Source organism: Pongo abelii, chromosome 15 (assembly GCF_028885655.2).
Source record: "Pongo abelii isolate AG06213 chromosome 15, NHGRI_mPonAbe1-v2.0_pri, whole genome shotgun sequence".
NCBI lineage: Eukaryota > Metazoa > Chordata > Mammalia > Primates > Hominidae > Pongo > Pongo abelii.
Window position 1 is genome coordinate 59309876 of NC_072000.2, and position 102405 is coordinate 59412280.

The window sequence follows — 102405 nt, forward strand, 5'->3', positions numbered from 1 at the left end:
CAAGTCTTTAGGCTTTTATTGCAATTGTAGCTGTCCATAAGCAATACCAAGTATTGTTGTGTGTGTGTGTGTGTGTGTGTGTGTGTGATTTGTATGTTTTTAAGATTTGTATAAATGTTAGCATATAGTGTATGTTGTTTTGCAATTTGCTTTTATCACATGAACAAAACGTTTTCTGGCCCTTTCTCTAATTTTTTTCCCAATGAATAGGGGAAAATAATTTGTAGGGAAAAAATAGTTTGCATTTTCTTAAGTATTTGAAAACAGCTTTTAAAAAATAATTAGGTACTTGTGAGTCCGGCTCTGGATTTAGATTTTACCGACAGTTCCATAAGACTGACAGGGAATCAAATAAAAGGGTACTCAGACTGGACTAAAACGTTGTCAGGTTTTTTACTTTGATCTCTATTGCTAAAAAAAAAAATTACCAGATTCAATTGTCACTTAGATGAATATTAAATTGTGTTTTTATTTATTTATTTTGTCACCTAGGCTAAAGCGCAGTGGCATGAACATGGCTCACCGCAGCCTCAGCCTTCTGGACTCAAGTGATCCTCCCACCTCAGCCTCCCAAGTAGCTGGGAACACAGTTGCATGCCATCATGCCTGGCTACATTTTTTTTTTTTGAGACAGAATCTCGTTCTTGTCACCCAGGCTGCAGTGCAGTAGTGTGATCACAACTCACTGCAGCCTTGGCCTCCCAGGCTCAAGTGACTCTCCCACTTCAGCCTCTCTAGTAGCTGACACCACAGGCACGTGCCACCATGCCTGGCTAATTTTTGAATTTTTTGTAGAGATGGGGTTTCGCTATGTTGCCCAGGCTGGTCTGGAACTCCTGGACTCAGGAAGTCCTCTCCCTCAGCCTTCCAAGTAGCTCAAACTACCGGGTGTGCTAACATGCCCTGCTACTTTAAAAAATTTTTTTGTAGGCCGGGCGCGGTGGCTCACGCCTGTAATCCCAGCACTTTGGGAGGCCGAGGTGGGTGTATCATGAGGTCAAGAGATGGAGACCATCCTGGCTAATAAGGTGAAACCCTGTCTCCACTAAAAATACAAAACATTAGCCGGGTGTGGTGGCGGGCACCTGTAGTCCCAGCTATTCGGGAGGCTGAGGCAGGAGAATGGTGTGAACCTGGGAGGTGGAGCTTGCAGTGAGCCGAGATCGCGCCACTGCACTCCAGCTGGGCAACAGAGCGAGACTCCATCTAAAAAAAAAAAAAAATTTTTTTTTTTTTAGACATAGGGTTTTGCTATGTTGCCCAGACTGGTCTCAAACTCCTGGCCTACAGTGATCTTCCTGCCTTGGCCTTCTAAAGCATTGGGATTACAGGCATGAGCCACTGTGCCTAGCCTCAGATTCATATAATTTATCTTTGATAACAATGTGCAAATTTTAGTCCCATCCATGATAATAAGGTCCAATCTGCCAACATTTGAAATCAAACTCCCTGAAAAGAACATGTAAGTCATCTTACCCTTGAAAAGGCACCAAGAGAAATGTCAGCCTTCGGAAAGGCCAATAAGTTTCACTCCAGCACATTCAGGTAATGAAGACTAGTTAACGATTCAGGAAAGGATCACAAGGCTATGGCCTTTAGGGAGGGTCATACTCTTTAATTTTGTTCCATTTACGTAATATCGACAAATGTGGCAATTTAAATATCACTGCACTTAATGAAGACGTATTTTTGTCTCTGACTAGTGTGATGTAGTAAATGAAATTGTTCTCATTGATTATTCATGCACTCACTGATTCAATAAATCAGTAATGTATGCCCTTAAAGATCTCATGAAGGGAGAGGGGTAGCTCTATGCAAAAATTACATTAAAATGTTTTAAATGAAATAACAAACATGGAAACAAAGTATACCACACGATCATAGATCTTGGGAATAATTTGCTTAGAGAGTAAGAGAAGAAGTCATGGGGATGACATTGCAGTAGGTGGATAGGAACATGTTGGTGTGCATCAGAGTGCTTGTGTCTTCTCTGGACGGCTTGACAGCCACCCAGGAGAAGCGCAAAGGTGGAATTGAAAGAGGCAAACAATACCAACTTTACTCATTTTATACTTTGTATAGGCTCTTGAAAGAAGGATGGCTCAGCCAATAATTTTGGAACTTGAAAAACTCCACGTTCTTTTTTTTTTTCCTGTGATGTTCCAATAGGGCTTTTATTTATCAGAACTCAACTTCTTCCTTAAAGCAGGAAATTAAGAATTAGATGTGCCGGCTGGCCACAGTGGCTCATGCCTGTAATCCCAACACTTTGGGAGGCCGAGGAGGGCAGATCACAAGGTCAGGGGTTCGAGACCAGCCTGGGCAACATAAAGAAACCCCGTCTCTACTAAAAATACAAAAATTAGCCAGGCATGGTGGTGCATGCCTGTATTCCCAGCTGTTTAGGAGGCCGAGGCAGGAGAATCGCTTGAACCTGGGGGGTGGAGGTTGTGGTGAGCCAAGACTGTGCCATAGCCTGGGCAACAGAGTGAGACTCTGTCTCAAGAAAAGAAAGAAAGAAAAAAAAAGAATTGGATGTGCCAACACACAGAACAACACAGATGTGGAAACATATTTAGGGTATTTTTTAGAAGGATTTAATGAACTTAAAAATGGAGCTAGTGACCACACTGTTTTTTTTAGAAACAGGGTCTCAATCTGTCACCCAAGCTGGAGTGCAGTGGTGCAATTATAGCTCGCTGCGACTCCGAACTCCTGGGTACAAGCAATCCTCCAACCTCATCCTCCCAAGTATCTGGGACTACAGGCACACACCACCATGCCCAACTAACTTTTTCTATTTTTTGTAGAGACGGGGTCTCCTTATGTTGCCCAGATTGGTCTTGAACTCCTAGGCTCAGGCAATCCTTTCTCCTAGACCTCCCAAACTGCTGGGATTACAGGCATAGGCACCCGTACTCAGCCATTACCACACAAATTAGCATCATTCAGAGGACAGAACTCTAGAGTTTTGCCAGTACTGAAAACTGTAAAAAAGAAAATGCATGCATCCATGCAAAAGCAGCCCCTGAGTAGCACGGAATGGAGGAAATAGTTGAGAAAGGGAGAGGATTCAGATCCATACTCAACATGCAGAGACCAGAGGGACATCATGTGCAGATCAACAGGAGTCTTCTTGGCTATTGATGACTATAGAAGTCAAGCCTATTGGAAAGAAAGTCAAAATATATTGGAGATACGGTAGGGACAGAGGCAGGAGAGAGAAAGAAACACAGAAAGCTAGAAAAGTGCAGCAATAGTAAAAATAACAGATGGCAGAAGCCACGGGAGCAAAATGGGGCATTAAGGAGCATATAATCTGGGTGTGAAAATGTCAGCTCCAAGATAAGAAAACCAGAATACCTCTGAACCAGGAGGAGCAATGAGATGCTCACACCTTCAGTAATTTTATAAGGTCATCCTTATGCTACTTTGAAGGTACACTTTGGCTTTGCTGAGGGGAGGGACATCAAGAGAAAGGACAAAAAGGCTCAATTGACTTTAGTGATACATGTAGGCATTACTGTTCAGAGTGTGTCTTGCTGAAGGCACACAAAAATATGCATAGCTCAGCAGTCTTAAGAAGGGCCAAGGAGTGAGTTGCTGTGAAAGGTCAGTGGGATTCTCTGACAGTGATAGTGAACTAAAATACAGTGGCATGATAGAGCCTATATAATGGTACACTCAAAAAAAAAAGCCAAATCAGCCCAGCGCAGTGGCTCACGCCTATAATCCCAGCACTTTGGGAGGTAGAGGCAGGTGGATCACAAGGTCAGGAGTTCAAGACCAGCCTGGCCAAGATGGTGAAACCCCGTCTCTATTAAAACTACAAAAATTAGCCAGGCGCGGTGGTAGGCACCTGTAATCCCAGCTACTCGGGAGGCTGAGGCAGGAGAATTGCTTGAACTTGGGCAGCAGTGGTTGCAGTGAGCCAAGATCATGCCACTGCACTCCAACCTGGGCGACAGAGTGAGACTCCGTCTCAAAAAAAGAAAAAAGGCCAAATCACCATGAACTTTTCCAAGGAAAGTATCTGAAGGCACCCCTATTCAGGTTTATTACTAATAAACAAAACAAATGCTTTTTTTTTTTTTTTTTTGGTAAGGAAATGTTGATATCCAACCTCCACTTTTTGAAAAGTTGTCTTTGGTATTTCAAAGTAAGACTTGGCAATAAAAGCATAGTTACGCCTGGTAAAAAAATGTCAGCAAACCCTAAAACTGCAGAATAAGTTGCTGAGTTTTTTTTTGTTGTTGTTCAAAGAACTCAATGCTGAGCAAAATCTATCCCCAGGACCATTTTTAGCAGGCTGATGTAACTAGGTTATTTTAGCCAGGCAGCTTCTCCTTTGCTGTAGCAGGTGCCTGTGAATTAGGTGTGCTAGGGCTTGGGAAGAATAAGGACAGCCTAGCTGGTCTCATGCTAATGCTGCAGGCTCCCCCAAATTAAATTTCAATGACTGGAAAATGTCATTTTCTTGAAGATTTCAAAATGTCACATGAGTGCCTACTCATTTACTTAAATAACACAATCTTATGCATTAACAGACAGACTGTTTCCCCCACTGATTTTATCAACTTCTGGTATCATTAGTTTAAGATCATTCTGGAAGCACAGCAAAGCAAAATTATTTTATTACTGGACAATTGTAGAGCTTGCCCCCAAAGGAGGTTAGTGTCTTTCCTCCAATATTTTATTTTCTCTTCCACATATCAAATAAAATATAAAATATATATCAGGATGTTTTCAGCTATAAAATTTTTAAAGCCCTATACATGACTTAAATAGCAATGGAATTTATTATCTCATATAACAAGAAGTCTCAAGGATTGGTTAAATCAGAGGTGCACTGATGTCCTCAGCCTCAGGTAACTTCCATCCTTCCACTTTGCCATCCTCCTGTTTCTTCAGCCAACTCCTGTCATGGTTCCAGGATGACAGCCATAGTTCTAGACACCACATTGCAGTCACAATGGCAACTAGCAGCAAACAGATGGTTTCTTGCATGTTTCTCTTTTTCTCATTGTTGGTAAATATGATTTTATTTAGGAAAGTAATGCATTTCAACAGAAAATGAATGTCTCTTTTTAGGGGTAAGAGAAGATTTTTTCAGAAGTATCTCAGCCAGCTTCCCATTGCATTTTATTGGCTAAAATTACATCACACTCCCATAAGATTATTATGTGAGTTGAATCAGTCACTGACAGGGAGATTAGGACCACGCTGATTACCCTAGAGCAGGTTCTCTCAACCTTGGCACTACTGACTTTTTTGGTGGGATAACTCTATTTGTCGTAGAAGCTGTTCTGCGCATTATAGGATATTGAGCAGCAGCATCCCTGGTCTCTCCCTTCTAGAGGCAGATCGTGCTTCCTCTCAAGTAGTGACAACTGGAAATGTCTCCAGACATTGCTGATGTCCTCTGGGAGGCAAAATCAGTCACTCCATGAGAACCACTAGCTGAGGTCAATCGTTATTCACACAATGGTTCCGGGCCCACCTCCCCAGAAGCACAGATAGGGTAGCCCAGATCAGGATTCTGTTAACAAGCAAGAAAAGGGGAAATTGCTGTTCATTAGGCAGTCAGAGGGCAGTGACTCCCACACCCACACCATTTGCTTTCTTGCTATTTTCAACAAACAGACCAGGGGCTTATTAAAAATATAGAAGATGTTAACACAAGTTATTTGGCATTACCTGATGAATACTGGTGGTTATCTAAATGCCAAGTGGCTAATGTAAATATCCTTTTAATCAATGGGTTATCTAGGTAATTAAATCACAGGTAATTTGTGCTGAAGCATCAAAATCATGACTGGCTGGTTGGCTAGGTTCTGTAGGGCTCAGATGTTCCTACTTTTGGTCATATATTTGCAGCAATGACTTAGATTTTTGCCTTTATTCAGGTCCTATTTTTAATGTACAAGTCTCTCTACTCATGTTACTTTTATTAGTCATCCACTGTAACATCTGTGGCCTGGATTAAATCTTTTAGTAAAAGAAAGTATAAATATTTTTATTAATTCAACAGATATTTATTGGGTGCCTATTATGTACCAGGCATGAGGCACTGTAAAGGAAAACAAGGCTGAAATACTACACTGGATAGTTAAGGAAGGCTCTCTGAGGCGATGACATTTTAGCTGAGACAAGTTGGGAGAATAAAAGGAGTTGGTAAAAGGAACATGCCTGATTATACTGGGCCACAGAAAAGGGTTCTGATTTTATTCTAAGAGCAGGGAGAAGAATCAAACAGCTTGAAGATTTTGTGTGTGTGTGTGTGTGTGTGTGTGTGTGTGTGTGTGTGTGTGTGTGAGATGAGCTGCTTCCCTTTGCCTGTTATATTTTTGTACTTGGAATGCAGCTGGGTTTAATTCCTTCTGTGCTATAATAATTAGTGGGCTATGCAAACCTGCGTTCTCCTTTTGTGGTTTTTTTTTTGCCTCTATTTCTTAAGGCAATGTTACCATTTTGGCTTCTAGTCTCCTATGCACAGCTTTTCCATCTCCTAGTTCTTTAAAAGGTCCCAACCTCTGGATTCAAGCTCCAGGGTCTATGGCCTCACCCGGATCATGTCTTTTTTATTTTATTTTATTTTATTTTTTTTGAGACAGGGTCTTGCTCTGTTGCCCAGACTGGAGTGCAATGGTGCGATCTTGGCTCACTGCAACCTCCGCCTCCCGGGTTCAAGAGATTCTCCTGCCTCAGCCGCCTGAGTAGCTGGGATTACAGGCACACACCACTACGCCCAGCTAATTTTTGTATTTTTAGTAAAGATGGGGGGGAATCTCACCATGTTGGCCAGGCTGGTCTCGAACTCCTGATCTCAAGTGATCCACCCACCTTGGCCTCCCAAAGTGCTGGGATTACAAGGGTGAGTCACCGTGCCTGGCCTGGATCATGTCTTTTAATCTTACTCCATTGGCTTTGGAGAGAACACTTCCTGGGGAACATCCCACTTTCCTAAGGAGCAAGGTCCCTCATTTTCTTCCATCTCCCTTTCAAAAACTTCTTCCATCTTTCATAATTGCAAGGGTTAAATGATTCTAAATATAGATCACTGTTGTCCTTGCAGAAAATCTTTCTAGCATTTAAACATAAATTATTCTACTGTTGTAGAACCCCGAAAGCCAGATTCAAGTACCTGGTATGCAGTAAGCCAAACACAGATATGTCAGCCTTAGGAGCACAAAAGCCTTATTCAATTTGGCCAAAGTGTGAGGATAGGACAGGCAAACTCTCAAATCCAACCTGCCTTTGAGCACGATTGAGTGTTTTCATGAGAAATGTAGCTATGTGGAAGGTGAGATCCCTAGGCCGATCAAACTTCTGAATGCCATCAAGGAGGTCTGAATGACCCAAGAATCATTGTTCTTTGGAAAAACAAGTTCATTAATCTTGTGGGTAGCTCCTGAGGGTTACGATATGAAGTTAATCAATTAGTAGTGACTACCCTCTACCGAAATGACTATGTGCGAGCAATCACTCATGGGGGAAGAAAAGAACAAAGAAAAAAGGAAAACAAGTGTTAAATCAAGTTTAGTCTAAAGCTGCCTCCTTACATATTTTAAGTTCAGCCCCATAATTTCTCCATGCATAGTAAACTGAAATCTAACTGAATGTGCAAACAGACAAACCTACCTATTAGTACTAAACCCCCTGGCTTGTACCAGCCACCGGGTTTTGGCCAATAGGTGGCCAACGATTCAAACTGTGTTCAAATAAGGCAAATGCTGAGCTGTATCCAATGTGGCTGTTTCTATACCTCACTTCCGTTTTCTGTATGTCACTTCTCATTTTCTGTCCACAAATCTTATTCCACCATGTGGCTGTGCTGGAGTCTCTCTGAGCCTACTCTGACTCAGGAGGCTCTTTGACTCGTGAATCTTTCTTTGGTCAGTTAAACTCTGTTAAATTTAACTTGTCTAAAGTTTTTCTTTTATCACAAGTAAGACAAACACCTTATGATGTGGTTGTTTTTAAAAAATAATATGGGCTTGGCTGGGCATGGTGGCTCACACCTGTAATTCCAGAACTTTGGGAGGCCGAGGGGGCAAATCACCTGAGGTCGGGAGTTTGAGACCAGCCTGGTCAAATGGTGAAACAACATCTCTACTAAAAACACAAAAATTAGCCAGGTGTGGTGGTGCACCCTTATAATCCCAGCTACTTGGGAGGTTGAGGCACGGGAATTGCTTGAACCTGGGAGGCAGAGGTTGCAGTAAGCTGAGATCACGCCACTGTACTCCAGCCTGGGCGAAAAAGCGAGACTCCATCTAAAATATATATATATATATGCTCAATGACACCACCATTGCTTATTGAGTACCTTCTAGGTATTAGGCACCGAGGTTGGTATTGGGATAAAGTGATGAATAAAACTCAGTTCCCATGTTTTCCAAAGCTCTCATTCTACAGGGGTTATAACATAAACTCTAGTGTAATTAGTGTTATGAAGGAACTAAACAGCTTTGTGAAAGAGAATAATTTTGGGGCGACTAGATAGGAAGGCTAGGGAAATCTTGGCTTGAAGAAGCTCTAGCTGCGTTCCCATGCCACCCCAAACAAAAATAATATCTAAGTAAAAACTGTGCTGGCTAGGCAAATGTTCCTAACATTAAGTTCCCCAGTTTTGTACACTCCCCCGCCCCCACCACCCCCAGTGCCTCCAAAATCCCTCTAAATATAAAGTCTGGCACCTTCAGTGCCCTGAGGAGACTGTTAAGCCAACACCTAAGGTAGTGTTGGGGCCAATCAGGTGCAGAGAGGAGAGGAAGCTTCCAGGCTGAGGGACCTCGAGATGGAACAGACATTGCCTGACTTGATGGAAGAGCTAACATAATGCTGTCATTGACTTCTGTTGTACTGCACTTGAATTCCATAGACTACATAGAGATTTTAAATGTAGGGACATCAGGAATGCAGATTGTTACTTGTGCCTAGAATTCTAGTAAAAATTCAAACATTAAGGAGGGACTTGGAGACCACTGTGGCCTGTTATCTAATCTGCCCAAGTGTTAATTTTGATGAAAAGAATGTGACGATTTCAGTCTAAGCCTTGCTTATAACTTTAGCAAGAGAAGGAATTTCTCCTTTTTTTTTTTCTTTTGAGACAGACTCTCGCTCTGTTGCCAGGCTGGTGTGCAGTGGTGTGATCTCGGCTCACTGCAACCTCTGACTCCCGGGTTCACGCCATCCTCCTGCCTCAGCCTCCGGAGTAGCTGGGACTACAGGCACCCACCACGATGCCTGGCTAATTTTTTGTATTTTTAGCAGAGACAGGGTCTCACCATGTTAGCCAGGATGGTCTCGATCTCCTGACCTTGTGATCCACCTGCCTTGGCCTCCCAAAGTGCTGGGATTACAGGCATAAGCCACCGCGTCCGGCCGGAATTTCTCCTTTTATATGCTATCAGAAGTGAAATATGGACACAGTGACTCATACCTGTAATCCCGGCATTTTGGGAGACTGAGTTGGGAGGATCATGTAAGCCTGGGAGTTTGAGACCGGCCTGGGAAACATAGGGAGACCCCATCTCAACAACAACAAAAAAATTGGCCAGGCACAGTGGCGAGCATCTGTGGTCCAAGCTACTTGTGAGGATGAGGTGGGAGGATCACTTGAACTCGGGAGGTCAAGGCTACAGTGAGCCGAGTTGGTGCCACTGCTGTCTAGCGTAAGTGACAGAGCAAAACCCTGTCTCAAAAAAAAAAAAAAGAGAGATACCTATGGAAATCGTGTGGCTCACTGCATTGACAGTGTAGAAACCACCTTCTGAATGTTCTGAGGGCAATACCATGGGGATAGGAGGATCTGGGACCTTGATTTGTTTCCCATCCATTTTACTGGAAGGGCTGTCCTTGCTCTACATGTCTCTTACACCCTGCCCCCATGAGAGTGCAGATCACTATAAGGCAAGTTAATCTAAGGGACTTTTTAAAAAAATTAAAATTATCTTCTAAACTGTCTGTATATATCAGGGTGTGCTTTTTTACTTCTGCCAAGAGTCTCCAAAGAGACTCTTGGTTTTTAGCTTTTATCAGATTTTCACAGGGGCACAAAATCCAAAAAGAAGGATAAGAACTATGATTTCCTGGGTTTCAATACTTATTCAACTTTATGTCCCTCACCATCCATATCTTATTTATAAGATAGAATCATATCTGTTACACAGTGTGCTGCCTTGGTGCTCTAGTTTTTCCTGAGTTGTTCTGTTTATTGTGGATAATATTTGTATTCTCATGGCTGAGTAGTTCCTGCCCATCCCCCCATCATCACCAACGAGCTTCACACATGCATAAACCTGGGCATAAGCTCAGGGCTTGAAACATGCTCCAACGGCCACATTCCAGGCATATTTTTAAGTACATGCTTTACCTTTGCAAAGTTGAAACTTTTAAAAGCACTTCTGCTTCCTTTTCTTATTTGGTCTTTATAATAACACAGTCAAGTAGGTAGGGAAAAGCATTATCACGCCCAGCGGCCTAGGTTCTGCAGCAAAGGTAGGTCTAGATGCAAAGTCTAATGGAGCCTGCCTCTTGGTTTCCTTTCTCCAGCAGCGGGGGAAGTAAGTTTGATAAGGAGGGGCGGCAGGTGAGAGAGAGAAGATGAAATGGTGGGTGTCCTAGTCTGTTTGATGCTACTATAACAGAACACCTGAGACTGGGTCATGTATAAAGAACAGAGATTTATTTCTTACAGTTCTGGAGGCTGGGAAGTCCAAGGTCAAGGGGTGCATATCTCTTGAGGGGCTTCTTGCTACATCATCCCATGGTATAAGGTGGAAGAGCAAGAGAACACCTAACAGAGTGAAAGATAGAGAGAGCCAAGCTTGCTTTTATAGTAACTGCCTCTCTTGATAAGTAATCCACTCCCTTGATAATGGCATTAATCCATTCATAAGGATGGAGCCCTCATGACCTAATTGCTTCTTAAAGGTCCCGCTTCTTAACACTGTTGCATTGAGGATTAAGTTTCTAACATATAAACTTTGGGGGACACGTTCAAACCATAGCAGTCGGTGTTTTTATTTGGAGGTTGGAGTAAGCTTATTAAGGAATAAGCAGTAAGTTCTTAGTTTTTTTTTTCTGAGCAAAGAACAGAAATGAAACCAAGTCTGTACAAGACAAATCCCTTGCACTGTGTTTTAATTTAATATGTTTGCTGGCTTGAAACAACAAAGTTTTAATTACTAATGGAATAACCAAATATATATACTATATATATTTAGAACTTTTCCGCTGCTGTGCCACCTCAGTCTTGTTCTTCTTTCGGCTCTCACCAGTCCCATGGCCTCAATGTGCCACCCCATGCCCACCTGTGGAGCACCTTCCTGAAGACCTACCACAGGACCTGTGGGTTGACAAACTGTACTGGCTCTACTGGCTTTGCTTCTAGGGGATCATTGCTATTATACATGGAGAAACAAAATCAAGCGAAGGTCTTGCCTAACATGGTTACACTCTCTCCTAGTTTTTTCTCCTAGACTGGGGCTATTCAAAATGTGGTCCACTGGCCAATCTGAGACAAGAACCAAAATTGAGAATAAGATTTTAGAAACTTTACTAGCAATTTGACAGAATAATTTTATGTCTGTGGACTTTAATAATGAATAATTCATAGGCTAGGCATGGTGGCTCACTCCTGTAATCCCAGCTACTTGGGAGGCTGAGAAAGGATTGCTTGAGGCCATGAGTTTGAGACCACCCTGGGCAACATAGTGAGACCCCGCCTCAAGAAAAAGATGAAAAAATATAATAATTAATAGTTCGGGCTTTTATTATGTCTTTTACAATTAATTTCATTTTTATATCAACTTTTTGATTCCTCTAATCAACAGGAATCAAGTTTTTTTTTTTTTTAGATGGAGTCTCACTCTTGTCGCCCAGGTAGGAGTGCAGTGGTGTGGTCTCAGCTCACTGCAAACTCCACCTCCCAGGTTCAAGCGATTCTCCTGCCTCAGCCTCCCAAGTAGCTGGGACTACAGGCGTGCCCCGCCACATCAGGCTAATTTTTGTATTTTTAGTAGAGATAGGGTTTCACCATGTTGGCAAGGCTGGTCTTGATCTCCTGACCTCAAGTGATCTGCCTGCCTCGGCCTCCCAAAGTGCTGAGATTACAGGCGTGAGCCACCATGCCCAGAAGGAATCAAGAGGTTTTAAGAAGGACAGTGTTCGAGATGAATCTGAAAGGATAAATTGAAGTTTTACAATTTTGGGCTAACTATGACATAAAGAAGCTTCAAATGATCGTGATATATTGAGCTAATATTGATCACATATTAAATCAGACATACAGTTTGATGCCAAGGTGTACCATATAACACCCTTCCTTAATTTTTTTTTCCTTTTTGAGATGTGAGCCACCGTGCCTGGCCTTCCCCTCTCCAATTTTTATTAAAAAATATGTATATAGATAAAGGTCTAGATGGAGATATTGAGTGGTTATTTCTTGGTGATGAGATTATGGGAAATATTTTTATTTTGTTTTTATGTTTTAATACTTAAGATTTTACACATATATTTTACAACAGTAGTTTTATAATTGGACAAAATTATTTTTGTTAAGGACTGGCTAAAATCAAAGTTGCTGGTTTAAGTGTAACTTGGTACAACCTTTTAAAAATCATTTGGCAGTTTGTATTAGTAACTGTGAAAGTGTTGATAGTCTTTTTCATCTAGTAATTTCACTTTTGGGTATCTTTAAAAATCTACATTCATGAAGATGTTCTATGATTTATTTATAATGGAAAAAAGTGAAGGAAACCAGTTATGTCCAAAAATAGAGAATTAATGCAGTAAATTTTATGTCCAGTTAATGTAATTTTACACAGCTGTTAAACTGGTTATGAAGCTTATGTGGAAATATGAGGAATGCTTATAAAAGTGAAAAGAGGATGCAAAATCGCGTACAACTACTATTACAGTGTAGTAAAATATATGTGATAGGGCAAAAGGTCTAGAAGAAAATACATTGTCCTCATGTTTTTCAATGTGGTTAATATTACTTTCACAATGAAAACAATAATAAGCTTAAAGGTTGGGGATCAAAAGTTCCTCACTGGCCCTCTGATTTGAATATAAAGTGTTAAAAATTTATACCCATCATTAACCAGCCCTTAAACTTCTACAGACTTTAACAGTTTCGTGTCAGCCTCAACGTTTATCTACTTGCTGACAGGTATCCCTGCCATGATTTGCATGGGAAAGAGAGTCAGAAGGGACCCTTCCAATTTTGTCATTTTACAAATTGAAACTCTGAACCCCAGCCTTCCAAGCTAGCAGCAGAGCCAATATGAGGATCCAGGTCTACTAGGTTATCTAATAGTATCTGAGACCATTTATAGCTTCAGGTCCACCCACGAATATTCATAAACTTGACATGTCTGCTGATTGAACCCTGGCGTCGCTACCCTTGAGGCTGGCCTGGGAGGTTTGATTCCTTTCCCTACAGTCGTGCTCAAACTTTCATTCTCTACCACTTGGGGGCCGCAGACGCGTCATCCAGGTCTCCCTTTTCACTTCCCCCTTCCCGCCCCCAGTGTCCGGCAGGGGGCGCCGTGAAACTCTGGATCCGTGGCCCCTCCCCCGGCCAACCGTCGATTGGGCCGGCGCGTGACGTCACTCCGTTTTAGCCAAACAAATGGGTTTCGCGGCGAGCGTTGGGCGCCGCCGCGCCGCGCTGGGTGCTCGGTCCGCCTCAGCGGTGGGGAGCGAGCCAGGCCTCCCGCCACCGCTGCTGCCGCCACCACTGCATCGGGCTGGTGCAGCCCCGGGCCAGGCCGCGGCCGGGGCAGGAGCGCAGGTGGGTCCGGGCCGAGGTGGGGCGTGGCGCGAGGGCCGTGCGTTACTGGGGTCCGGCGGCGGCCACCGTGGCCGCTCCCCGCCCCCTCCCGCCGCCTGCCTGCGCTCCCGGGGCGCCGGGCGGGTGGGGGTGGGGGTGGGGGCGGGGGCGGGGGCGGGGGCGCCGCCCGCGGATCCGGGGCAGGGACTCGGCCGCCTGCGCCTCCTCCGGTGTGGCCCTTCCCTCGCGCACGGCGCGGGCGCTGAGCGCCCCCGCGGGCCACGGAGGGTCGGGCGGGTAGGGAGCGGGGTCCTGGGTCCCGGCTGAAGCCGAGGAGATCACGGATAGGCCGTGAGCTTGCACCGGACGGGCGCTCCCACCTACGGGACCCAGGGCGGTGAGGAAGTCAGCCTCTGGACTGGGGTCGCCTCGCCCTTGTCACGCCCGCCCGGCCTTGGCCACTCTGCCCTTCCCTGCCCCAGCGCAGGTGAGCTGGCGCTTGTCCTTAACCTTCCTCGACGACGAGGCGGGACGGAGGCTCGGACGCCTCCCCAGCCTCTGGGCTGGCGCAAGTCGACTGCGGTTCGTCCTCAGTCCGCGATGAAGTCATAGGGCTGTGGGTCCGCGTGTCTGACGTCAGAAGATGGGTCCTGGGATGTCACTGCAGGTCCGGGCGGGAACCTGGGCTCGCGGAAGGGCCGGGGGGACCCGCAGGGGAGAAAAAGGAAGTTGTCCTCCACGAACGCCTGGAATCGCAGTGGATTTGAATCGAAAGTTGTTCGGTATCAGCATTTTGCAATTTTAAGGTAATAGTTGTCAGTTTCTTTAACTTCTTGTCCAGCAAGCGTTGCGAGTACAGCTCAGTATAAGACATTTGATTTAGAAAAACTTAAGTCAGGGTAGGAAGTTTTTTGGAGGTTGTAATGTAAAAAGCCTTTTAGGAAGCTAAATTCATAGTTTGATAGTTTGCAATCAGAATTACTGAAAAAAAGAGAGCCACTTCTAGTGCTGATAAATCAGTTTGCTTTTTTTTTTTTTAAACTGGACTTCTATCTGCTTGTTAGCATTTTTTGTTAGAAAATGGCCAGGAGGAGGGAGAGTGGATCTTACATGATTTTTTTCTGTTGTAAAGGGAGGGAGGAGTTTGAATTAACCCAACATTTGTCTTAAATAATAATTACCTGAGGAGTTAATTTATCCAGGTTGTCCCTATCCCACCCTATGCTACCATGCTACCACCCAATGCTACCATGGTTTAGAAGTCAGCAACAAGCCTTTTTCTTGCTTTCTTACTAAGACCCGGCTATAACTTAATATAAAAACATATTCCAGGACCGCTTGTCTGGATAGGTAACTAACATTTTGTCTGTAGTGCTTTTAAATATGAAATTACAGAATTAAAAAAAATGATTTGTCTGTGAATACTGTTTTTCTTCCAAAGCTTTCAAAAGAGATCTAACTGGAAGAGAAGCTAGTCACTTGTCATAGTGACCCTCTTCAGGTATTCCAGCATATCAGTACTTTTCATTTCCTCCTCTGTAGAATAATGTAAATGGAATCTAGTTCAAAAGGTAGATGGCTTAAACTTGAAGCATAGTTAGTCTTTAGCAGGAAGCTTGGGTAGAAGTCCTTAATCCTTCCTCACTGACCTTGACTTGTAATGGTACCGTTGGTGTTTTTTTTTTTTTTTTTCCTCTCTCTCAATACTTCCTGCTCCCCATTTGCCTTTTAGTGGTGATTGATAAGATACTGTCTCTCTGGGTTTTACATCAACCTGCAGATGGAAGTTATGCCCATTTTCAGGCAGGAAATAAAAGCAAAAATTTACCCCTGTTAGGTACTATTGGATTGGACTGGAAGTTCACAAAACAAGGCTTTCGTGTACATCTTATTTTGATCCTCACCACAACCTTGGGAATTTGACAGCATTGTGTGCGCTACTGAAAGTTGTTCTGGTTTTTTCTTCCTTCTTTTAAGAAATTAGGAATTTTATGCTGACAGTGTTGAGTGAAGTCTCTAAAGATACAATTTTGTATACAAATTATTTTTTGTATGTACAAATTTTGTATACAAAATTTTGTATAAAAGATACAAATTTGAGCCTTTGGATCACCAGAGACTGAGAAGCACTTGAATTATTATGCAACTGCTGATATTGAGAGTGTTAGTCAACCTTTAAGATGAAAGAATCTTGGCAAGATACTATGTAATGCAATTGAAGGAGGTCCAAAATGGACGCTTGCATGTGTCTTTCCCGAGCGGTAGCCATTCTGGGGCCGGCTACATGGCTCTATGTAAGTTAGGTGTACTAGTTTTTTTATATGTTTTTTTGAAACGGAGTCTTGCTTTGTCGCCCAGGCTGGAGTGCAGTGGTGCGATCTCGGCTCACTGCAACCTCCGCCTCCCGGGTTCAAGCGATTCTCCTGGCTCAGCCTCTCGAGTAGCTGGGACTACCGGTGCGTGCCACCATGCCCGGCTAATTTTTGTATTTTTAGCAAAGACGGGGTTTCACTATGTTGGCCAGGCTGGTCGTGAACTCCTGACCTCGTGATCCGCCCACCTCAGCCTCCCAAAGTGCTGAGACTACAGGTGTGAGTCACCGTTCTCGGCCAGGTGTACTAGTATTAATGGGAAAGGATGAAAGTCAGACTAAGTAAGAGTTGAAGGACCTACAGCTGATAAGGAGATACCTGCTCTTCGGCAGTGCATTTTCCCCCTCTATTTTGCTTAGCAGTTAGGAAGTTTTTATTTTTCCTCATGGAAAATGAGTTAATAGGTGAAGAATAAATGTCATAGTGCATACTGATGTGACTGAGGGACAAGGACAGATATTTAAAAAGCCAGCTTGTGAGTGTTGTGTAATTATCTAACAAGCCAGAACTCGTGTGAAACATTTTTACAGTCTGTTTCTATTTTTGGCAGGATCTTTTTCACCCATGCTTTCCAGTTTTGGGTCTGGGAAGCAGCTTTTACTTCATATAAATGGTTTTATGGAAATTAATTTTGAGATTGGTTTATTATTTTAAGTCATTTTATTCACTTATATAATTTGAAGGCGCTAAATTAAACAGTCATTTGTTATCCATCTTTCTGATGGATAAAAGCAAATGTCAAGATGAGAGTGCTGTATTGTAGAAATTCCTCAGGATATGTTTATTGGATCAGTTATTTTATTAACATTTAGGATTTAAATTCTTAAAAATTTTTCTTTATTTTTTAAACTTAATTTATGTTCAGCTAGCTTAATTTGACAGTTTTTATATTCTAGTAACTTTAATCTTGTTTTAATATTTGTTTGGGAGAGAACATACTTATCTTCAGAGACATCGTTTAGTGTTATCTTCCAAAATTTGCAGCTGTTTAGAACCAGATACTTGAGGGAAGCTACTATGGTATAATGAATGCCTTCCTTGTTAGGTCATGTGTGACAAAGGCAAAATTCAGCAAGTGCATAATCTGCAGTCCTTTGGAAGCAACAAAAACAAAAAAGAGCAGATTAACTCGAAATGCATTTAGGTCATCTGGAAATTGAATTCCTGTAAGTTCTTATCTTTGCATAATTTATCTTCTCCCCTTTAGTTAATGCTTATGGTATTTTGAAGCTGATGACATACTGTATTTTCCAGGAGAGCATTAATACAGTGTAGTTGTTTCTTAGTGTTGGTTAAAAGAACTTACCAACCTTTCATTCCCACCTCCATCTTCTAGTTAATGCTCCACAGAAGAGGCTCTCATTAATCCCTTTTAAAATATTCAGCTTCAGAAACCTAACATGTACTTTTCCTATCCTCAGTAGAGTGTAGGTGTAAATATGAAACTAAGTGCTATGTAAGTGTGGTTATTGCATTATTAGGTATGGATGGATTTCATTCATCCAACAAACATTTTTTTGAGTATTTTTGTGCCAGGTACTCAGCTAGGGACTGTGACACAGAGATGATATGTCCTTGCTGCAAGGACCCTTAACCTTTGTTTTAACATTGCCTTGCTATGATGGGTCTTGGGTGTGAGAGGCTAGAGTTGGGTCAAGAGGATAAACTATTGGCCGGGTGCAGTGGCTCATGCCTGTAATCCCAGCACTTTGGGAGTCTGAGGCGGGTGGATCACGAGGTCAGGAGATTGAGACCATCCTGGCTAACACAGTGGAACCCCATCTCTACTAAAAAAAAAACAAAAACAAAAACAAAAAATTAGCCGGGCGTGGTGGCGGGTACCCGTAGTCCTAGCTACTTGGGAGGCTGAGGCAGGAGAATGGTGTGAACCCGGGAGGCGGAGCTTGCAGTGAACCGAGATGGTGCCACTGCACTTAAGCCTGAGTGATAGAGACTCGTCTCAAAAAAAACAAACAAACAAAAAACCACGAGGATAAACTATTTAGGTTATGCTAGATTGGCCAGAGGTGTTAGTTAAAGGTCAATTTAAGGAGGTATTAGAAACTCAGTTAAAAAGAATAGGGAATAGCTTATCATAGCCCAAGACAGACAAAGGGCCTAGATACCACAGATTGAGATTGTGCTAGAATGAATGGAACTTAGTGAGTTCGGGCTTCCTTAGAGGCAAGAACAAGTGCTCAAGGCCAGAACTAGTCTATATAGGCAATCTAAAATTAGAAGCATAGAAAAGAGGGACAACCCGAATACCTGTTCTCCTTTTCTTTCCACTCTCAGGCATGCATATACCTTCTTTTCCTTTAAAGTCAATCCTTTAATTGATGAACTTCGGAAATACGCAAGCCTCTCACAGCCTTCATTTCCAGTGTTTGCTTTCTTTCTGGAAGATTTTATAGTGAAACATTTCGTTCATTACAGAAAAGTGGAAAGAATAGTTTGTACATTGCATACCTAAATACCCACCACCCGTATATTGTTAGTCATATTTTGGTGTATTTGCTTTATTGCCTATCTATCGGTCTATCCATTCATCAATTCTTTTGTTTTTGTTGTATTTCAAAGTATACTTTACACCTAGACATTTCCCCATGCCTATTATTAACTGTTTGTTTACTTGTTTTGTTGTGCCTGAGCAAGTTAGAAAAATGCCACACTTTGAGACGAGTTAAGAGTCCTTTATTAGCCGGCGACCGAGAGACAGCTAACACTCAAAATTCTCTCGGCCCCGAGGGAGGGGCTTGATTAACTTTTATATCTTGGTTGAGGAAGGGGAGGGGGGGTCTAGTTAAAACAATTTTACAGAAGTTAAGTAGTCAAAAAAGTTAAAAGGATAAATGGTTACAGGAACGTAAACAGTTCCAGGTGCAGGGGCTTTAAGACTATTACAAGGTAATAGACGTGGGGCTTTGGGCATTATCAATCAGACGAATTCTTGGGGACTGCGGATATAGCTTGCTACAATATCTTATCAGTTAATCGCATTCTTGGATGTGCTGGGAGTCTGCTTGCACAAGTTAAATCCTTGAGGAAGGGGCTGCCAGTGAAGGAGCCAAGATGGAGTTTGTCTGGTTCTCTTAGCTAAGGGAGAAACAAGGCCAGGTGAATAAGGAAAAAACAAGGTTGGGTATTACAGTTTTTAGGCAAAACTTGTATATAGTAAAATCTACAAATCTTATGTATACCATTCCCTTAGTTTGAACAAGTTCATACATCTGTGTAACCCATATCCCTGTCAAGATATAGAACATTATCATCACCACAAAAAGTTCCTTCCTGCACCTTCTAGGTTAATTTCATTAGCTGTTTAATCTCCTGCAGTTATATTTCTACTAGTTTCTTCTGAAACTACTTGTTCAAATGATCTACTTTATTAGAAGTACATTAGGGTCGCATTGTGCTTGGTGTTCAGAGTATAAAGAAATGAAGAACATAGCCCTTGCTCTATGATTTAATTTTTTGTTTTGTTTTGTTTTTTGAGACAGTCTCGCTTTGTTGCCCAGACTGAAGTACAGTGGTGCAATCATAGCTCACTGTAACATTGAGCTCCTGGGCTCAAGCCATCCTCCTTCCTTAGCCTCTTGAGTAGTTGGGTCTACAGGTGTGTGCCGCCATGCCCGGCTGCTTTTTTTTAATTATTATTTTTTAAAGAGACTAGATCTCGCCTAGTGTGGAGTGCAGTGGCTGTTCAAAGGCCTGATTATAGTGTACTGCAGCCTTGAACTTTTGGGCTTAAGTGATCCTCAGCCTTCTGAGTAACTGGCATGTACCACGGGCTTAGTTTGGATTTTAATTAGTTATCTGAAGAGAGATAAGTAAATGTTACATGAATTCCGAGGAGGCAAGTTTCTTAGGAGTGGATCTTGAATTAGGTCTTACTAAGGTCTGAATGTTGGTGTCCCTTCAAAATTTAAATGTTGAAACTTAATCCCCAGTGTGATAGTATTAAGAGCTGGGGCCTTTAGGTGGTGATTAAGTCATGAATGGGATTAATGCCCTTGGAAAAGAGGCTTGAGGAGCTCTTTGTCCCTTCCATCCTGTAAGGTGCCATCTCTGAGGAACAGGGCCTCACCAGACACTGAATCTGCCAGTGCCCTGATCCTGGACTTCTCGGTCTCCAGAACTGTCAGCAATAAATTTCTGTTGCATAAAAATTACACAGTGTAAGGTATTTTGTAGCAGCCTGACTGAACAAGGACAGGCCTTTATTTGAGGATCCAGAGAAGAATTTTTTATTTTATTTTATTTTTTTAAAGACTGTGACTAGAAGCTTTTGTATAAAGGAACAGTAGCAGACAAGGTGGTTGGGACCAGGTTTTGGAAGGAGTTTGAGTATTATTTTGTACCCAGTGATAGTTTTTGAGGAAGGAAGTAATGTTTTTCACAGATCTTTCTGTTAAATCTTTATCCTGTTTGTTATCTTTGGTACTTAGTTGTATAGAAGACCTCATGTTTTGAGTTCTCTCTTCTCTTAGTTCTTTGCTTATCTCGAATTTCTCACCTTTTCTGACAATTCTTTCTCTTCCAGATCCAGACTATCTAACCCTCTGTTCTTGAACCTTTATTCCTTCTTATAATCCAGCCCTTACCTCTTAGGGCTTCTCAGTTATAATTCTATCCAAGTCATGCCTACATTTTTATTGATAAACTCTTAACTCTTGTTGGGTTTCTGACTACTAGGAAGATGCTTCTTTTGTATATCCCTTTTTACTTTGACTTATTCAGGATCCTGTAGCAAGAGCATTTGCTTTAAGTAGTTGTAGCAAACAGGATTTATTGAGAGAAAGATATGTAAACTTTGAGCGGGCTGAATGAACAGATTAGTCTGAACTTCTAGAAACAAACCCCTGAATGACACTGCAGAGCTTGCCTGCCAAGGTGGCTACTGCCACCACAGCACCGAGAACCATGTTGTTGAATCAGAAAGCCGCTACCAGAAGTTTAACGTCCTTGGGTAGGACTGTTCTTTCTGTTCTCTGTATCTTATGCAGGTATGTCTGCTTGCCCATACTTAGGTCATATGTGAAACCTTAGCATTGCCTATGTATAAAACAGAAAGTGCATGTGAGAGCTTTATTGCATTATTGAGTCTGCAGTACAGTTTGTGAGGAACTGAACTCATTTTCCCCAGATTCCCTCATTGTGACAAAGTTAAGCTTTTTCTAAGTTTTCTTTTTCAGTCCAAAGGCATGGGTATTGTTCTAGTTTTCTGAGATAGAAACTATTGAAAACTGTATCATTTAGATTTTTTAATGCTGATGTAACTCAAATTCACTGGCTCACAATATTAAAAAGTCCAAAGTTGAGGCTTGATTCAGTTATACTTATGTGATCAGACTTCATCTTTCTCTTCCTTTATTTAATGAGCTCAGCTTCCGTGGTTTTGGTCCCTTTGTGTTCACAACATGTTTGTTGCAGCTCAAGCCCTACAACCTCATGCTATCAAGTCCGGAGGAAAATACATAGGACTACTGTACAAAGAAAACTAGTTACATTAAAATGTAGTTATAAAAGTATTTTTAAAAATTGTTGGTAATGCCTGTTTCTTTTTTTGAGACAGGTGCTTGATCTGTTGCCTAGGCTGGAGTACAGTGGTGCTAACAAGGCTCACTGCAGCTGAACCTCCTAAGCTCAAGTGATCTTCTCACCTCAACCTTCTAAGTAGTTGGGACCACAGGTGCGCACCACCATATGCAGCTAATTTTAAAATTTTTTTGTAGAGATGAGGTCTCGCCATGTTGCCCAGGCTAGTCTCGAGTTCCTAGGCTCAAGCCATCCTCCTGCCTTGGCCTCCCAAAATGCTGAGATTATAGGCATGAGCCACCATGCCCACCCTGTTTCTTTATTAAAGAGATTTAGTGAAGGCCGGGCGTGGTGGCTCACGCCTGTAATCCCAGCACTTTAGGAGGCCGAGGCGGGTGGATCACGAGGTCAGGAGACCAGCCTGGCCAAGACGGTGAAACCTCGTCTACTAAAAATACAAAAATTAGCTGGGCATGGTGGTGGGTGCCTGTAATCCCAGCTACTTGGTAGGCTGAGGCAGAGAATTGCTTGAACCCGGGAGACGGAGGGTGCAGTGAGCTGAGGTCGTGCCACTGCACTCCAGCCTGGGTGACATAAGCGAGACTCTGTCAAAAAAAAAAAGAAAAGAAAAAAAAATATATATATTTAGTGGGGTCTAATAATTTCCAAGTGGTGATGAGTATTATTACTATTTGGAGGTATCTGCAACCAAAGATCATGTGATAGGAACATAAATAAACTGTGATTTCTACTGGTGACAAAATGAACAGATATTGCTAATATAATACTATTGTGGTGTTTAGGCCAAATTCACAGTGAAAGGAAATGCTAAATTTCAGTTAGAGGTTAAAGTAAAGATGTCATTTGTTTTTCTCAGTTTAACGACACCCTGAATTCTATATATAAACCCTTGGAGTATGTGTGAGCCTCAGCTTAAGAACCAGTGCTAGAAGAGAGTTTCTCTTCCTAGAAGCTCAAGAAATGTATTCTTGTGTCTCATTGACTTTGGGTTATGTTGTCATTTCTGAATCAACCATTAAGGCAAGAGAAATATGATTTGCTAATTAGTTTAGCCAGCCTGGGCCTGCCTCTGGAGCTGGGGGTCATTCCCTGCTAACCAGCATCGTGGGAGAGGAAGTGGATTTCGAAGGGAAGATCAAGAAGCAGTGGATGGCAGGATCTGGAAGAATTTGCTAAGTGCCCCCTAAATAAAGAGCCAGTAGATACTGAGTAGCAAATAGCATTATGTCCATCCTCTCCCTTTACTTCCATGGTCAACCAGTCATTAAGTTTTAGTGAAACTTTCATTTGCATTTGCCTTTTTCTGTTTAGTCTCTTTGATAATATCTTAAACCTCCAGTGTGGTAGTGTGTGGATTAGTCTGTTGGATTGTGGAAAGAAAAATATTGAAACTTCTGTTTATTCTTCTCATCCTACTAGTATTTATATACATTTTATATGTATGTAAAATATATTAGTACATGATATATATATACATACATGTATATATATATCACATCATATTTGTGGGTAAATGTTAAAAATGTTTTAAAAAATGCGAATGGGAGAATCAGAAAAGTTGAGATAACTATGTAGAGCAGTGCTGTTGAGTAGAAATAGCCCTCTATCTGTGGGTTTATCATCCATGGATCCAACCAACCTCAGATGGAAAATACTAGAGGAAAAAAAATTACATCTGTATTGAACATGTACAGATATTTTTTCTTGTCACGACAGTACAGCATAACTGTTTACATAGCATTTACATTGTATTAGGTATTTTAAGTAATCTAGAGTTTATTTAAAGTATGTGGTAGAATGTGCGTAGGTTATATGCAAATACTACACCATTTTATATCAGGAACTTTTTTTTTTTTTTTTTTTTGAGACAGAGTCTTGCTCTGTCCACCCAGACTGGAGTGCTGTGACGGGATCTTGGTTCACTGCAAGCTCCGCCTTCCAGGTTCACACCATTCTCCTGCCTCAGCCTCCCAAGTAGCTGGGACTACAGGTGCCCACCACCTTGCCTGGCTAATTTTTTGTATTTTTAGTAGAGACGGGATTTCACCATGTTAGCCAAGATGGTATCGATCTCCTGACCTCGTGATCCTCCCGCCTCAGCCTCCTGAAGTGCTGGGATTACAGGTGTGAGCCACCGCGCCCGGCCATATATCAGGAACTTGAGCATCCATGGAGTTTGGTGTCCAAGGGAGGTCCTGGAACCAATCCGCCATGGATACTGAGGGATAACTATAATATGAACCTTGTATGTATGTAATTTAGCGTTTTCTAGTTAGCCACATTAAAAAAGGAAAAAGAAACAGGTGAAAAATATTTTAAAAATATGTTAACACAATATATCCAGAACATGATTTCACATTGAAATCAATATAAAAATTACTGAAATAGTTTACAGTCTGGTGTGCATTTTACACTTAAAACATATCCCTCTGGGCATGGTAGCCCATGCCTGTAGTCCTAGCTGCTTGGGAGGCTGAGACAGGAGAATCTCTTGAACACAGGAGTTTTAGGTTAGGGTGAGCTATGATCATGCCACTGGACTCCAGCCTGGATGACAGAGCGAGACCCGACTCCTAAAAAAAAAAAAAAAAAAGCACATCTCAGTTCAGACTACTAATATTTCAGGTGCCAAAGGCCACATGTGGTTAGTGGCTGCTGTATTGGATAGCACAGATCTAGACCAATGATGATTGTGAATTTAGATTTCTGTAATTGTCTCTATGATGGTTTTTTGTAATTCCATATTTGCCCCCTTCAATCTTATACACAGTTGGCAGGTTAGTTGGACAAAAATTCCAGTGGGATGACGTTACTCTGCAAATGAGAACCTGCTCTAGGTTTAGACGTCATAAGATAGTCCCACCCTTTCTCTCCATTTTCTGGGACTCCCTGCAATAAACCTGTCATTCAGGCAGTTTCCTCAGCCTTGCTTTCTCGTTATATAACATCTGTTTTACGAAGTCTATTCCCATAAAACCTTGTTGGACTCACCAATCCCTCTGTAACATCCTTACCATTTCCCAAATTCCTGTGGTGTATATTGAGTACTTAGCCACACAGCACGTTGGCATTTCATTGTATATCGTTGCTTGTTGCTCTTTAATTGTTTCACGTGTAATGAGCCTTGTCTTCCCTAATAAATTAAGCTTTATATATTATCCCTGAATTGTGGGCACATATCGAAGGCTTAGCTTTTCCTTATCTTTAGAAAGGACATAGCTGGGCTATGTAAATTTGTAGCTTTATGTTTTTTTGAAATTGTTTATTCCAATAAGTTTCATTTTTAAATTTAGCTTTTTTTTTTTTTTTTTTTTTTTGAGACAGAGTGTTATTAGCTGTTGCCAGGCAGGAGTGCAGTGGCACAATCTCGGCTCTCTGTAATCTCCGCCTTCCGGATTCAAGTGATTCCCCTGCCTCAGCCTCCCGAGCAGCTGGGACTACAGGCGCATGCCACCATGCCTGGCTAATTTTTTGTATTTTAGTAGAGACAGGGTTTCTCTGTGTTGGCCAAGATGGTCTTGATGTCCTGACCTCATGATCCGCCCGCCTCAGCCTCCCAAAGTGCTGGGATTACAGGCCTGAGCCACTGCCCCCCTGCCAAATTTAGCTTTTTGACTCTATGCTTGTGCTTTCAACACTTTCACAATGATTTTCTGCTTCTTGATAAGGAAGGCACCCTTGATCCTGTCATGGACTCATTTATCACACATCGGACCACGATAGGCCCTGCTGACATGTTTTTTTCATTGTAGACAACCTTATAAGAACTTTAAATTTCACAGCACAAACCCCACGAAGTCTGTCTGGGCACATGCCACATGCCAATTTTGTGTCTTTCCCAACCTTCTTGGTTGGTAAACAGTTCTATTGCCAGGGGCTTGGGACACCCTATTTATGTTGAAGGCTGTATTGTAGGAAAGCCGATGATTGTATGTCATACACTGGACCATTCTGAGTGACTGTAGACAGTGTCCCCAGAAAAAAAAGCAGTTGCTGTGTTTTCTACTCTGCTTGTTAACTTAGACACTTTTTAGCAGATTCATTTGTAGGAGTTGGTGTTCATTTGCTTTATGACAATTAAAAAGATTAATTTTGTTTATAGAGTAGTTTATTTGAAACTGTAGAATCATTCTTGGAACTACAGAATAGGGAATTATTGATTAGCTGGAGTTTCTGAAGATGAAATTTGAGTTTCATAAGGTAGTCTCAAAGGACACTTTTGCTTTATTGTCCAGAAACCAGGAGAGGCAAACTTGTTTCCAAAGTAGGGCAAGAGGTTTTATTTCAAGTTCAGTCATCAGGATTATTCTCTGGAGGTTGTCAGTACTTTTTTACAAACCCCAGTCACATTAACCCTAGGGAATAGGTTTCTCTTGTTCAGGCTGTCTTCTTTCTTGGATGAAGAGCTCTACCATCATCACTATATTTTAGCTCATTTGTGGAGCAAAGGACTATCGAAATGTTACCTGAAAATAAGTCCAGAGAGGGCCTTAGAGCTTTATGCTTTATTGAATCGTCTTTCATTTGACATTTTCTTTGCTGTATTTTACTTAACATAGGCTATGATTAGATTGATAAAAAGCTAAAAAAATACACCAACATTTTTAACTTGTGGAATTTCGCAGCCGATTTATTACAACCTATTTTATATGCGAGGTATTAGTTATATTTCCATCACTTTTTCTTTTAGCATAATTTTACAGATATTTATATTCTTTGGCAAATGGCAGTCTTTAAGAATGTATTCTTTTTTTTTTTTTTTTTTTGAGACAGTCTCACTCTGTTGCCCAGGCTGGAGTGCAGTGGTGCGATCTTGGCTCACTGCAAGCTCCACCCCCTGGGTTCAAGCGATTCTCCTGCCTCAGCCTCCTGAGTAGCTGGGATTACAGGAGCCAGCCACCATGCCCGACTAATGTATTTTTAGTAGAGATGGGGTTTCACCATGTTGGTTAGGCTGTTCTCGAACTCCTAACCTCGTGATCCGCGCCTGCCTTGGCCTCCCAAAGTCCTGGGATTACAGGCACGTGAGCCATCATGCCCAGCCAAGAATTTATTCTTTTTATTTAACACTTTGTGTGTTTCACCCCTTTTAGGTAAATATAATAAAATTGGTTATTAAAGTCCAAAAAAATATTAACTTTACTGGAGAGTTCACATTTTTGTTTCATTAGCTGGTAGGAAGTTATAACTTTTCCTAAAATTAAAATGTGACTTTACATTCTGTGTGTGTGTGTGTGTGTGTGTGTGTGTGTGTGTGTGTGTGTGTATGTATGTGTATGTATTTTTAGAGATAGGGTCTCATTCTTTTGCTCAGACTGGAGTGCAGTGGCACGGTCATAGCTTACTGCAGCCTCAGACTCCTGGGCTCAAGCAGTCCTCTTGCCTCAGCCTCTCTAGTAGCTAGGACTTACAAGCATGCACCACCATGCCTAGTGCTAATTGCATATATTTTTAAGACTGTAGGGTATAAAATTTTTTTACACTTATAAATTGCATATATGAGTTGGGTGCAGTGGCTCACGCTTGCAATCCCAGCACTTTGGGAGGCTGATGCAGGTAGATCACCTGAGGTCAGGAGTTCGAGACCAGCCTGACCAACATGGTGAAACCCTGTCTCTACTAAAAATACAAAATTAGCCGGCGTGGTGGTGCATGTCTGTAATCCCAGCTACTCTGGAGGCTGAAGCAGGAGAATCCCTTGAACTTGGAGGTGGAGGTTGCAGTGAGCCGAGGTTGCGCCATTGCACTCCAGCCTGGGCAACAAGAACGAACCTCTGTCTCAAAAAAAAAAAAAAAAAAAGTGAATGACTTATTTTCTTCTCTTTTTATTTGATTCAGGGACCTAGCCTCTGGATTTTGAGTGTTTGTGGTTACCTAAAATTTTGTTACTTTTTTTTTTTTTTTTTTTTTTTTTTTGGGAAACAGGGTCTCTGTCACCCAAGCTAGAGTGTAGTGGTGCATTCTCAGCTCACTGCGCCTCAATCACCCAGGCTCAAGCAATCTTTCCATCTCATCCTCCTGAGTAGCTGGGACTACAGGCATGTGCCACCACGTCCAGCTGATTTTTGTATCTTTTGTAGAGATAGGGTTTCACGCATTGCCCAGGCTGGTCTTGAACTCCTGGACTCAAGTGATCCTCCCTCCTCAGCCTCCCAAAATGCTGTGAGAGTACAGGCTTGAGCACCATATCTGGCCTCACCTTGGTTCTTACTGCAGTTGTCTTGTTTTATTTTGTGAATCTTTACCATGTTTATCTTGCTTTTAATTGTCCTATTTTAAAATGCAGAGAACATTCTCTCTGGCCAGGTGAGGTTAAAAAAAAAAAAAAAAGTGCAAAGATGAGTTGTAAAGCTTCTTTCAAGAATTGTTACGGCCGGGCGCAGTGGCTCATGCCTGTAATACCAGCAGTTTGGGAAGTCGAGGTGGGCGGAACATGTGAGTTCAGGAGTTTGAGACCAGCCTGACCAGCATAGAGAAACCCCGTCTCTACTAAAAATACACAATTAGCAAGGCGTGGTGGCGCATTCCTGGAATCCCAGCTACTTGGGCTGATTCAGAAGAATGGCTTGAACCCAGGAGGCAGAGGTTGCAGTGAGCCGAGGTCGTGCAATTGCACTCCAGCCTGGGCAACAAGAGCAAAACTCCGTCTCAGAAAAAAAAAAAATTGTTCTTTCTCCTGGGAGTCGAGGAACAGCACGTTACCTAAGGTGGGGTGAAGGGAGGTTTCCAGGTTGGAAACAGAGCAGGTCAAAACTCTCATGCTGATCAGTAGTGGGATCGTGCCTGTGAATAACCACTGCCGTCCAGCATTGGCAACATAGTGATACCCTATCTCTTTAAAAAAAAAAAAAATTCCTTTATGAACATTTCATGGGATTTCCTCCATCCCCTTTTAAGGGGCATAACAAGAAGGAGATCATGCCTCTTTAAAAGGTATTAGTTTTAGCAATTAAAATCTGCCTGCCAGCTCATTTGTTGGTCTACTTAAATATTCAAGTTTTATTTCATTAAAGGTCTTTTCAGGTGTTTCAAGTGTTCCTTTAACCGAACACTTGTTGAACTGAACACTTGTTCATGTTTCTCATGTTTAATGGCTATGATTTAAATACATGTTGGTGTTATTGAAGTCATAATCCAGTGAGAATTCCTGTTAAAAGTGTTAAGATTTTGGACTCTTGCATAAGTCCCTTAAGGAGTGGTCTGACAGTTACTAATCTTTGTTTCCCATAGAATCAGGAATACCCTCTATCTTTAGATGTTCAGTCAAAATTGGTTAGAATTGAATTTGAGTAACCCCCGTGCTTGTATTTATACTGCTTATTTCGTATTTATGGAGAATGCTGTATGAAAATTTGATTAGTTCTTTTTTTCTTCCAAATTGATAACTTAGAAGAGAAAATTAATCTCTACCTCTTTCCCTTCCTAATTTGTAAAAAATGAGTGTAACTTCCCATCTTTCTACTTTTAAAGGATGTTAGACTTCTTGGTTTATTAAAGTAAGAGTGATATTCTTGAAGATTCGACGTGAATTCGATTTAATGTTCTTGGCAGACACAAACTTAGTTTTTTCCCCTTTTAGAAGAAAACCATATCAAGCCTTCATTAATGAACCTCGGTGTAACTTTTGGCTTTCTTCAAGACATTTGTCATTTGTGTTGTATGGCTGTGGCGTAGATATCTTGAAATAATGCTAAATTTTAATTTTATTTCCTTGTGCGTTGTATTTGTTTTTAAACTCCTGCTCAGTTTACTTACCAAATGTTAATAGTGTGCCTACTTTCAGTCTTCTACATTTGAATGTCCCTTTAGTCTATGTTACTGAAATTCTACTTTATGGAATAATACAGATAACTGTATTGGAAAGTGTAGTCTTTGCCCTCAGGAGCATTTACTCTGATAGGGTTAATGATTGTAAGCCCCTAATGAAATTTCCACACTAGTTACTAAGAATTTTAAAGGATAAGTGATTTTGTTTGTAACCCTACAACCCTGTTCAAAACAATTTGATGTTTGTACTACAGGTTGAGTATCTCTTATCTTACATGCTTGGGACCAGAAGTGGTTTGGATTTTGGATTTTTTTTTGAATTTGGAATATTCGCATATACATAATGAGATACCTTGGAGATGGGACCCACGTTGAAACACAGAATTCATTTATGTTTCACTTACCTTTTTTTTTTTTTTTTGAGACAGAGTCTCGCTTTTCACCCAGGCTGGAGTGCAGTGGCTTGATCTCGGCTCACTGCAACCTCCACCTCCCAGGTTCAAGCGATTCTCGTGCCTCGGCCTCTGGAGTATCTGGGACTACAGGTGTGCCATCCCACCTGGCTAGTTTTTGTATTTTAGTAGAGATGGGATTTCACCTTGTTGGCCAGGCTGGTCTTGAACTCCTGACCTCAGGTGATGCACCTGCCTCGGCCTCCCAAAGTGCTGGGATTACAGGCATGAGCCACTGTACCCGGTATCATTTACATCTTATGTACATAGCTTGAAGGTAGTTTTGTACAATATTTTAAATAATTTTGTTCAGGAAACAAAGTTTGTGTACATTGAAGTGTTAGCAAAGGTGTCACAATCTTAGTCACTCATGTGCACAGTCTGTAGTTATTTAGCATCACCATCACACTCAACTGAATTTATATGATACTGATAAGCAGTCATTTTCTTATACTTATTCACACATAAGTATAAGAAAAAAGTAAAACAGTAAAAAGTATGACATACCATTAATATAGTGGAATAATAATGTGTTCAGGGTAACTAAGCACAATAGCATCACCAGAATATCTGTATCTGCTGTTAAGCAACAACATCAACAAATAAGGTTAGGCTTTCAGTCCCCACCTATGATGTTATTTTTCGATTAAAAGGTTTCTGGACTTTTTGTTTGTTTGTTTGTTTTATTAAGGCCGGAAGAAAGATCAGAATCAATTGAGGGACCAGGAAATGGGGCCTCTAGGGAAGAGAAGGCATTCTGCTAGATGGCTTTTAAAAATATTTCCGCTAGAGTCACTTGTCTCATTAACAACAGTTTTTGTCTTAGAAGTCTGTCTGTGATTTTATAAACCAGCATGATTTTGTTGTGAATGCATGCTGCTCTGGTTCTCTAATAAGCCCAACATGCATTTGCATCATGTCGGCAATAAGCACTTTTTTTGCTGTGTTAACAGTGTCATCTTCATTGTTGTGTGCCTGTGTTTTGACTGTGACCTGTCACATGAGGTTGGGTGTGGAATTTTCCACTTGTGGCATCGTGTTGGAGCTCAAAAAGTTTTGGATTTTGGACCATTTTGGATTTCGGATTTTTGGATTAGGGATTCTCAACCTGTGCTATCAGCCAGGAGGTATAAATGATGTCTCCTTTGTGGGTTTAAATATAATTTATTGCTTAAGAAGTTGCTTGTAATTGGTATGGATCAGTAATTTATGCTTCATGACCTCTACCTTATGATGTGGTTAGTCATCTTTTGGCATTGGTGTAAGAAACAAGGTTTTCCAAAAGGAAAATCCAATTTTTTTTGGATATTTCTAAAGTAAAGAATTTTTTTTTTATTTTGTGCATTTAAATTATAATCATTACATAGAAATGAGTACATAAAAATGGAATATAAAATTACATACACTTAATTATAGCTGGGAAAAAATAGTCCAAGACTTGGGCTACTGCAAAATTAAATGGTTTAATTAAGAGTAGATTTTGAGTAACTCTTGTTTTGTTGTTTATGCCATGAAAAAGGCAAGAGTTTATATTCACATATTTTAAAATAGTGTTGAAAACAAAACTGTGTATGGCCTGTTTGATACATTTCTCAGAAATCCTTATTTTAGTTCAATCTGATTCATAGACTTTCCAATGATCCTACTTGTAACTGTTTATAAACTGTACTCCTCTAGCAAGAAAGAACCTTTTGTAATGATTTCTTCAGTTAATCAGAGAAAAGGCTTGTTGGACGATTTGATTTAGCTAGCTGCTTTGTTTGTTTTACCCCGAGAGCAAATGATGAGAAATTAAAAAAATATATAGGGCCGGGCATGGTGGCTCACGCCTGTAATACCAGCACTTTGGGAGGCCGAGGTGGGCGGATCATTTGAGGTCAGGAGTTCGAGACCAGCTTGGCCAACGTGGTGAAACCCCATCTCTACTAAAAATACAAAAATTAGCCAGGTGTGGTGGCGCATGCCTGTAATCCCAGCTACTCGAGAGGCTGAGGCGGGAGAATCGTTTGAACCTGGGAGGTGGAGGTTGCAGTGAACTGAGATCAAGCCACTGCACTCCAGCCTGGATGACAGAGCAAGACTCTGTCTCAAAAAAACAAAATGAAAAAAGGATATGTAATATATATTTCAAGCGGCAAAATGACCCCAAAACTTCTGTTTTTCGTTAAAATGTTTTCTTGCCGTTTTCTCTCAAAAGATTTAGAGTTCTTAGCCTTCTCTTTTTTCCCCCCTTTCCAGCATTTTTAAATTTTGTTATTTTTGTATCTAGTAGTTCTTAGGTAATTAGTTTAGTGTGGAAGTATTTCAAAACCAAAATCTAATATAAACCTTCAAATCATTGAAATCTGCATATACCAAAATTTCACAAAAGTTTGTATATTTTAGTAGGATGGAAGAACATTTACTTTTTGAATAATATGTTAACATGGTTCAAACACAAAAGGTGCAAAAAATGAGAGGTTTTCTTCCTTCCCCTGTCTCTTAGGCACACTTTACCCCTCTCTGGAAGCAACCAGTGTTACCAGTTTCTTATCTATTCTTCCAGTATACGATTCTTTCTATGTATGTGCATATGTATGTATATATGACAGAAAGAAAGAGGTCTTGCTTTGTGCCTCAGGCTGGAGTGCAGTGGCGTGATCACAGCTCAGTGCAGCCACAACATCCTGGGCTCAAGAAATCCTCCCACCTCAGCCTCCCAAGTAGTTGGGAATACAGGCATGCGCCACTATGTCTAGCTAGTTTTTTTTTTTTTTTTTTGTAGAGACAGAGTCTCACTTTGTTGCCCAGGTTAGTCTCGAACTCCTAGACTCAAGGATTATTCTGCCTTGGCCTCCTAAAGTGCTGGGATTACAGGAGTGAGTCCCCAAGCCCAGTCACTTGTTAGCTCACTTTTTAAAAAAACAAGTATGTTAGCATACTTTGTATACTATTAGTTTGCTTTTTTCACCTAACAGTAGTTTTTAAATTCTTTACATATTGGTATATGAAGAGTGTATTTGTGATAGAAAACTTAAAATAACAGTGACTTAAACAACAACAAAGTATTTTTCTCTTAAAAGTTCAGGTGGGTGATTTAGGGCTCATCTGGAACTCATGGTGTGCTGTTTTTCTCTTACTCTCCTTTTTTTAAATTGAGGCATAATTTGGCCGGGCACGGTGGCTCACGCCTGTAATCCCAGCACTTTGGGAGGCTGAGGCGGGCTGATCACTTGAGGTCAGGAGTTTGAGACCAGCCTGGCCAACATGGTGAAACCCCATCTCTACTAAAAAATGCAAAATTAGCCCGGCGTGGTGGCAGGTCCCTTAATCCCAGCTACTTTGAGGCAGAGGCAGGAGAATCGTTTGAACCCGGGAGGCGGAGGTTGCAGTGAGCCGAGATCGAGCCATTGCACTCAAGCCTGGGGGCAAGAGTGAGACTTCTCTCAAAAAAAAAAAAATTAATTAATTAATTAATTGAGGCATAATGGATACAGTAACATGCACAGATTTTAAGTGCATGGTTCAGTGAGGTCATCACCCCCTACCATCACTTTTCTGATTGGCCTTTTTCTATACTAATACTGCTCTGTGTATGCTGCCTGTGTCCTCACTGACTTAGCAAGATCTCCAGCTATTGCAGCCCATTCCGAGCAGCAGGGTGCATGAAAGGGTAGAGGTTCTATGTTACCCTTTTAAAGGAAGGTTTCTAGAAGCCGTCACTTCATAGCAGTTTGAATTATGTTTCATTAGTTAGAACTTAGTGTCATAGCCACATCTGAATGCAAAGGAGGCTGAGAAATGCAAGTCTTTATTATCTTTTTTCCCCATTATAAACAATGCTGCAGTGAATAACCTTATTCAGATTTATTTTTATTTATTTATTTTGAGACAGAGTCTCTGTTGCCCAGGCTGGAGTGCAGTGGCGCTATCTCAGCTCACTGCAGCTTCCGCCTCCCAAGTTCAAATGATTCTCCTGCCTCAGCCTCCTGAGTAGCTGGGATTACAGGCACCTGCCACCACGCCCGGCTAGTTTTTTTTTTGTATTTTTAGTAGAGACGGGGTTTCACCATGTTGGCCATGCTGGTCTTGAACTCCTGACCTTAAGTGATCCTCCTGCCTTGGCCTCCCAAAGTGCTATGATTTTAGGCATGAGCCATCATGCCTGGCTTCAGATGGTGTTTTGTGGGATACATTTTTCGAAGGGGAACTACTGGATCAAAGAGTATTTGCAGTTGGACAATGCACTTATTTTCTCATATCCTTGCTGACACAGTTTTTGTATTTGCTAATTTCATAGGTTAAAAAAATGACAGAGGGTAGCTCTAATTTGCCTGATAGGACATGTAGGTAGAGAAAATACTTCTACGCTTACATACTGATGATACCTAGAAAGCATGGATTACACAGCTAGTTAATGTAATGCTAGTTGGGGTGAAGCATATGCAGCATGTTTTCATTTTATTTAGGCCAATTGTAGCAGAAGACTGATGGTTAAAGGTAGATGAGAAACCCTTCTACTCATAAACATGTCACTGTGAACTGACAGGAAAACAGGGGAATGTATTTTTTAGGAGTTTTTTAATTAAAAAGTAGATTAGGGCTGGGCATAGTGGCTTATGCCTCCTCACTTTAGGAGGCGAAGTGGGGAGAATTGCTTGAGTCCAAGAATTGGAGACCAGCCTGGACAACATAGCAAGACCCCAACGTCTAATAAAAACCCCAACAAATTAGACAGGTGTAGTGACATGCACCTGTAATCTCAGTGCTTTGGGAGGCCAAGGCAGGAGAATTGCTTGGGCCCAGAAATTTGAGACCACCCTAAAGATAGGGAGACCCTGTCTTTAGAAAAAAAATTAGCTGGGCATAGTGGAGTGTACCTGTAGTCCCAGCTATGTGGGGGTGGCTGAGATGGGAGGATCGCTTGAGCCCAGGAGTTCAAGGTTACAGTGGGCTGTCGTTGCACCACTGCTCTCCAGTCTGCGTGACAAAGTAAGACCTCATTTCTTTAAAAAAGAAAAAAAAAAATCAATTCATGTATAAGGTTAATTTAGCATTAATTTTCTTTGGTCCTGTTTTCTATCACATACATTTCTTTAACATTCAGAAACATATTTTTAACTGATCTTAAAGTACCCTTTAACCTAATGGGGAAAAAGAAAGTCATATATATTTTTTGGTTCTTTTTATATAATATTTTTTGTTGTGTTTTCTTTTTATTCTCTGATTGCTAAATGGGTTCAGATACATTATGTGATACGTATTCTGCTTAAACTAATTTTTTAAATAGAATGTTAAGTGTCTTTATATTTTTAACTATGAGCTTTTGGTTGGGACTTAAGGAAAAACTTCATAGTAATTTTCTATGCCACTGGGTAGTATTATAAGCTGTATTTACTTTTTTTTTTTTTTTTTTTTGAGACAGGGTCTTGCTCTGTCATTCAGGCTGGAGTGTGGTGGTGCCAACACAGCTCGCTGCAGCCTCTACCTCCTAGGCTCAAGTGATCCTCACACGTCAGCCTCCAGAGTATCTGGGACTACAGGCGTGTACCACCATGGCTGGCTAATTTTTGTATTTTTCTCAGTAGAGACGTGGTTTCGCCATGTTGCACAGGCTGGTCTTAACTGTTAGACTCAAGACCCTTATGCCTCCCAAAGTGCTGGCGTTACAGGCGTGAGCCACTGTGCTCGGCCTGTACTTACTTTTAAAGTAGGAAATAGGAGCATTAAAAGAAAGGATATATATGCATGTTTTCCCCATACTACCTGATGAAGTCTTAGATAGCAGAGACCTCTTACTTAGCTACCATAGGTACTGTGGCATAGTAGATTAGACTCCCAATAGCAATGTTTTGGCTCTTCTGGGTGAGAGGGAGGGGTAGATGTTAGTACTTTTAAAATGTCAGTTCTTTAGGTAAAGAAACTTTTCTCTTTTTTTTTTGAAACAGAGTCTCACTCTGTCACCAAGGCTGAAGTGCAGTGGCACAATCTCACCTTACTGCAGCCTCCATCTCCCAGGTTCAAGCAGTTCTGCTCCCTCAGCCTCCCTAGTAGCTGGGATTACAGGCGTGTGCCACCACACCCGGCTAATTTTTGTATTGGTAGTAGAGACAGGGTTTCACCATGTTGGCCAGGCTGGTCTCGAACTCCTGACCTCAGGTGATCTACTCGCCTTGGCCTCCCAAAGTGCTGGGATTACAGGTGTGAGCCACCCTGCACCCGACCTTGTTTTTTTTTTGAGACAGGGTCTCACTCTGCTACTCAGGCTGTGGTGCATTGGCACAATCTCGGCTCACTGCAGGCTCTGCTGCTGGTTTCAGATGATTCTTATGCCTCAGCCACTCGAGTAGCTGGGATTACAGGTGTGTGCCACCACACCCAGCTAATTTTTGTGTTTTTAGTAGAAGATGGGGTTAACCCTTGCCATGTTGGCCAGGCTGGTCTTGAACTTTCACCTCAAGGGATCTTCCCACCTTGGCCTCCCAAAGCACTGGGATTACAGGTGTGAGCCACTGTGCCTGGCACTAGGTAAAGAAACTTTATAAGAGCCTGATATCTATAATCTGAAGATAGAGACTTTGAGATACTTTGAGTACAGTATCGTCTCACTTACCTGGAGATAAGATTTCTGTAAATCTCTGCTTTTTTTTTTTTTTTTTTAAATCAATGAAGGCTTAATAAGCCAAGGAGTAGGAAAAAAGTATTGCTTAGTAAATGGGCATTGTGATCAACCTCAGGCTCTTTGCTAAGGTTCCTATGACAGAATAGAAAGTATTGCCTGTCATGTTCTTTTCTGTATCCTTAGCACGGAAAGTGGGACCTAACGTGGGGTATTGTTCAGTAAACATTTGTTGAATGAATGAATTTTTATGAAGTGAGGTTTTTTTTTTTTTTTTCTTCCCTAGCACAGATTTGTGTGTGTGTGTGGAGAGAGGGATATAGAAACTTAACAGCAATGGCTGACGTTTTTGCTTATTTGTTAGGTCTTGGTGATGGTGTTAATCGGGTACGCATATGCTTTCCTTAGGATTTGCATTTGCTGTTCCCTGTGTCTAGAATGCTATTCCTTACATAAATCTTCATTCCTTACCTCCTTAAAATATTTTCTCATCTATCACCTTCTTAAGTCTGTACTGATCACCCTGCTTAAAATTATAACTGCCCCTCTTTGCTTGCACTTCTAAGCTTTCTTACCCTAGTCTGTTTAGCAGTTACCTCCTTGAAACATGCTCTGTAGAATTTACTTATTATGACTATTGTCTCTCTTACTACCAGAATGTTAGTTCCTTGAGGGCTTTGTCTATTCACTGTATTCCAGGTGCCTAATAGATGCTCAAAAAATTATTATTATTTTTTTGAGACAGGATCTGGCTCTGTCTCCCAGGCTGGAGTGCAGTGGTGTGAACACTGCAGTCTTGACCTCCCAAGTTCAAGTGATCCCCTGACCTCAACCTCCCAAGTAGCTGGGAGTACGTACGCACACTACAGGGTTTTGCCCATTGCCCAGGCCGGTCTTGAACTCCTGGGCTCAAGTGATCCACCTGCCTTGGCCTCCCAGAGTGTTGGGATTATAGACATGAGCCACCGTGCCTGGCCTCAAAAAACGTTTGCTATATGTGTGAAGAGAGGAAAGGGTATAACGTAAGAAACTTAGCTATAAAATAGTTTACATTTTAAATACATATATTTGAAAGTATTATTTCCATTATTTAAAAAGTAATTTTAAAATTTTGCCTTTGGAGACTACTGTGTTCCATAATTACACTGGGGCAAACACAGCTGTGCTAAGTTTAAGAACTGTATATTCTGTTGGTGGAAAAGGACTGAGTATTGCTTTGCCCAGTACATCACCTGCCTCAGTCTTCTAGTGTTTTTGTGGTGAAATTGCTTTCAGTGGTGGTTTAGTTAATGCTGTTTGACTTACGTCCCGATAAATCAGTTGAAAATAAATGCATTTAATATATTTAACCTACCAAATATCAGAGCTTAGCCTAGCCTACCTTAAACATTCTTAGAATATGAACATTAGTCAACAGTTGGATAAAATCGTTTAACACAGAGCCTACCTTGTAATAAAGTGCTGACTATCTCATTTACTTTATTGAATACTCAAAGTGGAAAAGCAGATCAAAATTTGAAGTGCAGTTTCTACTGAATGTGTATCACTTTTGCACCATCATAAAGTCAAAAAGTCATAAGTTGAACCATCCTAAATTGGGAACCTTCTGTAATGGAAAAAACCTCTAGGTTTGAATGTGTTCCATAGTGTCCAGATGGAACATCCCTTTCCTACTGGAGGTAGCTTTCTGCACAGTGAGGTGTGATGATGTTAATAGTTAGCTTTATTTATTTATTAATGTGGACTAGGCCTTATGCTAAGCATTTTATGTATATTATCTATTCTATATAATAGCTCTATGAGGTAAATATTCTTTTCTTTTCTTTTTTTTTTTTTTTTTTTGGAGACAGAGTCTCTCCTCTGTTGCCCAGGCTGGAGTGGAGTGGTGTGATCTTGACTCACTGCATCTTCTACCTTCTGGGCTCAAGTGATTCTCCAGCCTCAGCCTCCCGAGTAGCTGGGATTACAGGCATGCACCACCGTGCCCAGCTAGTTTTTTTGTATTTTTAGTAGAGACGGGGTTTTGCCATGTTGGCCAGGCTGGTCTTGAATTCCTGGCCTCAAGTGATCTGCCTGCCTCAGCCTCCCAAAGTGCTGGGATTATAGGCGTGAACCACTGCGCCCGGCTAAGGTAAATATTCTTGGCCATTTTTTTCTTGCAGAAAATTGATTATTCATTAAACACCTTGTCTAGCTAGTAAGTGTTGAAGCTGGAATTCAAATCCAGCCAGTCTTACAGAGGAACTTCACTACACAAAACACTTTCCTGTTACAGTAAAGAATACTTTGAAGTAAAAAAGAAATTAGGAACAGCTTAGTGGAACAGTAATGTCACAAAGAGATCATTATCTTTTATTTGCTTTAGCTTCCCATGATTTAGTAGATTGAATGAGACTGCTGTGACTGAAGCAGTAATGTTATGTTAAAGTTAACCAATGCTGTCAGGCACAGTGGCTTGCACCTGTAATACCAGCTACTTGTGAGTCTGAGGTGGGAGGATCTTTTAACGCCAGTAGTTCAAGACCAGCCTTAGCAAGTCCCCTCCTTTTTTTTTTTTTTTTTGAAGTTAACCAATGCTAATTTAAATAAAGTAAGTATATTTTAAATAAAGCCAGAGTTGGCTCCTAATTATCTCTTCTACTACTTAGACTTAGTTCAGGAAGAGTTTAACTTATTTTTGGGACAGAATTTTTATGTTCTCCCTTTATCCCTAAAAATTAGATTCAGCAGGAAGGCAAAAGTTGTAACTGTATAGCTGGACAGGAATTATAATTTAGTGAAGGAGTAGAGGGGGTGTAGAGGGGGTAGACAGTGGGTAGGTTTTGCTGTTCCTTGTTTTTTTTTTTGAGACAGTCTTGCTTTGTCGCCCAGGTTGGAGTACAGTGGCTCAATATTGGCTCACTGCAACCTCTGCCTCCCAGGTTCAAGCAATTATCCTGCCTCAGCCTCCTGAGTAGCTGGAATTACAGGCACCTGCCACCACACCCGGCTAATTTTTTTTGTATTTTTTAGTAGAGATGGGGTTTCACCATATTGCCCAGGCTGATCTTGAACTCCTGACCTTGTGATCCACCTGCCTTGGGCTCCCAAAGTGCTGGGAATACAGGTATGAGCCACCGCGCCCGGCCGCCGTTATTGATTTTTAAAAGAAAAACTTCCCCATAATTTACACAAAATTATAGTAATGGAAACAGTCTTCCCCTGCCTAGCATAGAAAGCAATTTTTAATTTAAAATTTTGACTAGAATATTCTGATTCTTTAATGTGAATTAGTTTTGAACCTTAATTAGCCATTTGTCTTCTAAAAAAATATATTTTATTCCCCACCATGCAAATATTTGTTCTGTTCTAAGGAGCTTTAGACTGTACCTGGTTATCTCCAGTACATAAATCAGTTTTAATTGGTTTTAAAACAGTAGTTTAGGGGAGTAAATTAGAATCTACAATTGTAGGAAGACCCACCCTAATCTTATTATGCAAATGTACTTTCCCCTTGACCGGCATCATTTTGGCTGCCCTTTACAGTACACGTGGCTGGCAGAGAAGGGAAGGTGGAGCCGCCATTTTGAACCTGATTGGCACACATGCCGGCATATATGTCTGCAGCTCTGTTTTACAGGCTGCTCTTTGTTAGGAAGGTGATTTGGGGCTGCTTTTCATTAAAAGGGAAACCTTACTGAGGACTCTCGTACCCTATCTGCCTAAGTAATTTCTTTTTAACTCCTATGTCAGTATTAACATAGAGTAGTTCAAATGTTGCAGTCAGATTCACATCCTGGTTCTGCCATTTACTATTTGGTGCCCTAAGTTAACACCTTACTAGCCTCTCAGTGCCCCAGTTTTCTCATCTGTAATATTTAGACAATAATATTACCCACCTGTTAGGGTTGTTAGGAAGATTTAGTTTAAAATACATATTAAATGCCTAGCATATAGTAAGTGCACAGAGCATGTTAATTTTCCTCTTTACCAGCAAAAACGATTATGTGATTTAGATATGGTAGTGATAGCCTCTATTGGAAATTTTGATGGGATTAGGTAATTTTAGATTGTTTTTCTTTTTAGAACCTCAAAGAACACTTGGTATCATTACACGAAATGCTAAAATGTATATCTATGTGTATGTGCAAATATTTTCATAAAAGTCTTTGAAAAACCCTCTACTTCTTCCCAAGAAAGGATCTCACTAAAGATTATTTGATAAAAAAAGAAATTTTGGAGCACAGCCAAAAAACCGGGAATGAAAAAATACTGTTTTCACGCCCAGAAACTGTGTATGTATAATCAGAATTGTACGTCTTAGGATGTTAGGGAAGCTTTCTTTGTTCCATACAAAACAAACACTGACAGTCCACTTCTTGGACTTGAGAAATGTTGAAAGTTTCTTTACAAATGGATATCTAGGGCAGGAGGAAGTAATTCTTTTCCCAAAACACTTTTTTTGCTTCCAGTAAGTGGAGGAACATTGTTGAAACTTCCCTCACCACGCCCTCTGCTGATTATTTGTGAAACTCAGGTGAGTTAAATGTGTAGCGCAAGCTTGTCCAACCCGCAACTTGTGGTGGCTTTGAATACGGCCCAACACAAATTTGTAAACTTTCTGAAAACACTATGACATTTTTTTTTTGCAATTTTTTTTAAGCTCATCAAATATCGTTAGTGTATTTTATGTGTGGCCCAAGACAGTTCTTTCAGTGTGGCCCAGGGAAGCCAAAAGATTGGACAGCCCTGGTGTAGTGGTTCCTCCCGCTTCGCCCATACTTGACCCTTATTTGAACTAGGATTATTTCTCTTTTTTTTCTCCTCCTGGATGAGTGGAGGAAGTCCTTGAAATCTATTTTACTGCTACTGTTATTACCACTTTTTAAAATGGAAACATACACAGAAGTAGAGTCAGTGAGCCCTTATGTTTGTACCAGTTTTATCCCACCCCTACATTTGACCTACTTGTTCTTGTCCTCATCTTTAAAAAAAGCAAATTTGGCAGGGTGGAGGCGGAGCGGGGCGGGCGCCGGAGCCCAACCGGAGCCCAGTCCGAGCGGGCGCTGAAGGCTGGCGCGGCCAGCGCTGTTCGGGGCTGGAGGGGGTAAGGCCGGCAAGGGCGGCCCGACCCTCTAGGAGGCCATCCAGCGGCTGTGGGACACGGAGGAGATGTTAACCGAGAAACAGGAGTTCCTGGAGAAGAAAATCGAGCAGAGGCACGGCACTAAAAACAAGTGCGCGGCCCTCCAGACACTGAAGCATAAAAAGAGGTATGAGAAGCAGTTGGCGCACATCGACGGCACATTATCAACCATCGAGCAGCAGGCCCTGAAGAATGCCAACACCAATACCGAGGTGCTCAAGAACATGGGCTCTGCCGCCAAGGCCAAGAAGGCGGCCCATGACAACATGGACATCGATAAAGTTGATGAGTTAATGCAGGACATTGCTGACCAGCAAGAACTTGGGGAGGAGATTTCAACAGCAATTTCAAAACCCGTAGGGTTTGGAGAAAAGTCTGACGAGGATGAGCTCATGGCGGAGTTAGAAGAACTAGAACAGGAGGAACTAGACAAGAATTTGCTGGAAATCAGTGGCCCCGAAACAGTCTCTCTACCAAATGTTCCCTCTTATAGCCCTACCATCAAAACCTGCCAAGAAGAGGAAGACGACGACATGAAGGATTTGGAGAACTGGGCTGGGTCCAGCGCGGGCAGGATGGATGTGGTGCAGGCAGGTTCCATCGCTCTCGACTCTCACTCCAAAGCAGTAGGGCCGCATTGCTGCTCACTCTCTGCATAGCGTGGTCTGCACCTGGTGGGATGGGCGGGGGTGGGTGGAGGGGGATTGCGGGGCGAGGGGGCTGTGGGGCAGAAGTGCCTGCTGTTTATAATGTTGAATTTCTGTAAAATAAACTGTTTGCAAATCCAAAAAAAAGCCAATTCTAGATATGTCATATTGGCCCTAATTACATCGGTATGTGTCTTTTAAAAAGGTATTTTCCCCCCATAACCACAGTGCCATTATCCCCACCTAACAAAACTAACAGATTGATCTGTTGCCTTAGATTGATCTGAGTCTTAGTATCCTCAGATTCCTTTTGGTTATCTAAAATATTAAAATAAATAAATATTGAAAATATTAAAATACATTCAAGTTTGTGGTTATCACTTTTAAATGACCCATTTTTATTCATTTACATACAAATATTTTGTAAATGTTTGACTTTCTAACTTGTTATGGAAATTTTCAAACAAAAGTAGGTGGAATCCATATAAGAAACCTCATGTACTTATCATCCAGCTTCAACAGTTATCAACCACTCTACTCATGTAGGAGGGGGAATTATCAGATCATGCCCAAGTTTGTTTGAACTGTTCCCCTCCAACTTCTCCCTCCTGAATTATTCTCAGGCAAATTCCAGAGTGGATATTATTTCATTGGCAGTCTAGTCTGTATCTTTGAAAGAGGGAAAGGATTCTTTAAAATTAGTGTGTATGTGTGTATATATTTATATATGGATAAGGATTCTTTAACATGAGTTACATATGCATATATAACTCATATATATAACTGATGTTAAAGAATCCTTGTCTTTTAAAGATACAGACTATATCTGCGTATGTATATATCCACAATACCATTATCACCCCTTCATTCTTTAATATCTTCAAGTATCTAGTATTCAAATTTCCATTTGTCTCAGATGTCATAGTTTTTTAGTAATGGTTTGAATCAGGATCCATATAAAGTCTCTACCTTGCAGTTGGTTGGTAATGACCTTTAAGTCTAACCTTTTAGTCTATAGTCCATTTTTAGGCTTTAGTCTGTAGTCCATTTTACTACCTCTCTTTGGTAATGTTTTTTGTTCAAGAAACCACGTTGTGGCCGGGCAAGGTGGCTCACGTCTGTAATCCCAGCACTTTGGGAGGCCGAGGCGGGTGGATCACGAGGTCAGGAGTTCCAGACCAGCCTGGCCAATATGGTGAAACCCTGTCTCTACTAAAAAAAATACAAAAATTAGCCAGACCTGGTGGCACGCGTCTGTAGTCCCAGCTACTCGGGAGGCTAAGGCAGAAGAATCATTTGAATCCGGGAGGCGGAGGTTGCAGTGAGCTGAGATTGTGACTGCACTCCAGCCTGGGCGACAGAGCGAGACTCCGTCTCAAAAAAAAGAAACCACGTTATTTGTTCTAGTGTTTCTCAGAGTCTGGATTTTAATGATTACATCAGTGGCTCAGTTCAACACTTTCTTATTTTCTGTATTTCCTGTAAATTGGTGATTGAATCTAGAGGTGTGCTTAGTATATAATATATAATATATGCACATGGTAAAATTTAAAACAGTTCAAAAGTCTGTGTAATGAAATGTCGGTCATTTTCCCACACAGTATTTTAGGTATCTTCCCCAGAAGGAATTATTCTGTCTAGAGTGAATGATGTGTTTTTATTAATCCTTATATCCCATTGAGCATACTAAATGTTCTTGTAATTCTGAATATACTAAGGTTATTCTTTTGTAAATTTTAGAATTTGATTTAAATACTACAAAAGCACATGGTGCCAGTCACTAAGGTGTGGCGTTTTCTTTTTGGTGAAGGAGAATTTGTAAGGTGAAATGACAGTGAATTAGAAGTTGTAAACCAAATTACTTGTTACTACAGTGGACTACTTTTCATATAACGAACAAGAAAAATCAGCTCTGTAAGACAATGTTAAAAAGAGTGTTCTTGGCTGGGCACGGTGGCTCATGCCTGTAATCACAGCACTTTGGGAGGCCAGGAGGGGAGGACTGGTTGTCTCCAGGAGTTTGAGACCAGCCTGGCAACATAGTGCGACCTCCATCTCAACAGAAATTCAAAAATTAGCCAGGTGTGGTGGCATGTGCCTGTAGTCCTGCCTACTCGGGAGGCTGAGGTGGGAGGATCACTTGAGCCCAGGAGGTGAAGACTCCAGTGAACTGTGATTGTGCCACTGCACTCTAGCCTGGATGACAAAGTGAGACCCTGTCTCAAAAACAAGAAAAACTTATTTGTTAACATTATACAGTATCTAGTATTGTTAGGTTTATTTTCTTAAACATGAAGATGGTGAAGTACTATAGTTTTCTCATCTGTAAAATGAGGGCATTACTGTATTTATATCAGTGGCCTTTGGTAGGTCTTGAGTGAGAAAGTATCTAGGGAGGAGACTTGAATGTTAATTTCCTTTTCTATAAGTATGGCCATAATTAATTGTGAAACTCTGCTATCTTCAGTAGAAAGTTTTAGGTACAAGGCACGTGGCCAGGGATGTCATGCCCAGTGTAATGGGTTAGATTGGGATCAAGAACAAGTCTGTCAGAGTGAGCCACGTAGTATTATCTGAGTCACTTGGTCAGGACAGGTTATGGAACAGTTAGAACAGATGAGTCATGTCATGTGTACCATACCACAGTCTACTTTTTCTTGGCTCCTCTCCCCATGCCTACTCCTCTGGTCCCTGTCTGGCAGATAGTGCAATTCAGAAGATAGGCATTAGATCAGTTCTAAGCATATGGGAAGAATGATAATTGAATTACCAGCAAGGCAGAGTGGCAGATCAGAGGCCATAGGGAACTGGGACCAAATAAGGAGACTCTCCAAAAGATGCAGATGTAGCTCTAGCAGCAAGGAAAGGCAAACTGGTTGCAAAGTTACATGTGTAAAGTCGATTGAGAACAAAAAGCAGCAGTCTTGGCTCCTTAAGTGATAGTTTCTTTTATGAGACCTCAAAACAGTTTACTGATAGGAGTATTCCAACTAAACTTCCAGGTTTGAATAGCAGGACATTACATGGAGGTGATTTTTTGGAATATATTTCTCTGTCAGCTATATAGAGATAGATAGGTACATAGGTAGTTTGGACCTGGGATAATTGTCATCTGTTAGTTTACCTCGCCTGGTTGGGTACAAAGTTTGTATGATGTTAGACAGTTAATAGAATAGAAATTTTTAAATAGCCTTGTTCTCATCAAGTGACTCTGTAGCCTCTTTTTTTTTTTTTTTTTTTTTTTTAAATTGAGGCAGGGTCTCACCATGTTGCTCAGGTTGGTCTGGAACGCCTGGCCTCAAGCAGTCCTCCTGCCTTGGCCTCCCAAAGTGCTAGGATTACTGGTGTGAGCCACTGCACTTGGCCCGTATTATCTTGTTTGGAGGCAGGGAAGTATGGGGATACAGGAGTCTTTTCAAGCCTTTTAAACTCCCTTTAGTAGCTATTTTACTCATAGACTGTGTGGCTAGAGTAGGCTTTATAATTAGAAAGTAGTGCTAAGTGCTTACTTACTAGATACAGAAACAAGTTTTATGATGTTTCTTGGGTTTAGAGAAGAATTGGTTAAAAACTAAGAAATTGTTTTCTTCTTTGGAAAATCTTTTAAAATCTAATGTAAGTAGTTTTGGGGCAAATGCAGCAAAGAATTAGGGACTTGCCTTTGGTTTGAACTAGATGTGTTTCCTTTTTTTGGTGAATAGTGGAAGTAGTAAAGAGGCTGACAGTTGTCAGGGCTGCTTGTCAGCCGATCATGGGATTGAATACTACTGAGGTGAGCAAGTCTTGCGAGCAGTGTTTTGCCCCCTAAAGATCTTTAATTTAGGCAAAGATAGTTTCTGTTTCTGGAATAAATTCTGAAAACAGAATAGTGCGTTTTAATGTGCATTAATTTCTCTTTACAGGCTTTTTTTTTTTTTTTTTTAAGCATAGGCTATTCTTTAAATTTTGAGTGCTTCACCGTGTTAGCATCATTATAAGAACTGTCAGCTGTGAAAAAAGATGATGTAAGAATGAGCACTAATTTTGATTTGCTTTGAACAAAGTAGACAGAGTGAACCTGCATAATTATAGTATCAGCTGGATACTCTGCTAAGTAATCTAATCCTCATCACAACTCTGTGAAATGTGAGACTCAGAAATAGTGACATGTCCAAGGCCATAGAACTAAGATGTAGCTTCTCTTAGGGCAGAATCCAGGCTTTATAGGACTTAAGATGCTATTTTGCTTTAAAAATTTTGGGAAGAGTGAGAGTCTTATATGTGTAAATGGGTATATCTAAGGTCATGGTATCATAATTTACTAAGTAGACCAACTTTTATCAAGTATCACAAAGTAGAATTTGTTAGCTAGGACAACTCCCCTCTCCCATTCTTACCTTTTTTTTTTTTTTTTTTTTTTTTTTTTTTTTTTTAATAGTTGTAAAGTTTCTGGGAATTTATGGGAACATGCTTTTCTTTCTTAAAAAAAAAAAAAACCCTTTATTTCCTTCTTTCTCATTTTGCTTCCCACTCCCCCTTAATAAAAATAGTAACTTTTGTGAAAGAGGGAGAATGTTGTTATGAACTCAGCAGGTTCAGACAAGTGTTGTGAGTGTGGAGGCCAGGAAGCCATGTGTACCAGGACCGTGTTACTGCCTAAGAAGAAATGAGAGTGTCCAGATGCAAGGGAGGTGAATAGAGAGTCAATTTCAGTTCCCCTTGGTTACTGTGATTTATATGGTTCTTCTGGGACTGATGTAAAGAATGTTTCACCAGACTTACTGGGAAGCCCTCTCTTTTGTGTCCCTTGTAATAGTGATTTTACATCAGAAATAAGCCATCTGATACAGGGAAAGAACAGTGTTTGGATTTATTGCTTAGTTACAGTGACGTGTGCTGTTAAAGTGATGAAATTGTTTAGTATGAGTTAGCATATATCTTAATTCTAATGAAACTAGCTCTAAGTCTATGTTTACGCTTGTGATTTTAGCTTTTACTATGGTAACCTCATTTCTATCATTAAAAACAGGAAAAACTCTACCATGTATTGAGTGCTGTACTTTTTATGTTAGGAATAGCAGATTATTTTCAGTACTTGAAACACCAGCTCCTTAACTCATTAACACCATCATGGTTATTCTCATCATTGAAAATCTTTCTCTTTTACTTTTTTTTTAATTTTTAAAATTTTTTGTAGAGACAGGATCTCACTATGTTGCCCGGGCTGGTATAGAACTCCTGGCCTCAAGCAGTCCTCCCTCTTCAGCCTCAGAATGCTGGGATTATAGGCATGAGCCATAGCAGCCAGCCAGTCCCTCACCCTGCTTTTCCTTTTTTGAGACAAGGTCTTGCTCTGTCACTCAGGCTGGAGTGCAGTGACATGATCTTAGCTCATTGCAAGGTCAAACTCCTGGGCTCAGGTGATCCTCTGCCTCAGCCTCTGGAGTAGCTGGGACCACAAGTACATACCACTGTGCCCAGCTAATTTTTACATTTTTAGTAGAGATGAGGTCTTGCTGTGTTTTCCAGGCTGGTCTCGAACTCCCGGCCTCAAGTGATCCCTCCTCAGCCTCCCAAAGTGTTGACTATAGGCTTGAGCCATTGTGCCCAACCCAGCCTAGCCCATTTTTATTGTAATAAACTTTCTAGGTTTGGAGCTCTATGAAACAGGTTTGGTTTTTCAAAATCTTTTTTAAAAAGATTTATTTAAAATGTGTTTTTAACGTATTTTGTTTTTGTACTTTTTGGTGAAAATTATAGTCTGTTCCTATTCTTAGAGTACATTAGGGCAGGAGTTGCCGAACTCCCCTTTTAATCAACTTCCCTTTCAGTTTAGTTTGAGCAATAGATTTCTCTCACACCAGCATTTAACTAACCTCAAATAAAAATCCTAATTAGTGCATTGGAATTGCAACTGAAAAAGACTATTTCAAAAATGAATCTTGGCCAGGCCTGATGGCTCATGCCTATAATCCCAACACTTCAGGAGGTCAAGGTGGGTGGATCACGAGGTCAGGAGATCGAGACCATCCTGGCCAACATGGTGAAACCCTGTCTCTACTAAAATACAAAAAATTAGCTGGGCATGGTGGTGTGCACCTGTAGTCCCAGTTACTCAGGAGGCTGAGGCAGGGGAATAATCACTTGAACCTGGGAGGTGGCGGTTGCAGTGAGCCGAGATTGCACCACTGCACTGCAGCCTGGTGACAGAGTGGGACTGCATCTCAAAAAAAAAAAAAAAAAAAAAAAAGTCTTAGTCCGGGTGCAGTGCGTGGTGGCTGAGGCGAGTGGATCACTTGAGGTCAGGAATTCGAGACCAGCCTGGGCAACGTGGTGAAACCCCATTTCCACCAAAAGATACAAAAATTAGCCAGGTGTGGTAGTGCGTGTCTGTAGTCCCCAGCTACTCGGGAGGCTGAGGCAGAATAGCTTCAACCCGGGAGGCAGTGGTTGTAGTGAGCCGAGATCGTGCCACTGCATTCCTCAAAAAACAAAAACAAAAAAAAGAAAAACCTTAAATCCTCTACAACAGGAGTCGTACAGGTGAGGGGGAAAGTCAGCAATAAAATTACGTTATAAAAATTTTTACTGAGTCAGCTCAATAGCAGGATTTTTCCCTATCTGAATTTTATCCCCCACATTTCTCCCAGTTACTGCAAGTACTGTATCTATGTATAAGGCTACATTGATTTGGCTGTAAAGTTATGATTTATCATTGTTGAGGCTGGTTTTTCATCTCCTTTCTGATTTTTGCCCTGAAGCCTGTCAACAGAGCCACAATGACAAAGTATCACATTTTAAACCTGTGTGGTCTAGTAGTAAAATAGTTCAATGTTTGATCAACTGAACTTTACATTCTAGCTTAAAGGCCTACTTAAATATGTGTGCATGTATGTAATACATAGTCCTCCTCTTTTCCCAGTCATTAAAAACAATTTGAGTTTATGCTCAGCTTGTAGTAAGCCATGAAGTTGAGTTATATGAACACTAAACTTCCAAAAAGTTGCTTAATTGCTTAATGTTTTGGACTTCATTATGATTAGGGAAAATGGAGTCAGGGAAACCATATGAGAGAATAATTTGTTTCCTAAGGAATAAAAGCAGTAGAAACCCACAACAAATCACACATTAGCCTTTATGTTGTTACTTGTTGGCTTCATTCAGTTTGCACTTTTATTGTTTGTGAAACAAGTGGTTTTCTTTAGAGTTGCAATGCTTGTATGTTTTTAAAGGTTTCCACTAAAGTCATTTCTACACAGCATCATTTTGAAAATTACATGATGTCAAATCCAGTATCCAGTGCATATATTTTAAGTTAACAGATTATACAAGGAAATGGTACGTGGTCTTTCAAACCTTTGTTTAAAAATAGGCTGGCTGGGTGCGGTGGCTCACACCTGTAATCCCAGCACTTTAGGAGGCCGAGGGGGCAGATCACTTGAGGTCAGGAGATGGAGACCAGCGTGGCCAACATGGTGAAACCGCGTCTCTACGAAAAATACAAAAACTAGCCAGACGTGGTGGCACACGCCTGTAATCCCAGCTGCTTGGGAGGCTGAGGCAGGAGAATTACTTGAACCTGGGAGGTGGAGGTTGCAGTGAGCTGAGATTGTATCACTGCAGTTCAGCCTGGGTGACAAAGCGAGACTCCATCTCAACAAAACAAAAGAAAACAAAAAACAGGCCATATTTAGGTCTTAGTAAATGGAAACCTTTCTCAAGTAGTGCTTTTCAAATAGTAAAAATTTTTATTGTGTAAAGGAGGAAGGGAACTTAGCATCTGCATTGGAATCATTTTTTCCTATATCCTATTAGCTAATTCGGAGATTGTTTAATATGGTATCCACCCATTTCATTTGGCTGCACCCTTTGCTCTCATGAAAGTAAGACTGATTGTTCTGAATTGCTATGTATATGTGCTTTGGCACAGCATGAAGGTACCCTTAATCACATTGCCATTGTCTTTAAAACAGCTTGCAGTTATGGCTACAAATAAAAGGGTGTGACAGGAGGGCATGACAGATAATGGTTCTTTTTTCCGCCCCTCTGTTTAGCAGATCTGCTTTGTACTACTAGCCTTCTGTGTTCTCTGGACTACCTACTGTATTTTCTGTATGTTTTTCTAGTCAACTAAAATGTGTTTGCATATTTGTCACTGTAACTTTAAGTGGACCTCTTTGAATTCTTTTCGTGGAGGCAGGCAAAACAATGTGTGGGAAGAAGGTGAGTGGCCTTGCTGCTGTTGGCATTTTTTCCCCCACTTCTGTGATTAAACACTTAAGCTGTTAAATTATTTTGTGTGACTCTTGTCCTCCAAATGTTTATTTACTTCTGTCTGGTTTAGAAATTTGGTTATAATCCCTTTACTTCACTGCACATCTTTACCTTGTAATTTCCTTATAAACAAGGTAGAAAGAATGGCTGGCGGTTTGAGTGTTTAAGTTGCTGAGAGATAATGTACTGACATGAGCAAAGGTTTTTTTGTGTCCTACTTTATTCTGATTTAAAATAACTTTATCAAGTGATGGAGGAAAAAGTAAATATAATGCAGAAATTAGAAAAGTTTTCTTGTTGCTTTAGGAGGTTACCTCTAAATTATGTATTTGTCATGGATACCTTTTAAGAGAAGGGGACTGACATTTAATGACCTTCATGCTCTCATATGACTGTTAGCATTTATTCCCATTTTACTGATTCAGAAATGGAGGATGAAATGGTTTGGCTGTGCCCCCACCCAAATCTCACCTTGAATTGTAATAACCCCCTTGTGTCAAGGGTAGGGCCAGGTGGAGATAATTGAATCATGAGGGCAGGTTTCTCCCATACTGTTCTCCCGTGGTAATAAGTCTCATGAGATCTGATGGTTTTATAAATGGGATTCTCCTGCACAAGCTCTCTTGCCTGCTGCCGTGTAAGACGTGACTTTGCACCTCATTCACCTTCTGCTATGATTGTGATTAGTAGTGCGAGAACAGACTAATACAGAGGGTCAGAGAAAACAAGCATTTTGCATAGAATTGCAGGCATATATTTTATTACAGGCACTTATCTGACTCCAAAGCTAGTTTTTTGTTCTAAACATATTTTTCATTTGAAGAGGCTTGTTACTAAAGTCAGTTTGTTATTCAGGAGATCTACTGGATAGTTTTAAAGGTATTTAATATATGAAATAAATCAGTATTTGATGATACTCAAAGTACACTAAGGAAAAAGAATAACTTATCCAATTTCTCATGTAATTTATTAACAGCCTTGCCTCGCTGTAGTACTTAACATGGATTTTAAAATTTGGTTTTCATGTTAAGGTTCTTCCATAGTCGGGTTAATTATCTTTATTTTACAGATGATGAAACTGAGGTGCACTTAGAAACTATAATAGGTTTTCTTACCTTGAAGTATATTGTTCTTTATTGTCTATTGTAACTGCCAAGTATTGCTAGATTTGAAGTTCAGATTTTCAGAAGAAAACAGTGGTTTACTGTAAACAATACTCAGTGATTCCTGATTTGGAATCAAGATACTCTAGGCAAGCAATATCATCAAATTCCTCCTTAATTCTCTCATCTTTAAAATGAAGAGTTTGAACCAAGAAATCTCAGTACCTCTTTAAATGCTTGAGAATGATTATGGTTTAAAAGCTTCAGAAGTCTGTGAATTTGAGAAAAAAGTTACTTATTTTTGCTAGTCTGTGACTGAAATGTAGCATTTCTTTCTAACCACTGCAGTACTACCAGTACCTGTGATTTTGTCATCAACAGAAATCACAGCTATTTTCTTATTACAGTGTAGTTCTTGCAGACATCATGAAAATATCATTTGCGTTGATCACAATTCGGAAATTATGGTAACTAGTAGACTTGTTATTAGAGCTTATTTAATATGTTAAAAAGACAAACATGTATTTAATATCATTAGTTTTTGAAACTATTTTAACTGTATTTTAATATAATTGGTATTCTGTGTGTGTGGGTATACATACTTTTTGCTTCAAAAAAGTATTATGGGAGTTTATAATCTTTACACACTTCCAGAAGAGTTTATGGAACAAAGTGAAATATTCCTGTGAATACAAAATGGCCAAGGCTGATGTGAAAAAAACTTTCTGGACACTGCTGTTTTTTTTGCAGGAATGTGGCAGTGTGTGGATGGGGGAGATGTCTCTACAGCAATGTCTCAGGTTTCCAGAATGATGGGCTATGATTGTGTCACATTCCTCTAGTACTGAGCAAGCTAGATAGAGCAAAATGATGATAAAAATAAATTTATGATTATTTGGATATCCTTTTTGCAAGAATTAAGCTTCTAAGCAGTTGTTCCATTTGAGGGGTTAGGAGAAGACCTGTTATTTAAACTTATCTGATTTTTCAAGCAGGAGGACTAGCTTGCCAAGAACAAAAGTTACCCACACAACACATGTACTGCATAAAATTATTTCTGAAACAGAAAATCAGTTGGAAGGCTGCATTACTTTAAAAATATTAGTGCATTCACTGCTGAGTTTTTGTGTGTCTGTTTTTTATTTTTTTGCTTGCTTGACTGTTGGTAATTTACATACTAACTGGTTATGAGGGAGGAAATGGTAATAAATTCTTCATATTTGTAATTATTAGAAATACATGCAAAACTCAGTAGCTTATTGTGACACAAAGACCACTGGAGTTCTGCCCTTTGGTGAGCCTGTTATTCCATTCGTAATGCATTTATCTTTAGATTGGGTAGGGTGGGATTTGCATTGAGTTACAATGAGTTTTCTGATCCTTATCAGTCAGTATTAGGAGTGACTGTTTTTAATAGTGATAATGAGGCAGCTATTCCCAGGAGAAGACTTAGTCACAGGCAGAATTGTCAGAACCCTGAAATAGTTTGGGAAAACTCAGGATGGAAAAAGTAAGCTGTTTCAAAAACAAAACAAAAAACTTGAGTTGCTTTTTTGGGAAGGTTGAGATGAGGATGGATGGAGGTAGCAAGAAACCAGATGAACTTCCTTTGAAGCCTGTGAGCTATCTGGAATGGAGAAGAGATTAGTACTGTTTACCTAAAGTACTGGAGTGTGAACATAAAGGTTTGAATAAGACCAAGTTGGTAATAGCTATTAATGTGGAAGTATGTTTGTTCTCTGTGTAAATTGGCAAAATTTAATTTGGCTTTGAGAAAAAGAGAAATGCTAGTAGCAGGTTACTTTTGTTGCCAGTTGAGAGAAAAATTCAAGTAGCATTTCATGCCAAGAGAGTATTTTACTGGTGTTAGAGTGGAAGTGGGGAGTGCTCATGGATCTGCAGGTCACACCACCAAACCAGGATTTACTGATTAATAATGGAGACAGGATAATTTTTGGCCTCATTAGGAAGAATGAAGATGAGAAATGTAGACTATGCCTTCAGGTATGTCTATCCTACCTCAATTTTAAGTGTAAAAGGAATCTTTTAGATTAGGGTTTCTTCATGCCTTCCTGCCTGCCAACATAATAAGCTGTAAAACGTTGTTTAGTTTTCCTTAAATCCAGAAATGATTCTATACCAAATCCATACAAATCAAATCACTCTTAAGGGAATAAGTGAAAACATGTGTATCTGCCTTGGCTGGACTATATCTATCTGCGGATTGCTTCAATTCTCTTTGCTAAGCAAATTTCTTAAACATCCTATGATGACCATCATCCAGTTTGGAGGTAAATACAAGATGTGATAGTGTTTTCTTATCTGAACTGTTTTATAAACTCTGACCACACTAACTTTTCTAGCTAGGTAAGAGTCAACCTATCACTGCAAGGAAAAAAAAAAATCCAACCTGACATATATAAAGACAAAATAAGAACAAATGCTGTGTGATTGCATTAAAACAATATACTGCATTTTGCAATTTACATATCGTATTAGTCCACACTGCTGCAAAAAAACTGCCTGAGACTGTAATTTATAAAGGAAAGAGGTTTAATTGACTCACAGTTCCACATGACTTGGGAGGACTCAGGAAACTTAATGGTGGACGGTGAAGCAGATGCCTTCTTCACAATGTGGCAGGAGGGAGAAGGAACACAGGAGGAACTAGCAAACACAAAACCATCAGATCTCGTGATAATTCATTCACTAACACGAGAACAGCATGGGAGAAACTGCCCCATGATTGTTACTTCCACCTGCTCTCTCCTTTGACATGTGGGGATTGTGGGGATTATAATTCAAGATAAGAGTTGGGTGGGAACACAAAGCCCAACCATATCATTGTGTTCCTGGCCCCTCCTAATCTCATGTCCCTTTCACATTTCAAAGCCAATCATGCCTTCCCAGCAGCCCCCCAAAGTCTTAATTCACTCCAGCATTAACTCTAAAGTCCAAGTCCAAAGTGTCATGTGAGATGAGGCAAGTCCCTTCCGCCTAGCAGCCTGTAAAATCAAAAGCAAGTTAGTTACTTCCAAGATATAGTGGATCGGATACAGGCATTGGGTAAATGTTCCTGTTCCAAACAAGAGAAATTAGCCAAAACAAAAGGCCTGCAGGTCCCATTAAGTCCAAAATCTGGCTGGGCAGTCATTAAATCCTTTTTTAAATTTTTTTGTTTGTTTTTTTGAGAGGGAGTTTTGGTCTTGTTGCCCAGGCTGGAGTGCAGTGGCATAATCTCAGCTCACTGCAGCCTCCACCTCCTGGGTTCAAGCAGTTCTCCTGCCTTAGCCTCCCAAGTAGCTGAGATTACAGGCGCCCACCACCATGCCCAGCTAATTATTCATTAAATCTTAAAGTTCTGGCCAGGTGCAGTGGCTCACATCTGTAATCCCAGCACTTTGGGAGGCTGAGGCAGGCAGATCACGAGGTCAGGCATTTGAGACCATCCTGACCAACATGGTGAAACTCCGTCTCTACTAAAAATACAAAAATTAGCTGGGTGTGGTGGCATGCGCTTGTAATCCCAGCTACTCGGGAGGCTGAGTCAGGAGAATCACTTGAACCTGGGAGGTGGAGGTTGCAGTGAGCTGAGATCACACCACTGCACTCCAGCCTGGGAGACAGAGTGTGAGACTCTGTCTCCAAAAAAAAAAAAAAAAACCTTAAAGTTCCAAAATGATCTCCATGTCTCACATCCAGGTCACACTGATGCAAGATTTAGGCTCCCATGGCCTTGGGCAGCTCCACCCGTGGCTCTGCAGGGTACAGCCCCCTTCCCAGAGGCTTTCACAGGCTGGCCTTGAGTATCTGTGGCTTTTCTAGAAGCACGGTGCAAGCTGTCAGTGGCCCTACCATTCTGAGGTCTGCAGGATGGTGGCCCTCTTCTCACAGCTCCACTAGGCAGTACCCCAGTGGAGACTCTGTGTGGGGGCTTTGACCCCACATTTCCCTTCCACACTGCCCTAGCAGAGGTTCTCCATGAGGGCTCCACCCGGCAGCAAACTTCTGCCTGATCATCCAGATGTTGCCATACATCCTCTGAAATCTAGGTGGAGGTTCTCGAACCTCAATTCTTGACTTCCATGCACCCGCAGGCCCAACACCATGTGTAAGCTGCCAAGACTTGGGGCTTGCACCCTCTGAAGTAATGGCCTGAGCTGTATGTTGCTCCATTTTCACCCCAGTGGGGATGTGGGGCACCAAGTCTTGAGACTGCACAAAGCAGCAAGGCTGTGGGCCTGGCCCAGGAAACCATTTTTTCCTCCTGGGCTTCCAGGCCTGTGATGGGATGCGGCTGCTGTGAAGACCTCTGGCATGCCCTGGAGACATTTTCCCCATCATCTTGGCAGTTAACATTTGGCTCCTTGCAAATTTTTGTAGCTGGCTTGAATTTCTCCTCAGAAAATGGTTTTTTCTTTTCTGTCACGTCATCAGGCTGCAAATTTTCCAAACTTTTATGCTCTGCTTCCTTTTTAAACTTAAGTTCCAATTCCAAACCATCTCTTTGTGAATGCTTAGAACTGAATGCTTTTAATGGCATCCAAGTCACCTCCTAAGCTTTGCGGCTTAAACATTTCTTCTACGAGATACCCTAAATCATCTGTCTCAAGTTCAAAGTTCCACAGATCTCTAAGGTAGGGGCAAAATGTTACCAGTTTCTTTGCTAAAACATACTGAGAGTCACCTTTATTCCATTTCTCAATAAGTCCTTCTCTTCATCTGAGACCACCTCATCCTGGACTTCATTGTCCATATCACTATCAGCATTTTGGTCAGAGCCATTCAGCAAGTTTCTAGGAAGTTCCAAACTTTCCCACATCTTCATGTCATCTTTTGAGTCCTCCAAATTGTTGCAACCTTCACCTGTTACCCAGTTCCAAAGTTGCTTCCACATTGTTGGGTATTTTTATAGCGGTGCCCCACTCTTGATATCAATTTACTATATTAGTCTGTTCTCACATTGCTGTAAAAAAACTGCCTGAAACTGGGTAATTTATAAAGGAAAGAGGTTTAATTGACTCACAGTTTCACATGGCTGGGCGAACACAGGAAACTTACAATCATGGCACAAGGTGAAGAAGCAGACACCTTCTTCACAATGTGGCAGGAGGGAGAATGAACGCAGGAGGAGCTACCAAACACTTACAAAACCATCAGATGTTGTGAGAACTGACCTCACTGTCATGAGAACAGCATGGGGGAAACCACCCCCACCATGATTCATTTACCTCCATCTGCTCCCTCCCTTGACATGCGGAGATTATGGGGATTATAATTCAAGATGAAATTTGGCTGGGGATACAAAGCCTAACGATATCACATATACTAGAAACTTTGTGTGTGCTAGACAGGGTCTAGCACACAGGCCTAGCACAATGACACATGTCTATAGTCCCACCTACTCAGGTGGCTGAGGTGGGAGGATCACTTGAACCTGGGTGGTTGAGGTGCATTGACCTGAGATCATGCCACTGCACTACAGCCTGGGCAACAGAGCAGGACCATCTCAAAAAAAAAAAAAAAAAAAAAAAAAAAAAGCCATAAAAGAATTTCAAGACGGCAACAGCAGAACATTAAACCGATTTTCAGACTCAAAGTCCACGGCTCTGCATGCCCAAGTCACACGCCTATAAAGTTGATCCTGCTCTCTTTTTTCCAACTTGTTTTTCTTGTTTTTATCTCTATCTTTTATGCTAGAGATGTCTAGCTGTTTGCTCATATTCAATAGTGAGATTCTAAAAAAAACTGATTAGAAGCTCTGAATATGCAAGTACGGCTTATCATCTAAGCTTCACTGGGGGATGATCTGGCTGGCAAATTTAGACTGGGGAATTTTTCAGTATCTCTGTGTTTCTCCTTTTAGAATAATGGCTGATCAGATTTCCCACAGAAGTCTCTTCTAGTTTCCCCTCCCTGGAAGTCAAGGCCTTACTGTGTCAGCCTTTTGGGAAGGGGTAGAGGGGGCTCGGGTCAGTGGTGTGTTTGAGCTGGTTCATACTAGCTTATCAGAGCCAATTGTTAAATTTTCAGAAATTTTGCAAGCCAGTTGCTAAATATAACAATTATTTAAAATTATGCAAATTTGTAGTTAAATAAGTTATATAAAAAGCCAAGGTAAATGTAAAAATTAGCCAGGCAAGGTCGTGCATGCCTATGGTCCCAGCTACTTGAGAGGCTGAGGTGGGAGAAGCCCTTGAGCCCGGGAAGGCAGAGGTTGCAGTGACCCAAGATTGTGCCACTGCACTCCAGCCTGGGTGACAGAGTGAGACCCTGTCTCAAAAAAAAACAAAAAACAAAAAAAAAAACCAGGGTAATAAATACTCAAAACTCATCACTTTCTAATTGTTTTGTTACATTTTGTTGTTATGGATGCTCTCCTATTCTGTTTATATGGTGAAATACTGTATAGTAATATATACTGTGCATCTTTTCTGAACTGTGTTCAGTGACATCATTTAGTAGCTTGAAGCTGCCGTGGTAAGATATTTATACCGCAGAATCAGCAAATACTACAAACAACTGCCCTCCTTCTCCCCATTCCCCCTTCCTTTAGCCAGCTGGTAAACATTTACCAACCCACCATGGAGTGGGATCTGGCATGCACATGTTCACTTAAACTGTCCCACCTTACATGGTGATCCCTAGTCCAGATAATCCTCTGTTTTAACCCTCTGCAAAGATAATCTTTAGCCTTTTGCAAGGGTAGGTATTTGCCTGCCTGCCTAAGAGTAAGAAAGGGAATATGGGAATTGGATTGCATTTCAGAAACATTTTCTGTTAATCCTTCCTGTTTTATCTTCTACTTCTAATTTCTGAACCTTTTGTAAGAGAATGTTCCCTGATGCTTAACCTTAGGGTTTGGTTTTATTGGGGGTTATCTGAGTTCTTTAACTCTTACTCATTTATTTTTCAGCTTTTAAAGTTTGTGGCTATAATCTCCAGTTCTTTTTGACCTGTGAGTTTATGTCTTTACATTTCCCTAGGTCTTTGGGGAAGGATCAACAAAGAGCTATGTGTTTAGTCTACCATCCTTAACCAGAAGTCTGGGACATAATTCTTTATAAAAATAGGTAAATAACTTAAACATTTTAAGTTCTAAATAGGCATAGCCAATCCCCTGTTGGTTTGCAAGTCATATATATATATATATATATATATATATATATGCAGTCAGTAACTTTTTTTTTTTTTTTTTAACTGATTCTGGGGTATTTTTCATTTCCTTAAAGAAGTAACCATCTATATGTAGTTGTTCAACCACATGACTTGTATTTTTTTTTTGTTTTTGTTTTTATTTTTAGAGACAGGGTCTTGCTATGTTACCCAGGGCTGGTCTTAAACTCCTGGCCTCAAGTGATCCTCTTGCCTTGTCCTCACAAAGTTTTGGGATTATAAGGCTGAGCTACTGTACTGGGCTGTATCAGTTTTTTATATTTTTTATATGGATGTATGAGGAGATAAGAAAACACACAAAATAGTTTCAGGTCATATTGTTCGGTCTTGAGAATTGGAACAGTTAGTATTCCATTGTCTCTAATTCTTCAGCAATTCCAGTTGCCCATCAGTAGCTGGATCTGGTGACCTGGTCATCTCACTCACTCTCAAGTAGGCATTTATTGCTCTGTTATCCAAGACTGGAAGATTGAGTCTTCCAGTCTTGTGACTGTCTCCATGGGATTTGATGTTACTGAGTTGGTTAGACTCTTATTGTGCTTAATTTCACACTAGGTCATCTCATAGTCCACTAAGTTCTCCTTTGTCTATTTGTTGATGGTTTTGTTGTTGATGGCCAGTGTAGAAGGGTCATAGGATATGAAGGTGGCAATTTAAGTAGGAAAATTTGCCTATTATTCCTATGGATTAAGAAGGGGGAATGTGGGTCTGTTAGGCACTTAAGAAACTCCTGGATTCCTTTATTGAGGAATGCACATATTTACACTTTTTTTAAAAGAAGATTTTTGTGGTTCAAGACAATGACAGCTATATCTAAAAGAAATAAATACCTGGTCAAGTTTCTTTTGACACTATACCTATCATACAGTGTACATGTGATTGATTTTTAGGTGAACCTTCTCTTTCAAAGTTGTGAAGATGGTAATTATTTTTAAAAATCCAGTGTACAGAAATATCCAGTTGCCAAATTTTATTAAGCATTTATATAGAAAGGATTTCTGGCAACAACTTTTTGTTGTTCTTCTTTCCATTCTGTCCTTCTGCCCTCACTATGGTTTGTGTTTGAGTTGTTTTCAGTTTATATGATGACTCTGTATGGGTTAATGGCTGTTTTGTTTTTAATCCTTTGTAATTTTTGGTGATAACCCTGGGATTCTCTTTCCCTGGATGGGTGGCAGGAGAATTAGTCCAGGTTTTTTCATGTGATTCTATGCACAGGATCAACATTCTATATAGTGTGTGAAAGGATTTACTTTTCCTGAACTTTGTTTTTTTAGACGGAGTCTGGCTCTGTCGCCAGGCTGGAGTGCAGTGGCGCAATCTCGGCTCACTGCAAGCTCTGCCTCCCGGGTTTACGCCATTCTCCTGCCTCAACCTCCCAAGTAGCTGGGACTACAGGTGCCCGCCACCACGCCCAGCTAATTTTTTGTATTTTTAGTAGAGACAGGGTTTTACCGTGTTAGCCAGGATGGTCTTGATCTCCTGACCTTGTGATCCACCTGCCTCAGCCTCCTAAAGTGCTGGGATTACAGGCGTGAGCCACCACGCCCGGCTAATTTTTTCCTGAACTTTCATAGGAAACTCCTTTAAGAGTACAACTGTTAAATCACCTTGAAAGGCATATTTAACAAATCACCTTAAGTGAAAAAAAAAATGTATGCAATTGGACCGTCTCAGGTTATCCAGGTCCTTTAACTGCCATGCTTGCTGTAATCTTTTCTCAAAGCAGACCTGCACCTACCTTGGCATTGCCTGAAGCGTGCATTTGAAAGAGGAAATCTACCAGCAAGGAGGGACCTCGCTGGCATGGTTTGGGGAGAATTATGATAGGTTTATGATAAACTTGCTCAGGCGGTTGACTTTGTCAAGGTGATGGTGATTGTGTGCTTGACCAGCAGCCTCAGACAAGACAACCTCCTTTCTCAGCCTAGATGAGAAAGTGGTTAGCTGCCCAAAGCTAAATGGTAGGGTGAATTTTTTGCCAAACATATCAGCAGATTCTTTTTTCCTGTCTCTTTGCTAATACTGGCTGCTTTTAAAAAAATAAGTTTTGGCCAGGTGCGGTGGCTCACGCCTGTAATCCCAGAACTTTGGGAGGCTGAGGCGGGCAGATCACGAGATCAGGAGATCGAGACCATCCTGGTTAACACGGTGAAACCCCGTCTCTACTAAAAATACACACACAAAAAAATTAGCCGGGCGTGGTGGCGGGCGCCTGTAGTCCCAGCTACTCGGGAGGCTGAGGCAGGAGAATGGTGTGAACCCGGGAGGTGGAGCTTGCAGTGAGTTGAGATCCGCCACTGCGCTCCAGCCTGGGTGACAGAGCAAGACTCCGTCTAAAATATATATATATATATATATATATATATATATATATAGTTTTAAGGTGAGAAAGTTGAATACTTTTAATGTATAGTCATAGTCTTTGTTAAAACTTTTGTTAAATCTGGGATACTGTTGAGATAGCAGATGGCTGTTATAAAATGGGAACATGTCAGCTGTAAAAAGAAACCAATGTGGATTAAATCATAATTAAAAATACCTCTGATTCACTAAAATATTTTTCCTTTGGGTTAAATATTAATGTTGTTATAGTTTTCTTTTTATTCATCTTTTGAGAAAACCAAAAAATAAACAGTGGACACAGAGAAAATGACCAAGGGGTGGCTTTGAAATTCCTTCATTCGGAGACTTTTTAGGACATGGACTTTCCAAAGTCAAAGAATCTTAAAAATAAGAGTTACTTGCAAAAGCAAGGCTGATATGGGCTTTTTTTTTTTTTTTTTTTTTAATTCAGTAAGTTGTCAAAAAATAGATGATACTTATCAGGAATACTTGGCCATCTTGTAATATAAGGAATATCAGAAGGATATTGTCCACAAATGCCTTAAAATGGCACGTGCTTTACACATCCCACACCCCCCACCTGCAAAGAACAGATGCCTTCTGTTCCCTGGCTCCCTTGCATCATTGCCCAAAGTAGTTACATATGACCTTTTACTGAGACAACTTGCAATTTTTTTTTTTTTTTTTTGGGAGACTGGGTCTCCCTCTGTTGCTCAGGCTGGAGGGATTTCAGCTCACTGCAACCTCTACCTCCTGGGTTCCAGTGATCCTCCCACCTCAGCCTCCTGAGTAGCTGGGATTACAGGCAAATGCCACCACCCCCGGCTAAGTTTTGTATTTTTTGTAGAGATGGGATTTCACCATTTTGGCCAGGCTGGTTTCAAACTGCTGACATCAAATGATCTGCCCGCCTCGGCCTCCCAAAGTGTTGGGATTACAGGCATGAGCCACTGCATCCAGCCAGCTTGCAGTGTTTCTGACTGGTCCCAGTGCTTAGCTCAGTACCAAGGCACAGTAGGTTTTCATCTGTTGAATGGAGAAAGTGAATCAATACCTATTTGCCTCTTATGTCCATTCTCTGTAAAGCTGCCGCAGGGATCTTTCAAAAATACTCATCTTTAGTGGACCTCAGATCCCTACAGTTTTGCCTTTCAGACTTTTTTCCATTTAAAATTGTTTTTGAAATTATACAATTTAACATGTATTTGTGATCAGAAATTCAAACCACATTGAAATAGCTGCAAAAAGATGTCTAACTTGCCTCCCCAAATATCCAGTTTGCCAGTTATTATATAAGACATCTTTCAGCCGGGCGTGGTGGCTCACACCTGTAATCCCAGCACTTTGGGAGGCTGAGGCGAGCGGATCACGAGGTCAGGAGATCGAGACCACGGTGAAACCTGGTCTCTACTAAAAAAAGAAAAAATTAGGTGGGCGTGGTGGCAGGCGCCTGTAGTCCCAGCTACTTGGGAGGCTGAGGCAGGAGAATGGCGTGAACCCGGGAGGCGGAGCTTGCAGTGAGCCGAGATGGCACCACTGCACTCCAGCCTAGGCGACAGAGCAAGACTCTGTGTCAAACAACAACAACAGCAACAACAAACAAACAACAACGAAAAAAGACATCTTTCTGTGTATTTGCAAACTACATATAGTCTTTTCAGTTTTTACACCAATAGCATTATGCTAAAGTATTGTCTCTCTCCTCCCCCACCATTGGCTTCAGTAAATGATTTAATGTCATGGAAAATTTTAAAAAACAATTTATATATTTTTAATGAGACGGGGTCTCGCTCTGTTCCCTAGGCTGGTCTGGAATTCGTGGGCTCAAGTGAGCCTCTCACCTGGGCCTCCCAAAATGCTGGGACTATAGGCATGAGCCACCATGCCTGGCCAGTGTCATGGAAATTAATCTTTTGTGCATATTGCAAATGTTATTGTCCCATTCTTTTGTGTGTGTTTTAACTTTATGGTGTCTTTTTTCCAAATAAAAGTTTAACGTTTGTATTTAGATGTGTCAGTAATTTATGTCTTTAGGAAGGAGGAGTTACCCAACTAAGATTATAAAGCATTCTCCCATATTTGACAGTATTGGATTTTACATTTTACTCAGTCTGCCATTAAAATTGTTTTTACTAAAATTATTTTTGGCCGGGCATGGTGGCTAACGCCTGTAATCCCAGCACTTTGGGAGGCCAAGGTGGGCGGATCATGAGGTCAGGAGATCCAGACCATCCCGGCTAACACTGTAAAACCCCATCTCTACTAAAAATACAAAAAAAAAAAAAAAATTAACCAGGCGTGGTGGTGGGTGCCTGTAGTCCCAGCTACTCGGGAGGCTGAGGCAGGAGAATGGCGTGAACCCGGGAGGCAGAGATTGCAGTGAGCTGAGATCGCGCCACTGCACTCCAGCCTGGGCGACAGAGTGAGACTCCGTCTCAAAAAATATATATATATATTTTTAGATACAGGGTCTCAGTTATGTTGCCCAAGCTAGTCTCAAGCTCCTGGCCTCAACTGATCTTTCCTTTTTGGCCTCCCAAAGTACTGGGATTATAGGCATGAGCCACCCCCCCACCTGGCCCCCCTTTAAATTTATTTATTTATTATTTATTTTTTTGAGATGTAATCTCGCTCTGTCCCCAGGCTTGAGTGCTATAGTGCGATCTTGGCTCACTGCAGTCTTCGACTCTGTGGTTCAAGTGATTCTCCTGCCTCAGCCTCCCGAGTAGCTGGGATTACAGGCACGTGCCACCATGTCCAGCTAATTTTTGCATTTTTAGTAGAGACGGAGTTTCACTATGTTGGCCAGGATGGTCTCAATCTCCTGACCTCATTATCCGCCTGCCTCAGCCTTCCAAAGTGCTGGGATTAAAGGTGTGAGCTGCGACGCCTGGCCAGAAACTTCTGTTTATGATGTGGGCCTGTATCTTTTCACTCAGAGATCCAGTTTTCTCAGTTTATTCAAACGTCTTGCATTTCCCATTTACTTGATGTGTCTTCTTAATCATTTGGGGTGCAGTTTATTGAACCACTTAATTCTGTACTGCTGCCATACTGTCTTGATTACTATAGCCCATTTTGGGAGTTGTTACATTTTTCCCACTGCTGATGTTACTGACTTATTTAAAAATTTAGATGTTAATCACATACCACAAAATTCACCCTTTGAAAGTGTACAGTTCACTGGTGTTTAGTGTATTCACAAAGTTGTGCAATTATCACCACTGTTTAATTATAGAACATTTTTGTCACCCCCATGGGTGACAAAATGGGTAACTCCATACCCATTAGCAGTTACCCTGCATTCTCTCCTCCCCCCAGTGGTTGCCCTAGGCAACCACTCTTCTACTTTCTGTCTATAGAATTGCTTCTTCTGGACACTTCATACAAATAGAATCATATGGTATGTGCCTTTTGTTTCTGGCTTCTTTCACTTAGCATGATGTCTTCAAGGTTTATCCACGTTGTAGTGGATATCAGTACTTAATTCCTTTTGATGGCTGAATTAATATTCCATTGTATACTTGTACCACAGTTTGTTTACCCATTTATCTCTTGGTAGACAGAAGGGTTGTTACCACCTTTTATCTATTCTGAGTAGTGCTGCAATAAACATTTGTGTATAATTATTGGTTTGAGATCTTTTGGGTATATACCTAGCAGTGGAATTGCTGGGTCATGTGGCAGTTTTTTAAGTTTTTTTTTTTTAATGTTGATCTTTTATCTGTTAAATTTATTGAGGTTACTATTAGACTAGACTAAATAATTTTTAATTTGTTGGTTTAACTTGAAAGCCCCACATAACATGTAGTTTGCGAGTAATGATAGATTTTTTTTCCTCAGTAATATGATAGATGGCATCTTTATTTCTAGCTCTATATAGGACTGTTTTTAATATTTTGCCATTGTGTGTATGCTGTTTTCTGTAAGTTTCTGATGGATGCCTTTTATTAAAGGAAAAGAAGTTTTCCTCTATCCCTAGTTTGCTAAGAATTTTTATCAGGAATAAATGCTTGTCTTAGTCTGTTTGGGCTATTATAGAACACCATACACTGGGTGGTTTATATACAACAGAAATTTATTTGAACAGTTCTGGAGGCTGAGAAGTCTCAGATCAAGGCAGCAGCAGATTCGGAGTCTGATGAGGGCCTGCATCCTGGCACTTAGATGATCATCTCAGAAAGGACGAGTGAGCTCTCTGGGTCTCATAAGGGCACTAATCCTATTCACAAAGGCTCCATCCTTATGACCCAGTTGTCTCCCACAGGCCCCACCTCCAAATACCTTCACATTGCAGATTAAGTTTCAACATATGAATTGTGGCCGGGGTGTGGAGGAATGAACATTCAGTCTATTAATAGTGCTGAATATTATTATTTCCCTATAAGAATTTAGTGACATATGGCTTCTTTAATCTGTTATATTTTAGCAGCATTGGGCTTGCACAGTACTATTTGCCTTAGTTGGTTCTTAGTTACTTTTGTGGATTTTTCTTCCCAACCGGACTGTTGCATAGGAACCTTCTAGACTTATAAATATTTTAATGTGTTTTGTGTATTTATGGGCAATCTGAAAATCTCTGTTTGTTCTGAAAGATCTGCAGTGCTGAGTTGTGATGGTGTAGAGCTGTACATGTTAGAATACAGTCTAACATGTTTATTTTCTTTGGTCTTCTTATTCCCTTCTTTTTTCTTGTAAATTAAATTATTTTTTTTTTTGAGATGGAGTTTCACTCTTATTGCCCAGGCTGGAGTGCAATGGCGCGATCTCGGCTCATTGCAACCTCCGCCTCCCGGGTTCAAGCAATTCTTCTGCTTCAGCCTCCTGAGTAGCTGGGATTACAGGCATGTGCCACCACGCCTGGCTAATTTTGTATTTTTAGTAGAGATGGGGTTTCTCCATGTTGGTCAGGCTGGTCTTGAACTCCTGACCTCAGGTGAGCCGCCCACCTCGGCCTCCCAGAGTGCTAGGATTACAGGCGTGAGCCACCATGCCTGGCCGTAAACTAAACGATTTAAAATCTTGTTATTCAGAGTCAAGAAACACACTCCTTTACATGTTGTTTAAATATACTCTATAATTGGTTGTGCTGCTCCTCCCGCCTCATTTCTCATGTTAAAAAACCAAAACTATAGAAAGCTTGAATTTTCAGCAAAGTGGCAAATTATCCCCATTCATGGGGTGCTTATTACCATGGTAACAAGGAGCCAACTCATTCTTGAAGTGGGGCAGGATTCTGGTCCATTGGTTTCAGGGTCTAAAACAATCCGAATATCTTTTTTGTACGCTTGACAGCATGGCCTGTTCAAGGTGTTTCTAAACATCCTTAGCATACACAAAGCACAGCTGAGATAGTTTGTAGAGGAAGTAAAATCCCCCGAGTTGAGGTTCTCTGTCATATTACAAAGCTCTGAAACAAATCCAGTCTTTATTTCTGAAGATAATCACACAGCTTCCTATTAAGGTCCATTCCCCTCCCTCTGTCTCCTCCCCCTTCTCCCCATTCACATTAAAGACGAACTAGTAGGGAAGATCTGGGGGACTAGATAATTAAATGAGGCAGAAGTAAAATGTGATTTTTTAGACTTCGGCCGAGTTGCCTACGTGAGGGCTGCAGGTAATCTTTGGTCTAAATATGTTGTGTTAGATTTTGAAGTGCCTTTTCTTAGGTCTTGCTGTGGGACAAGGTTGTTTGGGGTCTACATCTTAGAGATTTTCCTTAGCAGTTGTGTTTGAAGCTAAAATCTGGAGGAGCAGGTTTGGTGAGGAGAAAAAAATAATAGATCAAGATGTGAGACTTGCTGTCCAAAAATGATTTTTAGAGAGCGTAAGAAATAAAAGTAAATTTCCCAGTAGCTTGTAGTAGAGGGCAATCTAGTTTCTTAGCTTATGAATAGAATTTAAGAGTCCAGGAAAATCAAAGTATAATTCGTTTTGGATTAGTCAGATCTCTTGTTTATGGATATGATGATCAAAAAGAGCATTGCATTTTATTTTTAGGAGAAGGAGAGAATTTCAAATGCAAGATAGAAAACTCTCAATAATACGAACTTTAGGGATGTTTTGATGTTAATGAGGACAAAACAGTTGGTATAATTTTACCTCCTAAAACAGCTGGTATAATTTTTATTCTGTATTTGAGTGTCTATAACGTTATTATTTTGGGCCTGTTAAATATGGCAGTGAACAAAACTAAGTCTGTCTTCTTAGAACAGATGATCTAGTGGAGAGAGATGTACCATGGACACATGTCAGAAAGGGGGAAAAAAGTGCTGCAGAGAATGTATAGCAAGGAAAAAGAGGAATAGGGAGTGTGGGGAAGAGTACTATATGAGGACAGTCAGGGAGTGCCTCTCTAAGATGACATTGAGCAAAAACCTGCAGGATGCAAAAGAGTGACACGGGTAAATATCTGGGGAAGGAGCAGAGGGAACGACAACATGTAAAGGCTCTGAGGTGGGATTGTGCTTTGTGTGTTCCAGAAGAAGCAAGATGTCTCATTGGAGCAGAGTAAGCAAAAGGGAGAGATTTGAGTAGAACATGAGAAATAGAGGGGGCATCTTAGAAACCATTGAAGGGTGTAGTACAGAAAATGAGATGATGGAACTTCCCCTTTTATAAGAACACTCTGGCTGCGGAGTTTGAGAGTAGAAGCAAAGTGCAGGTGAGAAATGGTGGTGGCTTAAAACAGGGTAGTACCAGTGGAGGTGGTGAGTTGTAGTTTATTCTGGATATATTTTGAAGATAGAGCCAACAGGATTTGCATATGTGGTTTGTGAGAGAAAAATGGAGTCATTTTCCAATAGCATTAGCTATTGGGAAAAAAATGTTGCTGTTTACTAAAATAGGGAAGATTTTGGATAGTATTGGAAAGTTCACAGGGAATCAGGATTTTTACTTTGGACATGTTGAGTTTAAGGTGCTTGACATCCAAGTGGAGATTTCGAACAGACAGTAGCCCCTCTTATCCTTGGAGGATATGTTCCATGGCCTCCCATGGATTCCTGAAACCTTGGGTAGTGCCAAACCCTGTATATATTGTGCACGAAATCTTTTTTCATTCGCAATTTTATGGGCAGAAGATTCATCCTTACCACAGATCTTAGCAACCTCATCATATGATTTTCTTTGTTGTTGCTGGGTTTTTTTGTTTTTGTTTTTGTTTTTTTTTTTTTGAGACAGAGTCCCACTCCATCACCCAGGCTGGAGTGTGGTGGTGGTCTCAGCTCACTGGAGCCTCCGCCTCCTGGGTTCAAGCAATTCTCCTGCCTCTGCCTCCCAAGTTCTGCCTCATGCCTCAGCCTCCCAAGTAGAGTAGCTGAGATTACAGGTATGTCCCACCATGCTCGGCTAATTTTTTTGTATTTTTAGTAGAGATGGGGTTTTGCCATGTTGGCCAGGCTGGTCTCGAACTCCTGACCTCAAGTGATCCACCTGCCCCAGCATTCCAAAGTGCTGGGATTAAGGCATGAGCCACCATACCTGGCCGATGTTTTTTGTTTATAAAGTCGAGAACTTTGATCTTTTCACTTGAAGGAAACACTATAAGGCTTCTCTTTGGCATATGTGAATTGGCCAGCATCACTACTCTTGCGCTTTAGGGCCATTATTAAGTAAAATAAGGGTTACCTGAACACAAGCACTGTAACAATGGAGCTAATCCCTAGAGATGGCTACTGAGCTACTGAGTGATTAACACATTGGGAAGCCTAGACAGTGTGGATGCCCTGGACAAAGGAATGATTCTCATCCTGCGTGGGATGGAGCAGAGAATTCATCACACTTCTACAAATGGGGTGCAATTGATAACTTAATTGTTTCTGGAATTTTCCATTTACTATTTTTGGACCATGGTTGACCTTGGGTAACCAAAACCACGGATAAGGAGAAACTACTGTATACAAACTTGTAGTCCTGGAGAGAGGTTTGGGTTAGCCACTTGGGGTATCCAGTTGGGGTATTCATTCCCAAACTGTTTGAGGTGCCCTGGGGTATTGCAGTGAACTCACAGGATATTTTAAAATTTCCAGGAAAACAGTATGATAGGGTGTGTGTTTGATGCCTGTGTTTTCAAAATGATGTTTAAGATGTAAGCATGTGTGCATTTTGTATTACCATGGGGCTGGGTCCAGCTGTATGCCTTTGTGTATGTGTACCTAGTATTCTTCACAGAAGGTATAGTACATTAGCAAACAGTTCCCATTTTACTCAAAATGTTCCCCCCGTGTATCAATCAATCCTGTTGCAGAACTGATTGTACTTAATGAGAAGTTCCTAGAGAGTGGAGTAGCCTAAAGCCCCAGGAAAGGGCTGAGGGAGATTTGTGAAAAATGTCTTTAAAACGTGGTTTATTTCTAAAATTCATGCAACTGAGTTCTTTTCTCATTTATTGTCCCAATCTTAAAATTGTTTCAATTTAATTTTATAGAATGTTTGTTGCAGGAATGAATGTGTCGTAGACTCCTCTCCTTAAGACCTGTACTAGTTAACTTTGAGATGACTCTGAGAAAATTGGGGAGAATTAGTTGGTAATGGATGAGATCAGACATCTTTAGAAGGAACATACTGCAGTAAATCAGCATCTAGAAAGCTTTAGAACAGTCAAGGAAACTAGTTCAGGCTTAGAATATGAACACTTAGGAAGTTAAAAATCCATTCCATTGTTTCACCTGAAGAAACTGTGTAATAAACCAATTCAGTAATCTTAAAGGATGTTTCACCAGGTTTTATGTTTCTTGACACTTGAATCACTCCTTTTCTAAAGGTTTAACTTTCTATTCAGTAGTATTTTTGAGGAGTTATCTGAGTTTGTTTCTGAGATTTTCAGGAATTGGGTAGAAATGGTGGAATAGGATTAAAATATCTGTGGACCTATTTTTTAAAAACGGCATTTTGGCTTGAAGTTCTTTTTTTTAAGACCAGAAAGAAAATTTCACAGTAATTTGATTTCTCTGATTAAATTTGACTAGCATATTGAATATTTTCTCTTAGCTTCTTTAAGCCTTAGTATTCCTCTTTTCCTAATTCCATGCCAGGAAAACTATTAGTTTTCAGTGGTGTTTTCTTTACCTTCTGGCTAGCGTTTTTACATTAAGATAAAATAGATTTTTTTTTTTTTTTTAAACTGCTTGACTGGCCTGTTTTTTGTTTCTCTACTACTGGTGTTCCTCTTCCTCCTGTTCTGTCTTCCCAAATGAGGACCTGTGGAGGGCATTTATCTGTAATTTTAGATTTGTGCGTTTCTGTAAGTGCAAGGAATTTAGAGTTCAGTGGCATCAGATAGCCATGATGTCACTTTTCTCTTCCATCCAAATTTAGTTTTAGTATTGTAAACTTGGGAAATACTACACTTAATTGCTAACAAACAGCGACTTAAAAATCTGACATTTTAACCTGATTGGTAGGTGTTCTTTCCACATACTTTCCCTTTTAAGTCTTTTTGTCTCCATAAGTGTTCTTCTAAAATTTGTTTCAAATCTGTTTTAGGAATGGTTTGAGCACACACCAGGATCAGATTCAGTTTCAAAAAGATCTTGCTTTTTGTGCCATTTTGTTTCTCTCTGTTACCCTGACGTTCTCATCCCATTCTGGATTTGTCATATAAATGGGCGCACTCATACTATATTCTTTCTGTGGGTTTTATTTTTCAAAACTTTTTGTTCTATGATCTGCATGACTGTAAAATAGCTTTCCGAAATCTTATGACTAAATAAGTCATGTGTGGTGGCTCACACCTGTAGTCCCAGCACTCTGGGAGGCTGAGGTGGGAGGATTGCTTGAGCCCAGGAGTTCAAGACTAGCCTGGGTAACATAGTGAGACCTTGTCTCTACAAAAAAATTAAAGTAAAAGAAAATTAGCTGGGAGTGGTTGTGTATGCTTGTGGTCCCAGCTACTTGGGAGGCTGTGGTGGGAGGATGGCTTGAGGCTGGGAGTTCGAGGTTGCAGTGAGCAGTGATCACGCCACTGCACTCCGGCCTGGGTAACAGAGTGAGACCCTGGTTCAGTCAATCAGCAATTTGTGTATGGCACACACATACCTTGCTCCCTTTTTTCTCCATAGCCTTTTATATACAGTGTACCTTATTAATCTGTCTCTCAGCTAGAACATAACCTTGTTGAGGATGGAGATTTTGTGCTTTATTCACTTCTGTATCCCCAGTCTCTGAAAGAGTGCTTGGTACATAGCAGATGCTCAGTATATATTGAGTGAGTGAATAAAAGATCTGTTTGATAATTTAGCTCCCAAACTGTGGGATTTGAATAGGAGAAATGATTTGCTTGAACATTCAAATTAGAGACAGGAAATTTTTTTTAGACTTGTGATGTGAAACAGAAGAAAATTCACCAAGGTTACAGATTGGGCTTCTATTATAATACCCTGATCTCTTTAGGCCCCACTAGGTAGTTTCAATTTGAGCACAGTTCCAGTGTTGCATATCTGGAGGAGACTGGCTAGAAATTTCTCCCTTCTTTGTGGTTTTTATTGAATTTCTCTGGTAAAAATATACTAATGGCTTTTCTTATGCTGCTCTCATCCTCTCCTGCACTGAATAATTTCTGTTCTGGAGTAGTAGTTTGTAAATTTGAGTAAGGTATGAATTCTATCCAAAAGAAGAAATGTATTGAGGTTCTTCAATATAGATGTAATTTTCTAATTTCTATGTTACAAATATATATGCAGCTATAAAGAGCAAATAAATACATAACACCTCAATATTATTTTGATATTAATTTGGTTAGAGTTTGGAAAACTAAATTGAGGCGTGATATATATATATATATACACACACACACGTACCAACATGGTGTGTGTGTATATATATAAAAATATATATGTATAAAAAATACACATATATATATACCAACATGGTGTATATATAAATATATATATGCCACCGTGGTGGTATATATATACCAACCATAAATATATATATACCACCGTGGTTGTATATATAAATAAATATATATATATACACACACACACACACACACACACACATATATATATACACATATACACCACCATGGTGTGTATATAAATATATATATATATATAAAAAATACCAACATGGTGTGTGTATGTGTGTGTGTGTATATATATATGTATATATATATACCCCAACATGGTGTATATATATACACACCAACATGGTATATATATACACAGACACACACCCCCAACATGGTGTATATATATACACACACACCAACATGGTGTATATATATACACACACACACCAACATGGTGTATATATATATACACACACATCAACATGGTGTATATATATATATACACACACACCAACACCCACTCTGCTGATTCTTTTGTGTTTGTCATTTTTTAAAGATACTGTAGTAACTCATTCTCACTACTTTTCTCCACTTGAACTGCAGTTGGAGCCTTTGATCACACATTGTCTGGCTTTCATTTTCATTCATTAAATCAGGTTTTCTAGCACATTGGAGCACAGTAGGTGTTAAATCGTTAGTAAATGCACGAGCTCTAAAGTACATCCTTTTTTATTATCCTTGGGCATTTTTCTCACCTATACATTCCACACGTAGTAGCAATAATTATGGCAAATGTTACTCTCCTTCAAAGTGTTGTTATGTAAAAATGAACTGATTTTTAAAAGGTCTGCCTAAGTGTGAACTGAGGTCTCATGCTATCAGCTCTTCATAAGATCCCAGGTAATGCAGATTAACTTCTGTTTTGCATCTGGGTAATGTTTAATTATTTGTTGATTATTGTAGAAGTCTTTTTGGATAAAAAGCTCTTTCTCAGATTGTCTTTTACTTTGCTTTCTAAAACTAGGAGGGAAGTATAATACAGGATGGGACTGAGTGTTAGTATGGACATATTGTCAAATGTTTTCATACGGAGAACTTGGTGTACTTCATTATTTAGATTTTTTTGTAACTTAAAATGTATGTTTTGAACTTTTAGTGTATCAGAAAATGTTGACTTTTGATGTAATGGCTACTTCTGTAGCTACCGTGATCTTCAGCAAGTTTCACTTTCTAAACTTTTATCTTTTCTGTGCAGTGGTTGCAGGTTGCGAGGTATGGAGATACTGAGGGGTACGAGGCACTGTTTGTGGTGACATGAGAGCCACTAGCGGACAGAGACTGGGGGAGAAGGATTGATCAGCTGGCGCATTAGCCCCAAGATGCAGATGAATTTGGGAACAGAAAGAGGGCCAAATGAGATGTTTGTGAAAATACTTTGTCGATTTAAAACATTCCTTCCAGCTCAGGTGCTGTTATGTTTAGGGAAGATGTGCATGTTTTCTCTTTCTAGTGGGCTATTGTTAGCTACAAGGTGACCTTGCCTCCTGCTTTGAGGGACAAGGAAAAAGCTGGACCCACAAGACACAAATCCCAGCAGTCTGTGGTTACTGCTGGAATGATTACTGTTCTTTATTTGTACTAATAGTTGTCTCTAAGATTGGTAACAGGAAAGTGAGAATAAGCTTACTCTCAGAAATTTTTGTTGAGGGAGTTTTGTATAATTTCTGACTATTACCACATTCCCCTTTACTTTGACCCTCTTGGTTTTGCTGTTTGCCATGCTCTAGTTTTACCATCTAATAGCCCAGCACTAAAATCTGATCTTGGGTATCAGATTCTCCTTTGTGGTTTGGTTTGTTAATAATTGAAGTACCTAATGGTTCTGAGTGTGAACTGTGCATACTTTACAATTAATCTAGAACCAGGGAAGTGAGTTTCCTATTGAAGTAATTAATAAAACCTTGTGGCTCTTAAAAATATATAAAAACTGTTACACAGAAATAACCAAAATGTAAACATAACAGGATATAGTTTAATTATGTTTTTATAACATAAACCTTAAAGATAGAAGTATTTTTAAGCTTGTTGGTGTCCTGTTCCTTTCTAGTTTGGGTGTGTAGGAGTCTTTTTATCAGGAATATTGTTAGTGCTAATGCTGGGGTGGCTTTTTTTTTTTTTTAATGTATGTAAACATGACCCTATTAGACAGCTGTGTTTAATGTAGTAAAGAGTCATGGGGAGACTTTATAGTGTTTCTTGTTGGGACTTAGTGTCTGTATATTTTAGTATTTAAAGGATGTGGTTTGGTGCTTTGAAAATGAGAGGGAGGTCACCTAACTCATAGCTGAATGCCTGCATGTCTAGATTGTTCCGTCCTGGAGGTTATTAACAACATGAAAGTTGTTTTTATTCTAGTTAAACTGATAGTATTATGTTAAATAACTTTATTGTGGAAGTGTTTGTTTACACATGGCTGCTGAGTAGAATTTTCCTTAAAATCTGATTACATAGGAATGTTTTAGTAACTAGAGTGCTGGAAAAAAGCTGCTACACAAGCCAGAGCCTGTTGTGCTTTGCAGAACAGTAACCAAGATGAAGAGTGGCCTCTTTTTCTCTACCTTTTCCACCGCTCATCTCAGAGAAAGCAGGGCGCTAATCAGGTGGAGTTGCTTAATTGCATTAAGTTCGTGGGCTGCTCAAGGGTTGATTAGTCAGACTCTCATAAACTTCCACTTATGAGATTCTTGCTGACTGGCTGGTTTAAGTCTTTAGGTTTGATGCATATTCACTCTAATGACTACTTACATGTACAGGGCACTGTGCTGTGTGCCCTATGATGGACACAGAAAAGAATAAGATTACTTCTGTCTTGAAGACAGGGTAGAACCTGGGAAGTGTCCCAGGGTAGAACCTGGGAAGGCACAGTTCTGGGAATTCAACGGAGGCATGTAGTTAGTAGCCATTGGGTAATATTGATGGGGTGGGGGTGGGGCAGTAGGTGTGATCTGGGCAATGAGGAGCCAGTTGGAGAAGTGGTTTCGGTAGTTGCAGTGGGTAAAGCATGATAAAGATGCTCACAAAGCAGAGAGGAAAAGTAAAATTGACAGGATCAGGCCACTGTGAACGTGAAGGGCAAGTTAAAGGAACTCAGGTGGAAGCTCTTCATCAGGAGCCCTGAGCTTTCCCCAAAATCTTGCCAAAATCACTTATGTGTGTGCTTTGGTATTTTTGGGTGGCAGAGAACTTAGACCTTTTCTCAGATGTTCGGAAGGGTCCAGCATCTGAAAAAGATTGACTACTGCTGCGCTGAGTTTTCATCCGTTGGTGACAAGATGGTCAGACTTGTAGAGAAATAAGGTAGTTTTGTGGTAGAACAAACTCTTCCTTGTGGGGAGGTATAGTGGGATTTGGGGAACAGGGCTTATGAAATGGTCCCCAGAGTGGGATGGCTGGCCTTTTCCAACTGGGTTTCCCACCCAGCAAGTTAAGTTGACCCATTGCAGTGGATTGAGTGGAGTGCAGGTGAAGGGCAGGTGCTTTTAGTCAAAGGAGTGCCTTAGCATTATTTCCTCCTTTATTTGGAGATCAGATTGAAGATGTAGGGAACTAGAGTGCAGTTGTAGTTTGTGGTGGTTACTTTTTATGGAAAAGTGCCTCTTATGTGAAAAGTCTTCTGTGCTTGATCCTGGGGTTAGGGGGGTTATAAAAATGTCATACCTGGGATCCTGCCCTTAAGGAGTTGATGGTAGGTAATGCTTTCCTTTGGCTTTTTGTTCATCTTGAGTCTGTGTATGTTCAGTTATCTTCAGCCATTTCCTGGGCAATGGGAAACATTTCTGTTAAAACAAACTTCTGACTTTGATCTGTGACTTATACTTCCTTTTAGATAATGAAGAACCACTGGGATTAGAGGGTGTATAAAATACAATAATAAATATAATGTATGTAGGAACCTCTGTACAACCAGTTTGGTGACTTTTAGGCAACTCATTTGACTGACTGTTTGTTACATGTGTGTGCATTTGGCTTTGTTTAAAATTCCTCTATAAAGCACATTTTAAAAAATGACCCAGTACTTAGTATATAAGATGAACTGCCATTTGTATAATTGATCATTTAAAAATGCTTATTACACTTTTAATCAGTCAGTTTCCGTGTTTATGAAATGGGAATAATTATTATATCTAGCTCATAGAGTTGTCCTGAAGATGAAATTTATATCCATATATACATAATGAAGCTCTTTAGAGCAATGTATAACTACATGCCAACTGTTCAAAAAATATTAATGGCTACATCACTATTAATATTTTAAAATTAGTACTGTCATTTTCCCTTCCTACATGACTGAATGTAGGAGGTGACTATTTTTGTTATAAAAGGATTTCCAATGAGATACCTTTGAATGGTAAAATTTCCTATGCATTTATTTAAATGTTTATATATATATATCTTTAAAGTATGAAAGTTAAGTGCACTTATACAAGGCAGATTCAGGTACTAATTAAACTGCTCATTTAGATTACAGAATGAGGGACTGAAAATTATATGTATTTAATTAGGAATTGGATTGATTGGTCTTGACTGTTGTTGTCTTTCAGTTCTTTTTTATTGTTAGACTTCCCATGTGTTTGTCTCCTTTTCTTTTTATCTTTTAAAAATTGCTTTCTGATTTATTTCCTGTTCAGTTTTCAGTAATGGGTATAGAATAGGGCAAGAACTTATGTTGGTGCCCGTTGTTTGAACCAGGAAGGAGCAACTGCATCAGACAGCCTGGGGCTCAGTTGGGAGGGACTTCAGATCAGTCCCTGCAGAGCTGCCTGGCCCAGGGAACCACTGAATTCCAGTTTCCTAACTCCAAATCGGACAGTTTGTGGCTCTATACTGTATGTACATAATGAACATTTTAAGGCTCATTCATCCAGTGTTTTCCAAATGCTCCCATTTGTTTAGTTCTCCTTTTTAAAAACCAATAATTATGGAAAAATTTAGCTATGTACAGAAATAGTAGTGAGAAACCCCCCACTTAGAGCCATCATGCAGCTTCAGCAGTTGATCATCTCATAGCCAGTCTTGTTTGCTCAATACTCCCAACCATTTCTTTCTCCCATATTATTTTGCAGGAAATCCCAGACGTTATATCATCTAATCTAAAAGTATTTCAGGATGTATCTGTAAGAGATGAGGACTTAAAAATGCATACACACATTTTGAGAACTTCCCAGAAATGTAAAAAAAAAAATTGCTATACACATACAGAATATATACACGCGCGCGCACACACACACACACACACACATACTGTTTTATGGTCTGTCTGACTCAGAATCCTATGTGGTGTGTTTGGTTGGTAGGTCTCTTCACTCTCTTTTTTTTTTGAGACAGTCTCACTCTGTCGCCCAGGCTAGAGTGCAATGACACGATCTTGGCTCACTGCAACCTCCACCTCCTGGACTCGAGATCCTCTTGCCTTAGCCTCCTGAGTAGCTGGGACCACAGATGTCCACCACTGTGCCTGGCTAATTTTTGTATTTTTAGTAGAGACAGGGTCTCACCATGTTGCCCAGGCTGGTCTCTAACTCCTGAACTCAAGGGATTCACTCACCTTAGCCTCCCAAAGTGCTGGGATTACAGGCATGAGCCACTGCACCTGGTCCATGCCTATGGTTATATTTTAATGCTATTTTCTTCTATTCTCTAGCATTTCTCATTCTATGGAACAATTTTTTGTAAATAAATGCGTTATAAATTGACACAACAGCTTATCTATGCATATTCTCTTCCGTGTGTTCTGTATAGTTGTACCAGCCTTACTCTTTGATAATGTCATCGTCCTCAGGCCTCTGCTCAAGACTATCATATTCAATTTTTGAAGTCTCTTTTTGCCAAAAATAAAACTTGAATGTTTCTAATGATGGCTGCTTTTATTGCTAAGTTGATTTCAATACATTAGAAAATTATAGATTTGGAAATGAAAAGGCTAAGGAATTGATGCATCTCTCTCAAAAGTGCCTTGAGGGCAGAAATTCCTCAGTTTTGTTCATGCTGAAGCCGCAGGCTAGCACAATATCCGACACTTAGAGGGAAGTTAAATATTTGATAAACAAATGAATTAATTTTAAGTAAGGTGTCAAATTTGAGGCATCCAGAATTGAACCTGAAGCCCCAGTTCTGCCTCCTTTCATAGTCACACATCTTATACTCCACTTACCACTTGAAGATAAGCTTGCTGAGGAGTACCCTGCCATGGGCCCTTCAGAATCTCCTTTCCTCATTGCATAGTGTAGTGGTAAGAGCATAGGCTTTGACTCCTGACTGCACAGATATCCAGCTCCATGATATGCTTCCTGTGCGATCTTAGCAAGTTTCTTAACTTGCCTCTGATTCAGTTTCTCCATCTACAATTGGAGATAAGAGTATGTACTTTTTTTTTTTTTTTTTTTTTGAGACGGAGTCTCGCTCTGTCGCCCAGGCTGGAGTGCAGTGGCACGATCTCAGCTCACTGCAACCTCCACCTCCCGGATTCAAGCAATTCTCCTGCCTCAGTCTCCTGGGTAGTTGGGACTGCAGGCATGTGCCACCACACGTGGCTAATTTTTTGTATTTTTAGTAGAGATGGGTTTTCACTGTGTTAGCCGGGATGGTCTCAATCTCCTGACCCCATGATCTGCCCACCTCGGCCTCCCAAAGTGTTAGGATTACAGGCATGAGCCACTGCGGCCAACGAGTATGGACTTCTTTTATGGGTATTGTGACCTTGATCTTTGTAAGTTCCTTAACCCATCTCTGATTCAGTTTCTTCATCTACATTTATAGATAAGAGTATGTACTTCTTGGGGTTTTATGGATATTTTGAGCTTAAAACAGTACCTGGCACATAGTAAACATTGTAGACGTATTAGAGCTGTTATTATTCTAGAATAAAAACAAGTTATTCTCCTCTTACTCATTTGTACCTTTTATCTCTAGCTTTACCTTGGTTTCTTTTCTTAGGCCTAAAAACAGGCCAGGCGCGGTGCCTCACGCCTGTAATCCCATCACTTTGGGAGGCCAAGGTGGGTGCATCACGAGGTCAGGAGATCGAGACCATCCTGGCTAACACGGTGAAACCCCATCTACTAAAAATACAAAAAATTAGCTGGGCATGGTGGCGGGCGCCTGTAGTCCCAGCTACTCAGGAGGCTGAGGCAGGAGAATGGCGTGAATCCGGGAGGCAGAGCTTGCAGTGAGCCGAGATCGTGCCACTGCACTCCAGCCTGGGCGACAGAGCGAGACTCCATCTCAAAAAAAAACAAAAAAACAAAAACAAAAAATAACAGTTCTCTAAGATACAAAATCCTTGCCATAAAACTTGCACGCTTGTCTTGCTGGTAGCAGTGAAAATTAGCATTGTCCCTTTGGAGAGTGGTTGGGCAAGATATATCCAGTTGTGAAAATACACTCTGACTCAATAATTTCACTTTTGGAAATATTTTCTAAGGACATACCCTTAAATGCATAAGAGACAGTATTCATGAAAATGTTATAATGTCCAGGTTTAGAGGGAATGGTTAAATATATTCTGGTACTTACACATTTACAATATTGGTTTTGAAGACCATGTAATATGGAAAATATCTCCCTGTGATAAAAAGTACATTGTATGTACAATATGATCATAACCATATTAAGTAATATATACTGACATTCAGGAATTTCCCTAGGGAAGGACTTGTAACTGCTCCTTTAATCACCTGCCCTCCCTCCCCCAATCCTGGATCTATGCTAAACTGGTTCCAAAGGCCCAAATTTTACCTTGAAACTAGGTGCTCTGTATCCTTTGTCTAAGCCATTATCCTTTATATATGGCTTTAGGAATTCCAAGTTTTGTCAGATTCTTGCAGAATAATATACAACGATGAAGATTCCCTCTGTGTACTTAAGGAATAGTTTTGTTTGGAGGATAAGACAAATACACCAGATAACATTACAGTTTGGGCTCTTGGTGCCCAATGATTGATTTATCTATAGTATAGATTTATTTCTCACAGTACCTCTTGGAATGCTCATTTTTAACCCCAATAGTTAAATATGCCTTGGTAAGCTACAAAAACAAGCACCAGAGCAGCAATTTTTTTAGTTTTCTGTTGACCATAAATCTCATTTCTTTACAAGTAGTAATTCTAAACAGAGTATACCTTAACCAGCCAGTGCACATACTGCTACTTCAGCCTTGGTTCAGCAGATCCTAGAGGCATGTGGTAGAAGGAAGAACAGTTACTCAACAGGTGGGCAGGCAGGACAGTGGTTTTGGCTTTCTTTGGTAAACACCACGGGGCCTATTTCTGAAGTAATTCCCCACCCCCTTCACTCCCACTCAGTATTGCCGACAGAAGTCTTAACTTGCCAACTCTTTTGTCTACATTGATGCTATAAGCAAACTATTATTTTTAGAGACCAGGTCTTGCTGTGTTGCTCAGGCTGGACTCAAACAACTGGGCTGTAGCTACCCTTCCACCTCAGCCTCCCGAGTTGCTGGGAGTACAGGGGTGTGCCACTGTGCCTGGCTAGCAAGCAAACTATTTTGCTTGGTGCACTAATACTTGTTACCCTGAATTTTTACCAACGTTTGCTTGCTTTTGAGACCAGGTCTCTCTGTTTCGCCCTAGCTGGAGTGCAGTGGCATGATCATAGCTCACTGCAACCTCTAACCCCTGGGCTCAAGCAATCCCATGGTCACCTCCCAAATAGGACTACAAATACAGGCCATCATGCTTGGCTTTTTTTTTTTTTTTTTTTTTTTTTTGGAAGGGGGGTGGTACATAGGGAACCTCCCTGTATTGCTCAGTCTGGTCTCGAACTTTCGTGCTCAAGTGATCCTCCTGCCTTGGTATCCCAAAGTGCTGGGATTACACATGTGAGCCACCATGCCTGGCTGGCTCCTAATTTTTATTTTAGCCTCTTTTTTTCTTTCCCTGGGGTCAAGCCATTTTAAAATTCAGTTACGTATAACTGTGTTAATGGGCCAGCCTGTGCCCAGGTGGTATGTGTTAGGTACTTGGCCTAAGATCATTGTCCAGCCAGGGATTTGTGTGTATGGTGGCAGATGTGTGCAGTGTCAGGTTGCATTTATACTCTAGAATTAGTAGCTGTACTCTTATTTTTCATATCAAATGTTATTTGACACATAATGGATTTTTGAACTGGGTTCAAGGCTAGCCTTGGAATCTTGAATATTACCCCTTAAGAGAGAGAGCCTTTTGTTTGAGTTACATTTTGGTCAAATAGGGCATATATTAAAGCACTGATCAACTCTTTGAAAGTACTGCAAGTGATGTCAGAAATTGCTATTGCCTTAAAAATATTTTTAAAAAATTTATGTTTACATAAAAATACATGTTAAAGAAAAAACATACTTGTTAAAGGTGGGCAAAGAAGGCTATTCAGGACCATCGCGATAAGTATAGGGATCACTGCAGTGGGGTCTTGCAGCAAAGGAAAGAGATTGGGTTCAACTCCAAATACATCATGGGCAAGGAGCAGGGTAGGGGTCAGTCGAAGGTAAACTACTAAGAGGAAACATTTGGAGTAAGGGGGATTCTGGCTAAACCCATCTAACAGGATTCTTGCTGAAGACAAGCCAGGGTGATCAGACATCACCTGGGGGATGGTGGAAAATGAAGAACCTGATCAGATATTGAAGATGGGAGGGGGTCTTTTGCTAAAACTGGATTTTGTAAGGAAGTGCACAGATGGGCCTGGAAGAAAGTTCGGAATCCTTACTCAAGTTTGGCCAAGCAAAGGATCTTTGTCATATGGAAGAATGATTGGTTTCAAAGTAAAAGCAAGCGTCAGCTCACTCGAGGAAGTAGCGGTTTGCTATGCAAAGGGATAGGAGTTTTGTTTTCCTTCAGTTTCTGTAAAAAATATTAGAATAGGTAAAATATGCAAGAGAGTTGTTAACAGGAACTCTGAATATCTGAAAATCCTTGAAAATTAAATTTTCCTGGTAATGCTCAATGTACTTTTCAAAATGTATTAATTTTTTTGGACTTTAACTATTTATGAGGTTTCATCTGCATTTTGTTGTTCATTCTAGTGGCATTTACCACTGGTAGACTTTTCATTTGCCTGCTTAGCAGTAAATGTGATATGCTGGAGTTTTGTGGGTGTTTGGCATTATGTCATAGGAGCAATAGGAAATGACTGCGAATTAACTTAAACATCATTAAGTTTAACAAAATGGAGTACTTTATTTTGTCTCTATCCTGAAGTGTTATTTAATAATTCACAACAGCTTAAGCAGAAGTTCTTTCCTCCAGGCCCTTCTCTTCCCTCCCTACTCCAACAAAAGTGGGCTGGGGAACTGTGTAAATTTGCATAATATTACTAATTCACTATTTTGTAATACTGTCAAACTGTATTAGGTGTTTCATTTATTGCGAGCACAATAGAAAACCAAAGTGTAGTGGCTGTCATTCCCAACTTGTCAATATTCCTTTTTAATATGTTTTGGATACTTTGTTGTCCCATCAAACTTATCATAGACCTTTCTCTACTTTCTGGAAGTTAGCTTCATTTGGTCAATATTATAGATAACTTTGAAGCAGGTAGGTGCTGTATTTAAATACCATTGTGAATTCTAAGATGGAAGCTGTGAGCAATGAGTTTTTGAAAACCATACGTGTGTTTCCAAAGGCCATTCTATTACTCAGTATCCATTAACAGACAATAAAGGATTTTTCTGTCGTTCACCACTAACCCTAACCACCCAATCCTCGTAAGGCAAAATTTAGAAGTTCCATGAATTGATTTTAGAGAATATTCCCTAAAAATAAAAGAAGGAGTGGACTGCCTCCCCGAAAAAGTCATCCCCCAATATTTTGGAAGTTAATTTGAGAAATACTGCATTTTCTGACCGATAGGGTTATTTTTTCTCCCTTTTTTCCTTTTTTAAAAAAGGCATGCTGTGGGAGTTGGATGCATTCTTTCTGTCAGTGCTTAGAGACATATGGAGGGGGGGAAGTCTTTTCTTGTGCCTCTGCCTATATTCACACCCTCCTGGTCTTGGCATTTTTTCCAATTTAATAGCCATCGAAACAGCCTTTTATATGCTTTTAGATTAGTATGGTTTATGTGATCTGTCTGCCTTAATGCATCACAGCTCTGTGTAGTAGTTTTATGTGGCACTTATGAAAAACTGACCTAATTTGAAAGATAAAAGCTCTTGGAATAGATGCTGTCAGAATTATTTAATTTTATTTGTGTCATAATTTATCATAGGTTTTTGATACCTCATCCTTCATAGTGGGGAAAGTGTAGATCCAGGAGACTGTATTTCCTATCTAATTCTATCTTAATTTTACCACTGTCTAGCTGTGGGGCTTCAGAAGTCACTTTATTTGTGCTTCCTCATTTGTAAAAACAAGGATTTCATTATATATATCTGCAGCACTTTGCTGAAGTTGCTAATCATTTGTACAATGGTCCAGTGAAGAAGGCTGTCATAAGATGGTCTCTGGAAGCTTTTACAGTTTTTAAGACACAAATGATGAATTTTCTTACTGTATACTTTTTTCTTCTCTAAAGGTATTATATAATGAGAAGGGGCCTTTGTATACTATTCTATTTTTATTCCTCCGAATTTTTTTTTTCTTTTTTTTTAGTCTCCCAAGATGGAGTCTTGCTCTGTCGCCCAGAGCTAGAGTGCAGTGACGCGGCCTCAGCTCACTGCAACCTCCGCCTGCCGCGTTCAGGCAATTCTGCCTTAGCCTCCTGAGTAGCTGGGATTACAGGCACACGCCACCACACCCGGCTAATTTTTATATTTTCAGTAGAGATGGGGTTTCATCATGTTGGCCAGGCTGGTCTGGAACTCCTGACCTGGTGATCTGCCCGCCACGGCCTCCCAAAGTGCTGGGATTACTAGCATGAGCCACGCCCCCTGCCATTATTCCTCCGATTTTTATAAATAAAGAGTGGCTCTTATGCTAATAAGTGACTCCTTTTTGGAATTAGCATTCCTGTGCCTTTACTGAAGCAGAAAGAAACATGAACTGCCTTGTCTTCTAACTTATTTTGATAAGCAAGGCTGAAGACTAGCAAGTTAGAAAACCGGCATCTGCCTTTGATATTGTGGCTTCCTATTAGCACTAAGAGAAATCTCATCCTTTCTCCTATTCTGACCACATATTGTCATTCGATTCTTCATCAGGTTTACCCCTCTGTGGACAAGAGTTAGTATGACTCTTTAGGCGTTAGGATTTATCCAAGTACATTTTTTAAAAAAGAAAGTTTAGTTGTCTTTTATGGCTTCATTTTGGGGAGTGTATACTGTCTTTAGGTGAGAGTTTTCTTTTCTTTACTTTTTTAAGCTGAACTTAAGAGTCTAAAAGGAATACTGGAATTATTGAATGCAGGATTTGGGCCTTTACTGGAATAAAGTTGCTCAAATTATACCTGGTTCACTATTCTATGTCCCCATAGACCTGGAAAGGATTTAAGCTGACAGGTATGTTGAGACTGTCCTTCATAGCCAAGCTTAGGGAGAGAGTCGCTGTAGTTGGTACTCACACTCTCACCTTCTAGTCACCCCTCCATCATGAACTTTTGACTTCTTGTCCGCTGTACTTCCTCACAGCAGGGTCACCAGGGGTCGTTATCACCAAGTGGGCACAATTCTTTATTTGACCTTGCTGCTGACTGTGCCTTCCTTTTACAGACTTTTTTTTTTTCCTGATTATGAAAGTAATACATGGTCATTGTGAAAAATTTTGGAAAAAGACTTGTTATTTCTATCCAGAAAACTTTCTCCTCACTGAAATGTTTCTGTGACAACTGTCTTCTTCCTTTCCTCCTGTTACTCTTGACCAGACCTGAGTCATTTCGCCTCCTGGATATCTCTGTCTTGTAGGCACTCAAGCCCAATGTTAATTTTTGTGTATGTGTATTTTTTTTTTTTTTTACTTTAAGTTCTGGGATACATGTGCAGAATTTGCAGGTTTGTTACGTAGGTATACACATGCCATGGTGGTTTGCTGCATCTATCAACCTGTCATCTAGGTTTTAAGCCCTGCATGCATTAGGTATTTGTCCTAATGCTCTCCCTCCCCTTGTCCTCCACCCCCACCACCCACCAACATCCCCAGTGTGTGATGTTTCCCTCCCTGTATCCATGTGTTCTCATTGTTCAACTCCCACAGTGAGAACATGCGGTGTTTGGTTTTCTGTTCCTGTGTTAGTTTGCTCTCCCCATGGGCTCTCACAGCACCCTGTGCTATCCTTCTGACACGTATAACATTTGTTGTAATTGTCTGTTTGCTTTTCTGTCTCAAGGGTAGCAACTATGTTTTACTCATATTTATACCAGTGTCTAGCCCAGAGCGGTTAGGACATTTCTGATAATAAACAGGTAGGGCTGGGTGTGGTGGCTCACTCCTGTAATCCCAATACTTTGGGAGGCCAAGGTGGGAGGCTTACCTGAGCCCAGGAGTTCAGGACCAGCCTGGGCAACTTAGTGAGACCCTGTCTCTACAAAAAAATTTTTAAAAGATTAGCTGGTCATTGTGGCATGTGCTTGGGGTTGCAGCTACTTGGGAAGCTGAGGTAGGAGGATTGTTTGAGCCTGGGAGGTTGAGGCTGCAGTGAGCCAAGATCACGCCACTGTAGCTTGGGTGGCAGAGGGAGGCCCTGCCTCAGAAAGAACGAAATTAAATAAATAAAAAATGAGTAGAAGGAAATGAACATTTGTAGGTTGGAGGTTAGTATAAAGAATCTGATGCTATATGTTTTATGGTCTTGGTCTTGGCTGCCTTCAAATTGTATCTTAATATGATTGGCTTTCACTACCTAGTCTAGTAGTCATGGTTCTGTGAACAAGCTTTCAAAGTGTGAAGTATGGTAGAGCAAAGCAGGAGTAAAGCTGTCAGGTTGGCTGGAATGGGCCTCAGCACTTTGCTTGTATTGATAGAGGTTAGGTTTTCCAATAACTGATGACAATGTAGCAGAGATGACTAGTGCAGTTGTGCTAGGGATAAAGAGTGGCACAGTTTAGCGACTTGTTGATGAGATGTGGGGATCAGAAAGGAGGAATCTAAGTGACTCAAGCTTCTGGCTTAATGGACTAGGTGTACTTGAGGCTGTCATTAACTAGTAGTGTTGATTTTGAGATTCTTTTTGATATCCAGGTGAGTATGTCTACCAGGCTGTGGGATATGAAGTTGGGGAGAGTGTGTCACTGGAAATGTTTGAGTTAAAACTACAAGAGATCACTTAGATATATAGCTTAAGAAGAGTAGTGGTCTAGAAACAAAGAACTCTGAAGAACACTGATGTTTAGGGGCTGGGGAAGAAGAGAGCTGGGAAGGTTATGTCAAAGAAACTGAGGAGTTGGTGGTTGAAGAGGGAATTTGGCAATAAAAAGGGCATTTGACCTTCAGCTCTAGAAGCCAGGAAATTAAGAGAAAAAAGGTCATTGAGTTTATTGTGTTTTAAAGAGAAAATATCAAGAAAACGGGTGTGTTTTTACCCAGCCCTTAGATGAGATGCTTCAGTATGGACTATCTGCTTGGCATTTTGTTGGGCAGTTCCACCTTACCCGTTAGTAGCTCAGCACCCCAGTCCACATCCAGAATCCCACTCTTACATTAGATCTAACACATGACCTCTAAAGTCCCTTCCAATTTCAACCTAACATTAAAAACAGATTCTGGGCCCAGTCTGAGAAATTGTGATTCAGCGGGCCTAGGGGATCATAATTTCTTCTAAGGGCCTTTCTGAGAATCTAAGGAACATTGATGTGTAGGTGCTATAAACCTGCATTTTATTTTATTGCAAGAGAGCAGGACTTTATTATAGCAATACTTTAAAATACAATTGTGATGAAGAGGTTGGCAGCCATGGAAACCTAGCTGGAGCTTTACCCCACCCATGCCTGTCTTTGTGTGTGGGGGTGACTTGGGGGTGGGAAAGTGCCACCGTCTGTTGTAATCTGTTGGAGATTTAAAGTTTTTGCTTTATGGATTTTTGCAGCAGATGCCCTTTGCTCCCTGCATTATATCCTCTCAGGCCATCACTGGTTTCAAACAAAACTTAGATTTTTGTAGTTTCTCTACGTCTTGCCAACAGCTTTCTATTTTCTGCCTCAGGGCTCTCAAACCCAGCAAATGATGGGGAAAGGCTAACCTCAGGCAACCTTCAACCAGTGAGGGATTGGAGCTGGTGCCTAAATGTCCTGCTTCTTTCAGGGGTCTCACAGAATCACCCCACTTTTCAGCAGTCACCCAGTGTGTCCTTACTGGCTATTTTCCTTCCCTCACATCTGTTCCCTGGGATCATCTCCTATTTTAATCTCGCTAAAATCTTGTACACAAAGTGTTAGTTGAGCTGACTTTAAAGCTTGAATGCAAATAAAAGCCTTCTGTAATTACATTAGTTTCTTTTTAATGTCCCTGTCTGTCAATAATAGCACCTAAAATAATATATGGGGGAAGAAGTCAAAGAGAACATATTGTGCAATGCAAAATGGCGCACATATTGCTAAAGTTTAAATTAAATTTATTCATAGATACTGTGTAATGAGATCATTATGTGAGAATTTATTGGGTTTTTCAACACTTCCATTTCTTTCGTTTCATTTAGGAATGGGGTTGAACGGATATGAAAATGCAGAAAATAGTTGGCACAGAGAGACAGCACTAGGTGTGCCTCTTTTATTCATTTATATGTCATCTGTTCTTGAATTCTGGGTAGCTCTATTTGTAAGACTATACAGTATAATGATAGAAAGCTATTAAAAATGTCACAGTGTAGAAAGGGGGAAGATCTTTACAGACGATTAGGCTATAAATTGCCAAAGATCAGAAAGACCCTGATAAGATCTGTTTCAAAGGTTTTGTTTGGTTGGTTGGTTGGGTTTGTTTGGTTGGGTTTTTTGTTGTTGTTTTTGGAGACAGGGTCTTGCTGTATTGCCCAGGCTAGAGTATAGCGGTGTGATCATAGCTTACTGTAACCTTAAACTCCTGGGCTCAAGCGATCCTTCTGCCTCAGCCACCGCATTAGCTGAGACTACAGGCATGTGCCGTCACACCTGGCTTAATTAAAAAAAAATTTTTTTTTAGAGATGAGGTCTTGCCGTGTTGCCCAGGCTTTCCTAGTTGAAGCATACGTCTTGGACAGCTCAGTGTATTCATCCTCGTTTGCTCCACATTTACTGAGTGCCTGCCATATGGCAGCCTCTATGGTAACTGTTTTCAGATACCAGTTTTTATCACCAGGAATAAACTTGGTCCCAAATTCCTGGCCTCAAAGGGTCCTCCCACCTATGCCTCCCAAAGCACTGGGATTGTAGGTGTGAGCCACCATGCCTGGCTCCTATTTCAGGGATATCTTTTAAAAAACACTTTGTATGCTTTAAATGCAAAATTTCTCTTTATCTGGCTAGAAGATATCAATATCCATAATTCTTTTATCTGAGACTAGAATGTAGGATTTAAAAGTTGAAGGTGAAAGGTAAACTTGTTCCAGACAATCACTTTCATTCTTGGTGATTAAAACTGATAACCTGAAATCAGTTACCACAGAGGCTGCCATATGGCAGGTACCCAGTAAATGTGGAGCAAAGGAGGATGAATATCCTGAGCTGTCTGAGATGTATGTGTTCAGCTGCTGTCCCAGTGAGCAAGAGTAGGTGAAACTTCATGTGCTTAGACCTGTAGGTGCTGTTGCCTCACTCCCACCAAACTGGGACTGCAGATCTTTAGTTTCTAGGTTTATTTTGCAGGAGTCCAGGCATCCCTAGAAAACATTCTTTCCTCAATCCAGGGTGTTTTGTGTAGCAGTGGGCTGTTTTATGTAAATTGTACATTGACAGGTTCATTAGGTTATCTAGTATTTCAGCCCCTCAGTTAACGTTTCAACTGAGACTGAGAGAGGAAGTGACTTGCCTAAGGTAAAATCACCATGTCTAGATAATCAGTGATATGGCAGGGACTGGAACACTAGTCTCTGCATGTAATCATCTTTTTGTCTCATTTCTGAAATAGCTCCCATCTCTACCCCTGGCCAAGGACCAAAACAAGGCACCATCTTTCTGAGCTAGTTTAAAATGGTTTTAGAATTAATAAGGACTGTAGGGTCTATATTTAAGATGGTTACAGGAAATTCGACAGTTAAATGTTTCTACACATAGATTATTTAGAAAATCAAGACTAATAGATGGGCAGAGTACACAAGGAAACAAATGAAAAATTGTAAACATCTAAATATTCAGTATTCAGTGGTATGGGAATAGTTTAGGAAGCAATAATTTTCTTTTTTTTTTTTTTGGGACAAAGTCTCGCTCTGTTGCCGAGGTTGGAGGGCAGTGGTGCGTGCGATCTTAGCTGCAGCCTCCGCCCCCAGGTTAAAGCAATTCTTGTGCCTCAGCCTCTCGAGTAGCTGGGATTACAGGCATGCCCCACTACACCTGGCTGATTTTTGTACTTTTAGTAAAGACAGGGTTTTACCATGTTGGCCAGGCTGGTCTTCAACTCCTGTCCCCAGGTGATACGCCTGCCTTGTCCTCCCAAAGTGCTGGGATTACAGATGTGAGCCACCATGCCCGGCCAGGAAGCAATAATTTCGATGGGCTGTTTGCAACTAATAAAATGCTAATTGTGATGTTCTAGAAAGAGTGTTTAAAAATCTAATAGGGATCATGGAGGAGTTCTTTTTATACTTTCCTTTCTTCTATACTATGCCTAATACTTAGTTGTTTTCAGGAAGTTTAGATTTTTTTTAATTTAAAAGGTTAAAGTTTACCAAATGTTAACTGAAGTCAGTTTCTGAAGTTCTTCAGTCAAAACCAATTTATTTTCTGTAAAAAAAAAAAAAAAAGTATTACACACCATATAAACTGGTAGCTTTTTGTTATTCTTGATATGTGCAGCAAAAACTATCATGAGAGAGTTGGTAAAGATTTAGTGAACTGGTAGAACATGTTTTTCTTAGTTGCTAGAACCATCTGAGCTTAAATTTAAAAACATTTTTTTCTAAAAACAAAATTGGTTTCTGAATCAAATGTGTATTTCTTTCCTATAGGGGCTTTGTTATGCACCTAAAGCCATATTGGAAGCTCCAGAAGAAAGAGCACCCCCCGGAAGTCAGCAGGGAAACGCAGAGAACTCCTATGAACCACCAAAAGGCTGTAAATGATGAAACATGCAAAGCTAGCCACATAACACCAAGTATCTTTCCTTCAGCCTCTCTCGGTAAATCATCATCTCGAAAGCCATTTGGGATCCTTTCTCCAAATGTTCTGTGCAGTATGAGTGGGAAGAGTCCTGTAGAGAGCACCTTGAATGTTAAAACCAAAAAGAATGCACCATCTGCAACGATCCACCAGGGCGAAGAAGAAGGACCACTTGATATCTGGGCTGTTGTGAAACCTGGAAATACCAAGGAAAAAATTGCATTCTTTGCATCCCACCAGTGTAGTAACAGGATAGGATCTATGAAAATAAAAAGTTCCTGGGATATTGATGGGAGAGCTACTAAGAGAAGGAAAAAATCAGGGGATCTTAAAAAAGCCAAGGTACAGGTAGAAAGGATGAGGGAAGTTAACAGCAGGTGCTACCAACCTGAGCCTTTTGCATGTGGCATTGAGCACTGTTCTGTGCACTATGTGAGTGACAGTGGGGATGGAGTCTATGCTGGGAGGCCTCTGTCAGTTATACAGATGGTTGCCTTCTTGGAGCAAAGAGCCAGTGCTCTGCTAGCTAGCTGTTCAAAAAACTGCACAAACTCACCTGCGATTGTGAGGTTTTCTGGCCAGTCCAGAGGTGTGCCTGCAGCGTCTGAGTCCTATTCTGCCCCAGGAGCTTGTGAAGAAGCCGCAGAAAGGGGAAAGCTTGAGGTTGGTGAACCACAGAGCGAGCCAGTCCGTGTCCTCGACATGGTAGCCAAGTTGGAGTCTGAGTGCCTGAAGCGGCAGGGCCAGCGTGAGCCTGGGAGCCTCTCAAGGAATAACAGCTTCCGTCGAAATGTAGGCAGAGTATTGCTTGCAAATAGCACTCAGGCTGATGAAGGCAAAACAAAGAAAGGCGTCTTGGAGGCACCCGACACTCAGGTGAATCCTGTGGGGTCTGTATCTGTGGATTGTGGCCCTTCAAGAGCTGATCGTTGTTCTCCTAAGGAGGACCAGGCCTGGGACGGTGCTTCTCAGGACTGCCCCCCATTGCCAGCAGGAGTCAGTTTCCACATAGACAGTGCAGAGTTAGAGCCGGGTTCGCAAACTGCCGTGAAAAACAGCAACAGATATGATGTGGAAATGACGGATGAACTCGTTGGGTTACCTTTTTCCTCTCATACCTATTCCCAAGCCTCTGAATTGCCCACAGATGCTGTTGATTGTATGAGCAGAGAGCTTGTGTCACTTACTAGCCAAAATCCTGATCAAAGAAGAAAAGAATCTTTGTGCATTAGTATCACTGTGTCCAAGGTAGAGAAAGACCAGCCTTCCACTTTAAACTCCTGTGAAGACCCAGTTCCAGGGATGTTGTTTTTTTTGCCACCTGGTCAGCACTTGTCAGACTGTTCCCAGTTGAATGAAAGCACAACAAAAGAGTCTTCAGAGGCCAGCCAGCTTGAAGATGCTGCTGGGGGTGACAGTGCATCTGAGGAAAAAAGTGGGTCCGCTGAGCCATTTGTACCGCCAGCCTCTTCTGTGGAAAGTACATTACCAGTGCTTGAGGCATCCAGTTGGAAGAAGCAGGTGTCGCATGACTTCCTGGAGACCAGGTTTAAAATCCAGCAGCTTTTGGAGCCTCAGCAGTACATGGCTTTTCTGCCCCACCACATTATGGTAAAAATCTTCAGGTTACTTCCCACCAAGAGTTTAGTGGCCCTTAAATGTACCTGCTGCTATTTCAAGTTTATCATTGAGTACTACAATATCAGGCCAGCAGATTCTCGCTGGGTTCGAGATCCACGCTATAGAGAGGATCCTTGCAAACAATGCAAGAAAAAGTATGTGAAAGGGGATGTGTCCCTGTGCCGATGGCACCCCAAGCCCTATTGCCAGGCATTGCCCTATGGGCCAGGGTATTGGATGTGCTGCCACCGGTCTCAGAAAGGATTCCCTGGCTGTAAGCTGGGGCTTCATGACAATCACTGGGTTCCTGCCTGCCACAGCTTTAATCGGGCAATCCATAAGAAAGCAAAAGGGACTGAAGCTGAAGAGGAATACTAAAGTCGATGTGAGAGGCAACAAAAGGACCGGTTTTTAAAACTGCAAAACACCTAGATACACGGTTCAAATGAGCGTAGCCCCCTGAGTCATCACTCTAGAAGAATCTGTACATCATCAGGACCGCATTGCTCAGGCATTTTCTAAACTCTAAATTTACGAGCCGTACAAAAAAATTGGTCTTGTTGTTTATAGTGGCATCTCACATTTGAACCCGGGTGGTATCCCACAGTTGGATTCAGTTGGCTGTGAATAACTCTGTTTTCCTGAATGAAACCCATCCTCAAAGGATGAAGACTCACCACCATCCAGGACATTCAGAAGAGTTCACTGCAGATGCTGCAGGTAGTCCTCAAAAATGGGTTCCAGAAATGTTTTGAGCACTGGCACCATATTTGAAATAAGTGAATAGTGTCCTGTGAAAAGAATAGCAGGACTTGTAGATGAAAAGTATTCTTAAAAAGAAAAGTCAGGCACCCCACCTTAGACCTCGTATGCTTGATCCTGTGAGATTGATGTTTGTGGCTGGAGATGGATTTCATGCCCTGTGGTGTTTACAGTGTATATAATGGTTGTGTTTTCATAGGGCTATGAAAGTGCACATTAAACCTGAGCGCCTTTACCTTTAGATGAGTGCTTTGGCCCCTCTGTAAATAGCACGATTAAAATCCAGTTGTATATAATGGACAGCTAACTGAACAATATAATCACCACAATGCAGCTAGAATAGTGTTGCGGCTATAATTTGGTGGTTTTTTTTTAATTGTCTAGTCTTAAATTTGTACATCTTGTATAAAATATGAATGTTTCCCAAATAAACTATGAATGTTTCCTGTATAATATATGAATGTTTCTGAGAAGAAACTCTAAATAGTTGAAAGGCTAACCTGCTCAAAGGATACCAAATAATGGTTTAACTGGACAACCTGAAAATTAGCATAGAAAACAATCCTTTGTTATATTTTAGTGATCACAAGATTGAGAGAATATTATATAGTTAGATAATAACATTCTTGTCTACTTTATCCTGTCTGGTTACAAAATTTTTTAAAACGTAAATAAAAACATGCATCTTAAATGGAACCCAAGTTTTGCAAAGACTTTTTCTCCTGTTTTGATAAAATGTTGAAGAAGGTTCTTGTGAATTGAATCATAAGAATTTTTTTAATTGTTTTTAATTGTTGGAGATAAAGTGTTTTTTTCTGCCACAGAAGAGGCCATCTTCACTTAACGTTGAAGTTTAAATTTTTGCAGCCCGTCAGTTCTTCCATTTGTTGTCTGTTCACAACCACTGTATTTCCTGTTCAGGTGACGTATTTGGGAGATTCTTACAGCTTATCTAGGCGTTATCATTTGGGAGTCACTAAGGATCTATTCAGGCCTGTAGCTGTGTAGTGCTTGGTGGGGTTGGGAGGTGTTGGACCCCAGAAAGCTGCTGTAGGTGGAAGATCTAAAAACTAGGCTGGCTTGAAATCGAGTACCCACCAAAAAGCCTTGTGACCAGTGTTGGCTGCAGGCTGTGGAGAAGGATGGTACGTGCTCTAGGGGAGGCGCTGTGCTGCGCTGATTTGCTTGGTGACATGGTAGGCTGCAGCCTCCAGGCTCATCAGATTTGTCTGTGACACGGGATCAAGAGGAGGCTGAGAATAGCTTTTCCTTCAAGAGGGTTTTTCCTCGTGACTCACCCAGGTGAGGCATGTTGGAAAATGCTTCTAAATCCTAGCTGTCCCCTTGGTTGAGGTTTCCAGTGTTTGTCCTACTCCCCTTGTATTTTGCTGTAAACTGGCCATCTCAGTAGTGCCTTCTTAATTGGTTTGTTACGATTCATAATTTAGGTTTAAAGGCGATCAACATAAAGGACCTAGAGTACAGCTTGCCTGTAAATGTCAGCTGTGGCTGACATTGACTATGGCTCTACATTGGCCCAGCGTGGACACTGGATAAACAACTCTCTTGGCTGGTTTTCACAAATCAGCCACTCTTGATCTGGTTTTCATGTGGGACACAAAGCTGTGACTGCGTGAGGGGTTAAAGTGACCAAGAGCAGAGGGCACAGTAAGTATGTCCCAGCCCCAATTGGCATGCAGTACTTGGGTCCCTCAGAAATCGCCGGTTATCTGTTTTGAACTATGTGGCAGGACCTGGTTCCCAGTGCTGTCTGCATGAAAGGTGGAGGATTAGCAGGTGGCATCAGAGGACACCCCCTCCCAGGGCTTCATTTCTAGGCAAGTGTAGCTTTCCCCTTAGGTGAAAGATGCTGTTCTTCAGGGCCCCCTAGTGCCAAGCTGGTGAAAACAGCCTGCTTTTCAAATGTCTCCAGCAGTGTGCCGCACTACCTGCTTTCCTGCATTGCTGTAGGATCACAGAATTCAAGAAAGGAAATGACAGTATGTCAGTGTGGGAACCAGCACCCTAGCCTCTCCCCACTGCCCCTCTGCCCCCATCAAAAAAGGGAAAACCTCCCCCCTCAGATTTTCTTCAGGGACTCAGTACACCTGGCTTAGTTTTTTTCTCTCCTACCTCCTACTTCAAGCCCTCACTTGATCATTTGAAGCAAAAACCAGAACCAGGGAAACTAGAGGAGGAGTCAGGGAGCTGCTGCTCCTATCCCTGGAGTGGTTCACTTCTCCCCTGCCCAGTGGATGGTCCAGACCCAAGGAAGGAATGAATTGAAAGCTAAGGAAGGGCTCAGGTCAGAGTAACATTTGCTTTTTTAGGCTCTCTCAAATGATTCCAGGTTAAAACAGACATATGAGAGGACTGTTCAAACCCTAAACACATTGGCTCTGTGCTTAGGAGATACCTCTTTTGGAACCCAACCCTATGCCCCTGCTTGGCTGGGTGCCTTTCAGCGCCCTCTGCACATCTGCCACCACATGCCCCTCTTCTTGTCTGTCACCGTATCTTTGGCCCTCCCCATCTGTAGGTTCTGCATCGCAGATTCAACCAACCTCAGATTTAAAATACTCAGGAAAAAACATTGTCTGTACTGAACATACACTTTTTTTCTTGTCATTATTCCCTAAACAATACAAGCATAACAACTGTTTACATTAGGTATTATAAGCAATCTAGAGGTGATTTAAAGTAGATGAGAGGCTATGCATTGGTTATATGCAAATAGCCATTTTCCATCAGGGACTTGAGCATCTGCAGATACCGAGGGACCACTGTGGAGCTTGCCCACCCACTGCACTCAGAGGGCATCGTCCACAGTGCCTCACACAACACACTCTGTAAAATGTGTGCATTCCTCTCGAGTGACCATTTTAATGTGAGGGGTGCTTCCAGGACCTGACTGCTCTGGGCCATACCATAATTTTCTGTTTAGTATGAGAAACCTGACAGGGAGGTAAAGGGGTCTTGGAGGACATTGTCCTCTGGCCATAGCTGGTCTCATGAGAGCATCCTTGATGGAAACTCCCACTGCAGCTATGTGGGGTTTGCTCGGTACCTCTCGTTGTGCATCTGGTATAATCTCGGCTCTGTTAGTACCAGTAGCTCCCCTAGCAGCAGGCTCTGAGCTGGTGGTTATGTTATGACCTAGAGGCTGCCTTCCTGGGCCAAAGCCCAATCACTGCTTCTAACTTGGACTTGTCAGTACCTTCGTACCAACCTTTTTGGACCAGCTTGGGACACTATTTTTATGTGAGTGTTCCCAGGTATTTTCCATAGCTCCATTCCTTCTTCACTCAGCAGACTGGCTGTTTGTCCTCTTTTATCTACAGCCTGATTCAAAAACATGAAATTAGCCTGCACTGCCAGCCCTTCTTTTCTGTACACCACCGACTAAACCAATGAGAGCTGATGTTATCTAGCTGTATGTTGGGTATGCCTCGTTTAAAGGCATTCTCTACTGTGCGGTGTCTGGCACTTGGGGAATCTGATTGTTTCTGGGGTTTGTTTGTTTTGAGATGGAGTCTTGCTCTGTCGCCCAGACTGGAGTGCGGTGGTACAATCTCAGCTCACTGCAACCTCAGCCTCCCGGGTTCAAGTGATTCTTCTGCCTTAGCCTCCCGAGTAGCTGGGACTACACGCATGCGCCACCACGTGGGCCCAGCTGATTTTTTATTTTTTTATTTCTTAGTAGAGATGGGGTTTCACCATATTGGCCAGGCTGGTCTTGAACTCCTGACCTTGTGATCCGCCCACCTCAGCCTCCCAAAGTGCTGGGATTACAGGCGTGAGCCACCGTGCCTGGCTGTTTCTGGTTTTTTGAGATGGGGTCTCTTGCTCAGGCTGGAGTGCAGTGGCATGATCTCGACTCATTGCAGCTTCAACCTCCTGGGCTCAAGTGATCCTCCTGCTTCAGTCTTCCGAGTAGCTGCAACTACAGCTGCATGTCACTATGCCTGGCTAATTTTTGTATTTTTTTGTGGAGACGGTTTTGCCACGTTGCCCAGGTTGGGAATCTGATTGCTTTTATCCCCGTTTTTCCTCAAAAAAGCTAGTGTTGCAATCTTTGTGAGTTGGTCAAGGTACCTGTGTGGGAGATGTGCAGTCTCAACTGACATACATGTCATTTCCTGCCTGTCACTTGTGGCCATAGCTGATGTTTGCACAACCTCATGGGAAGAGCAAACATTGGTGGTTATAAACCCTTCGGTAACATCCAGTGCATTTATACCAAACTGATGTGAGGAAAAGCACAATAAGGTAGCATCACCATTCCAGGTGGTTGGTTTGACCTTAACAGTTTTAGGGGAGCAGAGCCAGTGGGAGCCAGTGGGAAGAAGTGAAATGGAAGCAGAGATGGCAGTCCCTTATGTGGCAGCAGCGCATGTAAGAGGTGATGTTCCTCTATCTGCAAAGCAGAACAAAACCTTCTACTCTTTCTCCCAGAGGCCCCCTGAGCCAAGCGTCCTTCAGTGAGCAGAGAACAGGCCTCAGAACAAACTCCTTTTGGGACCCCCTCTCATTCTTTTTGAATTAAGGTGGACTTTTCCTTTACATACTGGTACTGAAGTCTTAGATCTGTTTATTAAGAAGTATGAAGGGCTGGGCATGGTGGCTCATGCCTGTAATCCGAGCACTTTAGGAGGCCAAGGTGGAAAAATCATTAAGCTCAGGAGTTTGAGACCAGGCTGGGTAGGAAAGTGAGACCCTGTCTTTGTACAAAAAATAAATTAGCGAGGCGTGGTGGCACACACCTGTAGCCCCTGCTATTCAGGAGACTGATGCAGGAGGACAGCTTGAGCCTAGGAAGTTGGCTGCAGTGAGCCATGATCGCATCACTGCACTGCAGCTTGGGTGACCCTGTCTCAAAAAATATGAAGATGTTGATAAAGTTGTTAAAAAACTAAAAATCAATTAGTTAAATAAAAAATCAATTAGTTGCCAAACATGAGTAAAATGGAAAGCAAGGTTGTATTTAATTGTATCTGTTCCCTCTCCATTGTGAGGCTGGATAATCTATTTGCATAACTTGAGTGTTTGCAGTCTGGTTCAAGGGTAGAGTTGGAGGCAGGCCTGGTCCACCCAGCCTTCCCTATTCTGGGACCGAACTGTTGGCCTTCACTCTGCCCTTCCTCACCAACCCTCCCCTATACAGACAACCCAGCATGATTCTGCTGCAGGGTGTGTGGCCTGTCTTGAGCAATTCCCTTTCTCTACCAGCCCTTATTTTCTCTCCTAAGCAGAGATGACTTGGCTGCCCCAGTGCCTAAGCTGGGACCTCTCATGTGAACTTTTCCTTTTCCATGACCAGTGGTCTTGGCTTTAGGCCCCTCAGATTTCTAAGTCTGTGCTCCGTGCAGGGTCTTGAAACTGCTGCACACTTGAAATGAGTAAATTCAAGGATTTATTATAAGGGTGTAGATATAGGGACAAGCCCTCCCCAGTATTTGCAGGGCCCATGGCAGGAACACAGAGAGCCCTCCTGCAGCACATCCCCTCCAGCATCCTCCCACCCTCTGTACTGAGCCACGCCTCGGCCACTTCTCAGGATGAAGGGATCTGTCTGGAGGACAGAGCTGGGGAAGGGCTGGAGGTCCTGAGGTTCTGGGAATCTAGGTAATGGTTTGTAAGGGGAACAAAGGTTCTGGAACAGTGCCTGCCCCCTTGATCCTTCAAACTCCTTGCCCATGAAGAGGCACAGGGCAGGAAGGCCAAAGGATTGGTCCTACTCATGTGCAGGAGCTGGTGCAGAGGCCCCAGCTGCCTGGTTGGGGGTCGTAGTGGGCAGGGTAGTGGCTGCACATTAGAATCAACTGTGGAGCTTTGAAAATTCTCAATGCTCAGGGCACACCCTAGACCTATTAAATCAACCATTGGGGGCTGGAGCTCCCAGGTGATTCCAGTTGCAGGTGGGGTTGAGAACTACTGATACGTGTAATAGAACCACAGGGCGATTGTGGTTGGGATGATGGTTCCCAGGTCTGGTGGAAGGAGGAGGGTGGTTGCTGGGATGGGAAGGAGGGAGGAAGGAACACAGACATGGCAGGGAAGGAGCTAGGGAATGAACACCTTGAGCCTCAAAGGGCCTGGAGATCGCCGATGCACCACTCCCAGCATAGTCTCTGGCAGTGAGCAGGATGAAGGGGAGGGAGGGGACCTAGAGGGGCAAATGTGAACCAGAAACAGCCTTCTGTGGGACATCTCAAGCAGGGAGAGAGTCACTATTTTATGTCAGAACAAGCCTCCCCCCAGCTCTTCTTCAGCTCCCCAAAGGCCAGTGCAAAATTTCCTTCCTTCTCCATGCCTTTGGAAGAAGGAAACCTGTTTCCTAAAACTTGATGATCCCTAGGAGGCCCTAAATGCACACCTGGGAAGCTGTTCACCAGGCTCTAGATAAAATTCATTCCATCCAACAGTTCCAGACCACTGCAATAAAGTCATGAATTTTCTGGTGCATATACAAGTTATGTTTATGTGATACTGTACTAAGTGTGCAATAGCATTATGTCTAAAAAACAATGTACATACTTTAAGGAATGCTTTATTGCTTAAAACATGCTAACAATCAGCTGTGAGTCAATCTTTGCTGGTGTATGGTTTGCCTCAATATTGATAGCTGACGACTGAGCAGAGTTGGTGGCTGCAGAAGGTTGGGTGGCTATGGAAATTTCTTTAAGACAACAATGAAGTTTGCTGTATCAATTGACTCTTCCTTTCACGAAAGATTTCTCTGTAGCATGTGATGCTGTTTGATGGCATTTTACCCCCATTATAACTTACTTCAAAATCTCAAACCTCTCTGTTGTCATTTCAATCATGTTCGTAGCATCTTTATCAGGAGTAGATTTCATTTCAGTTTCTGCCAGTTATGTCAACACTTTGGGAGGCCAGGGTGAGAAGGCTGCTTGAGCCCAGGAGTTCAAGACCAGGCTGGGCAACATAGGGAGACCTTGTCCCTATAAAAAAAAAAAAAAAAAAGGTGTGGTAGTGTATGCCAATAGTCCCAGCTACTTGAGGCGCTGAGGTGAGAGGATCACTTGGGCCCAGGATGTCAAGGCTGCAGTGAGCCATGATCATGCTACTGCACTACGGCCTGGATGAGAGTGAGGAAAAAAATAATTTTTTTTTTTTTTTTTTTTGAGATGGAGTCTCGCTCTGTCTCCCAGGCTGGAGTGCAGTGGTGCGATCTCAGCTCACTGCAACCTCCACCTCCTGGGTTCAAGAGATTCTCTTGCCTCAGTCTCCCAAGTAGCTGGGACTACAGGTGCGCAACACCACGCCTGGCTAATTTTTGTATTTTTAGTAGAGACGGGGTTTCACCATGTTGGCCAGGCTGGTCTTGAACTCCTGACCTCAGGTGATCTGCCCACCTTGGCCTCCCAAAGTGCTGGGATTACAGGCATGAGCGCCCAGCCAAAAGAAACACTTTCTTTTGCTTATCCATAAGAAGCAACTCCTTATCCATTCAAGTTTTATTATGAGATTGCAGCATTTCAGTCACATCTTCAGGTTCCACTTTTAGTTCTCTTGCTATTTTTCACCACATCTTTAGCTACTTCCTCCACGGGTCTTGAATCCCTCAAAGTCATCCATGAGGATTGGAATCAACTCATAAACCCTGGGATTTTTTTTGTTTTTTCACTCTATTTTTATTTTATCTTTTCTATTGTACACAAGATGTTTATTTTAAACAATGAGAGGCTAGACTTGAAGGTGAAAGTAGAAAGGATTCTAAGCCAAACTCCTGTTAATGTTGATATTTTGGCCGGGCATGGTGGCTCACATCTGTAATCCCAGCACTTTGGGAGGCCTAGGCGGGTGGATCACCTGAGGTCAGGAGTTTGAGACCAGCCTGGCCAACATGGTGAAACTGTCTCTACTAAAAATACAAAAATTAGCTGGGCATGGTGGTGCACACCTGTAATCCCAGCTATTCGGGAGGCTGAGGCAGGAGAATTGCTTGAACCCATGAGGTGGAGGTTGCAGTGAGCCGAGATCACGCCACTGTACTCCAGCCTGGGTGATAGAGTGAGATCCTGTCTCAAAAAGAAAAAAAAAAAAGTTGGTATTTTTCCTCTTTCCATGAATCACAGATGTTTTTAATGGCATCTAGAATGGCGAATCCATCCCAGTTTTCAGTTGACTTTGCCCAAATCCATCAGAGGAATCACTATCCATAGCAGCTGTAGCCTTACAAAATGTATTTCTTAAATGAGACTTGAAAGTCAAAATTACTCCTTGAGCTATTGGCTGCAGAATGGATGTTGTGTTATCGTGCATGAAAACATTAATCTCCTTGTATATCTCCATCAGAGCTCTTGGATGACCAGGTACAATGTCAATGGGCAGTAATAATTTGAAAGGAATCTGGTTTTCTGAGCAGTAGGTCTCAATTGTGGGCTTAAAACAATCTGTAAACCATGCTGTGAACAGATGTGTTGCTATGCAGGCTTTGTTGTTCCATTTACAGAGCACGGGAAGAGTAGATTTAGCATAATTCTTAGCAGGCCTAGGATTTTTGGAATGGTAAATGAACACTGGCTTCAACTGAAAGTCACCAGCTGTATCAGCCCCTAATGAGAGAGTCAGCCTGTCCTTCCCAAGCTTGGAAGCCAGGCACTGGCTTCTCTCTAGTTGTGAAAATCCTAGATGGCATCTTCTTCCAATAGGATGCTGTTTCATCTCTATTGGAAATCTGTTGTTTAGTGTAACCATCTTCATCAATTACCTTAGCTAGATCTTCTGGATAACTTGCTGCTTTCTCTTACACTTTTATGTTACAGAGACAGCTTCTTACACCTCATGAGCCAACCTCTGCTAGCTTTCGACTTTCCTTCTGCAGCTTCCTCACTTCTGTCAACTGTCAGAGAATTAAAGAGATAGGGCCTTGTTCTGGGTAAGGCTTTGACTTAAGGTAATGTGGCTGGTTTCATCTATCTAGACTACTAAAGCTTTCTCCATATCAGCAATAAGGCTGTTTTGCTTTTTAAATCATTTGTGTGTTCACTGGAGTAGCATTTTTAATTACTTTCCTTTGCATTCACAACTTGGCTGTTTGGCACAAGAGATCCAGCTTTCAGCCTGTCTTGGCTTTTGACATGCCTTCCTTACTAAGCTTAATCATTTCTAGCTTCTGATTTAAAGTGAGAGACATGGGACTCTTTCATTTGAACACTTAGAAGCCTCTGTAGGGCTATTAATTGGCCCAATTTCAGTATTGTTGTGTCTCAGGGAATAAGGAGGCCTGAAGAGAGGGAAATGAGGGAACAGAAGGTTGGTGAAGCAGTCAGAATACACACATTTATTAAGTTTGCTCTCTTATATAGACAGTTCATGGGCCTCCAAAACAATTACAATAGTAACATCAAAGATCACTGATCACCATAACAGATATAATGAAGATCTGAAATATTGTGAGAATTATCAAAATGTCAGACATGATGAAGTGGGCACATACCGTTGGAAAAATGGCACTGATGACTTGCTCAACGCAGGGTTATCACAAACCTTCAATTTGTAAAAAACCCAGAGAGGTGTGACAAAGCAAAGCGCAAAAAAACAAGGTATGCTTGTATAAAGGAAAAAAAAGAATGTTAAATGTCTCAAAGGAGTAGCAGAACTCCCTTAAGCCAGTACCAGTGGCCCCTGAACCAGAAAACAGTTATTTCCTCCTGTGGATACTAGACTTAGTCCTCTTTATTTTGAATGCAACTGTGAAATTGCTGATCACAGAAGATACTCTCTGCTCCTATCATTCTTCCATCAGCCTTGGGCTGGGAGGTCTTTCTATTCCATCTACCATCAAACCACTTGGCACTTTCATTCCCAAATTG

At 41.1% G+C, this 102405-nt stretch overlaps 2 protein-coding genes across 10 annotated transcripts; both read left to right on the forward strand.

Moving 5' to 3' along the window:
* Positions 1 to 13619: 13619 nt before the first annotated feature.
* On the forward strand, positions 13620 to 93259 carry FBXO34 (F-box protein 34). Of its 9 annotated transcripts, XM_054530118.2 has the most exons (4): positions 13649 to 13804; positions 21731 to 21847; positions 87592 to 87651; positions 90031 to 93259. In XM_054530118.2, exon 4 carries the CDS (start codon positions 90041 to 90043, stop codon positions 92177 to 92179), a length of 2139 nt encoding a protein of 712 aa, XP_054386093.1. In that variant the 5' UTR covers positions 13649 to 13804; positions 21731 to 21847; positions 87592 to 87651; positions 90031 to 90040; the 3' UTR covers positions 92180 to 93259. The 9 variants fall into 9 exon arrangements, with proteins under 9 accessions (XP_024087693.2, XP_054386093.1, XP_054386094.1 ...); XM_054530119.2 differs by lacking the exons at positions 21731 to 21847; positions 87592 to 87651 and adding an exon at positions 14451 to 14589; XM_054530123.2 differs by lacking the exon at positions 87592 to 87651.
* On the forward strand, positions 38369 to 45542 carry LOC103892358 (putative charged multivesicular body protein 4B-like protein CHMP4BP1). Its single transcript, XM_063715582.1, has 4 exons — positions 38369 to 38662; positions 39544 to 39637; positions 40983 to 41047; positions 41519 to 45542. Exon 4 carries the CDS (start codon positions 41683 to 41685, stop codon positions 42313 to 42315), a length of 633 nt encoding a protein of 210 aa, XP_063571652.1. The 5' UTR covers positions 38369 to 38662; positions 39544 to 39637; positions 40983 to 41047; positions 41519 to 41682; the 3' UTR covers positions 42316 to 45542.
* Positions 93260 to 102405: the final 9146 nt, after the last annotated feature.

What these genes read in the sequence shown, in the direction of transcription:
- LOC103892358 (XM_063715582.1), top strand. Translation starts at nt 41,683, where the DNA reads ATGTTAACCGAGAAACAGGAGTTCCTGGAGAAGAAAATCGAGCAGAGG.
- FBXO34 (XM_024231925.3), top strand. Translation starts at nt 90,041, where the DNA reads ATGCACCTAAAGCCATATTGGAAGCTCCAGAAGAAAGAGCACCCCCCG.